The sequence below is a fragment of the Cornus florida genome, unplaced genomic scaffold, assembly GCF_030987335.1.
Source record: "Cornus florida cultivar Cherokee Brave unplaced genomic scaffold, ASM3098733v1 CherokeeBrave_3.0.0_Hap2_Chr08, whole genome shotgun sequence".
Classification (NCBI taxonomy): Eukaryota; Viridiplantae; Streptophyta; class Magnoliopsida; order Cornales; family Cornaceae; genus Cornus; species Cornus florida.
The window spans coordinates 31,739,632-31,864,620 of record NW_026775578.1 but is presented as its reverse complement, the minus strand read 5'-3'; the positions used below and the strand labels follow the sequence as shown (position 1 = coordinate 31,864,620).

General features: G+C 35.4%; 7 protein-coding genes, 1 long non-coding RNA gene and 1 other non-coding gene across 11 annotated transcripts; 4 read left to right on the top strand and 5 right to left on the bottom strand.

Moving 5' to 3' along the window:
* Positions 1-15,057: 15,057 nt before the first annotated feature.
* Positions 15,058-17,832, top strand: LOC132271142 (uncharacterized). Its single transcript, XM_059772428.1, has 5 exons — positions 15,058-15,657; positions 16,300-16,421; positions 16,530-16,570; positions 16,657-16,755; positions 17,616-17,832. Exons 1-5 carry the CDS (start codon positions 15,174-15,176, stop codon positions 17,794-17,796), a joined length of 927 nt encoding a protein of 308 aa, XP_059628411.1. The 5' UTR covers positions 15,058-15,173; the 3' UTR covers positions 17,797-17,832.
* A 3,951-nt stretch (positions 17,833-21,783) lies between these two features.
* TRNAL-UAA (transfer RNA leucine (anticodon UAA)) lies at positions 21,784-21,866 on the top strand. The gene has a single exon. It is a non-coding gene; the product is annotated as a tRNA-Leu (tRNA).
* Positions 21,867-22,561: 695 nt separating this feature from the next.
* LOC132271141 (uncharacterized) lies at positions 22,562-30,185 on the bottom strand. Of its 2 annotated transcripts, none has more exons than XM_059772426.1 (8): positions 29,960-30,185; positions 28,062-28,679; positions 26,864-26,955; positions 25,920-26,019; positions 24,692-24,946; positions 24,236-24,408; positions 23,040-23,322; positions 22,562-22,945 (listed from the first exon to the last, which is right to left on the bottom strand). In XM_059772426.1, exons 1-7 carry the CDS (start codon positions 30,107-30,109, stop codon positions 23,049-23,051), a joined length of 1,662 nt encoding a protein of 553 aa, XP_059628409.1. In that variant the 5' UTR covers positions 30,110-30,185; the 3' UTR covers positions 22,562-22,945; positions 23,040-23,048. The 2 variants fall into 2 exon arrangements, with proteins under 2 accessions (XP_059628409.1, XP_059628410.1); XM_059772427.1 differs by having other exon boundaries at positions 26,864-26,952.
* A 2,108-nt stretch (positions 30,186-32,293) lies between these two features.
* LOC132271139 (GABA transporter 1-like) lies at positions 32,294-35,393 on the top strand. The gene is made up of 7 exons (XM_059772425.1): positions 32,294-32,467; positions 33,233-33,463; positions 33,647-33,744; positions 33,886-34,072; positions 34,161-34,291; positions 34,429-34,662; positions 34,852-35,393. The coding sequence occupies exons 1-7, from the start codon at positions 32,368-32,370 to the stop codon at positions 35,230-35,232; spliced, it is 1,362 nt and encodes a 453-aa protein (XP_059628408.1). The 5' UTR covers positions 32,294-32,367; the 3' UTR covers positions 35,233-35,393.
* A 216-nt stretch (positions 35,394-35,609) lies between these two features.
* Positions 35,610-37,119, bottom strand: LOC132271140 (uncharacterized). Its single transcript, XR_009469656.1, has 3 exons — positions 36,871-37,119; positions 36,144-36,307; positions 35,610-36,059 (listed from the first exon to the last, which is right to left on the bottom strand). It is a non-coding gene; the product is annotated as an uncharacterized LOC132271140 (long non-coding RNA).
* Positions 37,120-37,790: 671 nt separating this feature from the next.
* Positions 37,791-45,904, bottom strand: LOC132269995 (uncharacterized). Its single transcript, XM_059771221.1, has 7 exons — positions 45,347-45,904; positions 41,982-42,036; positions 41,203-41,314; positions 40,433-40,532; positions 38,570-38,637; positions 38,306-38,428; positions 37,791-37,913 (listed from the first exon to the last, which is right to left on the bottom strand). Exons 3-7 carry the CDS (start codon positions 41,203-41,205, stop codon positions 37,791-37,793), a joined length of 417 nt encoding a protein of 138 aa, XP_059627204.1. The 5' UTR covers positions 41,206-41,314; positions 41,982-42,036; positions 45,347-45,904.
* A 14,436-nt stretch (positions 45,905-60,340) lies between these two features.
* LOC132271138 (phosphatidylinositol-3-phosphatase myotubularin-1) lies at positions 60,341-96,865 on the top strand. Its single transcript, XM_059772424.1, has 19 exons — positions 60,341-60,581; positions 60,740-60,808; positions 62,405-62,479; positions 66,623-66,694; positions 72,254-72,323; positions 81,169-81,218; positions 82,733-83,022; positions 83,158-83,231; positions 83,320-83,383; positions 84,146-84,211; positions 84,750-84,849; positions 84,941-85,054; positions 86,858-87,027; positions 88,645-88,729; positions 89,151-89,378; positions 91,735-91,794; positions 91,928-91,992; positions 94,808-95,087; positions 95,856-96,865. Exons 1-19 carry the CDS (start codon positions 60,456-60,458, stop codon positions 96,372-96,374), a joined length of 2,577 nt encoding a protein of 858 aa, XP_059628407.1. The 5' UTR covers positions 60,341-60,455; the 3' UTR covers positions 96,375-96,865.
* Positions 96,866-97,677: 812 nt separating this feature from the next.
* Positions 97,678-106,671, bottom strand: LOC132271137 (uridylate kinase PUMPKIN, chloroplastic-like). Of its 2 annotated transcripts, none has more exons than XM_059772422.1 (7): positions 105,944-106,671; positions 102,922-103,054; positions 102,727-102,780; positions 102,518-102,609; positions 99,274-99,509; positions 98,308-98,478; positions 97,678-98,215 (listed from the first exon to the last, which is right to left on the bottom strand). In XM_059772422.1, exons 1-7 carry the CDS (start codon positions 106,621-106,623, stop codon positions 98,118-98,120), a joined length of 1,464 nt encoding a protein of 487 aa, XP_059628405.1. In that variant the 5' UTR covers positions 106,624-106,671; the 3' UTR covers positions 97,678-98,117. The 2 variants fall into 2 exon arrangements, with proteins under 2 accessions (XP_059628405.1, XP_059628406.1); XM_059772423.1 differs by having other exon boundaries at positions 102,922-103,018.
* Positions 106,672-107,803: 1,132 nt separating this feature from the next.
* On the bottom strand, positions 107,804-113,511 carry LOC132271136 (uncharacterized). Its single transcript, XM_059772421.1, has 2 exons — positions 113,095-113,511; positions 107,804-108,081 (listed from the first exon to the last, which is right to left on the bottom strand). The coding sequence occupies exons 1-2, from the start codon at positions 113,404-113,406 to the stop codon at positions 107,968-107,970; spliced, it is 426 nt and encodes a 141-aa protein (XP_059628404.1). The 5' UTR covers positions 113,407-113,511; the 3' UTR covers positions 107,804-107,967.
* Between the last annotated feature and the right edge of the window lie 11,478 nt (positions 113,512-124,989).

Sequence of the window (124,989 nt, the reverse complement as noted above, 5' to 3'; positions counted from 1 at the left end):
TATTTAATGAATAATGTAATTCTAGGGTTTTTATACTTTTCATGGGTTAGCCGACTTGGTTATTTTATTTTAGTTTTGTTTTCATTCTCTAAGTCTAATTAAAAATTAGGTTATCAGGGTTGCCTATATATATATCGTATTAGGTCTGTCTAGGGTTTAAAACACAAATTATATTCACGAACAGAGAGGGTTGAGAGAAACAAAGAGAGGAAAGGTGGGGTTTGGCTAAGACAAGGGCTGAACCGAGGGGGGGTATTGGAAGCTTGCTTGTGGGTTGAACCAGGAGCAATAAAAGAGTTGAGGACGGTCTTGGATTTGCCGGAATAATTAAGAAGATGACGTTAAGGTTTCAAAACTGAAATCAGAGGTAAGTTATATTTCTTATTCTTTTCCTTTGACCTGTGTTCTATGCATACCTAGGTAGTCTCCAGGAACTAAATAGATATTAAAATTGATTAAGTATGCATGTTAAATCAAATTTTAAACTGTAATATATGTGTTGAATGATTGAAATTAATTTTCTGTATAACTTGTTTCAATTCTGTTTTAAATTTCTTGTAACGATGCGTAATGGGTTTTATAATTTTTTCTGCATGATTTGGAACATAGTTAGACCTTTAGGAACTTAAACTAAGACATTACAGAGGGTTTTTAACATCGTCAGAGACGAAGACGATGACAGGAAGCTGGGACAGAGCCGACTCCCAAGGGAATGGAGCCGGCTCCTTAAGTTTTTTTTGCCACGGCTCTCTAAGAGAGAGAGAGCCGGCCCCATGGATTGAGGGAGCAGGCTCCCTAAGTCACATAGCTGGCTCCCAAGGTAGGGGAGCCGGCTCCCATTGCTTAAGAACTGGCTCTCAACTTTTGAGAGCTTGCTCTCATGCCTAAATGTGTACTGGACGTGGTTTTAAGTACTGTTTTGATATTTTTGGGGTTACTGGACTGTTCTGGATTAATATTAAGGATTCTAAACATTATTTCCAAGTAATGTAAAACCTCATATTGCATAATTTACATCTATATGCTAATGGATTAAACAGTATGAAAGTTTAAATAATTTGGCATGTTATTAACGGATATAAGTGATTTAATTACTTAATTTTATTTTAACAATTTAACGGACTGTAACATGATTTTTAAACCTTGTTTTGGATGCATAATATAGTCATATACTTATCAGACTTTATTTATGTTTATTTTGGATTTTTAATTGATGAACTATTAACTATTCTTTCAATTACATGGAGGTTATTCTGGATTTTAATTGATGAACTATTAAATTTTATTCTGTCAATTGCATGGATATTATTCTGGATTTTAATTGATGAACCATTAAATTTTATTCTGTTAATTACATAGATATTATGGATTATATGCACCGGTATGGGACAGTGGCATGCTAGGGATAGATTAGTTTAAAACGCTAAGTCCTACCTATTCTGGAATAAGGGAATGGATTATAAAATAAAATCTTACTTATATTTAAGTCAGATCAGCTGAACAAGTGGAATGACTAACTGGATTTCTTATGGATGGATATGATATGATTTTAAATATATATTTATGGTATCACGATATGAGCTTGAGTCTCATGATCGATGGTTAGGGAGCGTATTGTAATACCCCTGATTTTAAAAGGATAAGTCTCGGTATTATTTTAGTTATTTTAATTGCATTTTTAACTGTTATTTGATTTCTTGGCTAATTGTTTACTTGTTTAATTGATTTGATTGTTTATGTGTTAATTGAATTATTTGTTTAAATTAAATTGTGTGCTAAAATTATGTGTATTCGATTTCTTTGTTTAAATTAAATTATATGTGACATTCTATATTTGTTTAGGAATTTAATTATTTTATTTTTATTTTTATTTTATTTTATTTTTATATATTTTTATTTTGTTTAAGGAATTGGATATGGATAGTAGTAATGGACCAACCAATTGGATCCCATGGACTACTTGGATAAGGGGTTTAATGGGTACGGATAATTACCCATGGATAGTTGTATATGTATGTACAATATATATATATATATATATATATATATATATATATATATATAATGAAAGTTCTTTAGTAATAATCTGATGTATATTTATATATTATATATAAAAAGGAATATACATAGATTATACATAACATATATTTCAGTTACCTTTTTAATATTTTAATATTTATTATTTTCTTGTTAAGTTAACTTAGATTAGAAAAAGGATTAGGTTATTTTATTTAGCCTATAAATATATAACTATAGGTTAGTAAAAAAGGTTAGAAAATAATCACGTAACATATTTTTCAAAGCGAGAAGGAAGAGAAAAAGGAAGAATGAGGTTAGGGTTTTATCAAATCCCTAAAGGCAAGTTTTAATTCTTCTCTTCTCCTTTGATTCATACCACATGCATGCTAGATTAATTCTAAGTTTTTTTAAATAAATTAATTAAATTTAATTACATGAATTAATTTAGAAATTAAAGTTCATGTGTTTTAATAATGGGTTTGTGATGAATTTTTATATTTTAATAAATTGAATTTTTAATGTGTTAGGTGTTTTAATAATTGTGTTTAATTATTTTTTTAAGCCGAAACTATTTGGTGGCTTGCATATTATTATATATATATTTTTTAAGCATCTTTTACATGATACAGTTTGTGTATATGTATTAAGTTAGATGGTGTGTTTACATTAAACAATTTTTGTGTTAATCTGTCTATATGCTGGAGCACGCCGAACGGGGAACTCTCCAATAATGCATCAGTTTCTGTATATGTAGTAAATTAGATGTTGTGTTACATTAAATAAATTTTTATAATAATCTAACCATTGCTGGAACACGCCGAACGAAGAGGGAAACATTAGCATCAATTTTGTTAAGTTGAAATTTCAATCTCATTATGTATCAATCTCATTAAGTTGAAAAAGTGAAGTAATACAAACTGATGGTATATATCAGTTTGGTTGTTTTTTTAAATTGAAATCTCATTCTTTCCAAAAGGCCTACACGCTACCCGAGGAGGGAAAAAACAAGAAGTACAAACCGATATGCTTATGTGTTGGGAATGAATTAGTGATATAAAAAAATAATAATAATTATCAGAATTATTATTTTTTCTGTTTGTTACTCAATTAAATGCAAGTGATATTTATATGATAAATATCATGTTTACTTGGACTATTTGATAAAAATAATAATAACAATAATAATGCATCTTTATATGGATATGGAAACCTTTATTTGGTTATAATTTAGATTAACACACTATTATGGGATGGGGGCATATTAGGGACGGATTAACTTAAGAGTTAAGTCCTACCTATTTTTAATAAAGGAACGGATTAACCATAGTATTAAGTCCTATTTATTCGTGTCAGGTCAACGGAATAATTGGATGACATATTATTAAAATAATAATTTGATAGTTTACGAATTTTACATATATAATTACACGCTATGATATGAGCTTGAGTTTCAGGATCAGTGGTTAAGGTATGTATATTGCCATAGGGATATGTAACTAGATATAGTGTAATTGTGTACCCTGATAGGTCTAAGTATTCATGCCCATTATATGTGCGTTTTGCATGTTGCCTACTATTCAGGTTGAAACAACTCTATAGTCTAGTGAGGTTCCTTTAGTGTGTATATATTTATATATGGACTATTTAGTTATTGTTGAATTAATTAGGATGTGTACGTGTATTATGTCTCTGTTTGGGATGTAGTAGATTAAAACTTGTTTGTGGGCATGACTCACATTTTTTTTTCAGGTGTTCGTCAGTTCCAGTCTTAGAGATTGTTCGTGCCGAGTAGAGACAGTCCTTCACTCTTCCAACTCTACGTAGGACTCTTCTTCATGTTTTTGTTATTGAATTTATTTCAGTTCAGTTATTTTAGTTATGATATTATTAGGGGTCCACAGTATGGATTTCCGAGTTGTAGTTTAAATAATTACTGGTATAAGAGGATTGGAGAATATTATTATTGGATTTTAATTATTATTTATTTGAGAATTTTTAAATAAGGATTTATTATTTAGTTCCCTTCAGCTTTTATTTATTTCTTTATTATTCTTTTTGTATTTAAATGCTTATTTAAATATTAATTATTTGATAACCCTTATATTATGTGCTCGAACTTAATCACCCGTGACTTTAGAATCGAGGGGTATCACACGTATATGCATTGGGATACATAGCTGGCTATGATGGGAGAGGTATACCCTGTTAGGTCTAGGTACTCATGCCCACTTCAAGTGCATTTTGCATGTTGCCTTCTATTCAGGTTAAGACCCCCTTTTTAGTCCAGTGAGAGTCCCTTAGTGTGGATATATATATGTATGGACTAAATAGATATTGTTGAGTTATTTAGAATGTATCTACTTATCGGGCCTCTGTTTGGATTGTAGTTAAAATATAACTTGTTTGTGGGCCTGACCCACTATTATTTTTCAGGTTTCGGACGGTTCAGTCTTAGAGCTTGTTCGTGCTGAGCAGAGACGGTCACTCATTCTTCCAATGACATAGGATTTATCTTCATGGTTTAGCTTTAGATTTTTCAGTTGTTCGCTTTTTAGTTTGGGATTTTATTAGGGATCCATTAGATGGATTCCCGAGTTATTTAAATATCGGAGGTTTTGGGATTATTGGATTTTAATTATTTAATTTTAACGGTTTTTAATTTAGAATTCTTTTCAGCTTATTTATTATTTATTGGTAAATCTTTTTTGTATTTTGTGTTCATTTACATACTTAATTATTTGGTATCCCTCGGATCTGTGCTCGGACTTGATCACCCATGACTCTAGAATCGAGGGGTATCATAGGTAATATTGACTATCTCTGCATTACATCTATTGTTTCATGCCAGAAGCATATATTAGAAAAACTATTTGATCTCTCTTCTGGGTTGTATTCCACAACTATAAGAGCAATTGAATCACATGTAGTGATGTACCAGGAGTGTTATAAAGCATCAGAAGTGCAAAGCACCAGAAGTGCTATGACCCAAAGATTTTTATACTTTGGCATGATCATCTTTTCCATCCTGGGTCAACAATGATGCGCTGAATCATTGAAAATTCACATGGGCATCCACTAAACAACCAGAAGATTCTTTTGTCAAATGATTATCCATGTACTACCTGCTCACTAAGTAAATTGATTGTCAGACCGTCACCCTCAAAGGTCGTCATTGAATCCCCAATGTTTTTACAAAGAATTCAAGGGGATATATATGCACCAATTCATCCAGCGTATAAACCATTTCGGTATTTTATGGTCTTAATTGATGCATTAACACGGTGGTCACATGTGAGTTTACTTTTTACTCGTAATGTTGCATTTGCTCGACTTTTTGCTCAAATAATTCGTTTACGAGCACAATTCCTGGACTATTCAATCAAGACGATCCTTCTTGATAATGGCGGTGAATTCACGTCTCGGGCATTTGATGACTATTGCATGTCAATTAGTATTGATGTTGAACATCTTGTTCCACATACTCATACTCAAAAGGTTTTTGTAGAATCTTTTATTAAACGTCTTCAGTTAATTGCTAGACCGTTACTTATGAAAATAAAGCTCCATATATCTACATAGGAACATGCTATATTACATGCAATATCCTTATTTCGCATTAAACCAACTGCATACCATAGTTTTTCACTTTTATAACTTGTAGTTGGTCAACAACCAAATATTTCTCACTTACGAGTTTTTGGTTGCGTTTTGCATGTTCTTATTGCACCATCACAACGCACCAAAATGGTTCCTCAACGACGACTTGGGATTTATGTAGGTTTTGATTCTCCATCTATCATTAGATATCTTGAACCTACGACAGGTGATGTCTTTAAGTCACGGTTTGCTAACTGTCATTTTGATGAGACTGTTTTCCTACCATTACGGGAAGAAAAGAAACAACCAACAGAGTGGCATGAGATTAATTGGAATGTCTCGGTTTTATCTCACTTTGATCCTCGAACAAATATTGGTGAACTAGAAGTTCGGAGGATCATTCATTTGTAAGGTATTGCAAATCAATTGCCAGATGCATTCACTAACACAAAGAAAGTGATAAATCTTATATACTGACTGCAAATATTCCAGCCCGAATTGATGTCCCTGAAGGACAACCCATTAATACTACAGCTGATGTATCTAAAACACGCCAGAAGCGTGGTAGGCCTATTGGTGCAAAAGATACTGTTCCCCGAAGAGGAAAGTACACGAGAAATGAAATAAAGAAATTGACATTCCTAAAGAGGCCACACTTACAAAAGGAACAACGAAAATAATTGATTAATCTAAATTTTATAAGCAAGTAGCCCCATAAGAGATACATACCCCGAAAGTGGCGCATACCCCTGAAGTGGCACAAGCCTCTGAAGAGGCACTGGTACCTAAAAATAATGAGATCTCAATAAACTATGGAGAATTGTGGGATATAAATACAGTTATTATTAATGATATATTCTCCTTTACAACTCTCTTGATATTACAGGTGATAATGAGGATCCTGAACCTTAAAATGTCGAAGAGTGTCTACGTAAAAATGATTGGCCAAAATGGAAAGAAGTAATACAGGCAAAGATCAACTCATTAGCAAAACGTGAATTATTTGGACCTGTAATCCAGACACCTGAAGATATCATGCCTATAGGGTACAAATGGGTATTTGTACGGAAATATAATGAGAAAAATGAAATTGTAAGATACAAAGCCCGACTTGTAGCCCAAGGTTTCTCGCAGAGACCTGGTATTGATTATGAGGAGACATACTCTCCTATGATAGATGCAATCACATTTCGCTTCTTGATCAGTTTGACAGCCTCCAAATAACTGAATATTCGTCCGATGGACGTGGTTACAGCTTATTTATATGGATCACTAGATAGTGATATATATATATATATGAAAATCCCTGAAGGATTTAAAATACCTGAAACAAATAGCTTGAAACCACATACCATGTATTCGATTAAGCTACAACGATCCTTATACGGATTGAAGCAATCCGGACGTATGTGGTACAATCGTCTCAGTGAATATTTACTAAAAGAAGAATAGTTGAATAATCCAGTTTGTCCATGCATTTTCATCAATAAATCAATATTTGGATTTGTCATTATAGCTATATATGTTGACAATCTAAATTTTATTCGGCCTCCTGAAAAGCTCACCATGACTGCTGATTATTTAAAGAAAGAATTCGAAATAAAAGATCTTAGTAAAACAAAATTTTGTCTCGGCCTGCAGATCGAGCATTTACCAAGTGGAATTCTTATCCATCAGTTAACATACACTGAAAAAGTTTTGAAGCGTTTTTATATGGATAAAGCTCACCCCTTGAGTTCTCCAATGATTGTCCAATCACTATATTAAGAAATATCATTTTCGTCCTCAAAGAAGAAGGCGAAGAAGTTCTTGGTCCTGAAGTACCATGTCTTAGTGCAATTGGTGCTCTTATGTATCTTGCGAATTGCACCAGACCTGATATAGCATTTGCAGTCAACTTACTAGCACAGTGTAGTTCTGCACCAACTTGGAAACTAGGGCTGCAAATGAACCGAGCTATTCATGAACAGCTCGGGTTTGGCTCGCTAGTAAATGAGCCAAGCCCGAGCCCAATTTTCAGGCTCATGAACAGGGGCTCGGTAAGGCTCGGGCTCGGCTCGCTATATATATATATATATATAATATAATATAATATAATATATAGTAAGTGACACATTAAAAAACATGACTTAGCAAGTTAGCGTAGCTTAAACCCAAAACTTTAACATGAAAGAATAAAACTCCTAACACTCCTACCAGGCTACCACTAATCCACTTTATGTTTTCAAAGTACAACATTAATTAATATATACTAATATACATATACTAAATAGATCATCAAAAACAATTTTAATAGAATCAATAACTATACTACAATTTTTTAAAATCATTATCGGTAGAAATGATAATTATTTTAAATTAATAATTTATATATCAAAAGCTAAACACCACACGAGTAATATCAAATAAAATAATATTAGAGAATCATCATCATGTTGATCTAAAGCTAAACACCACAATTTTGTTTTTATTAAGTATGAATGGAAATCAAAATTGACTCTATGATCTTTAAAGACTCGTCGATTTAAGTATGAATGAAAATCAAAATTGAGCACAACTTAGATAGATATTTTATAATCTTTAAATTCAAATATTTATCTATATTATGTTATAAAATATTCAAATATGAATTAAGTATGAATGGAAATCAGAATTGACTCTATAATCTTCAAAGACTCGTCGATCTAAATATGAATGAAAATCAGAATTGAGCACAACTTAGATAGATATTTTGTAATCTTTAAATTCAAATATTTATCTATATTATGTTATAAAATATTCAAATGTGAATTAAGTATGAATGAAAATCATAATTGACTCTATGATTTTCAAAGACTCGTCGATTTAAGTATGAATGGAAATTAGAATTGAACACAACTTAGATAGATATTTTGTAATCTTTAAATTCAAATATTTATCTATATTATGTTATAAAATATTCAAATGTGAATTAAGTATGAATGGAAATCTGAATTGACTCTATGATATTCAAAAACTCATCGATTTAAGTATGAATGGAAATCGGAATTGAGCACTAACTTAGTCTACCTATTTAATTTTAATTAGCGCCTATATTAATTAACTGAAATAAAATTTTTTAATAATTCAAGTCAATAAAACTAATCCAAAAAGATGAATTCACCATCCAGGAGCATGCTCCTTGGTAAGTTTATAATTATTTTCGATTTTATAATTTATAACCAATATGTGCTAATGATTTACGACATAATACTACATTAAATTGCGGGTTTTTTTTTTTTTTTTTTTTTTTTTTTTTTTTTTTTGTCGGGACAATTCGTTTATTTCAATTATTTTGAGATGATTTTATGAAAACTTCTTTAGGTGAGGATTTTTTCCGTGTTAGATTTAGAGTTAAAATGAAAAAAAAATAAAAAAATAAAATAAAAATAAAAATTCTTATTGTCTTATAATTATAGTAGTACAGTACTAGATATACAAATTGATTTTATTAGATTAAATTACCAACAAAGTTTTATTATTTGACTAAAAAAAAGACAGCGTCGTTTGGATAGTTAAACCTAAACCCTAAGACAATAAATATGGTCCAACTGTCCAAGCGCCTCATTCTTTCTTTCATCCCAGAAGACTGCAAAACCAAAACACCCTAAAATCACTACCATTGAAGGAGCCAAGTCCGTATCTGGATCTAGATCTCTCAAACTTAGACTTCTCATCTTTATAAAATTCAAATTAAACTCAGCCAAGTCCGTATCTATATCCGCCGTCTGCTGTCCAACCTGTCCTCGCCGTCTGCTATCCTCGCCGTCGTCTAGCCTTGCTGTCCTCTCCGTCTGCTGGTATGAAGATTCACTGCTCGTCTCCTTATCTCTTTCCCTTTTTATCTGTCTTCATAACATTGATGTCATGGTCATCATGATGTAAACACTTCATTGTTTGGGAAGATGCAGTTTAGGTAATACTGAAGTATGTGTGTGTAAATCATGGGGCTTAATTGATTTAGTTTTTTATTTTTATTTTTTTTCTCAGTTGTGAGATTTTTGAAAAATAAAAATAAAAAATTTAATTTTGAAATTTGTTTCATTAATGATGTTTAGAAAATTGTGTGAAAAAAATATGATCTTTTGTATTTTTTTCATCGGTTTCTAGAGTTTTTAAATTGGATTATAATCTATTTTTCAGCTCATTTAAGTTATGGAGTGGAAAAATTCATTGCTGTACTTGATTCTGTATCTTGTAAATGTCACTAGGTGTGGTTAAGAAAGGGCTGAAACTATAATCTGATCTTTTGCAATTATTATTATTATTTTTTTGGAATACTAATTAATTTTGAGAATTAATTTTTTTTTTTTTTAAATTTAATGTGCCGAGCCCGAACTTTTAAAATTAAGACGAACCTAGGCACGAGCACAATTTTTTGAGCTCGTCACGAGCCGAGCCCTAACAGGCCCCGTAAACAAACGAGCCGAGCAAACCCAAGCTCGGCTCAGCTCGGTTCATTTGCAGCCCTATCAGAGACATTGGAATCGGGTTAAACACATTTTGCGTTACCTTCATGGAACAACTAATACGGGGTTGTTTTATAAAAGGAAATCAAAGCCCCGGTTGATCGGATATGCAGATGCAGGTTATCCTTCTGACCCACATACAGCCCGATCATAAAATAAGGTACTTGGTTATTTATGGTGATACTGCTATATTATGACGATCTATGAAACAGATCATGATTTTAACTTCCTTAAATCATTTTGAGATACTCGTAATTCATGAAGTAGGTCAAGAGTGTGTTTGGTTTAGATTTGTTATACAACATATTCGGGAATCATGTGGACTCTCCTCAATTAAAAAGAGTCCAACAATATTATATGAAAATAATACAGCATGTATTGCATAGGTAAGGAGAGGTTACATAAAAAGTGATAGAATCAAGCACATTTCATTAAAATTCTTTTCCACACATGAGCTCTAAAAGAGCTGTGATATTGATGTTTAGCAGATACGCTTGAGTGATATTCTAACAGATTTATTCACTAAAGCGCTTGAGTGATATTCTAACAGATTTATTCACTAAAGCGCTTCCAAATACAACATTCAAGAAACTGGTGCATAATATTAGAATGCGTCGACTCAATGATAGTTAATGCTGAATGAGGAAGAGCAATTGAATTGAAAATGAATTGGTATATTGTACTTTTTTTTCTTTGCTATAGTTTTTCCCATTGTGTTTTCCTTACAAGGTTTTAATAAGGTAGTTTTAACTTATGTAATATCATTTTCAGACACACAAGAATATTGTACTTTTTTTTCTTTTGTTAAATTTTTATCCCACTGATTTTTCTTAGTAAGGTTTTAATGAGGCATATTCTTAGTATAATACGATGGATCCCAAGGGAGAGTGGGGCCCATGCATTAAAGATTTGGCACCAATTATATGTGCTAAAGGATGTCAAAAGAAGAAAAATATGAAGATTGTGTATATGGGCGTGGAAAGTAAATAAGAAGTCAGGGAAAAGAATAGTAAAAAGTGGGAAAAATCTGCTTATAAATATGCATGTATTGTGTTGAGTTCAACACATCGAAAAAGAAGAAATCGTATAAAGCTAGTTCCCTGCTTTTTCCTTTTCATTTCGTGTGTTATATGTTTCTTACTCTATATTTATAAAAAACTTTTTCTTTTATTATATATTTTATTTTTTTAGTCAATATTGTCTGTCTAACAGACAAATCAGGTTTGGCCACATAGTGAGACACACAGCTTGAAATGTTTTTTTTTTTTTTGAATGGTCACAGCTTGAAATGTTCACAATCTACAAGATTAAATATTAGGCTGAAACTAATATTCACAAAATTATGGTCAACCTTCGTGAAGTTTCCACCAAAGATACAATCAGGCTTCTATCTGTCAACTGGTTGTTAGTGCTGCAAAGATTGTAATTTCAATGCCGAAAAAACCTTTAACTGGATGAGATTACACATTTACCCTTTGATCATTTTTAATGACCGTAAGAATTATTATTTATTTTATGTCTATTAAAAAAATATTCTAAAACTAACACATGCAGTCAGAATATCAAGATTTGCTAAGATTTGAATTTCAAAATGAAATTCTTAGGGTTCGTAATCAAGTGAAATGGTTTTTGGAAAAAAAAAATTTGAAATTCTAAAATATATAGTGTCCTGAAATCCCATATATAAATTTGTGACTTACACAATTTTTTCTTTTCTTTAATGAAACATGAGATTGCTATTGTAATTATTTGATGGGACAAAAAAGAAATCAAATTTTTTGATGAAAATTTTAAATTAGTTAACTTATAGGTTTGTAATTTACACAATTTTACTTTCTCTTAACGAAAAATAAAATTTTAATTCTGATTATTACGGATAAAATGATAACAAAAATATTTATTTTACAATTAAATTCTAGCTTATTCCAAGTATATAAATGTAATTCCATATCAAATCCAGTCAATTTTATTATTATTGTTTTTTTTATACCCTCGAAAAAGAAGAGAGAGTGTGTGCATGTGTGTTTTTCCAAACAATGTGTCGGTCTCTCCAATCTATTTCGGCATCACCAATCCCCTCCAAAGAATATTCAACAAAGTGGTCCGGAAAAATTCACATGAAAACAACCCAACGAAAGAAATTCAAATGTGTAGCAAATAATTTGGTTAAGCATGATTTTATTTTTTATTTTTTACTTTTTATTTTTTATTTTTTTTTTGAGGTTAAAATTATAAAACTCTCACTACTTTTATTTATTATTATTTTTTTTCCATAAAATCTCAACCTTTTTCAAAGTTCATACACCTTTAAAAATACATTGCCCTAATATTCGTATCTGACCCGTTAACTGATTATGATGACAAATTTAACTTTACTATTTAATATTAAATGAGCAAAAAAAAATATTTAATGTTAAATTAAAAATTATTTTTTAAAATTACAAAAATACCCTTTAATCTTCTTCATCACTCCTTCTCTCTCTCAAATTCTCACCCCTCTCTCTCTCTCCCTCAAACATAATTTTTGTAATTTAAAAAAATAATTTTTAGTTTTAAATTTAACATTAACTATTAAGGTTAAATTTATCATTTCATAGTACGATTAACGAGTCGGATACGAATATTGGGGCAATATGATCACATTTTAAAAGTGTAGAATTTTTTTTTGAAACAAGTTGGGATTTTTTTATCAAAATTTAAAAGTAGTAGTAGTTTTATGATTTTAACCCTTTCTTTTTTAACAAAATTATGAAAAGGTATGAAAGTTACAAATATATATATATATATATATATATATATATATATATATATATAAATTATAATTATTGTTTCCTTAATCACATATGAATAGAGTCTGCCACACAAATTATCTTTCTCTAATCTTAAATTGTCCATATTTTTATTTAGAATGATAATCAATCTAAATAAATAATTTTTATGACATTCTAAAAGACATATGAATCATTACACTATTTTTTTACAAAAAATATGCATAAACATATTTTAGTTTAGAATGGCCCTGAGTTCACACAACTTTCTCACGAAAGTAAAAAAAAAAATTTTAGAAATAAATTATCGAAAATTAAATTTGTAAAAAAAAAAATAATAATAAAAATAAAAAAATAAAAAAAAATAAAACCCCTCAAAAAGCCATGTTGTGACAGGGTAACGTAGACGTGGAAAATTTTAAAAATAGGGGTTTGCTCTGTCACATTTACGAAAGCTGTGGAGGTAATAAAAGACAGAGACACCAAATACCACCAACCCCAAACAAACAAACAAACAAAAATATGCATGGGTGTGGTTGTTTTGAGTTCGCTTTAAAAAAATACAAAGCTTTGTCAACATCGAACACATACGTTACATGTTTGTTTACACGAGTCTACGAAAAGGAAACTAACAAGCTGTAATGGTTAATTTCCACGCTAATAAGCTAACTTTGGACAATTGCGCACCACGTGGTGGGTTATATATACAAATACGTTGATGAATATAATTGCACAAAATACTATTTTATTTCTATTTTGAGTAAAGTATCCTTATCATCATCGTCGTCATCATCAATTTTATGTGATGACCCTGATTCATTTGATATAAAATTCACATATTTAAGTATATATACATACATTTATTTGATGCTTTCTTAATTATACATAAATTTGTACTTGGGTTAAAATTTATAGTAATAGAATATATTAGGGGTATTCTTTCTGAACTTAAATTCTCTAAATTAAATATTCTTTAACACGGAGACAAAAGTTGGTGAAACTTCCTACACTTAGGAACCTTAGATGCTTTTCAGAAAAGGGAATTCTTGCCCGAAACGAACCTCCACGAAGGCAGGCTAACTAAGTGTTTTGAACTTGCATTTCATGAATTGATGAAGAATTATATCTGTATAAGGAAATAAAGTAAAGGGATGAAATAGGGAGAACCCTTAGAGAGGAAGAGAACGTGTGTTAAAGCGCATGAGAAGTGCCATTGAAGAGAAGAGTTGGGGCCGAGGATAAAGATCTGGATAACAAGTCTAACCCTTCAGAGTTGCTTTCGAACCTCTATCCTGTATTGAATTCGATACGCTATTGGTGTTAAATCACGTCATCTAATTTAAAGAAAGTTTGAAAATTGTTCCATTTTGAGATAAGAAAAAATTATTAAAGTTTAAAAAGGGCACCATTTTGAATTAAGAAAAATTCACTATATTCGAACAAACTTTTAATGTTATTATATCTTCCTCATCTTTTTTTAAAAAAATCCCCCCTCTCTCTCCTCTTGCTCATTTCAATGAATATGTAAATGGATATTGACAAAGTTAGGAAAATACAATCAAAAACCCTATATATAGAAAAGATGAGAGAGAACATCTGTCAGATTAAAAGAGAAACAGAGCCCTATATATATTCTAAATATTTAAATTTTCATTTGGAAAAAAAAATAAATAAAAATTTATTATATTAATTGTTGGAACAGTGTTAATCATTAGCTATTCTATATAAGATATATAATTGCTAATTTTCAAATTGGTTTACTTATTTAGTAGGAATAATTCTATTAGGGCCGATACATGTGCTAAAAAAATAAAAAGAAAAAAAAAATACTGGTGTTTTATCTGGCCGAGTAATTCTATTGGGTGATGGTTAAAGAAAGCGGTTTAGAAAATTAGAAAAGCTTAATTTGTAAAATCAATTCGATATTTTGCGGATAGAATTAATTTGGATTAAATTATTTTACAAATTGAATTTGATTTTTATTTTCACCAATTCCAAACCATGAATGAATTAGGTTTAATGCTTAATCACCATAATTACATTTTACCGGAAGAGCACTTTCGTCATTTCCTAATGACTTGGAAAATTCAGACCCACACGATTGAATTGAACAATCTCGACTGAACGTCCTCGTGGGCCCCACACTCTCTCTCCTCTCTCTCTCTAAAAGGCCCCGCCGTCTCCCAAACCTCAGCAAAGTAGTACATTTTCGAGCTGCCAATACTGAGATCTCTGACGATGGGCGTGCGGGTTTAGGTAAGCTTCGCGGGAAGCGCACGTTAGCATCCGATCGTTTCCGGTGATGCTCGGGGTACTGTGCGCACGACCCAAGCCTTGGATCCTCACTTCACTTTCCTTCTTCGCCCACGGCTCGGCGGCTCACCACCGTCTCGTCGGAGGCCCCGTGAGACTAGTCCGCTGCGCCGGCGGAGATCAGCCTCGGCGCCACCACTCTAGCGCCTGCCGGCTCGGCGGCTCTCGCGGCGGAGCGGCCTCCATATGGCACGCGATACTGCCTTCCGCCGGCGGCCGCTGGGGGAATATCCGCCCGGCGTTCCACCAGGGAGAGGGGTCGTGGAACGTCGCGTGGGACGCGAGACCGGCGCGGTGGCTCCACTGGCCCGACTCGGCTTGGCTACTTTTCGGCGTCTGTCCCTGCCTCTCGGCGCCGCTCGACTTGCCCGATGTGAATAATGACTTTGCTTCCAGCGATGTCAAAATCGACGCGTGTGGTACGGCCGTAATAAGCTCCGATGAGAACGATAAGAGCAATTACCGAGTCACAGGTTACTTACACTGACCAATATATATATAAATAGTATGTGTTTTTATGTGTGTGTACAGTATTTAATGTCCTTAATCTGTTCGATGAAATGAAATTGTAACTTTGACTTCAATTATGCTTTGTTTCTGTTATATATGTCTTATATCTATGAGAATTTCATTGTAACCATTTCTCTTTATGTTATAGATTACTGAATTTATCCATGATTGGTTTTGTTTCTTAAATATTGATAAATACTATACATGATGATAATACTATACAATATGTGAACATTTGATACTGAATTTCAATTTTAAATATATATATATATATATATATATTCCAAAATTTTGTGTTAAATTATTGACTATTATATTTTTGTTGATAATGTTTGTTGCACACTCTTTTGAAATTTCTATTTCTTAAAATATTGAATTGAATCTAGCATGTCTGATGTCAAATGCATCATTAAGGGCCAATTAAATTCACTTCAGTCATGCTTGTTGGTGGCATGAAATTGGAGTTGGAATCAGAAAAAAAAAAAAAAAAAAAAAAAATGATTTTTTTTTCCTAGACATTTCCATGCTAGAACATAGCTTCAATAATTTTTTTTGGAAACAATTGTTCAAGTGAAAGTAGAATCTAAAATTGAGAGAAATCACAGGGGTACTAGCAGATGGTCGATGTCTATTTAGGGCGATAGCTCATGTGGCTTGCTTGAGAAATGGAGAAGAAGCACCTGACGAGACTCGTCAAAGAGAACTAGCTGATGAATTAAGAGCTCAAGTAAATATAAATCCTTCTTAGTGCCACAAAATTTGTTTCTCTAGCTTCAGAGTTTTGGTGCAAAACCGGGAAAATTTATTGATTTCTGTCACAATTATGTTTGTGCAGGTTGTGGATGAGCTTTTAAGGAGGCGGGAGGAGACGGAGTGGTGAGCTCTTGGATGGTTGAATTCTAAATGACTTTGTTTTGGTTATTACGGTATGGCCAAATTTAATTTCTTTTCACTGAATTTAGGTTCATCGATGGAGATTTTGATGCTTATGTGAAGAGAATGCAGCAACCTTATGTGTGGGGTGGAGAACCCGAGTTGCTAATGGCTTCTCATGTTCTTAAGTAAGTTCTCCAGACTATTTTAGAAGGATATGAGTATCCCATGCAAACTTATGAAATTAGTATCATATTGTGCGGATTTTGTTTTGCATATCACTATATCAATTCTAATGCAAGTCTATAACTTGTGGTCTTTCATGAAAGTCTATACATAGCCTTACCTGCAAGTTCAGATTTTGTATGTTCGGTTCCTTATTTTTGGGCTTTTACATCCTAGAAATGAATTTTTGATGCCACATTGCCACTCTTGAAGATGCGCACACACGGGAAACTGTCGCGAACATATCACCATCAATGAAAAATCTTGCGATCTATTAGTAGTGGTAGTGGTGATGTTTCAGTGGAGTTCATTCTGTCTTCTATTGATGACCTTAGTCTCTCTCTCATGTTGAACAGTTGAAAGGACATCTAATTTTAATCCTTTCAATGTGCATCACCCGTAGGTACCGGATTCAAAGGATTAGTGCACCCCTCAAGGCAACATAACAACATTCCCTTGGAAACAAAAAAGAAAGAAGAGTCTATTCGATCACCATTATTGAAATAAATCTTGTACTTATCAAAAAAAAAAAAATCTTTGAAAAATATTGCATCTATAGTAATGGTGATGTTTCAGTTTTTTATTGTAGCATCTCTTTTGTTGGTGACCTTCAATTTTCTTTTTCTCTTATGTTCTTTTTAATTCAATTCCAGATTGAATTATCTTTTCAATATACTTATAAAAGAAAAATCCAGGTCTAATTGTTTTCGATATCTAAGAAAGATTTGAGCTTTAAAATTTTAAATAGTGTTTCAGTAATTTTGTTCCATTTTCTCTCTCACTATTTTGTCATTTTTTTTTTTTTGTTCTCTTTCTATCATAGGACACCGATATCTGTCTTTATGGTAGATCGTAGCTCAGGTGGCTTGGTAAATATAGCAAATTACGGTGAAGAGTATCAGAAAGACGAAATAAGTCCGATAAACGTTCTGTTTCACGGGTATGGACACTACGACATATTGGAGTCGATCTCAGACCAGACTTTTCAGAAAGTAGAAGCATAGATTTCAAGCAATATTTTGTTTGTTTTTTTTTTTTTTCCTTTCTTTTTCTTTTTTTTTCTTTAAGTAAATTAGGTAATACTTTGTTTGGTTCATTCTTTTCAAAAGTGGGCTAGGTAAGTTTGTCCACGCCAATAATTCGTTTTTTGGTTTTGTTGTAGACTAATCTTCATGAATATTCATCTCTCTGTACTGTTGAACTTGATGAAGGCACTATGAAGAGTTAAAATTTGTAGGTATTTGCCCTGTTTTGGGAATAAAGAAAGAAAAAAATTTGAGTTACAATGGCATTAATTTACTCTTGAGGGATATATTTTTTAGTGATTTTTTTTATTTATTATTTTATAGCTTTCATTTCCTTTTCGCTTTCTAATATATTTATACTTAAAAAATAAAAACAAAAATAATTAATATTAGGGAGTTAGCTGCCAACATTTGCATTCACTATGCATCCATTCTAAAAGAATTTTGTAGAAGAATGTTTAGTTACATGGACTTGGGGGATTAAACAATCACAAAATGTATCCATCTGTACATCTGATATTTATGAATATGATGGGACTTTTATATGTGAATTTATATATTCAAAGTATACTATTAATGCATATATTATATGTAACATTGATATAAATATTTACAAATGGATTGTCATATACATTTTGGTGGGATTTGTCCAAATCTATGGTTGGATGATATTTTTCATCTCAGATATGTATCTCTTAAAACAAGATAAATTATAAGGCCCTACACTGAGCCTTGTTCCATTTACAGGGACTCTTTATTTTTTTTATTTTTCAAAATTACTCTGCCCTCCTTTAAAAATAAATTTTTTTACACTGACTTTCCTTCTTAACACTTGCTGTTAGTTAGAGATAAAAATCATGATTTTATACAATTAATATTAATAGAATGTCAATATTGTCCTTGTTTTAAAAGATAAAGACCCTTTTCACATACACTATCTCTTCTTTTGTCTATTTCAACCAAAAAAAAAAAAATTAGAATACTGGGTTATATATCATGGTTGTATTTGAAGATTGGGTTTGCTCATTGCGTTCATTCATTACATTTTGGTTCAGTCTTCAGGTATCTGTTGAAAAAAAAGACATTATACTTGGGTACATATTTGTATATATGTACAGTGGTGGTATGGGAAGATTGAATTTGTTAAACACATAATATATAACACAGCAATCATGATTGTTGGAAGAGAAGTGATACGTTTTTCGACTTCAATTGCCCGACTCATTTTACGAATATAACGTGATTGAGAATAAGTCGAAAAGAAAAAAATGTTTACGAGATTTTGTTTTAAGTTTTTAACGTGATCCAATCACGTTATATTCAGAAAATGAGTCAGATAATTGAAGTCGAAAAACTTATTATTTCCCTTGTTGAAAATTGACTGTCTCAGTTTTGGGTTTTTGTAAAAGTAAACAATCCTTATAAAACCCTTTATAAAAGGTGCGTGTTCCAATTATAGAAATCATAAAATCAAATCATATCCAAGAAAGATCTTTGGAACAGCGGGGATGTTGATTTAACAATTTACTGATATTTTTCAAGTAGGAGACAAAGGGACCATATATATGTATAATTTTTTTTTTCATAATTCGAAGGGGACCAAATTGATTCTTATATATATATAATATATGTATATTATACCTAAATTTAACTTTAATATAAGTTTCATTATGTCTCTTTAGAGAGGGAGAGAGTGTGTTTTTGTTTTAATTTTGCTTACATATCCTAATTGATGGTATGTTTGGTGTGTAGGAGTGGAAAGGGCACATTTCAATTATTCTTGTATTTGGTATGCAATTTAAAGTGGAAATGGACATTTCATTAGAATGAAAATCCATTATCAACTAAACCTCGCCATTCAATTCCCAAGTAATTAAAAAAATAATAATAATAAAAAAAATAAATAAATAAAAATAACTTCTCAAAATAACCCTCATATTCCAAGTCCAAATATCACCACTATCATTACCACCAACACCACTACACCCCCCCACCACCACATCTGCATTTCATCACCGCCACCTCCAATGCCTTCCACCACCATCACTACCACCATTGTTGCCGCCTTCAATTACCACACCATCGCTGCCTCCACTACCTTCCACATCCATATTCGCTACCACTATCACGAACTTCCACCGATACAACTGCCTTCCTCCACGACCACCTTCGACCACCACCACCACCACCACCACCACCACCATCATTGCCACCACCACTGTAACCATTACCACCTCCATCGTCACCATCACTGCCTTCCACCACTGTTACCACTGTCACTGCCATAACCACCACTCTCATCGCCTTCCGCCACCATTACACCGCCGCCACCTCCACCTCCACCACCATCACCATCGATTTCCACTACCGCCCTTGCCACCGCCACCGATTTCTACCGCCCCCACTACCACCAACCTTCACCACCGCCACCGCTATCGCCACCACTGTCAGTCCGTCACCACTTTCCACCACCAATACTGTCACTTCCACTGCTTCTACCGCCGCCACTAACTTTCACTATCGCAATCGTCTTCCACCATCACCATTATCCACTACCACTGCCACTGCCGCTACCGCTTTCAACCACCGCCACCCCATCCACTACCACCGCCTCCCACCACCACCGCTGCCTATTAAACTTTTACCACCGCCACCGATACCAATTTTCGCCACCGCTACCGCCTTCCACCATTGCCACGTACTGTTTTCCACCACCACCACCACCACCTACTGTCTTCCACCACTGCCACATTCCACTACCACCACTATCTCCTTCCAGCACTACCACATTACTACTGCCTTCCACCACTGCCCTGCCTTCCAATACTGCCACTTACACCACTTCACTGCGATCCACCTCCACCACCATCTTCACTGCCATCCACCACCGCCGCCATTTCTTATATATATATATATATATATATATATATATATATAAGAATATTATTTTGTTGATATAATTTATTCGTCAATAAGAGGGGTATTTTGGAGAATTTAATTTGAAATTCAATTTATTCTAAATTTTAAATTGGTCCAACCAAATACTAGAATGGTTATTATTATTCCATTCCAACACATTTCATATTTGCAACCAAACAATATAATGAGAATGACCATTCCATTCTATTCCTGCACACGCAGTATAATTGTCTAGCACATCATCAGTAAAAGATAGATGTTGTAATTTCAAATGATTATTTGAGGGTCTTTTGAAAAAATGATTAATTATGTTAGTTCATTTGACGAGTTACTTGGAGGAGAGGTCCGTGTAACAAAGTTTCCTTTTTAGATAACCCGAGAGTAATTTTAAAAACCATATGGGAAGCTCCTGTAGCAAAGTATCCTTCTTAAGGAAAGTCAAACCTCAAGAGGTCTTGATGTCTAGTCCATCCCCTAAAATACTAATAAATTTGTATACTGGATGTGTATCTCCTAAAATACTAACAAATATTAAGCTCAGTAGCTTCTACTACTTTATTTATTTATTTATTTTGGCAAAACCTACTTTGTTCTGTATTTTTCTCTATTCTATTAATTAATAGTTTCTCCAAAAAAATAGAAAAAAAACACCTTAATATTATTAATAATTAGAATAAAACATATATGATTATAATTGTTACTTTTCCCAAGGTGTTTGTTATCGGACTCGCAGCCTGGGCTAGAAGTGTTTTAAAATTTAAATATTTTATATTTTTGGTTAGATGCAATTGAGATACAAGAAGGATATGTTTTGGACACTTCATAGTTTTGTAAATATATTTTTCGAAAACAACTTCTCAATGTAAGACTATTCAATTCTCCACAAATTTGTAATGATATGAATATCGTACATCGAACTAATTGATCCTATTTTTTAAAATTTATTACGTTGTGCTGTCATGTGTGGGTATTTCTTAGTTAGTTGCCATAGAGTTCTAAAGAAGAAAACTCTGACTATAAGGAATAAAGAAAGAATTTAAAACAAAAGCTGGTTTGCCCGAGAGGTTAAGGGGGAAGACTTAAGATCTTCTGCACATAAGTGCGCATGGGTTCGAACCCCATAGCCAGCAATATATTCTTTTTCTTTAAGATTTGATATTTTAGAGCCTCTCTTCTCATTTGATTTTTTTAAAAACTTCTCTCTAGATTTGATACAATTTTCTAATATTTGGAATTGGAGTAATGTTCTGTCCTTTTCTTTTTCCTGGATTTGTAAATCTATGGTATTACTCTGTTTCTCTTCTTCTGAACAATCTTAAAAACTAAATCAAAGTCGATGGTTGAACTCATTAAATCTTAGTATTCAACTTATCCAACAAGAAGTCTCAATTCTTAGCTTGATGATGTAAATTTGTTTTTATTTACCCAAAAAAAATCCTTCACTTATATTGTCTTTGGGAGCATCGAATTGGTACTTTGAAATTAGAGTTGAAAAAAATTCAATTTAATTCTAAACCAAATTTTCTTCAATTCCAAGTCAACGATTTGGTACACCCTATGTAGCATAAACATTATCACAATGCTCTCGCGAGTTTCCAAAGATGAGGCCATTCTAAGAGTGACTTGATAATTATTGAAATTAATTCATCCTGTGCCTGGCAGCGACAAACTATGTCTAAAACTTGGAATTCATGATCATATACATTTAAACTTTGAATTAATTCTCCTTCAATTCCAATTCCAATTCTAATTCTGACTCTAATTCTAAGACACCAATTTGTGAGTGAAAAATCTTGTGAAGTTAATAATTGCAGCACCAAAAGCATTCTGAAAAAAAACCCTTCCAGACCTATTTATTAACGAACCAAACAGATTCCTCACATCCCACAGAGATGAACATTATATCAATATGAGAAGAATGATGGAAAATCAACATAAAGCCAAAGTAGAACAATAATTGGACAGTAAATCAGCCTCTCCATGCCACGATATGCTGTAATTTTCTCGACAAAAAAAGCTCCCCAAAACTAAGAACGAACATGAATTCTCAATTTCAAGCTGTAATGATTGAGAGGTTACTAACTAGTAACTTCCTACGACCCATCTTCAATCCCATGAACTTCAGCTTCTGAGCAATTTCTACCCAGATTTCTTCAGACTAAGATTCACGAGTACAGATGACATTCTAAATATCTCATCAACGGAAAGGCTGTGTAAAGCAAACAGAATGCGAAGTTCCAATCAATTATCTTATTTTTATGATGAAAACAAATTAGTTGGAAACAGAGGTAGCAAATTCATACCTCAATTTTCTAAGCGTCGTTGCATAGATTTCTTAAGGATTCAGGCACAGTCTGCCTACATTGTTCAAGGATCTCAATCAATGGTCTTACTAGCTGTGCCTCTTCTCTTGTTAAAAAGCTATGCAACATGCCATTGACAGAGTAACGGGCCATCCTTGTTAACATCTGGAGGTAACTGTCAATTGAGTGTACAAAATCTGGAATAATTACAACTTCGAATTCTCCCAAGTCGGCAGTACAAATTTGTTCCGCATCGACCACAAGAACTGCAGATCTCTTTTTGCTGCCGAAGCAAAACAAACAAATTTGTTTACTATAAATATTAAATACAAGAACATGAAGAAAGCATAGTTCCATGGAGCAATTAAGACAAGTTTCCTATTTCCAACATAATACTCTCTCTTGTTTTGCGGTCAAAACAGATGAAACTAATTACCAGATTTAAAAAAAAATGGAGTACAACAAGTATAGCATTCCAAATTTTATTCATACATCAACAATGGGTAACAGACCGCACACAATGTTCAGAAAGGACACATTCATGAAATTTAAAATGCTTCATTGTACTTGCGACTATTTTTAAAATAAAATTATGGTTTAAAAAATTAATTCAGAATAAAAAATCTGAGCCATCATCACAACACTGGTTAGGAATCAACTTTCTGGTTATCTTGAAATGACCCTCAATTTTAGTCCATCATCCATGATGATGGCTCCCATATCCTGTAATATCTGCAATAGGTAACACAGTTTTCTCATTGAACTCCTTTGTGAGACAAATTACCAACATGCCAGTGGCCTAGCGGTACCGAGCCTCTACTTCTCAAAGAGAGGTCAGGGGTTCGAGCCTCAGTGGAGGCATGTGTGTGTGAGTACCCAACTAGGAAAAAAAAAGAGAGACAAATTGAAGCCTCTCAATTTTTTGAGTCACCCAAGCATGCATTCAAGAATGCTATTGGATGTGTGAGAACGCTCAAGAGATAGAGGGAGAGAAGGGACAATAATGACTGGATGCTTGTCTAAAGGATCAAAACAACTTCCACTATTGATCTAGGCTGCTAAATAGCAAGAGCAATCCTACAAGATCTATAAGTTTAAAACTTGAATAACATTAAAGACCATCAAAAGCAATCTACTAAATGAAGGATGTATGAACAATTGATAAGAGGTGGATAAGTTAATAGAGTTCATTTTACCTGATCTGCACTTCAGACTTGCTCCAAATTGATTTTGTTGAAACAGAGTAACCCTTCAACTTGATGGCAGCAACTAACTTATGAAAGCTGCTACCTTTTCCAACTACAAACAGCACCTTAGAAAGCTGAGGGCCAAGTTGATTACCACAAGCTTGATCCAAAATTTGTATGCCCTACATAAAACATTAAGGATGAGGGTTTAAGTTATTGTTAGAACAATTGCCAGGCAATCTGTATTGTTCTTCACTTCTAAAGTGAGGTTAAATCCTTAACAAAGCAAGATTGGGAAAATAAAGTTTCTTTGCTAATTCTGCCATAGATGACAAGAAAAACCACCATTATACGTTTTGAGGTAAAAAGTTACTGCATGATAGTTAGAAAAAAACCAATACAAGTCACAAAGTAATTTTTCTTGACATCTCAGGTAGAGGGTTGGTGTTTAAAAGATGTACATACCTTTGATATTTTTTCTTCTTCTGATCCACAGACGTGCACGGACTGGATAATGCAATCACTTTGACTAGTAATAGAATCATTAAGTGATAATCTGCAGATTGATCCCCGCAGAAGGTTTTGCAGTAGCGGAACACATTCATAATTTAAACCATCATTGAAAACCACACACTGGGGGTTTCCAGAGATAGCTTGCCTAATAGATTTAATACTGTCTAAGCAACCACTTTTAGAAAAAGTCCCCAGACCATCGACAACCTGTATAAATGGCAAAAACAATAGACCGGAGAAGATGATAAAGCTCAAATTAGCAAGCCTAGGAAAGATAATGTTACTTCACAGAATAATGATTGATGATAAATACTGCCAACTAAGAAGTTCTGGACTAGCTCATATTCAAAGAACAGTTGCTCAAAAAGGCTGAGACACATATTGCAGTAAGTGTTTGTGGTATTCAGTGAGACTGCAAAGTGAAGCAGAACGTTCAACGCAAACACAGAAAAGAATAGAAGCAAAAAGATTTCAAACAAGATTGGCAAAATTTCTTGCAAAAGCAACTCGACTACAAGTTATCTGCTCTTCTATTAGTGAGTTCACATTCTAGTAATTGACTTTAAACAACACTAAAAAATTAACGGGATTGCTTATATACACTAATACAGGATGGAAATTGAAAAAAAAAAAAATCAGTGGAACTCCAAGAACCATAAAGTAAAAAAGCTTAACAAAAGTCAAAGACCAAATCAAGATAGAAAAAGTTTTAAGTTGAAGTTCAAGAATTAAGGCAAATAACTTAACAGAAGTCAAAAGACCAAATCGTGAGACTAACCATAATCAGCACATGACTTGTGATTTTCGGAAAAACGGTGAGTCATACTCACTGGGGAAAATAAATGCATACTACACAAACCAAGGAGAGAAAAGTCCTTTTACCAACAAGGAGTTAGGTTATTTAGGAACCAAAAATATAAAGAAGAAAATTATAATACAAAAGCAAAATCCTCCATAGAAAATTCATGAATCATAAAAGCAAAAATAAATAAATGATCTTTTAATCCTTTCAAATTCTTCAATTTTATATCTATAAAATAGTCAGAAACAATAATGATAAAAAAAAAGGACAAGTAATTAAACTCCAGTTTTAAAGAGAGAGAGAGAGAGAGAGAAATGTAATTAAAATTTATAAATATAAATCAATTAAAGTATGAGGAGGAGGAGGTTCAAAATTTACCAGTAAAGAAACTCCAGATATGTCAATGGCTTTCAACGAAACAAGCTCCAAAAGTCTCTCAGTAGTTGACACAATGAACTCAGGTTCACAACTCTTTAGACTGTTAGAGATATGCAGTTTCATATAAGAGAAAAGAAAAGGGAGAGAGAAAAAACTTGAGTCCACATTGCCTAACTCAGAAAGTGCATAGCATATACACCATATACAAGCATTGAACATGGAACACTCAAACATGGTGTGTAAGCAGGTAGAAATGTGCCCAACCCGTATAAAACGGCAGCTATAATGCAAACACATGCATGCACGCAAGCAGAAGGCATTCCTTGCAGTTAAGAAACACTATACATTCATTCACAATATTTTCAGGGCAAGATGGATCTCCAGTAGATCAGAATAGGCATCAAGAATAACCCAATTCGTGCATTATATATATTACTACAGACATTTGTGCTAAGATCAATAAATTGGTACTGCAATATGTGCTTTGTTTCAAATCCAAATCAGATAAAATGACTAAGGGAACACGAATCTCAGAGCTTGACTGTGTCAAAAAAAATCAGTGGACTGAAGCATAAAGAATTCCCACTCAGAATGTGACTCTCTTCCAAGTTGAAATTCTCACAAAAGGCTATCAAAATGAAGGCCACCAAGGACATACATTGGTTGCATCAACACAACACACCATCAAATGACAAATTACATAAGCAAGCTTGCTATGTGTAAAGCAAATGCAGCATATTACATTCATATTCAAGCGTGTATACACTATACACAGTGTGCACACAGATGTAAACCATTTTCATAGAGATTAAACTTTGTGTTATTTTGGACAAATTACACGTCTGAAATAAAAATTTTAGCACAGTGCCAATCTATTGCACATGTTAGTATTTTAATTAAAATAAGCCAATAAGAACAGAAAAAATAATTGATGTTATACTTACCCATGAATTTGGTGATCTAAGGAAGCACCAGAATGTAGACTCACTGAATGTATTCCAAGAGACTTCAAAGACTTGCACACCATGCGTACCTGCTAGTTGACAGGTAGTTATCAAGAAACTATATTAGGCCTCAAAGTAAAAAGGCTAGAACTCGTCTTTTTCTTTCGGTTTATCAAAAGATCACTTCAAATTCCAGAAAATATTGTTTGCTATTCCAAGCACATGAAACCATCTAATCAGTTTTATCACCCATAATGAGTTTAATTTTCCTTTTTCAAAATTAATAAATGGGTTAATTGCTTAAAACCCCTTTACTATAAAAATACATTTCATGTTATCACCTATACTAAATTTTAACTGACAATCACCTAGAAATACCAAAAATAAATAAATAAAAATAAAAAATAATTGCAAGAAACCCCCTTTCGTCAAGTTATTGTTAAGAAATAAACTGTCAAAGCATTGGGACTTCTTGAAAATCCCAATTTACCATTTGGATTAATAGCATAAAACCGCTTGGAACTTATACAGTTCTAGGGGTAATGTCATAATTTCTTATAGTTTAGGGGGATTTTTTGCAATTAACCTTAAAGTTAGTAGTTTTCAAGACACATTTAATGGTCGTCTAAAGACAGTTGGGTTTGTTGGCATTATTTTGAAGTTTCCATAGTTCATGGGGGCTAATTTTATTCTAGGGCTAACATACAAATATTTTATAGTTGAAGGGGATTTTGTGCAATTGGCTCTTAATATATGGAAAATGTTTTGAAAGAAGGGAAAAAATGTTTACTTTCCACATCATTTGACATTTTCATGAAACAATAATTAGGATCAAGTGAAATTAGTTTTTTCTATTTTGGGGAGTGGCATTATGCAACATTCTTGCAATTTCCTCCACTATTTGTTCAGCAGTAACTCAAATTCCAGAGGTAGTTTTATCTTCAAATGCTATAGAAACAAGATGATAAAAATTTACTCCCAAGTGAAAGGTATACAGCTTAAAATTAATTGACTGAAGATAACAAAAAAGTATTGCCACTAAATAAGGATTATATGCATAATAAGTAACAACAATATTTACAGAACACACTAGGAGAATTAATGTCAACAAACCTTTTGCCCATTAAGTAAGGATTATATGCATAATAAGTAACAACAATATTTATTGAACATGCTAGGAGAATTAATGTCAACAAACCTTAGTGGCTTTCTCCTGGGATGGCACGAGGAATAAAAGAAAGGGGCTGGTGAATGATTGGCCTTCTTTCTCCTTTCTTACAATTGTATCAGCAGCAGTTGAAGCTATCCAAGAAATTTGTTCTATTGTAGAACAAGCTCCACTTGTCTCTAATATGTCTTTTCCAAATGAATAGTATCTCCAGAATTCAACTCCCCATGTGTCAACAAACAAAGGCTTATCCTCTTCACTACTTAAGGTTCCATCATGCCGCAAAGCATTCTGTATTGAATTCAAGCAGAGAAATAGAAACTTCGAAGGACAACCTGAATTGTCAAAACCCTGAGCTTGTTGAGCATGGTCTGCTTCACTCTTTTGCATCAGCTGAATCTTTGCTTTTGTTGGTTTGACAATGCTTTTCTGACGCACATTATCAACTGTTGTCCGTGATTTTGTCTGCTCACTCCCCAAATTCTTGTCCCTTAACATTTTCTGTTCTTGAGGTTCTATGTTTGCATGATTTCTACCAGGAGCCACTTTCCTTGGTGGAATGTTCTTGGTTTCCTTTTTTCTTGTGTCCAAACTCCCTTGTTTGTCATTGAATGGATTCTCAGGAGTAGGAAGGCTAAAACACATCCCCTGTGAGTCATGACAAATTCACACCCAATTAGTCACATTGGCAATATTTGTGTAGTTCAGAGGGTTGTATGACAAAATGACATCCGAAAAATAATAACTCTATCGTTCTCTACAATAGAACCTATTATCAAACAACAATATTACACAAACCAAAAAAGCAGAGATAACAATAGTTTCTTGACAAAGCATAGGTGACAAGAAACTTTAGTTCCATCCTTGCAAGCTACACTAAATAGGCACTGGTACATGTGTTGGGAATGGGCATGTGCTTAAGCTTTGGATTTGTCAAATCTCAATAGCCATGATATGGAACACGGCTAAGTATTCACATTGTTCAAAATGTTTCTTCTATTTTATAGGAAATAATGACTCATATATAATAACGTTTTTAAAAATGGCACTTCAATAGTTTTGACATATTCATAAGATAGGTTTAAGTAATAATGTAATTATAAGATGGTTTTATGTACAGTTATGTAATAAGATTGAAAAACTGGATATACTTATCAAAAAAAAAAAAGGATTGAAAAACTGGATATACTTGCAAACAGAGCATGTACTTCATTTATTCAGAGGAGTCAATGTAATATTGCATGCAATCTTTCTTAATTTGAATTGATTGATCAATGTCTTAAGCACATACTATGAAAAAGCTCATAGAACATCAGGAAAACTAAAACTTCAAATTAAAACCCAATTACTGGGTTGTTGCAGGTTATGCCACATCAATTCAGAACAACAACAAATTATGAAACTAGAGCAGCTCTTCACTTTCCAAATTGCATCGATATATCATTCAGAATGCAACTGATATTAACCTTAACAACACAAGTCATCAAAACCCACATAATAAACCAAACCCAGATTTTTCTTCCCCAAATTTTCAACTTTTAACAGCTCAAGAAATAAAATTTACAACCAACGAACATGTGCTCCCAAATCAAAAGTCTGGAGAATGTTGCCTACAAAAATTTGTGTTCCTTGATAACAAATCACATACTCCAAAACCCAATTCACTATGACTCCAAAAAAACCCGATAATCAAAACCCAAAATGCCAAATTAACGACTCTTAACAGGTCAAGAAATAAAATTTACAACCAACGAGCATGTGCTCCCAAATCAAAAGTCTAGAGAAGTGTTGCCTACAACAGTTTCTCGACAACAAATCACATACTCCAAAACCCAATTCACTATAACTCCAAAAAAAATAACTAAATAAATAAATAAAAAGCGCCAATAATCAAAACTCAAAATGGTATCGATTTGAGATAGAAATACCTGACAACTGCTGCGTTTACCGGACTTTCGACGCTTTTTGGCGGCGATTATAGAGGCGACACGAGCAGAGACTGTCGAAGTGTCCTTCTGCATCTTCTTTCGATTCGCTTTGTTCTTCTTTTTTCGAATTGCGTCTTCGCCTTTAACCATTTTTGGTGTGGAAAAAAACGGCAGAGAGGTTCAGTTGAAGTGAAAGAGAAGGCGGTTTCTGTAGTTGTGCATTCAAGAAGAAGTGTTTGTGGGTACTGGGTAGGTTAGATATTTGACAGAAAGAGCATGGGTATTTTGGTCATTTCAGTAGAATGTTTTTCAACAGGGAGAACTTGGGCTGGTCTGTTGTGTTGGGCTTTTAGTGGTTTCAGGTGTTTCAAGGTTGGGTCCATTTAAACCTTTATTTGGGCCTGAAATTAAGTGGGCAAGGATACAGATCAGACCAGTAAAAGCCCAAATAGACATTTATGGGCACTTTTGGAACTTCGGTAATTATTTGGTGATGTAATAAATATAGTTGAGATTGCTTTGCTGTTCGAAATTTGTAGGGTAAAAAAAAAAATCACCAAGGCCTGGTTTGTTTGGATGTAAAATATTTTTTTATTTTTTGGCGTTGTCGTAAAATATTTACAATAAAAAAAATATATATTAAGATTTAACAAAAATAACTTACGTATTAGTTTTTGACAAGTTATTTTACTCTCTTACAATGGATCGACTTAAACGTGTCTTTTCGTGTGGTGTAAAGTCTTACCCATTTATTAAACAGGTTACGCGTGTTGTGTCGTGTTACACGTGTAAGTTCGTGTTCGTGTCAAGTGTTTTAGACACGATTAATAATCGTGTCATGTTCATGTCGACCCTAATTATGTTCGTATCATAATCGTGTCGTGTTCGTATCGACCCTAATCGTGTTCGTATTGTAATTGCGATGACACGAACAAGACACGCCAACAACACTGTCTCGATCACCGTGCACACAAGACCTGTAACCTCAGTCACAGCAATTCATTGACTCTTCAAAAGAAAAGATGCCTATATGTCCTTAATCTTGATCTAGATTTTTACCAAATACTAAAATATTTTACTTAAAAAAGAAAAATATTTTCTTAATATTTTACGTCAATCTAAATAAATATTGATTTTACCGTATACTAGATAGGTTATAATTCGGTGCAATAAGACGGACACTTGCTCTTTAATTTAAAAGCTTATTTTTTTTTTATCTAGACAAAAACATCTAACAATTGATTATTATTATTAGTCAAAGTTGATTACTGTAAGCATCTCTAAATATGTGTGCGTGTGTGTGACTTTATGGATGATGATCGATGACTGAAATCTTGTCTTACACTAAGAAAGAGTGAAATCTAAAATACAGCAATGAAAGTCAAACAATGAAGAAAAAAATTAATAAAAAAGAAGAACATCATCATCACGCAAAGTGAGTGTCTGTGAGTCGCTGATCAATAAGACTATTTTTTATATTAAAAAAACCATTATCGGAGAAAGATGCATTACCCAATGAAAATTTCATCAATATTAAAAGGCTTAAAAGGGATAATTTAAAAATAAAATAAATAAAAACTTAGGGTTAGTTGATTTGTTTATCGGATAATTATTTTTAATTTTTTGGTAACTGAAAATTAAAAAGTTATACAAAAACTTGTTTGATTGACATAATTGTTTTATAAAAATTCAATTGTTTTTTTTTTATTTTTTTATTTTTGAATTATTTTTTATATTATTTATACAAAATATAAGTCCTTCATGAAATTTCATTTTATTACATATCATGATTTATCATCGCGTCGCGATATAATGGGTTCAGACGAATATCCATACAAATTGACTGAATTGGCTGACCTGTTTATGAAAATATGTAACGTTTAATTTTTTTAAAAAAAAATTATGAACTGAACAATATATCGTGTACCGATCTAGATATATATATAAATATATGCATAAATTAATATCAGCCAACTTTATAAACATCTAGAATATGAACCCATGATAACAACTCTTTTAACGTATATGATATATTTGTAGTTAAACCAACCACAAGATGTCAAGAACGAAATAAAAATATACTTTGTTTTTTGTCGTGCACGAAGCATTTTTCTAAATAAAAATATCCGTAACACTGTTCTTCAATTAGCATTAAAACAAGTTAATTTATATTTCTTTTAATTTTGCCTATAATATTATTGTGTGTTAACTTCCAAGTCTACAATAAAGTTGAATTTTCATAAAGTTGAGTGACGTCGTCTATGATAAATTTTCACAAGTTAAACAGTGTTCTTTGACTTGACTCTTGAGCCAACATCACTCGATCTCTCGTGTCCATATTATCCTCAAACCCAGGAACATATCTCTTATTGTTCATAAACCACTCTCTCTCTCAGCCACACACACATATGGAGATGGAAACGACTTTTGCTCCCAACTCTGAAAACGGTGCCGTTAGCTCTGCCAAAGAGCTCGACGCCGGAGTTCTGTTCGTTCTTAAATCCCGAGGTCAGATAAATATATAGATTCATGATTCTCTCTTTCTATGTATATATATATCATATACACACACCTACATACATATATATACATGTCCATTACATCAGGAGAAACTTCTCACTTGCAGTTGCAGCTGAAGTGTCATTATATGTATATATAATGTTATATAATGTACACGTATATTGTAATACTCAAAAAAAAAAATTAATTGCGCAGCAGCTTAAGCTGCTTAACCCATTTTTATTTGGGGTAAACTAATCCAAATCTATTAATTCATTTGATGATCATCTCATGAATCACATCAGATGGTTCAATTTCTCTATGACTGGCATTTGTATTATTACTAATCTTTCAAATGACTCACTCCTATAGAACCAAAGCAAAAATAAAATAAAAATATTGAAAAAATTAATCAGTCAACTAATGGATAATTCATCAAAAAGTAAGAGTTTTTTTTTTTTTTTTTTTTTTTCTTTTTCGGGTAAATGAAAAGTACATTAAAGATTAGTGATCAAATCATATCATAGTGAGCTAAAGGAAAAGATTGAAATAATTAAGTATTAACCTAATGTTCTTACACAAATGTGCATATATATGTATTTGTATTTACTGTTTACATTTATTTATACATAGAATGCATACATGTATGTTATATATGTCTAATTATATACTTGTTTGTTGTCTGTGTGACATATATTGCTAGTTAAATTAATTCTCTCTTTCTCCAAAATTGAATTGAATTTAAATGTACTCTGTGACTGGTGAACATGGTAGGAACATGGTTGCACTGTGGGTACCACCTGACGACGGCGATCGTAGGGCCGGCGCTTCTAAGCCTTCCCTTTGTATTGGCGTTGATGGGTTGGGTCGGAGGAGTTGTGTGCCTCACCATGGCAGCTCTGGTCACTTTCTATTCCTACAACCTTCTGTCTATGGTTTTGGAGCACCATGCAAAGCTTGGAAACCGCCAGCTTCGCTTCCGGGACATGGCACATGATATTTTAGGTATGATATATATCATGCTCAAATATATACATCTATATATATACACATATATGTATACATGAATCACAATTCAATATGACTATTCATAAACGATAAATAGTCCGAGATTCGGACACATCCAACTCACATGAATATATAGTCTGATGTTTCAATAACTCGTTACTGGATAATGCAATTTTACAGGACCAGGATGGGGCCGATATTTTGTGGGCCCACTTCAGTTGGGCATATGCTATGGTGCAGTTATTGCCTGTATACTTCTTGGAGGACAGAGCCTCAAGGTCAGTCCACCATTTTAGCCCAATAAACCTTTCAAGAATCAGCTGTTAGAAATGTGTTTAGCTACACACACACACACACACATGCATATATAAATTGTAAATGAATTCCTCTTTTTTTTTTTTCCCTCTTTGTTGTTGCAGTTCATTTACTTGGTCTCTAGCGCAAATGGTACCATGCAGCTTTCCCACTTCGTAATTATATTTGGAGCCCTAATGCTGGTATTAGCACAGATACCATCCTTCCACTCTCTAAGGCACATTAACCTGATCTCCTTAGTTCTCTGTCTTGCTTACTCTGCCTGCACCACAGCCGGTGCCATATATATCGGTACGTAATTAATCAAAACCCTAACGTTTAAGAGCTTCGTCGCTCTTAATCTGTGTTCGGTAATCCGTGTTCAATAATTATCTTGCAGGAAACTCCAATAAGGCTCCTCCAAAGGACTATTCTATCACCGGAGTTGGTATAAATCGTTTATTTGGTGCTTTTAATGCCATTTCAATCATCGCCACCACTTATGGAAATGGAATTGTCCCTGAAATCCAGGTATTTCAGTCACTTCTATGTGCTGCATGAATGTAAATTTTCAACTTCCATTTCTCAGCAGCCAAACAGTTCTTGACATAAATTGAACTGAATATAGAGAACTAACCTGCTGCCTGAAATTCATTCTTATTTTGCAGGCAACCATAGCTCCTCCGGTAACAGGGAAAATGTTTAAAGGACTGTTGGTATGTTATGCTGTTGTAATCTCGACATTTTTCAGCGTAGCCATCTCCGGGTATTGGGCATTTGGCAATGAAGCTCAGGCATCAGTTCTTCAGAACTTTATGGTTGACAGGAACCCACTGGTGCCCAAATGGTTTCTTTTGGTGACCAATATCTTCACTCTTTTGCAAGTAACGGCTATTGTTTTGGTAAGACTTTACTTATTTCTTACCATTAAGTAACAATAATACCTATCAGATAATGAGTCCCAATCAAGTATTTATACTATAAAAACTTGTTAAATGAGTTGGTATCACAGCTCTCCAACTGTTCACTAATCAAACAAACCTACTTACATGGATGCATCTGCTTTTGACTGACTGGATGCATTGTTACAGACATACCTGCAACCTACAAACATAGTTTTTGAGCAAAAGTTTGCAGACCCGAAGATGGATCAATTCTCGATGAGAAATGTCATTCCACGGCTGATTACCAGGTCGCTGTCAGTGATCGTAGCCACAACTATTGCAGCAATGCTGCCTTTTTTTGGAGACATCATGGCGTTGTTTGGGGCATTCGGAATCATTCCTCTGGATTTCGTAGTGCCTATGGTTTTCTACAATGTGACATTCAAGCCCTCCAGAAAGAGCTTGATTTTTTGGGGAAACACGTTGATTGCAGTTGTCTCCACCGTGTTGTCATTAGTTGGCGCAGTGGCATCAGTTCGTCAAATAGTTCTTGATGCAAAGACATACCGGTTGTTTGCTAACATGTAATGATAAAATTGACTTACTAGATCTAAGAAGGCAGTAGATGAAAGTTGACACGATATAGAGAGAAATCAATTGTTCTCAACTTTAAAATGGCACCAACTATGAATCTCTTGAATTGGAATCCATTTTATATCCAACGCTTTTAAGTGTGCAACATTTGAACATTCGTGTAGACTTGCAAACTGCATTGAAACTACTTGAATGTTGTGTTTCCTTTTTCAAGAACTTTCCTAAGCATGTCCTCTGCCCTCGTTTCTCCTATGGTTGCAGGGATTAGACACAGGAAAATGAACAAGTCTTTTGTCCCAAGGCCCTACAAGCTAAAGAATATTACTTGCTCTATGTGCTAGTGTTAGCTCTGAGTACTTCATAGCAAGACTGAATACATATACTAGCACGCGGGAGAAGATTGGATAAGTTGAAATAGGTTTTAATACAATCATTAATCGATTAGAGAAAAGTCTTTCTTGTAAGCCGGTGAGGTTTAAGAATATATGGCCATGAATAACCCGTACTGGAACAACTACCAGGAAGGGTAGTGCAAGGCAAAAAAGACATAATTTTCTTGTGACTAGGCCAGAGATACTAAACAGAAACTTTAAAAAATGTCAAATACCCATCAAATGAGAATAGTTCAACCATATTTAACTGTAAATTGATGACGGTTGTCCAAACCCATGTAATAATCAACCAAAAAGCCAAGTTTGTATCAGTTCTAGCATTACCACAAAAAGTCCATAAATAGATAATCTGGATTAATTAATCTGCCTTCAGCTCCCTTCTCTCACTAGCATCCTGGGAACTCCGATGCAACACTCAAAGTTAAGGACCTACAACATTAGCATTAAAACTTGAAAAAAAATGAAAATGTATACGTCAAACCACACAAACACATGCATTAACAAGTAATATACCTTCATTTGTCATTTGATATTGATGATAGAGAAGATGTAGGTGTATCATTGCTGTCACCATCTGATTCATGGGAAGCAAGTTGATGATAAGCTTGTGTTGCTGCACTCACTAGCTCTAAAGAACGCAGGAGAGGAGCTGTGGGAGCGCAAGCTGCCACCACAACCTGGTAAAAAACCAAAACCCTTATGAATGTAACAATAGATCACACATTGTGAGAAGCAATATTATCAGCAAGTACTGAACAATCTATATGTCAAGTGCAATTAACAGCATATATAGCTGGTTTACTATGGGAGGTTCGAAAAACAAATTCAATAATAACACTGCTAACAACCATCTACTCTAAAAGCTTAAACTGTTAGAGAGGGTGTAACTTAACTACATAAATCCTTCAACACGCCCCCTCATGTGTGGCCTTCTTTTAGTCCAACACTTGTTTCAATTTTCAATTATCAATGTGACGGTGAGATTTGAACACGAGACCTTTTGGGTCTGATACCATGTTAACTAACATCTACTCTAAAAGCTTAAGTTGTTAGAGAGGGTATAACTTAAATATATAAATCCTTCAACAAACACCAAGAGTATCTAGCGACGACCATGAGCGTCCGTCTTGCAAAGGAACAGAAACTTCAAAAGTTCCACGTGCTTCTTATTCTAGACATACTACTCAGGACATTGTGGTTACTAATTCTGTTACAGATAAACAATGAAGCAAGGCCTTACCATAATTGGACACGCTGCTACTAATGAGTCTGATACTCTTCCACCAAAACAACTACCATCTGCACTGCTCATCATTAACAGCACGTTACTTGAATTTACACCATGAGTGCTGATCGGATAGAGGACGCCTCTCAATGACAAAATGGTGCAACGCCCCTTCATAGATAACGAAGAGAGAGTGTTGGTAAAGTTTCAACATATGAGACATGTTGTGTCCACACCTTAATGGTAAAATATCAACATATGCAGAAAGATGTTAAAAGAACCTTGCATTTTTAGATTGAAATTCAATTTCTCGAACAACAATAAATATAAAATAAGGAATAGGTTTGACAATGCATCTTGGTTCCATTGTTAGTTGTTAAGATCCCGAGTTTCTACAACAGTGAACTGTTAAAAAAGTGGGTCAAGTCCTCTGCATATCACTCTTCCTATAATTACTGAAAGTGCTGAAAGTAAGGGCAGTGTTTGAAATTCCTTGCATTCACTATAAAAATTAAGACCCAATATAAGACTAGTCCTGATTATAGAATTCTATAAGAATCAGAATCCATTATCTAGAGATGCTACTTTAGTTATGAAACATCTCTTAAGTTAAATATTTCTAACGCTCACACCACTGGCTGGTTTTAACTCCCCAACAGTACAACCCTATAATGGGTTCATCAACCATTTAAACTGCTCCCCTCAAAAGAAAAAGTCCAGAAATAATTACTCAACAAACAATGCCATTTCAATATAAGAAGTACAGTTCAATTTTCATTAATTTACATGCTAGTGTTTACTATTAATTCAAGATATTGTGTAGGCAACCAACCTTTGTAAATGAAACCAGACTATATAATGGATTTAATTGAAAATCATGCAATGCCAACATGTAGATGGAATGAGACACGCCTTTACCACAGGTCCCATTTTGGTTAATCAAGTATATCTAAACGAACTATATCAGATACCAATAAAAGTAGTTTATTAGGCTGGAGCCTCTTTGATGCATCCCCAATAACCGCAATCGAATGAACAATGGGTTGCATTGTGTAACACTGAAGTCAAGTAACCAATATACGACATGTCAAAATCCATAACTAAATGAATAGACTAAGACTGCCACCAACTATTTGTTCGATTCCACCCAAAGTCAACCCATGTTATCATCAAAGAATCAATGTTGATCATCTGATTGTTGCACTGTGAGTGGATCGAATGCATCAAAATTCCATTCAATTTAATGAACTCAGCCAGACAAACTGCATTTTTACCTCAAATTTTGACCATCTTTTACAAATCATAGGAGTAACTCCTCCATATCTGATAAAGTCAAAATGTGGGTCGCAAAAGGGACTGTGAAAAACAGTTGTCTCTATACAAGCATGCATTTCCATTATGTAGCCGATATAAATGTAAACTAACAAAAACAAAAGGTTTGAGATCTTGCCTCAAATGTTAGACGGCGGTTGAAGACGTGAATACTTGGATGAATAACATACCCAACAGCAGAAAGAATGTAAACAACTTGATTGCGAGTTTGGCAAAATGAAGTTAACCTCAAAATAATATCCTACAAGTAGAAAAAGGTGACCAGGTAACAGAAATTAGCAGATTTTAGCTGATGCTATGGCTTTATTTATCATTAAATAACAATAAAACAGAAAAAATGTAAGAGAGAAAAGTGAGATAGCTTTCTTATACCGTATCTTACCTGTCCTGCATCAATGGGGATTAGGAATGGCGTAAAGTCTTGTATGGTGGCAATCAGAACCGAATTCCCTTCACAAATAAAATTTAAATGAATGCAAAACAGTTAAATATTTGATCTAACTATCTCAAAATTCAAAAATCATCTTTGCCATTGTTTCCGAGAGAGAGAGAGAGAGAGAGAGAGAGAGATGAGAAAAATGGTTTGTTAGGATAAAAGAAAAATCAACTTATAAAAAACCAAAACCTAAGGAAACCATTATCATCAAGTTCCGAACTGCATCAAAGTGCCTCCAACCCATGAGTTGTGTCTATCTCTCCGCCTTCTCTTCTCGACACTGTTTGTGACGACCTATGTGGGAGGGTGTGCATGGGCGGGTGCGATACACTAGCAAACTACCACACTGGACGAGCTACAGGTTCAAAAGTCTCACATCGCCTGGGTGTCGAAGAGTGAAGTGCTATATGTAGGTTCAACGCCCTTCTACGACACAACGCGTTTTAGAACCGTGATGGCCGCGAACCCATCAGAACCCCGGAGTTAAGCGTGTTTAACCTGGAGTAGTACCAGGATGGCACCCCTGGGAAGTCTCTGGTTCGGGGGAGCCAAAAGAGGAAAATATTGTGTCTGGTAGAGTGAGGGCCGTTACAAATGGTATCAGAGCCTCACCCAGCCGAAAGTGTGCCCAACGGGGACGTTGGGCCCCAAAGGGGGGGTGATTGTGACGACCTATGTGGGTAGGTGAGCGTGGGTGGGTGCGATACACTGGCAAACTACCACACTGGGCGAGTTACAGGTTCACAAGTCCCACATCACCTGGGTGTGGAAGAGTGAAGTGCTATTTATTGGTTCAACACCCTTTTATGACACAACGTGTTTTAAAGCAGTAATGGCTGTGAACCAATCAGAACTCCGGAGTTAAGCGTGTTTAACCTGGAGTAGTACCAGGATAGGTGACCCCCTGGGAAGTCTCTGGTCCGGGGGAGCCAAAAGCAGAAAATATTGTATTTGGTGGGGTGAGGGGCGTTACACTGTTGATGCTCAAAGGAGAACTAAACCTAATCTCTCTCGAATGAAAATAAGAAACCAACTAAATACAATCTAATTCGGGTAAGCAGATCTTGACCCAAGTTCAAAAAGTTGAAACTCCAGCTGAATTCTGGTTGCATAGTCTCAAACTCAAGGTCAAGTTGGGTTGGACTTGCACAGAGCATGATTCAGCTCAGATAACTGGGCTAAACTCTAGCCTGATACAAATTGTCTGAATTGCAAACTTAGCAAACCCGATTTGTCAAGGCTAGTCTAAGTTGGAGGTTGAACCTAAAATTCTGGATGAATTCACAAGCATGACAACAATGCAGCTACACTCATGCCAGCAAACATTTACTTTACAAACGCTAATTTGGTCAAATAAAGGGATCAATGAAGAAGAAGCCACAAATTTGCTATGAAAAATCAATTACCATTGCTATATTTTTATAATGCGTACACTGCCTTTAGAGTATTCATAGAATGAGTGACTTATCAGAATAACAGTTTCAACTCCCAAATCCATTGATCAATTAGGCTATGATTAAAGGTATAAATGCCGACATATCTCACATAATTGAAACCCATGCTTGTTTTTCTTACGACTGCCGTAAATGCTCATTGTTGCGATAATGAAATGGAAAAACCTAATGTGTAACACAAACTTCATTTCAACCTCTTACACTAATGCACAATTATTGTCACAAAAATATTTCTATAACGAACAATTATTATTTTTGGATAAGTTCTATCATGAACAATTTTAAGAATCAAGAATACATCGCACATTGTAAAAAGTTTGTGCAAATCACTTTCATCCATAACATTTTTACATACCCACATTTGTGAAAGCTGCTTCACTTGTCAAAACCTCAGAATTGTTGACTGAAGAATCAGAAGATGTGTTGTCCTCCATGTCCATGAAGAGCACTGCTCTCTGTAACACAATGGAATCGTATAATCAACAAGAAACAATAGAAGATAGAGTGTGGACCACATTTATAGAGATTCTGCCAGAGAGAGAAAGCAAATAAGAAACGTAAATTTCAAGTTCATAAGCTGTCCAGTTGGAAAGATTTGTTAGTGTTGTGCTTATCTGTTATTGGGTGACCAAAAATGAGATTTACATCCAACACGTGTTCAAATATATTAATGCACTCTGTAACATGATTTGATTTTTTTTATATCAATTAATACTATATCGGTAGGTTTTGCATTTTTTTTATGTTATTTGTCATGCTGTCTGGCCTATATAAAAAAGGTGGAATAAATAGTTTGGGCATCACTCTATCAAGAACCTTTCCCCTGTAGTGTTAAGATTCATGATAGATACAAGCTGCCATATTTAAAGTTCTGTTCATGCCCTTGTCGAATCTGATTATAGGGCCAAAGAGAAAAATATATATATTTGCAAGAGAAAAAGGTTAAAAAAAAAAAATCAGTTCCTAATTAGTCATTTGAATTTAATTTTATTCAAGAGAACAAGACAAAACCATTACCAAAATTGTTTAAGCCACATTAACTCTAACAACTTCCTGATAAGTAATCCATAATTGTGTTGAAATTGGCAACATAAAAAAAAAAAACAGAAGACAATGGATGGCTACCATATATTTATGAGACAGGTGTCGTTCATCTACTGCTTTGTAATGACGGCAACCGTTTCAACAAGCAAGTAGTCACCAAAAATGGCATTTCATACCACAATCATATCATGCCCTGTACACATCGTTAGAAAGTGGAAGATGAGGATTACTTAAATCCGTGCAGGCCCATTCAATGTGCGAATACAATCAATGAAATAGTTATACTTGCTACAAATGAAGGAATGCATTGATTTTCCAGAAAAAAAAAAAAAAAAAAAAAAAATCTCAATCAAGTAAATTTGCAAGATTTCATAAAATAATTTGATAAAAGTAAAAATTTGAGAATTAGGAAGACTCTTTTCTATAACCACATTTATTTTTTCTAACTTCTCATACCACGCAAGATGAAAATGCCAATGTCACATTAAAAACCAACAATATAAACTTCACAATCAAACAATAAACAAATTAAAATTTTAATTACACATATTTCAAAGGTTTTCAAACAGAAGGCTTCCTTTCCTTTTTGGAAGGAAATAAAAATAAAAGAAGTACCATTGCAGAACGTACACCACATTATTTCATGGACCACAGAGACCCAAAAAGAACTACTAACAAGAACAAATATTTCAAATTGATTCACCTATTCTTTCCCATTAGGTATGCCTAAATGAAACCCAGGCCCCCTTGGTTGTAAGAATAAGTAATTGTCCAATTTCAACATAATTGCAATCATAATATTATATCTCAAGTACCCTATCATAAACTTTTTAGAACCATCTTTATATCATGCTTAGTACCTTGTCCTTGCACAAACAGTTTTGAGCCCAGGAAAAGGAGGGTCGCGTTGAATACCTGGACAGTCAAAGTAAAAACTTTGTCAAAACTAAGTGAACATAAATTCTAAAATACATTTCAAAAAATATATATTTAAAAATATTTTGAAACTCTGTGGGCATAGAAGAATGTTTTTCAAAACTTAGGTGGGTGCAGCTTCCTAAAGTCTTGGAGTGAGAAAACCAACCGTCAAGAAAGCCACCGCATCTGTGTGCCTTTGAACTCCAACAGGTCTGAGACCCTCCCTTTCAAATTTCACAAGGCTCTTACTGCTACTCATAGACCTTCCTACATGTCAAGGCCCCCTTGGCCATGTGAATGCCATACAACCGAGTATTTTAGGGTGTAAACAATCATGTGGCCTAATATACCGAATTTTTTTTCCTCTGACAAACACATTAGAAGCATATTGCCTTCCTAGCATAATGGTAATGGCGTCAAAGAGGAATAATTAGTGTAACCAGTGTTATCAAAGGCCCAAGGCGCACTAAGGCGCTAGAGGTCCTTTGGAGTCTAGGCGCAAGGTGAGGCGTGCGTTGGAGTGTAGCGAGGCGCACAATTGAAAAATTAAATTACTTTTAAAGCATATTTATATTCTATAATAAAGGCACAAATGTTGCCAAAGGCGCACCTGACACACAACAAGTGCAAGTGTAGCGCCTCTATGAGCCTGCAGCCTAGGCGCGCTTTAACAACACAGTTATTTGTTACTGTTCACCAAGAAAATGTAAAGCCCTGTATGGACTTCATAGCTCCTTGTCTCAAAACCACAAGTACAAAATCCCAATCAAGTATTGTGGGGACTTCAATTAGGAAAATGCTTCCTCTCATTAGCATCATGGAAGTACTTTTATTGGTTGTGAAGCACAAATCAAATAATATTTGCTTTCGTAAGATGATTAAAAAATTCCAAATGCTAACCACGCAATACTTTGTATCATGCGCACTTGAACAAAAGTAAAAGAATTAGTGGTAAAGGGCAATGAGACTGTTTCGATGTATATGAGCTATGTTATGATGTATATTCCCAGGTATACATATGGGAGTCAAATCACAAATGTCATAAAACTCAACGTACTAAAAAATTTGGAGCACATCTTTTTACTTGATATCAATAGCTTACAATATACATAGATGGATAGATATATTTCTTGATAACAATTAGACTCCTCAAAATCATCCAATTAAATCATAACAACGTAGAAGATATAGATTAGATAGTCGTCCGGCACTACTGGTTTAGCGTCTTCCATTCCGTACTTAAATTTCATTCATTCTTTTGTTTTGATTAAGTAAAAATTCCATGCACTCACCACTCTGAAGTATAAGAAGTGAAAAGTGGGGTACTATAGATCTCTTTCATACAATGAAATACATTTATAATCATTTGAAATCCAAAAGTTGTCGAAGACGTTAAAAATATAAAACCACAAATGCTCTTCCATATGGAGAGAGAGATTGACATGCAATAGAAAAAGATTGGAGAGAGAGAATTCATATGGGATTAAGGCAAGAATGATGATGATGGAAATGCTCTTCCGAAAGTCTTTGGGGATGGCTATATAATATCCATTACGGTCCACGGATCAAGTGAATAAGAGCAGGGATGGAGGGAGATCATGCCAAGGGGGCATGTGAAACCCCTGGATTTTCTCCCTCCCTTATATTCTATATATGTTTCCTTATAAACTAGGGAAATATATTTTTTATATATATGTTTCCTTATGTTCTATATGTGTTTTTGTGAAAATGTATAAAATGCCCCCCTTTAATTTTCTCACCTCCCTTATATTCTTTATATGTGTGAAAACGTATAAAGTGCCTCCCCTGATTTACAAAATTAGTAATTTACCTCATCCCAAAAATATCAATCTCTCTCTATATATATCCACCTATCTCTCTCTCTCTCTCTATATATATATATATGTATATATATATATACCCCCATAAACACTGATTTATATGCGCGCACATTATTAATCCTTCTTTAATTTTATACAATTTTGTATATTAGTTTCTATTTGTGTAAGTTATGCTAATATGTTTTATTTGATTGTTGATATAAAAACTCCCACAAGTGAATTGTTGAGTATTATTAATGAAGTATAAGCTAAATTGAGAATTATGTTCAACAATTGGCAATCACAAGTTGAAGAGAAAATTGAAATATTATGAATGTATGTGTAAATCTGCTATGTAGTACATATATATATATATATATATATATATATATATATATATATATACAAGTACAGAAATTCTTAAAAACAAAATGTGTCCTAAAAATAATCCTATGTTGGAACTATCTCTAAAAATTAAGAATATGAACCAAAATACTAAAATAAGATAACTACCAAAATTAACTAAATCTAAGTCTAGTTTGATTAGTAACAAAAAAAATTGATTGTCTTCTTCTAACACTGAAAAACAAAAAAAGAATAAATAAATTAAAAAAAAGACCTAAATGATGGAATATGGACTAAAAACCGCACAAAAAAACCTAGTGAGTTTTTGAAAGAAAAAAAAAAATTATAACGTACATTGTGCCCCCTGAGACAATTTTCTGGCTCCATCCCTGAATAAGAGGTCTGTAAATTTGATAATTAAACGCTCAATGATTAGAGTGCTCAATGCTTGAGGATACTCTCTAGAGTCCTGAAAGTTCTGAAACTATAATTTCACGTTTCCATCATTCCTTTAAGTTTGAGCTTGTATGCACGTCCATGAAGAGTTCTTAGGAAAAATTAAGGATGAATAAACAAAATGGCTGACGCTTTGAAGAGTTCATTTACAAGTTACAATATAGGTTTCTCCTTCATGTTAGTCCATTACTTCGTTACTAACATGTTAGATGACAACAGAAAAATAGGAATGAAATGTTGCAATGTAAAGCTTATCAATCCATAGGAATCTGTAATTTAATTTTTATTATTTCAAGGAACTTTGATGGTAGACAAAAATTTATATTTTGCTACATGCATTATACCAATCAGTTGCAAACAATATTTTTTGGGAGTTCATGAAAAAATATAGCATCGCTGAGAACAGAAATGAAATGTTTGCAATATAATAATATTTATACGGTTAAAAATTTTCATAAACAACAATTGAATACAACTATAGAATGCAAAAGAGATGATCCTCCAAAAAATACACTGGCATTAATATTAAACAATAATCGCATACCAAAAACTTCCTAATATTTTTCCCTTTCTTTTTTGTCATGAACTCAAGTTTAGAATTAAATTACAAAAATGACATTGAATGAAGCATAAATATGAATCTAAAAACTTGGTAATACCATAAATTATCCATCAAAGGCACTTACCAGTTATCTCCCTTCTTTTCGCGTCACACCCAAATTCCCCAAATGCATGGTAAAATTACGAGCAGCAAAGGGTGGAGGCTTCAATGTATTACCAATGTCGGCCATTATCATAACCTATACAAACATAAATGTATGCATATATGTGTATATATAAAGAAAGTAATTTATTAACAGTTAAATAGAAACCCTTTATTTGGTTGCTAAGAACTGAGTAAGAAAACGAAAGAAACGTAACTGATTGAACCTTATTGGGCAATGTGCTGTTTGTATCGCCAATGAAAGAAAGAATGAACTCGGAGAAGCCGAATAGTAGTGTCTTTAATTCGTTTGAGCGGTGGATTTGTGTACAAGCTTCAAAATTTAGTAATTTTATTTTCCCACGTGTTCTCAAGAACCAAACAGGGGAAAAGAAAGTTACATTGAAGAAAAAGAGATTTTGAAATGCAATGATTTGATCGTGAACCTTGGCATCGCAATTGTCCAGAGTTTGTCAGTGTGTAATTTCCTTTTACGCTTTTCTGTGTGATTTCCGCCATTGAACTTTCACACACAGATGGTTTAGAGAGAGAGAGAGAGTCAGAAGGTAGTGTGTGACTGTGTGTGTACATGTCATTCATGGAACGCTTTCACCCAGTGAGTACGTGGCCGAATAGAGGGCTTTCCCCTAGGCCCAGATAGCCCGGCCCACTAATATTTAGAAGGTGTTGGTGTTGGTGTTGGTGTTGGGTTGAAAGGTTTAATAGAGTTATTTTAATTTGAAATTTTAATTTTGATTGTGTGCGCCGTGTGGTAATAAAAAATAAATAAATAAAGTATAATTTCATGTTAGATTTTTTTGTCCTGCAAAGCTTTAACCAAAACTCGATTATACTTTCTGAATTGCTATTTATGAAAAGAAAAGTATTAAAAACATTATTTTACAATTTTACATAAAAATTAACTGTAAAGAAGGATACTCTAGAAATTAATTGCACACTAGTGAAGGGTTTCTTTCCAAATAACAAACGAGGAATAATAGTCATTTTTATTTTTATTTCATATGAATGGAATGAGTGACATGAATTCTCATTCAAATCTTTTCTATTGCATTTTATTTTTTCATCTTTAATTTTTTTAATCATTTTTAAATACTTCATTTTATTTTATTTTATTTTATTTTATTTTTTAACGCCCTCATTCTACCTTTGCAAAACGAGAAATGGTATGAAGAAAATTTGTTTTTGTCAGTAACATATTCATGCTTTTGCTAAAATAGTAAATCTATCATTCTTTTTAAGCCTTCAAAAGAAATAAAAGTTTATCCTCTAATCTAAAAATTGTCATGTAAAAGCAACACATTTTATTGTTCATGAATAATTTATCAGTCATTCATTTTATATTTTCACGACACTCAACCACGTCCATGCAAAATTTGCTTTGGTAGAATCACATTAGGTTCAAATATAACAAGACTTTAGACATTAATGGATCTAATTTTAACTCATAGAAACTCTATCCAATTTTGTAAAAAATAAATTAGGTCATTAGTGCATTTTAGATTTGTTTGTCAATTTTAGATTTGTTTGTCATGTTGATGCACAGTTATACCACTCCATCTCTTCATATTTCTGAGATAGGTAAAGAAAAGCAGGTGAGAAATTGGAGAAAATTTAAAAGTGAATAAAGTGACAGTAACAGGAATTGGAGAAATTGGTTATGAGATAGGTTTTAACAAATTTCTTGGTCAATCAACGAAAATTGATAGTGATATCTATACTTATTTCCTTTCACTAAACATATTATCTCATTTTTAGTTTGGTAAAAGATACAAGTCACTATATGAATACCTAAAGTAAAACAAATAGGCCAACCTTTGGCGTACTTCCAACTCTCAAAAAGTGTTTGAAAAGTCCATTTAAAAAATGTTGTACACGGTTACACATATGTAAAAAAAATTCTGGAAAGCCAATGGTGAAGAAGGCCATTTCAAATAAGTAAGAAAATATTGACACATATGTAAAAAAAATTCTGGAAAGCCAATGGTGAAGAAGGCCATTTCAAATAAGTAAGAAAATTTTGCTAAACCTCCTTTTAAGAACCCAATTTTTTTTAAGAATAAATTTGTTTACTAATTTGCCTTGATAATATTGTCCTACATCATTCATTTTACTAATTTGCCTTGATAATATTGTCCTACATCATTTTTTGGTCCTTCGTTTCACCACCGCCACCATGACCTTCCGCCACCGCCACCACCACCATCTCCACCTTCACCGCTGCCTTCCATCACCACCTTGCACTACCACCTTCTACCATTGCCATCGCCACCATCACCCTCCACCACCGCCGCCACCTTCCACCACCACTACTATCGCCACTGTGACCTTCCATCACCACCGCAATTGCTATTGCCATGCACCTTACACCACCATCACTGCCATTGCCACCTTCCGACACCGCCACATCACCCACCATTACAACCGCCGCCACCTTCCACCACCGTCGCCACTGTGACCTTTTATACCACCACCATCACCTTTAATCACTTCCACCGCCGCTGCCGCCACCTGTAATACTCCTAATTTTAAAGGATAGTCTCGGTATTTTTAATTCATTACTTTATTGCATTTTATTTGATTATTTGATTAATTGAATTAATTAAATTATTTGATTATGTATTTAATTGAATTATTTGTTTTTATTATTATATGCTTATGTGGAATTTAAATCCGTGTATGGGTTTTTAGGTATAGTTAGGTGTAGGGTTTTATTTGATTTTAGTTCATCGCATTGTGGGATTTAGCCGACTTATAGTTGATTTAGAATTAGAATTAGGTTTGTATTGAAGCCTATAAATATAACATTATACGCCTGCATGAGGTTACAAACAAACCCTATTCATGAATAGAGAGTTTTGAGGGAAAAACAGAGAGAAATAATTAGGGGTTTTGCCACGAACAAAGACTAAACAAAGGAAGGATAATTAACGCGTGCTCGTGGGTTGAACCAGGAGCAACAGAGGTCGGTGAAAGCAATTAAGGTCGCCGGAGTTACTAGAGAATACGGTTTAAGGTTTCAAAACTGAAACCGAGGGTAAGTTCCTATTCTAACTCCTTCCCTTAAACCTGTGTTCTGTGCATGCCTAGGTAGTCTCCAGGGTTTTAAATTGACGTTAAAACTGATCTTTTAAGCATGTTTGAATTGAATTTAAATGCGTTGAATTAAACTGTTTAATGGTTGATACATGTTCTTGCTTAAATCTTGATTTAGTTGATTTTAAACTGATTTGAATTCATATCAATGATGTATGACACCTGCTTATAATTAATTCTGAGACATAAATTAAACCCTAGGTATTTAAATAAAATAGTACAGAGGGTCTTGCACATCGCCGGAGGCGAGGAAGACGAACAGAAGTGAATTACGGCTCTCAGATGGAGAGAGCCGGCTCTCACAAGTGTGGAACCGGCTCCATAAGGGGTAGAGCCGGCTCCACAAGGGGGAGAACCGGCTCCCCATGGGGGAGAGCCGGCTACCTTGTTTTGAGAGGCGGCTCTTTCTCCAGTTTTGTTGTTTTTCCGTGGTTTGGGATTCTATTTGATCGTCTCGGGTATTTTTAGGTTGTTTAGATTGCAGTATATGGTCTAAATAATTGTTCTGAACATAAAAATACTGTGAAGCATGACTTCAATACTGTGCTAAGGAATGTAACAACATAAAGTTAGATAATAAACTTGCATGTTGAGTGTGAACAGTTAATTTAAATTGTTTACTGGTATTTAGCAATTTTTTTTTCTCTGCATGACTTGATAGTGTTAGTCATGTTTCAGTAGTGTATTAAGCATAGTTGAATATCTAAAAATTATTATGCTTAGATTGGATAAATTGATGTTTTAATCTATTTATACTGCATCAATTATTGGACTATTTGGAGGATTAAATTGCTTAATATTATTTAGCAATTTATACAATTGTGACATGACTTTTAAATCTTGTATTGGATGCATTTTATGGCCATATACATATTAGACTTTGTTTATACTTATTTTGGAGTATGGTTGATGATTAAATTTATCATTTACTGCATCAATCATTTGATTTGTGAATTGTATGCACCGGTATGAGACGGTGGCATACTGGGGACGGATTAGTTCAAAACACTAAGTCCTACCTATATTGAAATAAGTTGGATTAATTATAAAAGTTAAGTCCTACTTATATATATGTATATGCACTGGTATGGAACAGTGGCATATTAAGGATGATTTAGTTCAAAATACTAAGACCTACCTATCATGGGGATGGATTAGTTCAAAACACTAACTCCTACCTATTCTAAAATAAAATGGATTAACTACAAAAGTTAAGTCCTACTTATAAATATGTGTCAGGTCAATAAACCTTTTGAATGACATACCTTGAACAGATTTTTATATATATATCTTTATGGTACCGTGATATGAGCTTGAGTCTCAGGATCATGGTTATGGTACGTATATTGTCTAGGATGGATAACTGGACCTAATGATGTTTCCTGGTAGGTTTAGGTATACATGACCATGTTGCGTGCGATTTGCATGTTACCTTCTACTTAGGCTGAGACAGAACTGTGGGCTAGTGAGCGTCCTATAATGTGTATGTATTCATATATGCACTACTTTAGTTATTATTGAGCTATTTAGGATGTACCTGCGTATCGGGTTTTTGTATGGATTGTAGTAGGATAAAACTTGCATATGGGTCTGACCCACTCTTATTTTTCAGGTGTTCGTCAGTTTCAGGCTTAGAGTTTGATCATGTTGAGCAGATACAGTCACTCATTCCTCCGACTACGTAGGATTACTTTTAATGTTTTTAGTTTTGAATTTTGTTTCCGTATTTTACTTTCCATTGGGATTTTATTAGGGGTCCACTAGATGGATTCCCGAGTTATACGAATATTGAAAAGTTTGGAATTTATTAGTTTTGACTTTTGAGGATTTTAATATTAGAATTCTTTTTAGCTCTATTATTTTATTCTTAATTCTTTTTGTATTCCTGCTTATTTACATATTAATTGTCTTATATCCCTCGGATCTATGCTCGGACTTGATCACCCGTGGCTCTAGAATCGAGGGGTATCACAGTTGGTATCAGAGAACTCTAGGTTCAGTGTCTCTAGGGTATTTCGTATTAAGACTTCCGCGTAACGTATTCTCTTGTTTAGAGCTTAAGTTTAGGATTCGTTGTATTCCTTTACGGTTCGCTTAGAACGTACTGAAGTTAAGTTTATTATGTAATTTCAGAATGTTTTGCACTAGGAAAAGAATGTGGTCCGTGATGAAAGCAAAGAAGGACCCAAGGAAGAAAAAGATTACTCCGACGATTCCTCTGCAAAGGCGGATCAAGAAGACAACATTGGAGACCAAGGAATTGTTTCCAATAGACGTTGTTTCAGAGTATAAGCCAAGGAAGGTTTCTGGTGTGCGAGATTGGCCATTATACTGTGGACCCAACACAACTTCGGTGATGCTTGAAACTGAGCCAAGTGGAGAGAAGGATCCCGAAGAAAATCAGGATAGAGGGGATACCGGAGCATTCAAGATGGAGGGTACCGTAGTTTAAGAATGAATGCTCTTTGAAGAGTAATTTTATTATTAGTAGAAGTGTGGTATTGATTTAATCACATACACTAGTAGCAGTTTTAAAGAATATCTTTATGACTATTCTTATGGAAGTTTATGATTTAAAGAAGTTCTTAATAAAGTGAATTTGTGGTTTTGGTATCTCAATTGTGTTATAGAGAGCATTTTTGTGATATTATCATAAATCGTTTTTTTAAAAACTATTTTGGAATGTGATTGTCGCGATAATAAATGATTATTGATAGGGAAAAATATAAACCTACCCTACCCTCGATAAGATTAATTAGATTTCATTATCAAGAATAATGAAATCAAATCTGACGTGGTTCAACAAGTAAGAATAATCCTACTATAACTGGAGGAGGTCAAAATGATTAAATCATATCCCAACAAATCTGGTAATAAATCTCCTATGATTTCGCACAAGCGGAAGATAAGGTCAACCATCGACATCAGCAGAACGATTTTGATTCCAATCGATAGCCATAAATAGGACATCAAGCCATTAAAGAAGGTACGACGTAAAAAACTATTATTAATCCCTGCCTTCTTTTTAGACCTTCGTGACTAATTTGATGGTCGGAGAGCTCTTAGCAGGCACCACACCGGTGCCGTCAAGGTTCATCGATCTTCTCCTCTCTTCCTTGCAAGAAAACGGTATCGTATCGGACTGCGCGAATTTCAGCCTTAACAATTATCATAGTGGGGTGATTGGTTTTTGGACAGGCAAACAAAATTTTCTTGTAAGTACGTTGTGTTGAGACGGGACGATTACCAACGAGTTTATACAAGAAACTTGTGGGAATTAATTCTGTAAGATGGATTGTAGAGAAGAAAGTTTGACACTTTCCAGGGTAGATGTTATACTTCTAGGCAATGTCCTAAAGCAGGACAGGAACAGAGACATGATGTGCAACAGGGACAAAGGGCACCGGTACCTTTATCCGCTTCACAGGTTCCATGGATTCAGGGACAGACATATCTGGCTTTACCAGCACCGCGACAGCCTCAGGGATAGGCACCGCAGTAGTTACCTTATGGCAAGGTGTATAACCCCATGCCACATGATGTTTAGGCACCTCAGGCTGTTGAGGGTATGTTTCTTATTCATGGTTCAAAGGGTCATGTTTTATTTGATACGGGTGCTACACACTCATTTGTATCTAAAGCTTTTGTTACTTTATCTGGGATGACGACGCGAGTATGCGATAGACCTCAGGGTATTTCTACACTTTTAGGCAATACTGCCATTTTACATGAGAGTGATGGGCCTGTGACACTAGATATTGGTAGACTCAGATTTCTAGCCAATCCTATCGGTCTTGGACATGCACACTTATGATGTGATACTTGGGATGGATTGGTTATCTGACTACCATGCCCAAGTTAATTGTTACGATAGGTCTATTGTTTTTACCATACCTGGTCAGGATTTGTACGTCGTCGCTATGCCACGTTCTAACGGGGTTACTAGCACATACTTGTTCGATATGGAGGATGAAACAGAGGAGGAGATTGCTGTAGCATTGGATAACATACCAATTGTACAGGAATTTCCGGATGTATTTTAGGAGATTCCAGGGTTGCCACCTAGTCGCGAGATAGACTTTGTGATTGACTTAGCTCCAGGCACTACACCTATTGCTAGGGCACCATACATGATGGCACCAGTGGAGATGTCAGAGCTGATGGATCATATTCAGCAATTACTCAGTCAGGGTTTCATTCGTAGGAGTATTTCACAGGATGGCACCAGCAAATCAAATATGGTGGGTAGATACCCACCCACCAAATTAGAGATGGTGATTTAATTACCAGATTTGATAATTAAAATAGAATGTGTCCATTTATTATTGGTTCATATCAGTAGTGACTATGGTGTAAATCCTTACTAGTGAGGACCTAACTGTTGTTCATAATCTTTTGAGAAAAAAATGTAATAGAGTTTTTTTTCTTTTGATAAATAAGCAAATAACTGTAAATGATTACCTATTGTATTAGTATTTAATTCACTTATTTATTTATTTTAAATTACATTATTATTCTTTGAAAACACACACCCTCCACTGTTTTATTAAGAGAAAACAAACACTAGAATAAAAAAAAAAAAAAACTAATGAACTGAAATAATATGTTGTGTTTGGTATGTACTTTTTAAGGATAAGGAAGGAAATGAAATGATTTTGAAGGATATAAGTTAGGTATGATGAGTAGGTTTTGTTATTCTTAATATAAATATTTTATTTGTTGAAGAAAATGAAAGAAAAAGACTACAAATTTAATGAAACTTTCTGTGATACCCCTCAATTCTAGAGCCACGGGGGATCAAGTCCGAGCACAGAACCAAGGAGTACCAAACAATTAAAGTATTTTAAACGAACACAGATTACAAAAATGATTTAAGAAATAAAAGAATAAGCGGAAAGAAACTATAAAAGAAATCCTCAATATAAAAACCTTAAAATATTAATAACTTAAAATCCTACAATCCAAAATCTCCAATCTTTTAACAACTCGGGAATCCATCTCTAGTGGACCCCTAATATAAAAATCCCAAACTGAATCAAAGTAAAACTGAAGATAAAATCCAAGTCCAACATCTGGAAAGAGATCCTACATCGTCGGAAGAATGAGTGACCGTCTCTGCTCCACACGAACAAGCTCAAGCCTGGAACTGACGTACACCTGTAAAATAAGAGTGGGTCAGGCCCACGAACAAGTTCTATCCTACTACAATCCAAGCAGAGAATCGATACGCATGTATATACTAAATAGTTCAACAATAACTAATAATCCGTACATAAATATATCCACACTACTGGACTCTCGCTAGGCTATGAAGGGGGTCTCAACCTGGATAAAAGGCATCACACAATACGCACCTGAGTGGGCATGAGTACCTAAACCTAAACAGGGTATACCTCAACCTTCACAGTCAGCTACACATCCAACTGCATATACGCACCCTAACCGTCGACACTGAGACTCAAGCTCATGACACGGTAACATAAAAATATATCTAAACTCCGTTTCTAACCATCCACAAGAAATCCAGTAAGTTACTCGGCGTATTCAACCGTACCGACTTATATATATAAGGAGGATTGTATTTTATAACCCGTGCCCTTACTCCAAAATAGGTAGGACTTAGCAATTTGAGCTAATCCAAACCTAGTATGACACCGTCCCATACCGGTGCATACAATTTCATCCATCCAACAGTTGATAAGGTATTAACGATTAAATAACAATATCAATAATTCCCTACTAAGCATTTTAGAATACATTATCACATATGCTTAAATAAATCCAGCAGTTAAGGGAGCATTGACAATATAAATATTAATTCCAACCATTCCAGGATAAGCATGAGAACATAATAAATACAATCTTAACATGCTGATATAACCTGTTACATAGAATCCATCTCATAGAAATACATCACAGGAACCAATACTTGACCCCGTGAAGCTATGTTTGTAAATATAAGTTTATTTCTCAGTATTCATAATTAACAGAGCCTAAACAAATACAAGATTACTTAGTTCCTTAACCTGTATAATAAATTTAGGCAATTTATCATACCTTTAATCTCCTGTTCAACAAATTGTTGCATTAGCTTTTACAATTTGACCATCAATTAATCTTTAGCAAACTATAGATTTCTAGCATGTATTTCCATTCCACGAATACATAATTAGCAATGGACAAGCTCTCACAGAAATTTCTATTATGATTAAGCAATATATCCAAAACCAAATAAGTCTGCCAAGCACCTACAATTTTCATACAGTTTCAACAATTAAAACTCGGTGTCTAACTCTATGTTCACTATCCCTTTAGACTTAAATCTTCCTCTGGACAGTCTCTAAACATCCATTACAACATCTATTCTTCTCAGAATAAATTAGAAAATCAACCACAGAAAACTTTCTTTACTGCAAACTGAAAAGAAAAGAAGCAGAACGTGAAAATTGGAAGAGGTAAAGATGGAGCAGACTCAACACCTTTCTAACTTTAATTCCACATCAGACCCCTGTTAAACCATCCATTACTTCCTATTATAAACTTAGAAATTTCCATACCCAAGAACCTGTCTCAATGAAAACCAAAAGAAAAATCAATATAACGTAAAAACTGGGAAAAACCAAAATGGAGCAGGCTCCAAAAACCATGGAGCAGCCTCCATTGGCCTTGGAGCCGGCTCCTAATTCCTTAGAGCTGCCTCCTTTACAAGGAGAGCCGGCTCCCTCAAAGGGAGAGCCGGCTCTCTCCCTCCTCTTCTCTCTGTTCTCGCATTCTAGCATCGTTTACACCTTCGGCACTTCAGTATTTTGGTTTCCAGAACTGGTAACTGAGTACCAGTATACTACCAACCCTACTACAATCCAAGCAGAGACTCGATACGCATGTACATACTAAATAGTTCAACAATAACTAATAATCCGTACATAAATATATCCAAACTACTGGACTCTCGCTAGGCTATGAAGGGGGTCTCAACCTGGATAGAAGGCATCACACAATACGCACCTGAGTGGACATGAGTACCTAAACCTAAACAGGGTATACCTCAACCTTCACAGTCAGCTACACATCCAACTGCATATATGCACTCTAACCGTCGACACTGAGACTCAAGCTCATGACACGGTAACATAAAAATATATCTAAACTCCGTTTCTAACCATCCACAAGAAATCCAGTAAGTCACTCGGCGTATTCAACCGTACCGACTTATACATATAAGGAGGATTGTATTTTATAACCCGTGCCCTTACTCCAAAATAGGTAGGACTTAGCAATTTGAGCTAATCCAAACCTAGTATGACACCGTCCCATACCGGTGCATACAATTTCATCCATCCAACAGTTGATAAGGTATTAACGATTAAATAACAATATCAACAATTCCCTACTAAGCATTTTAGAATACATTATCACATATGCTTAAATAAATCCAGTAGTTGAGGGAGCATTGACAATATAAATATTAATTCCAACCATTCCAGGATAAGCATGATAACATAATAAATACAATCTTAACATGCTGATATAACCTGTTACATAGAATCCATCTCATAGAAACACATCACAGGAACCAATACTTGACCCCGTGAAGCTATGTTTGTAAATATATGTTTATTTCCCAGTATTCATAATTAACAGAGCCTAAACAAATACAAGCTTACTTAATTCCTTAACCTGTATAATAAATTTAGGCAATTTATCATACCTTTAATCTCCTGTTCAACAAATTGTTGCATTAGCTTTTACAATTTGACCATCAATTAATCTTTAGCAAACTATAGATTTCTAGCATGTGTTCCATTCCACGAATACATAATTAGCAATGGACAAGCTCTCACAGAAATTTTTATTATGATTAAGCAATATATCCAAAACCAAATAAGTCTGCCAAGCACTTACAATTTTCATATAGTTTCAACAATTAAAACTCGGTGTCTAACTCTATGTTCACTATCCCTTTAGACTTAAATCTTCCTCTGAACAGTCTCTAAACATCCATTACAACATCTATTCTTCTCAGAAAAAAACCACAGAAAACTTTCCTTACTGCAAACTGAAAAGAAAAGAAGTAAAACGTGAAAACTGGAAGAGGTAAAGATGGAGCAGACTCAACACCTTTCTAACTTTAATTCCACATCAGACCCCTGTTAAACCATCCATCACTTCCTATTATAAACTTAGAAATTTCCATACCCAAGAACCTGTCTCACTGAAAACCAAAAGAAAAATCAATATAACGTAAAAACTGGGAAAAACCAAAATGGAGCAGGCTCCAAAAACCATGGAGCAGCCTCCATTGGCCTTGGAGCCGGCTCCTAATTCCTTGGAGCCGCCTCCTTTACAAGGAGAGCCGGCTCCCTCCAAGGGAGAGCCGGCTCTCTCCCTCTTCTTCTCTCTGTTCTCGCATTCTAGCATCGTTTACACCTTCGGCACTTCAGTATTTTGGTTTCTAGAACTGGTAACTGAGTACCAGTATACTACCAACCCTTGCTTAAGTCCTTAATACAATACTAAGATGGATTTAAACCAAGAACAATGCAAGCAACAAGTTTATACGATATAACAGATATAAACCACATATTGTCACAGTTAAAAGTTGAACCATGAAACAGATAACGTTTTCCTTTTTAAAACATGTAATTTATCCTGGAACTATCGAGTATGCAAAGAACACAAAGCTTAAAGGAGAGAGTAAGGACAAAACTTGCCTTTGAGACCTTTGTTTAAAAATCTCTACGTCTTCTTCTAAGCTTTTCGGCGATTCTTACTGCAAAAGTTCTTCTGTTCCTCCTCTGCCTCCACAGACGTATACTTGGTTTTGTTATTTTTTCTAAAACCCTAACCAAACATCTCACATATATTTATAAGATTTTACTAAACCCTAGCTTAATGCAAGACCTAACTGTAATCCTAACCGGCCCATCCAACTTACTTAGATTCCTACGACGGCTATAACATGACTTTTTTTTTTAAACACAACCCTAATTAAAACAACAATTAAATGAAAATAATTAACACTTAAATTCAAATAATTAACCATTATATTAAATTAGATTAAATCACCTAAATAGTTAAATTAAATCAATTAAAGCATTTAATCCTAATTAAAATAACTAATTTAACCCACTTAAAGGAAAACTACAATTAAATCTATTAAATAACTAAATGCAATTAAATCACAGCAATGAACAATTAAATTAAAATAAGACATACACATAAAACAAAATAAACTCACATTGAAATATAAACAAATTTTCAATTAAAACAAATCAATTCATAGTTAAATAAATAAAAATATAATGTAAACAATAAAATAAATTCCAAACCTTTCCTTTTAAATTAGGGGTATTACACTTTCTGATACCAATTTTGTTTTTATTTTATTAATGATAAAATCAAAATATAACATGAGTATTAGGGCATGTTTTTATTTTCTTTAATCCTTTCTTGGTATTTCAAATAGTGACTTTGCTTTGATGTTTGGTATAATCTTTAAATTTTGTCAAATCACTTATTAAATGTGAAAGGGCGTAGTGATAAATTCATTAAACTAGTTTCATTTTATTTAGGGACACGGATCCTCTCCATAAACCATCTTTCTCCTGCTCTCTCCAGACTAAATCTAACGGTTGATATTAAGACACGTGTTCACTTACCTATATTACACCGTTTTGACACCAAACGGACTAAACAGAGTTTTCAGTTTTGTGCTTCTTTTCTCTCTCCTCCTCTTCCTCTTTCTTTCTCTCTCTACACCCCACCAACGAACTTTCTGTCGTCTTCTCCGCCGTAGGCTGTAACGTCTCCTTCTCCGACTCCGTCTCCCGCGGTGACTGCCCCAACCTCCTTTCTAATTGCTTTGTGATGTTTGATCTGAAGATTTTAAGCCCCCCCGTACCCCCCCCAAAAAAAAAAAAAAAAAATACTCCACCACTGTCCGAAAATTTACACTGAATGGAGGAAATATTGACTTAAGTTTTAAACATAGATAAAATGGGGAAATTAAAAAGAAGAAGAAAAGAATAAGAGGACTTCACTAATTTGAGGATAGAACTCAACAATTTTTTTTTAAAAAAAAAAAAAAAAAGAAAATCAACAAATTGAGTTTTAAGACTATAAAGGCAAGAGTTTCCTATTACTCGTGTTCATCGTGTTCATAAAAGTCTCTGATAACTCTCATTTGATATAAAAATAATCTCCCAAAAAAAAAAAAAAAAAACTAAGAAGAAGAAGAAATTAATATATATTCATATATGAGGCAACATGAACATGAACAGAAGAAAAGGACAAAAGAACACCTAAACTTGCCGTCCTGAAATTGCTATTTTCTCAAATCAAAAGATCACATAACAATGGAGTTGGAAATTGGTATTTTCACGGTTCCTCTCTCCCATAAAATTGATTCCACACAATACTGTGAAATTATGAATGCCATTTTTTCACTGCAAAAAATGGGCTCTCCCCCTAAATATTGGCTATTAACTATATATATCCACGGGAGACGGAGTCGGAGAAGGAGTCACTACCGCCTGCGACGGAGAAGACGACCGGCGTTCGTTGGTGGGGGTGTAGATAGAGAAAGTAAGAGGAGGAGGAGAGAGAAAAGAAGCACAAAACTTCCGTTTGGTGCCAAAACGGTGTAGTATAGGTAAGTGAACACGTGTCTTAATATCAACCGTTAGATTTAGTCTGGAGAAAACAGGAGAGATTCATTAAATTTGTTTCATTTCATTTATTTCTCCAAACGTGATTAAGTGCTACAACCGATATTTTTTTACCTTTTTTTTTTCAATAATTAATCAACCAAACATGATTATCCCCATTTTGATTTTTTTTCTTCTCGAAACTAATATTATTATTTCTTTTCTATTCCCACCTCTTACAGCAAACACATCCTTCCCATAATTTTGGAAAAAAAACACATCCTTACTGTTTACAAGGTAATTGTGCCATTTTCATTTTCAAGTAAAAAGCACTGTGTCCATATTAAATTATTTGATTGATAAAATTTTAAAATAATGGCTTTTTAATGTTAATGTAATGTTTGAGATGAAATTACTGATTATTTTTATTATTTTGTAATAAACATATGACAATGATAATATTTTCCTTAATTTTTTAGCACTCTCTTTCAACCTCTCGTATATTAAAACTTCACGTCCATTTCAGTTTTATAAAATTGTAAAATTTAAATATATAATCCAAATATAATACCATTCTCAAAAATAACAAAATTTAGTGTAATTTCTTACATAAAGTGATATAGCACGTTTGTGATTTTAATTTTATCAATCATCAAATGACACTTCTCGAAAAAGAAAATTTTGACTCCATTATTAGTCGGACCAGATACTTATTTTTAAAACCTGTCTCAACAATGAAAATATATTTTTAAACTCGATTTAACAACCCTACATCAGAGGTGGGTGGATTCGAAACGCTCCGATATACATATTTAAAATTTAAAACAAATTTTTTAATATGGTCAAATATTTAACAATAATGGAGTATAATAAAAAAAATTCAGTTAAAATTTAAATATATCATAAAAATTAAAGAAAAAAGAAATCTAAATTGACATCCCTATGTAGATACCTCGATAGTCCAGTAATTAATACCTTCGATGAATTTTCGAAGTGTCAGACTTCAACCCCTTTATAATTTAACTTTTTACTCTTTTTACTTGTAAATAAAAAATAAAATCTACCATTATTGCTTAAAAATTTGGGACTCTCCACGTGACATGGGTCGCATCTCCGTGGTTGACGTGGCAAGTTCACGCTGTACCGACTACTGACCCAATTCCAAAACCGAAGCCCGGAGTTCCGATGGTTAAAAAACACCTCTCTCTCTCTCTCTCTCTCTCTCTCTTTGAACGTCAGGTGAGAAAATTCCCCCAGTCACATTCGTTATCTCTCTCTACACGACACTTTCTCTCTCCACAACTCTCCCTCTGCACAAGCTCGAGTCGCCGCATGGCCACACCCAGAACGCGCTCGGGACCAGCCACTTCTCTCCGTGACTCGGAATCTCGACTCACTGAGTTGGAGAAGTTGGAGGGCGCGGGAAGTTGGGACGCCCTTGAATGGACCAAGATTGAGGTATTTTATACCATTTAATTCTAGGGCTCGCTATTGAATTCTCGCACACATACAACTATATGCAAATACGTTTATATTATGTGTGTATATATGTATACGTTTTTATACATCCATATTTGAATTTGTAGTTAACTGATTCTATTTTCTGCAATTGGCAGCCTGTTTCGAGGTCTGTTCCGCAAGGGGTATTGGAATTTTTGCTTGAAGCCGAAAAGGTCATAGTAGAGGTTAGTGTATATTAATCTCCTTCAAGAATGCTATTGTTATTCAAATCTTCTTGGACATTGATGACAATTGTGCGCTACATGGATGTAATTATAGGGTTGGTGCAAAAAAATTATTTGTATCTGTATTTCGAAGTCTTTCATTAAGTTTTGAATAGAGCAAGTTGTGAAATTCAAAATAATTGCAGTTATAAGAAAATCATGCTGGAATTATATCGAACCAAATTGTTGAATTACCTGCTGATTTATTACTTATTTTTTTAATTATTCTTGATATATTACATATATCTTGATTTGTATAGGGAATTTCTTGAATTTTGTCAAAATTTCTTAAAAATTAATGAATATTCCCAACATTACGGGTAAATTGGATTTTTTTTCCTGAAAATTATTTCTGTTACTAACAATTGATGAATTCTGAAGTTGTTGTGGCTCAAACTATATGTTGTCTTTGTTTGTCTTAGTCAACTTAACAGAAGATTAAGTGGAATGAAATTTGCATGGTAAAGTGAAGTTAGAATTGTAAGTTTGATGAAACTGAGTGATAACTGAGAAGGCACCTTTTTTTGTTTTTTTTTTTTTTTTCCCTCTCCCTTCCAGAGGGTTAGCATCTTGATGCAAAATGGGATCTAAATGAGGGTTTAGATATTCCTGAAAGGCATATGACAGTTCGGACACATGTTTGTCGATTTAATTAATATAAATGGGAGGGTGTGGCAGAATGTTTACTAATGTTACTGTATTCAGTGTAATTTTTTTTAACATGCTGCTGAACTGGGCTAGATGATTAGGTGGTGTTCAAGAGTAAGGGAATCCCCTTTCCATCTTGTTGCAATTGCCTCAATTATGATGGCGTACAAATTTGACTTGGGAAAGAAATTCTATTGCACTAAAGGACCGGATCATAATTCAGCAAGGAATAAACTATAAATGTAATTGCAATATTCAATCAGAAATCAAATACCCTCATCATAAACCACTGGAAGTTCCTTTCCCGTATAAGGATTCAAGAAACACAAAATGAAGGATCCACACTAAGCTATTGATTACATCTGGAAATAAAGACCACTGGAATGTATTTTGGATTCTTTGGGTCCTTAGATCCAGGTGCCACTTTTGTATAAGGGACGCGTTCCTTTTATTCAATTATTACTTATCAAAAAAAAAGGAAAAAAGAGACCACTGGAATGTAGAAAGGACATGATAATGAAATGGAATTGCTGAAAATCAGGGTTAGGATAATAAAAAAGTAAAGACAAGATGAAGCTGGCTGACTTTACCTTTTCATGTTTTCACAATGGTTGCCTCTTTCCAAGTGTCTGTTTTACCCTCATCAATTATAATATACAGCTAAATTATTTATATAGCATTTATACAGTATTTATCAACCAAAAAATAAAAGGCATTTATACTGTTCTTTTATTCCTTCAATTTTTATTGTCTGGCTATTGGCTATATTAGCAGATTGATGAACTTGTTTAGTTGCTTCCAGGGTTACGGTGTTGTTCTTGTTAATACTGTTCTTTTATTCCTTCAATTTTCATTGTTTGGCTATTGGCTATATTAGCAGACTGATGAACTTGTTGGGTTTGCTTCTAGGGTTGCGGTGTTGTTCTTGTTAATATTGATGAGGCCGGTACTTTGTTTGTCACCAATTTTCGTCTTCTTTTTCTGGTAAGTGATGCATATAACATTTCCCATGTCTTCCGTTCAATTTCTTGACATTTAAGCAATACTAGCATGCATAGAATTCACAAAGCTTCAATGGATGACCCTAACTTTGATTGCATTTTTGCTAGTGCACACCCTACTAAATTCTCTTTAACTGGAACAGTGGAAGCAATGAAAATCCTGCAACTTTATGAACATTTTGTTGAACCAGAAATGAAAGAAGCTTAGGATTGGATTAGAATTCAGATACGTGTAGGAAGCTTAAGTATCCATATTGTACATCTAAAAGGAATTTGGTCGGTTAAATTGCTGATTTTCCATATTTATTTATTTTTCTCTATAATTGATTTATGCCAGCAGTTAAGTGTATTGGCTAGATTTCTTCCAGTAAATGCCAAAATAATATGCCAAGTCTAGCTTTTATAATGTGTTGACTGTGGTTAAGAGGCACTCATGGTTCTGTGTTGAGACTTGCCTCATCTTGCACGGGGTTTCACCACAAGGTGAAGGCTGAGCAAAAAAGTGACACAAGCAGCCTCAGCTCTTTAAGTATAGGTTCAGCAACATTATTCTACACATTGAGTGTTGAGACATTTGGTATGAAATTACTTATCAAAAAAAGGTCATTCAATGCAAAATTACTCAACCAGAATCAGTGTACCACTTGTTAGGAATTAATCCCTTTATATCAGCTTTGATACCACTTGTTAGGAATTAATCCGCCCAAGATTTCACTCTACAAATATAACTATGCAATTGCAACAACAGAAAAATAAGATGGAAATTACACACTAATTTTTATTCAAGGAAAGAGAAGATTACTACTCTTCAACAGATTACTGAGAGGTATTCCACACTCACTCACTAGGAGAAGACACACTTCCTTCAAAAGGAATACGCTCACTCTTGACTCTCAATAACTTCACTATATTTTTCTCTCTTTTTTCCCTATACTTCACTCACCTTATTTTTCACTCCTCTCTTCACATCATACATTGCTTGTCATGCCTATATTTATAGGCAAGTTATAACCGTCTTAGGAATTACTTCTCTTGTACTGTTCTTTATTCATGCACAATGCACTGTCACTCTTCATTAAATGCACACACAATATTTTACTTCTTTCTTTTACACACTGACCACCGCCACACACACAGAGAGATCGCTTGCACATTCATTTCTTCTCTTTGAACAGTTGCCTAGGCCAACTTGCAACACGAGCACGTCATCACCAATACATGCCTTTTTCTCTGCACCATTCACCCACACACATCGGTATGGACCCAAAGAATTTGAGCCACCTCAACAGAATCAGAGGAGAAGCTTTTATGAACGAAATTGGGTAGTGTTGTTCACTTCTTTATGAACTTGGAAAATTGAGATGTAATGTGGAAGAAATATAGCCATGTATATAGGCAGAAATCATCATCAAATGAAATATAACGTAGAATCTGAAACCACTGACTACCCCTAGTACAAATAGAACCGTTTGCATATGAATGCACTTGTTTGAAAGTTGACAGAGAATGAGAGGTGCTACTTCGGATGGGAAAGCTTCTCATTTTGTAACTTTGGTTATGCACAAGGAGATCTAACAGAGCAAGTGCATTACTAATTGTATCACTACATTCTAAATATATTACATGGAACTAGGAAGTTGATGTATATGGTGTCATAAATAAGGAAAAGGATGTAGGCAGTTCTATACAGGCTGAAGCAGAGGGCAGATAATGGATTTTACAACGACCCATGTAATGAAGTCCAATTCTGGGGTAATTTCCAATCAATGTTTTTGTATTGACGATGTTGCACATAACTGGACAGATTATCAAATGGAACAGTAGTATTGTTTTTGGTAATGTAACTCATGGAAGAGTTCCTTAAATGTTGAGGTACAAGGGTTTAGAGAAATGGCCAGATAAAGACTCATCCAAACTCTGGATCCACGAGGATTCAAAGTGTGCACAAGATGGCTGTCATATCATTTAAAGGAAGTTATAGAAATTGAGTGGATAGATGCCTTGAGTATCAACTTAAGTTGGAATTTGGGAATGGGAGCAGTGGTGTTTGAAATTGAGGACACAGAGGCAAAGTAGCACCATCTAAAGTATTAGATTTTGTGGAGGCATAAAACTTTTAGCAACTGCAAGAAGTGTTCTGTTGATCATGAAGTTTATTTCACAAACTCATCACTGTTTTTCATCATTTAACTAGATTGCCTCTGACTCATAACAATATTGTAAAAAGTAAGCTACCTATCATACTTCTTTATAAAAAAACATTGACACTTTCTCCAATAGGATCTTTATTTAACTTAGTACTCACTCTCATAGGAGTACTCACTTATGGCTGATTGTAACCCAAACTTCTTCATTAGTTCTCTAGCGTACTTAGATTGTGAGATAAAAATTCCATCATCTAATTGTTTGATTTGTAATCTTAAGAAGAAGGTTAAGTCACCGACCATGCTCATCTCAAAGTTTTTTATATCATTTTTTATGCAAATTTATGAGCTTTATTGTCGGATGTGGAACCAAAACCATATCATCTACATATATTTTAAAATTTTTTGTGCTAATAAATATATAGTTAAATTTTTTTATTCCAAGCTCCAGGAGTTTGTTTCAAACCGTATGGTGCCTTTTTAAGCCTATACAGTTCATGATCTGCGAAACCTTTAGGTTGTTTTACACAAACCTCTTCGTTTGGTATGTCATTTGAAATGCATTTTTTACATATATTTGCTATAGTTTGAATTTCCATTGACAAGATATGGCTATTAGTATTCTAATTGACTCTAACCATGCAAAAGGTGCAAAGGTTTCATCAAAGTCTATGCCTTTAATTTATGTTTATCCCTGTGAAACTAGTCTAGCTTAATTCCTAGCTATTACACCGTACTCATCCAACTTGCTTTTAAATATCCATTTACTTCCAATAACATTTGTATTTTTAGGTCTAGGAACTAGTGTCCAAGCACTATTCCCAACAAAGTGTTGAAATTCTTCTTGCACTGCATTTATCTAATCACTTTTTGTTAGGGTTTCATCAATATTTTTTTAGGTTAATCCTGTGAAAGATAATACAAATTATTTATTTGACTTTGTAATTGTCTTCTAGTTTTAATTCGAGTATCTAGTTCAACAATTACTTCGTCGGTTCTTGATCAAATAAGGTCTTCTATGGTCAATTTACTTGTGCCCTAGATGTGTGATTGAGGATGCGAATTTCATGCCATGTTTTTTGCAATTCTGTTTCTGCTTTGCCTTCAACAGATGTACTCACACACTTTAAGACACTTTAAGATAAGACACTTTGGCACATTACAACACAAGATTTAAGAAGGAATTTGCCAACACATGACTCATATACCTAACAAAACCAATGCCATAGTTACACGTTGCAGGAATGTTTTTATCTCTTTTTTGTGTGTAAGCCTTTAAAAATGGTTTTGAGTGAAATGTGAATGTATGGGAGGGTGACATAAGGCAATGAATGGGATGATTCCTTGAGGTTTTATGACTTTTTAGCATAATGAACAATTTTTCAGGGCGGATTATTTCAATTGAAACACAGTACCTGTAACAACTCTCTTGTGAATGGACCATACCATATCTATTATTAGAATGTGGCCTGTTTGAATCACTTGTTTAATATGGTGCCCGTGGCGTTTGTTTGCTCAAAATCTAGTGGCCATTTAGTGTTGCTTGTTTCTGGTGATTGTCTGCTGGGCATTTCCAAAATAATACTACTGTAGTGTGGATACTTTTAATAACTTTTTTTTTTATTTTTACTTGAGATGGATAATAGGACATGGGTTCATGAGGTATATTTTGTTAAAAATCATATTGGCAGCTTCATGTACGGTATTGTATCTGATAATTTATGTACTTTCTCGGCAGCCCCTTGTATATATATACACACACACACTTGCATAAATTCATATACGCATGTCTTTGTTTGCATGATTGTGTTGCTTCAGCCTATAATTGTGTTTCTTATGGTAATGTTGGCCTATATGGTTCTGCAAATTCGAATCAATGAAATTTGTTCATTTGTTGATTCAATGATAAATTTATATCTATTATTTGTATACCAATATTTAATCATCAATATTTTCATAATTTTTTTGCTTCCCTTTTCAAGAGTGAGGGATCCAGGAATATCATTGCACTTGGCACCATACCGTTGTCAACAATTGAGAAGTTCAACAAACTTGTAAGTTCTCTTTTATTTTTTATTTTTTGTGTTTCTGATGCAGGATCTGGAACAATATTAAGGGATAAGGGTTATGTAACTTATGTTTATAGGAGGGTTTAGAATGAAATTAAGGTTTATGGGAGTTATTTAGAGGTTTTTCATTGAAGTTTTGGTGCAGATCAGTTGAACTAGTGTCATATTATACTTTTTTTTTATTTATAAGTAAAATGTATTAAAAGGCGTTCAAAAGGGGAATGTGTCCCAAGCTATACAAAAAACTGAAACTATGATCTCAAGGAGCCCAAAAAGTCCACAATATCCTCAATGGAGGAAAAATCTCTCCCCCAACCCCAACAAAAAAGAGTACAAATAATAGAGAATTTCAACACCCCAATGGAGAACTCCTTCCCATCAAAAGATCTTCTATTCCGCTCTTTCCAAATGCTCCACCAAACACAAAAGTGGGTTACACTCCAGAAGACTCTCGCCTGAGCCCCCACCCATTGGCCCCTCCAAATATCCAGCAATTCCCGAGATGTCCGAGGCATAACCCAATGAATACCAAACAAATCAAAAATGAGACTCCAACAGTGATGAGCCACAGGACAATGCAGCAACAGGTGATCCACTGAGTCCCCATTTAACTTACAAAGACAACACCAATTAATAATAATATGTCTTCGCTTCCTCAAGTTATCCAACAATAATTGTTGATGATGTTCGATCTATCTTTTGGGAGGAGCTTCGCCATGTCCAAGGACTATGGTCTTTCCCTTGGTGCCTGGGAGGGGATTTCAATGCTGTTAGATCCCCGTCAGAGAGGTCTACAGGGGGAAGAAGATCTCTGGAAATGGATCAATTTTCTGATTTTATTGATGAGCATCTTCTTGTTGATTTACCAATGGAAGGAGCAGCTTATACCTGGTCCAATGGTAGGGATCCAGTAACTTTATCAAGGCTGGACAAATTTTTAATTTCTGGGGATTGGGAAGAGAAGTTCCCAGATGTTGTTCAAGCGGTGTTAGAAAGGGTCACTTCCCCGTTTAGATTCGAGAATATGTGGTTGCGTGCAGATGATTTCCAAGGAAAAGTAAGTTCTTGGTGGGAAGGAGTCACTTCTTCAAGCTCGCCCAGTTTCACAATTGCAAAGAAGTTAAGGGCTCTCAAATTAGCTCTTAAGCAGTGGAACAAGGATGTCTTCGGGAATTTGGAATGGAGGAAGAATAGAGTATTTGCTGAATTTTCAGAGATTGATCGTCTTGAGGAGGCCGGAAGGGATATGGAATCTCTTCGTTCCAGGAGAGTCTCTTGTCAGGCGGTATTTGCTGAGATTGCTAGTATGGAGGAGATCTCGTGGCGACAAAAATCCCGGGCTCTTTGGTTAAAGGAAGGTGATCGGAACACAAAATTCTTCCATCGGTTAGCTAACGCTCATAGGAGGAGTAATCATATTGGAAGAATTCGGGTGGATGGTGAGGAGTTGTGGAGAGAGGAAGAGGTGCGTAACGGTATTGCTTCCTTTTATTAGAAGCTTTACACAGAGCCTTTAGATTGGAGGCCCAAACTTGATGGTCTCCATTTTGAGGCTATTTCTGAGCTTGATAGAGATAGGATTGAGAATCCTTTCACTGAAGAAGAAGGTCTTAAAGCTCTCTCAAGCTGTAATGGGGACAAAGCTCCGGGACCTGATGGCTTCACTATGCGATTTCTGATGGAAAGTTGGGCGGTTGTAAGAAATGAGGTAATGGGTACTTTTCAGGAGTTTCATTCTTTTGGCGTCTTTGAGAAATCGCTTAATGCTTCTTTCATTGCCCATATTCCAAAAAAGGGAGGTGCTTCAGATATAAAGGATTTTCGTCCTATTAGTTTGGTGGGCTGCATTTACAAACTCATTGCTAAGGTGCTCACTTTAAGGATGAAGGAAGTTATGGATGGAATTATTTCGGATTCCCAGAACGCTTTCGTTGGCGGACGACAAATTCTTGATTCAGTTCTTATTGCTGGTGAATGTGTGGATTCCAGAATGCGGAGTGGTATTCCTGGAGTTCTATGCAAACTTGACATTGAGAAAGCATATGATCATGTGAATTGGAATTTCCTACTCTATTTGTTACAAAGAATGGGGTTTGGAAGTAAATGGAGGAAATGGATTGAGACCTGTCTTTCGTCTGTCAAGTTTTCAGTTCTTGTGAATGGCTCTCCCGTCGGTTTCTTTGGTTGCTTTAGAGGTATAAGACAAGGTGATCCTTTGTCATCTTTCCTTTTTCTTGTTGTTATGGAGGGGTTAAGTAGATTGATGCATAGGGCAGAGGACCTTGGTTTTGTTAAGGGTTTCAGAGTGGGTAGAGATTTAGACCATCAGATGGAGATTTCCCATTTACTTTTTGCGGATGACACCCTGGTTTTCTGTGATGCTGATGTGTCTCAACTTCGACACTTGAGGTGTGTTCTGACTTGTTTTCAGGCAGTTTCCGGGCTAAAGGTCAATGTGACAAAGAGTGTGCTTGTCCCAGTAGGGAATGTTCCTGATATTTCCTCTTTAGCTGCAGTCCTTGAATGCAAAGTGGCTCATTCCCTATTCCTTATTTGAATTTGCCCCTAGGGGTCTCTTCTAGCTTAGTGGGGAGTTGGGATTCTGTGATTGACAGGTACGCGAAGAGATTAGCAGGTTGGAAGAAGCAATACTTGTCAAAAGGGGGTAAAGTTACTCTTATAAAGAGCACCTTGTCGAGCCTTCCCACTTATTTTCTCTCTATGTTCCAAATCCCTTGTTCCATTGCAGACAGGATTGAAAAAATTCAAAGGGATTTCCTTTGGGGTGGTAAGGGCGATGAGTTCAAGTACTACCTTGTCAAATGGGAGGATGTTTGTAAGCCTGTGAAATTGGGTGGACTTGGTATAAGACGTTTAGTTCCTTTCAATCAAGCTCTCTTGGGTAAGTGGTTATGGAGATTTGGGAGGGAAAGACATCGACCATGGCGCAGGCTAGTCTCTTGTCGGTTTGGCGAAGAGGCTGGAGGTTGGTTTACGCGTCCGGTTACCCTAGCGGGAGGAGTAGGGATGTGGAAGGCTATTCGGAAAGGATGGGATGTTTTTTCGGCTCATATCAGATTCAAACTGCATGACGGACGTTGCGTTCGGTTTTGGGAGGATCTCTGGTGTGGGGATCAGTCACTTTCTCGTACTTTTCCAAGATTATATAGTATTGCCGTTAATAAACACGCCTACATAGTCGACTGCTATCGGCTTGATAGCAGCGGGATTATATGGGATGTGCATTTTCGGCGCTCTTTTCAGGATTGGGAGATGGACGAGGTATGTGTTTTTTTGGATCTTCTGTATCGAGAGGAGGGCGTTGGCAGAGGTAATGATGTTTTAAGTTGGGTTCCCTCTTCTCATGGTCGTTTCGAAGTTAGATCTTTGTTCTTATGTTTGTCAAATTTTGTTAATCGAGACTTCCCGTGGAAAACTATTTGGCGGTCTGTGGCTCCAACTAGGGTGACTTTCTTTGTTTGGGCTGCTGTGTGGGGAAAGATTCTGACAATTGATAATTTGAGAAAAAGGGGCAATTGTATAGTTAATCGCTGTTGTCTATGCAAGGATGGCGAGGAGTCCGTTAACCACCTCCTTTTGCATTGCCCTGTGGCGATTGACTGTTGGAATCTTATTGTTGGGTTGTTTGGCATGTGTTGGGTTATGCCACGATCTACTAAGGAATTGATTCATATTTGGAGAGGTTGTCGAGTGAGAAGAGACGTTCGCTAGTTCTGGAGAATTGTACCACATTGCGTATGGTGGTGTATTTGGAAGGAGAGAAACAGCAGAATGTTTGAAGGAAAAGAGTTGCCTACGGAAACGGTCAAACTTTACATTCTTCGTTCTTTCTTCAATTATGTGAAGAGGAGCTTTTGTTGTTCTTCATATGATTTAATTACTTTTCTGGATTCTTTGGGGCCTTAGCTCCGGTTCCACTTTTGTAATTGGGACGCGTTCTCCTTTTGAACGCCTTTTTTAATATTATTTTTACTTATCAAAAAAAAAAAAGTTATCCAAAGTCAAAATCTTGCTCCAAGCTACAGTCTACACGAAAAATGCCACCCTAAGAGGTGCCTTAGACAACCACACCGTCTTCCACGGGAAGGAAGCGCCATGAAAACCAAAAAGGCATACAAAAAAAGACCGGACTTGGAACATCCCCTGAGAAGAGTGCACCCAAAACAGGGAGTCAACACCAGTGCCCTCCGCCTCCTGTTTGTACAAGAGAGCCAACAAGCCAGTGACATCATCCAACTCCCAATCCTGAAAAGATCGCCGGAATCGCACATCCCAAGATAACCTCCTGCTATCAAGGCGATAGCAGTTAGCAACCATAGCATGTTTGTCAATAGCAATCCTGAACAACCTTGGAAACAAAAGAGCCAGAGGCCTATCCGCGCACCAGGGATCCTCCCAAAACCGGACAAATCTTCCATCCCGAACTTTGAATCTAACATGTTTGGAAAACTCGTCCCATCCTTTTCCAATGGCCCTCCACACCCTTACTCCACTAGCAGACCTGACTGGCCTAGCTGACCACCCCCCTCTCTCCTCCCCAAAGCGACAGGAAATAACCCTTCTCCATAATCTATGCCTTTCACTGCCGAATCTCCAAAGCCACTTATCGAGGAGAGCACTGTTAAAGGGGGCCAATCTCCTAATCCCAAGCCCGCCCAACTGAAAAGGCCTGCAAACCTGCTCCCATTTGACAAGATGATACTTAAACTCCTCTCCACGACCCCCCCAAAGGAAGTTTCGTTGTAACATCTCCAGACGGCCAACAACTGAGGCTGGAACCCGAAAGAGCGAAAGAAAATACGTTGGAAGGCTTGACAAGACGCTTTTCACTAACGTAACTTTACCACCCTTGGAGATATATATATATATATATATATATATATATATATAGTGTTTATTGAAAAAAATGATTATAGATGAGAACTGACTAAGAAGAATAAGAATGAAAAGAAGTTAAAGAAGAAGAAGAAGATTCAAAAAATGCAGTTCCACTCAAACAAAGCTCTCAAGCTGCTGTTTCTCAATCTGAAGATACTACTTAATTGAGAAATTGCATCTCTATTTAGACTTTCAAACTGTAAGAAATTTTACTCACCCTTGGATAAAATTAATCTCAGTAGCTCATGATAAAAAAAGAGTAAAAGAAAAAGAAAAGAAAAGAAAAAACTTAAATTAACTAAGTCAAAATCCCTGCTTCACCACATGACACGAATAATAACTTCCTGTGGTAGTGTGAATACCACTTGTTATTGTTTCTTTCATGCTTGGTTGACTTTCTTCATATTTATGCCTGTCATCATGCTTCTAAAGTCAAAGTTGTCAACAGATATATTACATTGATGACTGTCATCACTGTCCATCTACCTCCATTTTGTTCTTTTAACTAGGTTGAGAATTTGTGATTGTTGGTCAATATTAAATTTATTCAGTAGTTTGATTATTCAAACATGCCACACACCTTTTATTACATGTTTCTGAGTATAGAGTGATTAATCTGCATATTTGTTACTTTGTGGGATGTAGGCTGTAAAGCTTCCATCAGCCCCTCGGCAGTCTGACAAGATTCCATCACAACGACTTCTTCAGGTCATTGGTATGTAACTAAATCGATTCATCTGGGTTTTTTTTTTGGTAATTTGGTTTTAATTTTGACTTGTCTAATCGATTGCCAAATGGGATTTCAATAATTTATATTAGGATGTGCTTGGTAGATAGCGAATAAAAGTAGTAAAGGAATTCTATTGAATTTTAACTTTTGGAATATAAACGCCTACTGTTTGGAGGAGGTGCTGGTTATGATGTCAGTGTAGGAGGTGTTAATAGTTGGTGGTGGATGTTTTTGAGAGTGAAGTTGACACAAAGAGGCTAAGAGTTAGTAGTGTTGGTCTTGCTGTTGGGGTTTACCATGGAATTAGTAGTGGTGGTGGTGATGATGGGTGGATTTTGGGGTGGAGGCGATTTGTGTGTTAATGGTGGCTGTTGGTGGAGGTGGAGGTGGTTGTGGCAAACTTGCGATGTCCAATATGTGGCAGTGATAGTTCTGATGCTCAAAGCATTCTCATGCTGGAGGGAACTTGTGATCATAGGTCCATATCCATTCTTTCACAAATGAGTAGGATCCTTCCCTGATTCCGGATTTCGCATAAGGTCTTGTGATCATAGGTCCATATCCATTCTTTCACAAATGAGTAGGATCCTTCCCTGATTCCGGATTTCCCATAAGGTCTATTTGGTCCAAATATGTTGAGCATAAGAGACCTTGAACCCATATGATGAAATGAACTTGGGCTTTGTGTTATGACAAACAGCCACGAACCAAGAAACCATCATGAAACATGACAAAGCAAGCACAACACAAGACGCAAATGGTTCGACACAAGTTGTGCCTACGTCCAAGGGAAAGATTTCAATAAGCAAAATCAAGAGATTGCAAGTTTCAGCCCCCAAACCCTAGCTCTCACTCTCACAGTCTTTATGCAATTTTCAGTGTTCTCTCTAATCCCACTCCAAACCCTAAGCTCAATCATCGGGTTGACAACATGACCCGGAACCAAATTCGGGTCACAATATCACACTTCGGCATTTTTGAATTTTGAGTAGTGGCCTGACTCTTACCCATGAAATTCCAGATTTTGCAGTGTAAGTGGAAGGTTAGAGATGGAAATAGTAGTTGAATTTGGGGCATCATGGGAAACTTGAAGTCTTGAAATATCAACCAGCCTCACAGAAGAGCTATTGAGTGGACTCATGGGTCTACTGCTAGCTGGAATAAAGGCTTCATACGAGTCATCACTGGATTGGTTCTGAAATTGCTATGATAAACAGAGAGTGAGGAGAATGCTTAAAAGAATTTCATCTCCCACTATCAAGATCTCGTGGAGGAACAAAGACATGGAAATGCTTGATTGTGCACATTCCCTGAAAAAGAGACTCGTGCTACTTTTAGCCAGAGGTGGCACAGGAACAATACATCCTTATTTTTTTTTGATAAGTAAGAATTAAATAAAAAGACGTTCAAAAGGGGAACGCTTCCCTTATACAAAAGTGGAACTGGGGTCTAAGGCCCCAAAGAATCCAAAAAAATGATTAAATCATCGGAAGAGGAGCAAGAACTCCTCTTCACATAACTGAAAATAGAGTGAATAATATGAAGTTTCAGCGTCGCCGTGGACGACTCCTTCCCTTCGAACATTTTGTTATTACTCTCCTTCCAAATGCACCACCATACGCAATGTGGAAAAATTCTCCAGTAATCGCGTACACTTCTCACATGACATCCTTTCCAAGCATGAATCAAATCCTTAGGAGAATGTGGCATTACCCAACGCATGCCAAACAAACCAAGTATAAGATTCCAACAGTCGTAAGCCACGGGGCAATGCATGAGGATATGATCAACTGACTCACCATTTTGTTTGCATAGGCAACACCAATTAACAAAATAGTTACCTTTCTTCCTCAAATTGTCAATCGTCAGGATCTTACCCCATAAGAATGCCACCCTAGTTGGAGCCATAGAATGCCAAATGGTCTTCCATGGAAAGTCAAGGCTATCAAAGTTAGATAGACATAGGAACAAAGATCGAACTTCGAAACAACCATGGGAAGAGGGGATCCATGTCAGATAATCACTACCTCTGCCAACTGCCTCCTGCCGATATAACAGATCCAAAAGAACACATACCTTGTCCATCTCCCAATTCTGAAATGAACGCCGAAAGTGCACGTCCTACATAATCCCACTACTATCAAGCCGATAACAGTCAGTTACGTAGGCATGTCTATCAACTGCAATACTATATAATCTGGGAAATGTACGAGATAATGGCTGGTCACCACACCAAAGATCCTCCCAGAAACGAACACATCTGCCATCACGAACTTTGAATCTGATGTGAGAAGAGAAGACATCCCATCATTTTTGAATGGATTTCCACACCCCGACTCCTCCCATAAGAGAAACCGGATGGGTAGACCAACTGCCACTCTCTTCCCCAAACCGACATGAAACTAGCCTTTGCCAAGGGCGATGTCTTTCCCTCCTGAATCTCCACACCATTTACCCAGGAGAGCTTGATTAAAGGGAACTAATCTCCTGATAACAAGACCACCCAACTTCATGGTATGTATGTTAGATTTTGGGAAGACTTATGGTGTGGTGATCAGTTGTTGTCTCTTTCTTTTCCTCGTCTCTTTAGCATTGCCGAGAATAAGCATGCTTGTGTAATTGATTGTTATCATCTTGATAACAGTGGAGTTACGTGGGATGTGCGTTTTAGGTGTTCCTTTCAGGATTGGGAGATAGCTGAAGTTTGCGCCTTTTTGGACCTGTTGTATAGACAGAAAGATGTTGGCAGAGGTTGTGATGATATTTTGTGGACTCCCTCTTTTCATGGTAGATTCGAAGTTCGATTCATGTTCTTGTGTTTGTCAAATTTTATTGGATATGATTTCCCTTGGAAGTGTATTTGGCGCTCTAAAGCTCCTCTTTGAGTTGCCTTCTTTGTTTGGACGGCTACTTGGGGAAAAATTCTAACTTTGGATAATCTGCGTAAGAGAGGTAATACCATTGTTAATTGGTGCTGTCTTTGTAAAAATGATGGTGAGTCCGTGGACCATCTTCTTATGCATTGTCCTGTTGCTTCTGATTGCTGGAATCTCATATTCAGTATTTTTGGCGTTCAGTGGGTAATGCCTAAGCACTCTTTCCAATTAATTAATACTTGGAGAAGATGCCCTGTTTCTGGTCATGCTTGTGATTTTTGGAGGGTCGCCCCACATTGTGTTTGGTGGTGTTTTTGGAGAGAGACAAATAACAGAAACTTTGAAGGGAAGGAATCGTCTTTTGCAAACCTCAAGTCTTTTATCCTATGCTCTCTTTTCTGTTATGTCAGAGGCAGCGCTTGCTCCTCGATCGATGACTTTTTTGTTCTATTGGACTCTGTTGGTCCATAGGTTTGGCTTTTGCTCTTTCGTTTTTGTATATTAAGGACGCGTTCCCCCTTTTGAACGTCTTTCTAATATATTTTACTTATCAAAAAAAAAGACCACCCAACTTCATGGACTTGCAAACTTGCTCCCATCTGACAAGGTGATACTTAAACACTTCGTCCCTTCCACCCCAAAGGAAATCCCTTTGTATTTTTTCAATCCTATCAGCAACAGAACATGGAATTTGGAACATAGATAAAAAAAATATGTGGGAAGGCTCGATAAAGTACTCTTTATAAGAGTAACTTTGCCCCCATTAAACAAATATTGCTTCTTCCATCCTGCCAATCTCTTTATATACCTGTCAATAACAGGGTCCCAACTCCCCACTCCTCTAGAGGAAACTCCTAAAGGCAAACCCAAATAAGGAATGGGAAAAGAACTCACCTTACAACCAAGGACTGCAGCTAAAGAGGAAATATCCTGAACATCCCCTACCGGGACAAGCACGTTCTTAGCCACGTTGACCTTCAGCCCAGAAACCGCCTGAAAATAGGCCAGGATGCACCTCAAATATCTAAGTTGAGACACATCAGCATCACAGAAAACCAGGGTGTCGTTCGCAAAAAGTAAATAAGAGATCTCCACCTGATAGACTAGATCTCTACCCACCCTAAATCCCTTTATAAGACCGAGATCCTCTGACCTTCTCATAAGTCTGCTTAAGCCCTCCATAACAATTAGAAAAAGGAAAGACAACAAAGGATCTCCTTCTCTTAAACCCTAGGTACACCCCAAAAAACCAGCAGGAGACCTGTTCATAAGAATAGAGAACTTGACAGACAAAAGACATACGCTTTTTCAATGTCAAGTTTGCATAAGACTCCGGGAACACCACTTCGCAATCTGGAATCTACACATTCGCCTGCAATAAGAACTGAATCTAGTATTAGCCGTCCTCCGACAAAAGCATTCTGGGAATCTGAGATAATCCCATTCATTACATCCCTTATCCTAAAAGCAAGAACCTTAGCCATGAGCTTGTAAATACAACCCACTAGGCTAATTGGTATAAAATCTTTAATGTCAGAAGTGCCTCCCTTCTTAGGGATAAGGGCAATGAATGAGGCCTTTAGTGACTTCTTAAAGACGCCAGTAGAATGAAACTCCTAAAATGTATCCATCACCTCATTTTTCACTACCGCCCAACTTTCCATCAGAAAGCGCATAGTAAACCCATCAGGCCCTGGAGCTTTGTCCCCATTACAACTTGATAAAGCCTTTAGAATTTCGTCTATCTCAAGCCCATCTCTATCCAACTCAGAAATAGCCTCAAAATGGAGACCATCAAGTTAAGGTCTCCAAGCTAACGACTCGGTATAAAGCTTATGATAAAAAGAAACGATCCCATTACACACCACTTCCTCCTTCCTCAACTCCACACCATCCACCCGAATTCGTCCTATGTGATTACTCCTTCCTCTTCTATCTTAATCACACATGACACAGAAAATCTCCCCATCCACACGTCCATCCTAGACAGCTATCTACAATCCCATATAACTAAAATTCCGCCCAAAGTACTCCCATCCCACAGACCTTCCTCCCCACAAACTCCTAACCACCCCATCAGAAATGGATGCCAACTTGGTTTCTTGCAAACAAACAACCTGGGCTCCCCACTTCCTTAAAGTTACCTTTACCACCCTCCTTTTGTTCGGATCGTTAAGACCACGAACATTCCAAGTAATGATTCGTAGCTTCATTAAGAACCAGATAAGATTATCTCCCCTCCTCCCTTCCTTATACTCCTGCTTCTAGTCCTTCCCCTCTCTTCCCTTCATAATTGACATAAAAGATAAGATTCTTGACTTCCTGTGCCCCTTTCCAGGACGATAAAGGCCTCGTGTTCACAATCTCTTTAGTCACTGCAACCTCTCTTCCTTCCATTATTGCTTGAAGAGTGGATAATGTCTTGGTCGCTGTTACCCTCTGATGAGACACCAAACAGCTCACTAGTAACTCTTGTATTTGCGACTACCCAATCCTTTCCCATATCAGCAGCTGTTCCAGAACAACTAGGTCGCATAACAACCAATGGTTCCTCCACTATCAAGTCTGAATAGTCAGTCTCCAGCCAAGGGACAAGCTCATTTGAGCAAACCTGTTGGATGGAAACCAGGTCATCAGTCACCTCCTCTTCACTATCTCTTCCATTTACAGGCGGCTCAATCATCGTATTCGAATCTGTAGCATAGTCACCCATTCCATTACTCAAGAATCTAACAGACTCATTCTCCTCTACCCCTGCATGTGCTACACACAGGCGGAGCTCTTTGAGCACAGCCACAACCGAATCATTAGACAGCTGAAAATGAAGATCTCTCCCCACACAGACCGTAACCCCCTCAGGCGAGTCCTTAACTGCTCAATCAGCTGGGTCAACATGCCTAGAAATAACAGACCCGTAGGCAGCCTTCCCTTCCGTAATCAAACCATGCTCAACTTCAGGTGCCGAAGGCAAAACTGATAACACACTGCTCTTCTCCGTTGCCGTCTCAACATCACTCTTCAACACCCCACAAGGAGGAGTAGAAGAAGAAAAAGGAGCAGCAAGAGAGCTCCGAGGGTGAAAAGCAGAGGACATTCCCGGGTTGTTAGTAGAAGGAGTGCGAGTCCACTTCTGTTTATCTTTTCTAGACTATCTATTACCATGGCGATGCCTATGGGAGTCCCGAGATGAAAATCTAGAGAGTCTTCCCTTCGGCAATGCAGTGACGGGAAAAGACATTTTTGATATATCAGCGCAACACTAAGTATGACAAAAAATCTTCTCATCTATGCTTACACCAGCCTCGTCTTCGCTGAATTTCATCCATCTCCTCTTCTCCAGCGAAGTCCATGATTTATTTGCAGAAGTGCTGTGAAGAAGATGATGCTGTGGATGTTCAGTATTGCTGGGTTCTGTAAAAATAGATGGGTTGGGCTTGGTGTTTAGAAAAGAAACAGAGATCAGGTTATTGGCCCCCAAGTAACCTTTCTTTTTAAATCTGTAAGCTCTTGTGGCCCATTACTGGACTTATCTAAGAAATCATTGTGGCTGGGCTTGAGCAGAGTCTGTGGGCTGGGCTTGTCATTCAGAAAGGAGATGGATAAGTGGTTGCCGGCCACGTTACAGTCCTCTCAAAATCCTTTGTGGCCTGTGGCCCATGACTTACTAACAGCCCGTTATTCATAGGCTTGGCAAGCCCATAACACAAATCAGGCCCAGACTTGGGCCCATCAGAGACCATTGCTTGAGAGGCGCCTGTGATGCCACGTACCCGTCCACGTGGTTGGTATCCATTAAGGCGATCATAACGAAGATTTAAAGGGTACGACTCGTGGGTCTGCTTTCCCCACTCGCTGCCGGCGTTTTGACAAACACTCGTCTTTGTCCTTGGGGGCCAAGATGGATCTGCAGTTGTCGGCGACGGCCACTATTGTTCGTTTCAACAGACATGAGGTGGGAACCCTCATCGACACCATAATAAGACTTCGGAAGGATATAAGGTGAGATTTCCTCTATCAAGTTGACCTTAAAGGCCACTCGCTGGTCTTCAACGAAGACAAACTCCAGCACCGCCTCTCCGACAGAAACATAGAGAAGAACTCTCTCACCACTCACTAGATCATCCGCCTCCACACCTTTGAATCCACCACATAAATCTCCTATGGCTTCAAACAGCTTGTGGCACCAGAGATGAAGGGGCAAGCCAAACATCATCACCCTTCTTATCCTTTCTCAGTCTTTCATTGCTGAACAACCCACCGCGAAATACCAAATATCGATGGATAAAATAGCGTCTCCCCATCTCTTTCTCTCTATATCCAGAACCCTTCGTGCTTCAACCTCTGATGGTAGCCCGAACAAAAAGAGGCCGTCAGGTAGGGATGAAACCTTTACCCCACACGATACCTTCCAAGCCTTCGTCGCCCATGCCTCAATCCCCTCAATACACCCCACATCTCGATCAAAACAGCCAACCAAACAAGATTTCAGAATAGATTCTTGTTCTATTATGCTTTGGCGATCAACCCTAAAAACCATGTCTTTGCCGATTGTACAGCTTTTGATCTCTCCATGGAGATTGAGGCGTGGTAGAGTCGCCACTTTGAGATACGACTGTAGCATATCACGAATCCCTACCAAAGAACCAGAGATCCGACAACAGAAAAAGAGAAAATCAACAGACGCCAGAGTGAAAGACTCCGGCGTCAGAGAGGGTAGAGAGAATAGAAAGAGAAGTCAGCATAAAGTCACAATACATCCTTATTGATCACCTTTTTATGGAGATGATCAATATTTTGATTTTATAAATGTAACTGTTTGTCTTGAATGGGTTTGTTGGGCCTTCTGTTTTCATGTTTCCTGAGCACCTGAAACATTAAAAAGGAAAAGGATAAGAGTTGCTGTAATTTTCATCTGGTGGGTTGGGTGTTAATAATATTGGTATGGTGGAGGTGGAATTTAAGGTCCAGAGAAAATGATGCTGAAAAAGAAATTGGTTGTGTAGACATAGGTGGTATTAGCACAGTTTTCATGGCTACCGGACGGTGTTGGCAGCAACAATCTTGTGGTGATGGTGGTGGCAGCAACAATCTTGTGGTGATGGTGTTGGCGGCTGTATGGCGGTGAAGGAGAATGCAGTGATGCTGCGGTGGAGGGAGTGGCTATATTGTGGTTTGGTGGAGCCAGTTTGGAGATGAATTTGGTGCTGTTTAGCTAATACTGTATTTATATTCCTTGCTCATACCCAATATAAGGGTTTAGAAGTATTGGTTTCACGGTGGACTCTCAATTCAATATCATCCTTTTTGTTGTTCTGATTCCCATAAACAAATGGAATTTTTTAAACTTCCCACCTTTAATCTAAAACACACTGTACCATTTTATGTTTAAGTTTCTTATGTGAATGTCTTTAACACAAGTTCGCATTATTCATCCTTGTGTTAGGTCACAGGTGTATATATTGATATGTTTTTTAAAATAATCACATGATACCATTTAGCCTCTAGAATATGGTGCAACTGTGTTGGTTATTCTGTAATCTTGTATTGAGAATTTGGGATGTACTTCTGCAGAATCAAATGAAATGTTTTTCCACTCCATACAAGTACAGTTTTCCTCAGATGATTCTCGATTTTATTGAGTTATTTTTTATTTTATATTTTATTTTATCATAACTATGTCAGCAATAAAATTCCATGAAAAATTGATTGTGCCTTTTGTTAAGACTTGAATCCTTGATGCTAAACCTGTCTACGGTGCATGCAATCCTATTTTTTTATCAAAAATAATTACTGAGAATGGCTGTTAGTTTATGTTATTCATTAATTCTTTTACCTAGTTAGTTTGGTGGATCATGTGTACAAGCTTTGGCATATGCTATGTTTTACAATTCAATTAGTTCTTTCTGTTGTTTGCAAGTGAAATTAATGGGCAACTTTTCTATTGTATTTTGCAGGAAAAGATATGAGAATTATTGTCTTTGGTTTTCGCCCTCAAACAAAGCAGGTCAAATGTGATAAATTTATCTACTTCTAATTTTTAATGGAACACATTCCGGTATGGTGTTATATGTTAACTTACATTCTTAACATATATTTTTGATTGGTGAAGTATGAAGCATGCCCAAATTTGGAAAGCTTTGCGCCTAAGTAAAAAGGAAGAAAACAAACTTTTATTAGTTTACAACTATAATTCTGTCCATGCTAACATTCTCCTCCTCCAGAGTCTAAATAATAAGTCCTAAAACTCTCAAGCAGAAACTATCCTTCCTATCTTAGAATTATGTTTAGATGGTGAGACATCACCTCGTGTAGCTTTTCTTGGCACAAATCCAAATATATCTTTTTTACTCATTTTTTCCCCTTCTAACTGGGGATGAGCTTAAGTACATTATTTTTTATCGTCAAGTGTTTTATCACTTTCGTAGTAGGAAAGTGTTTGGTGGTGCTCTGATCCTGATGTTAGATAATAATAAAATATTAAAGCAACTTATCCAAAAGAAAATAAAATATTAGAGGCAAAACTTATAAAAAACAAGTTATAGAACATTGTGGATTCAGGTTTGCCATTACTGGTATACTGGCATATGGTGTCTCTCTAGTAGAGTAAAGGTCAATTCTGGATGTTAAAATACCTATTCTACTTACTAATAACATGCTGGTATATCCTGTACACAACTGCTTGTGACCACAGTCCAATGGCTGCGAGTACATCACTAACGAATTATCTTGTATTAATAATTCATGTGTCATATGTAATATGGTTTTGTTGGTATTCTTTACCTTTGTCATTTGATTCCAAATAATGAGTGTTTTTTCCTTGTCTTTTATTTTTAGTTGCTTGTTTTATTTATTTTGAAGTTTTCCTTTTCATAATTGTGTTATTGTTGAAGATTATGAGAAGTTTGTTGCCTTGATGTTGCCTTTTCTGCTGTCTAAAAGCACCCATGAGTTGGAGATTGTGATTTCAGTGCATGATCTCAGGCCGAATGCTTCATTATGTTGATTTTTAAATTTTTATCTATTTATTTTTATGTGGTTATTTGTGTGTTGTCATGTGATCATATCCCTATTTGATGTCCATTTTTTTTTTGTAGTAAAATTTATATCATCACAACAAAGTATCTTGTATTTAATTGTAAGAAAGATTTTTTTATTTCAATTAGACATCATATTAAATGAAGGTAATCTCACAAAATATGAATTTAGTGTAGTAATTATAAAAATTTCAATTTCTTTCTAATCACTTGCCTTTCTTTCTAATCACTTGCCTTTCTTTCTTGTATTTGTGTCATTTGGTTCAGAAAATCTGATAGTATTAATCACTCTGGTTTTTACCAACTTGATGCATTGCCGACATTATCCTGCTTTTCAACCTCAATGTAAACACATTGCAGTTTTTATTTTACTATCAAATTAATCACAATTAATTTTTGATTGTTGTCCTTCGTAAGTTGAAAACATTGAAGTGTTCATGTTAGAGATTATATAGTATTGACGCAGCTGACTATGAATTTACAGAGGCGTGCTGTATTTGATGCATTAGTGAGGTGGACAAAGCCGGCAAGCCTATGGGATCTCTATGCTTTTACTTCTGGCACTTCCAGATTCAATAACACCAACCCTAAGGTGCGATTACTAGATGAGTACTTCCGGCTTCTTGGGATGGGTTCGCATTATGCTTCAGTTAGTACTATTGAAGACGTCTCATTCACATTGTCTAATGAGTGTTGGAGAATCAGTGCCATAAATTCCAACTATACAATGTGCCCAACTTATCCATTTGCTTTGCTTGTTCCTCAATGTATTAGGTGAGGCATTTGATATCCATTTTTACTTCTTTATTTTTTTTTTAGCTTGCAAATGGTAGTTGAGATTTTACAGGAATATTTACTCATTACACTAGTTCTGTGCTCCTAATTACAATGCTGGGCTGCTGATGTCAGTGATGAAGAAGTGCTTCAGGCTTCCACCTTTCGTGCACGGTGTCGCTTGCCTGTGATTTCATGGTGTCATCCAAGTAGATATTACATCCCATTTTTAATGATCTTTTTAATTTTTTTATCTTGACCTCCATGCTGATGTCTTGTTTCTCTGATGAGTTATAGAAACTGGAGCTGTTCTTGCAAGGTCATCCCAACCATTAGTTGGTCTCATGATGAATATGAGGAGGTAATGTTCTGTATATTAGGTTTAAGCTGCTCTAGGGGTGTAACTAGGGTGAGTTGGGCTGGTTGAGTGGTCAAACCAGGCTCGACCCAACTGAAGGTAAAAACTATAAAACCCTCAACCCTGCCCAGCCCAACCCTACATTCAACCGAAGCTTCCCAACTCTAGCTCAATCCTAGTTTCCAACCCACGTTAAAATTATTGAACTCGGGTTGAGTCTGGGTTAGAAAATTGGGTTGAATTCATTCCATCTCATGTTTTATTTCTCCTCGCATTAAAAATCCAAAAAATTGTAAACAAATTCTCAAGAAATTCAGTTTTCAAGGTATTAATATACAATAATTTAAGAAGTAAAAGACGAGGAAACTGGGAAAAAAAAAAAGTTGATCACAATTATAAGTATATATACTATATTTAAAATAATAAAATATAAAAGTCAGGCTAAAATACAGGTTCGGGTTGGATCCGGATTGCTCACACCTCAACCCGAGCCCCACCCTATTTAAATTTGGGTTGAGATTTTTCAGCCCATGCCCAACCCTAATTGTAGAAATGGTTGCCCAAGCCCGTGAAAATTTTGGGTTGGGCTTGGTGGGTCTGGCTTGGCCCACCCAAGTTGCACCCTAACCTACATGATTGCTCAAACTGTACAGGTTAAATCATGACTATTATGAAATTGTGATTACAAAGGTCTGGAATTAGGTGTAAATTTCCTTTTATGTCTGGATGAGTCGTTTTAATACAATTTTGTACCTTTGCATGTAGCAATGCTGATGAGAAGCTTGTAGCTGCACTTTGCACTCAACTTTTTGATGCAAGGAAGCCGCGAAGGTAAACATGTGTTTTACTTTTTCATGTTATCCTTTTCTTGATTCGTTACATTCATTCATGGTTCCCCTCCGTCCCCTCTCTTTTGTGGTTTATTTGTTATATACAATTTTTATTTTTACTTTGACCTTTTCAGTTCTCAATTTTTATCTAAGTTGGTTATCTCTCCTCTCTAATGATATATATAGACATATATATGTATATATTTTTTCAATTAATCACACTGGGTAATGACCTTTGTTGGTTGCCAATTTTCTGCTTTGAACTTTACCCCTCTCATTGTAAAATAACTTAAACTGATTATGTATTTATTCTCGCCTAATCTAGATAAGTGCAATTTGCAAAAAGATTTTGGTGGTTTTGTTCTCAAGGATTCTTTTCTTATTTTTTATTTATTAAAATAACTATCAACATATTTATAAACCTTACTTGTACGGTTTGATTTCTTTCAGAACTCTGTGTTCTGTGGAATAAAGTGGAGTTCTTTAGAAAATTATTTCTTACGGTACTGTGGGCTTTATAACATGGTTTGTTGTTGTAGGAAGCTATATATTGCTGATGCAAGACCTCGAAAAAATGCTTTAGCAAATGGAGCAATGGGAGGTGGTTCAGAGTCCTCTTCCAATTATTTTCACTCTGAGGTCTGTCTTGGGTTACACTGCCAAAAGAATTGGTATCTCTTAATATGCTAATACCATCTAATCATGTTCCTTCCTTGAAATTTGTTATCAGATAGTTTTCTTTGGGGTAGACAACATACATGCAATGAGAGAGAGTCTTGGTAGGCTTAGAGACTGCTTAGATACTCATGGTGCCACTTCTTCAGATGGAATGTCATCATTCTTGGTATGTTTTGCAATTATCATAAAGTTCTGGAAAGTGTTTTATCAGTAATGAGATACATTCTACATTCAATTAATATTCTTAAGAGGAGAGAGTTTTATTTAAATTTATTGCATGAGGTAGGCTGTATTGTAATTCTACGTGAATTGATATATATATATATATATATATATATATATATATATATATATATATTCCTAAATGTACGTGAATTGATATTTCATTGGTTGTCTTCAGTGTTGTGTATCTTCAGGGTTTGGTTCTTTGCCTCGTTAAGCTTTCTCAGAACAAAAACAAAAAACAAAAAAAATCATACTTGTGAAGAAAGTATGGAAGGGAACTGATTCTATTATTGCTATTTATTGAGAACCAGGGACGCAAGTGATCTTGATAGGTTAACAATAAATGATCATATTTCTCCTGCTAAAACAGCAATGGCTTGTTTTTACTTTTCTTTTTGATAAGTGGATGTGTATTATTTTGAGCTTTTTATCTAATCTTTTTCTTGTTGAATTAACCATCATCATCACCATCATCATCATTCTTGCCTCAATTCCATATGATTGGGGGTAACCACACATGAATACTCTTTTTCCACTCTTTTCTATTACAAGCTATTTCTCCTATTATATTTAACTTTTTTAATTGATTTCTAATATCTTCATCCCATGTTAGTTTTGGTCGGCCTCTTTGTCACCTTTCTATGAAAACTAATCTTCCTTTTCTTAATGGTGCATCTACAAGACTTCATTGTAAATGTCCATACTACCTGAATCTAGTTTCTCTTATCATATCGCTCTAATAGGTGTCACTCTTAATATCTCCCTCATAATTATGTTAGTGATCCTATTGTTTCTAGTCACTCCTACCATCCATCTTAACATTCTCATGTCAGCTATAGTTTTGTTCTTGTTTCTTTTTTAAAGCCTACCACTCTGCTCCGTATAAGATATCTAGCCTAATAAACTGTCTTGCAGAATTTTCCTGTTAACTTATTTGATATTCTTTTATCACATAAAACACTACTAGTTAGTCTCCCTCACATCATCTCTCTTTCTATCCTTTTTCATTATTGCTAATTTTTAAGCCTTTGGACTCTAATGCATTCTCTAGATTTCTAATTTTATTACTGAGTTATCCTTAGAAGTATCCAGTAATACAAAGTCATTTGCAAACATCATGCACTATGGAATGTCTCCTTGTAAGTCTCTTGTTATTTCATCTAAAATTATTGTAATAGATACGTATTTAATTTTGATCGATCGTTAGTGCAATTCTACATGTATAGAAAAATCACTAATCTAGTGATATGTAGAGCGGGTTCTAGTCTCTCTATTCCTGTAAGCATCTTGGATAATCTTTATAAGTCTATAAAAATCATAATCTTTATCTCTCTCGGTACCCTATCATATGCTTTTTATAAGTCTATAAAAATCATTGTAAATCTTTTAGTTTACTCCTATGGTCTTCAACTAATTGCCTAATTAATTAAATGACTTCCATTGTGAATCTTTCTGGCATAAATCAAAATTGGGAATCAAGACTTTGTGGATTATATCCTTGTATTTTTGTTCTATCACTCTTTCCCATAGTTTCATTGTATGGCTCATGGATTTAATTCCTCGATAATTGCTACAATTTTGTCGTTGTTGAATTAATTATCAATTCAAGTTATTTCTCATGTTGATTGAGACTATACTCACAATAGAGATGAACAACACTCTGAAGCTTTCTTTCTTTCAGAACTTTTGCATAATTATCATGGTTGTGTGACTCGTGTCATCATTAATGAGCTTCGTGTTACAGAGACATGGTGGATGGACTTGGGGTGGAGGCAATCTCAGCAGTATGTCTGCTTCAGTGTCAACCCTTGGAGATAGTGGTTGGTTAATACACGTTCAAACTGTCTTGGCTGGTTCTGCTTGGATTGCTGCACGCGTTGCTCTTGAATCAGCATCAGTGCTTGTTCATTGCAGGTCAGCATCTTTTATACTTTTGTCTTGTTAATTATAGTGATAGTCGGATTAAGTTTCTCTTTTGCTGCCTCTATAATAATGGTCAAAGTTATATATACAGGACAATTTCTAAACTAACTAACTTTTCCATTGTTGATTTCTGAATTTAATGTTATGATTGAATGTCATGTTTAAATGTTCGGTCCGTAATTATTTTTTCTTTCTTTTTACTATACATGTTTTTGTTTATTTTGTTAAATTTCAATTTTGAATAATGCGTCAGTTATGCAATGTGCTTATGTTGTACAGAGGTGAATTTCATCTATAGGATTTTTAATTTTTTATCTAAAAGTATGTTTCAGATGGTGAAGGCATGAGTTGAAAGCTGAAACAATTCATCCTCCAATGCTGTGATACCTTAGTTTCAAGTCATTATGTCTCATTTATTTAATAAATATAAATAAAATGTAATGAAAAAGGTTCTTGTTCTGGGTCACTTAAGTGCACAACAGAACTAAGAGTACTAAATCAGCAAAATTCTAAGTTTACTTTGAGCAAGACTCGCACCAAAAATTTTGCATGCCTATGATAATAAATATTGATAGATGTATGGTAATATATATGTGTGTATATATGTATCTCTAGCTTTTTTTATCATTAACATATGTATGCATGCTAATGTAGTTGATCTAATTTGAAAAATTAATTTAACAACCAGGGAGAATGAGGTGTACAAAATGAAGACAAATTGCTAATCTGAGGTGATTGATTCAGCAACAAAAATAATAGTTCATACATTCTTCATTACCAAAATTTCTTGTTTGATTCCCTGACAAATCTATATATCTGTGGTTATATATTTATTATCTATGTAAAATGGACTCTTCAGAAATGCATGAAGGGTATGGGATATATGTCCGACATGTATGGTTGGACATGCACCTAACAAGCATGTCCAATAATTCAAATTGATTATATAATTATACATTAGAACTCTTTTGCTATTTTCCTTTTCTTCAAAATGGGTGAAAATATTATTTCTCCTTAAAATGTAAAAAAATTACGAGCAATTTGAATATTTGCCATGTTCCGATCTCCTTGGGTTGGAGATTTTATAAATCTGATGCTTAGACACATAGTCTCACCCGGCACACATATCCATGTCCATGTAAAGTGGTTTGTTAATTAGTTGGTGTTGCTCTTTTTTATGCAGTTCTATTATATTTCTACTCATTGTTTCTCGTCTGTATTTTATCTGCTGCTTCATTCAGAGGTTTGCAGCAGCTTAGTTCGCATAATATCTTCACTTGGTAAAGAGATTGTACTATCTTCTATCATAATTGTGTCCGCTCATCAGTATGAAGCAGTCTATACTTGTTTTATTTTATTTCATTTCATTTATTTGTTCATTATGGTTATTACCCTTGATATTGTTATTTATGTTGTTGTTATTTTTATTGTTATTCTCCTTGTTGTTTCACCACTACTACCTAAAAACTTCTACTACTAGGCTGAACGCCTACAGCCTTTTAAAATTACTTAGCAATAAAGGTTTCCACTTTGCGGTACGATTATTACTACACTGAATTGCCTATGGCTTTTTCAGTTTACCCAGTGATATGAATTTCTATTGTGCAGTGATGGTTGGGATAGAACTACTCAGTTGGTCTCACTTGCTAGCTTGTTGCTTGATCCATATTACCGGACATTTAAGGGGTTTCAGGTATTAATCAGATATTATTAGATATATATATTTTTAATGCCTGTCTTAAGTTTATTCTTTACCTTTCCTTAAGCTTTAGATAGGAGCATTAAAGAGTGATTTTGTTGGGGCAAGAAGCTCTGGATTATGGTTTAGTGTATTATGGACACTCATATATACTCCAGTTGCTGAGCGCACTCTCATTTCTTTTTCCTTTTCTTTTCTGGCCATTGCAAACTCAAAATTGTGTTCAGGCATGTTTTGTTAGCTGATAACCCACTTTGCAATTCATTTTCATCTGAGGTTGCCATGTTGGGCACTTCATATATCATATCTTGTCAAGGACAGACACCCCAAGTGTTCTTACCTTGTAGGATTTGCATGATTTCACTTAGTTGAATCTGCTCAAGTACTTTATTTATTTTTCCTTCTATAAATACAGGCACTTGTGGAAAAAGATTGGCTTGCATTTGGTCATCCGTTTTCAGATCGCGTGGCAATGCCAACTATATCTGGAAGTGGTAACATGCCTTTTGAATTATCTAGGTCATCTTCCGTTGGGAGTTTCCCACCGTCTCCTCAGCGACAAGCATCGGGATCAAGCTCATCTCAAGCTCCAAATACTTCACATGCTCAAAATTTAAACAACTATTCTCCCATATTTTTACAGGTGCGTCATGCGTGTGTCAGAGTAGTGTGTTGCTACCATCAGTGCAGCTGGATTTCATGTAATACCTGAATTATAGTTTCACATTTCCTTTTCTGGATGTCCCTAATTTGTTGTTCTCTTCAAAAAGACATTTAATAAAATACTTCCGTTAGAACTTAGAAGAGGTAGATCTGTATGCATAGAAGGTAAACGACAAAGAGGATGATCAGAACTCACATGGGATGAAGTAATTTAAAATCATTTAAAAAATAAAATACTTGATGCTTGCTTATCCAAAAAAAAAAAAAAAAAGATTTAAAAAAATTAAATATTAGAAGAAAATTGGTGTAAATAGGAAAGAATAGAAAAAAATAATTCATATGGTTGACCTCATTCGTATGGGACAAGGGCAAGGATGATGATGATGACCCCTTATAGTAACTTTTCACCCTTTAAAGATATTCAGAGCTGGGGTGCATATTGGTTATCTGTACTCAGTAATGTGAATGTGTTGACAGAGATTTCCTAAAAGGTCATTCTTGTTCTAAGTGGACAACTATCTAAGGATGAAGGCAGTGGTAGTTTCAAAACACTGCTTAAACTTACCTTGTGTGTCTGAGCTTGCATGTGTATAACTGTTGATTACACGTCCATCCAGTAGGTCCATCATTGCTGGTTGATATGTCTTATGGTCAAGATATATCCAATAGGTCCATCTGAACTGGTTGATATGTCATTGTAGTCAAGATTTAGATCTTTGCAGATGTTGCTTTAGTTCACATTGGCCTCTTGTTATGAGATACAGCTGTGTAGGACAAGCTGACATCCGTTATTATTCAAATCTAGAATTAACAAATTTTTTCTTCTTTTTTTCTCTTCTTCTCTTCCCTTGCCTTTGTCCCCCTTGGAGGTGGAGGCGAGGCCATCGCTAGTTCTATTCTTCTGTTGACCCTACTGCATTCATCAGTGACACAACGTGAGGAAGGCCTCGAGAGTTGGTGTTGTTGGATTTGTTTAGAATCTAGATTCAATTATTAATGTTGATGCTGATGACCATACAAAATAATGAAAATTCATTAAAATGGATCGATACAATGGAAAATGGAACATAATATGTCATGATTTAGATGAAACTATACGGAGTTGACCACATGGTACAAACCCACAAGTTTGTTATTTGGAACTTTCAAAAATGATATAAAACTTGAGGCTTGGTCAATGATTTTTATAGATAATATACGTGAAACATAAAAAACCTTACAGCTCAAAACTACGGAATCAATGACCAGAACAACTTATAAGAAGAATCAGAAACGTCGAGTGTTAATTTACACTTAATGCATGAAGTTCCTTTTCAGAAAAAACTGGAAAGACAATAGTTGAAAGTGGAGATGCTAATTTTTTTTTTAAAAAAAGGGGAAGGGGAAGGGAAAAGTAGGGGGGGGGGGGGGGGGGGAGAAGAAAAAAGAAAAGAAACAGTACTGATACTGATAATGACTATTTTAGATGCTGAATAGATTCAGGCAATCAATAAGCTATTACTTTGAAGAATAGAGATAATCCAATTTAAAAAGGAGAATTTGTTGCAAAGTTACTTCACATACTGCATTATACATTTTTTTGCCCTTCAGAGGAAAATGAAATATTTTTTTAAAAGAGTGATTGTGAAATCATGCAATACTGAAGTTGAGCGGTTGCTTAGTGCCGGGTTCGTACGGATACCTCTTTCATCTTCCCTATGTTCCTGTCCTTTGGATTCTGTCCCTCATACCAAACTGACCATCACAAAACTTGTAGGGACTAACAACACCCACCCCTCCCCTTCAGGTACCCTTTTTACCTTCCCAAAAATAATACCACATTCTGACAGAATGCCAGAAAACTCTAATATAACTAATATCCCTCCTCTTCCAATTTTATATATTTGAGGGATTATAAAATAAAATAGTTTTGGTTTATAAATAACTTTTTTAGATCTTCTTTTATGCTAGGACTATGTGCTTAGGCTTTTATTGTAAAATAAATAAATAATAACTACACTTTTATTTTCATACCAATATTTCGAATATGGACTCCCCAAGTGAAAATTCCTGGGTCCACTCCTGAGCATAAAGGTTACTACTTGAAATCATAGAGCTCCAGCCAGAAGAATGGTTTACTCATTTTCTGCACAACTTGTGTCTGTGAAACCCCCTTCGCGATTGAAATTCATCATTGGATTTCATCATACTATTTCTCCCATTGGGATCATGCCAAGAATTAATATTAGGTGCAACACCTGATCAAATTTGAAAATGACAATAATTTGAATATTTCATTGTGTTTCACTATGTTTACTGGCAATTTAATTGATGTAGTATTTGAATTCCCTCTGCAGTGGGTTGATTGTGTTTCACAATTGTTGCGGATGTATCCTTTCGCTTTTGAATTCTCCTCGGTATGAATCTTTATTCTGTATGCGAATGTCATATTTTCCTATATGTGAAACTTATTTTTTTTTTGTGAAATAGCTAATTGTTATATATTAGGCTGTTGAGGAGCAGCTTGCTGACTCTCTTATTGTGATGCAGGCTTTCCTCGTAGATTTCTTGGACTCTGTGTTCTCTTGTCGCTTTGGGAACTTCTTGTGCAACAGGTATATGTCTTTTAGAGCCTTTGCTTGAAACACTTGAGTTAACGTCCATCTTCTATTTTGCACTCTATGTTTAAATTGCAACTGGTGCACTCTCATTATAGTTAGCTAATTATCTTAAAGGAGAGACTTTGCTTGACCACTACTTCTGAATTGTATCATTAAAGTTTGATTAAACTACTTGCACATCTCAGGAGTTCAAAAATTTAATTCTGCATCTCCTTTTAACATTAGGTTATAATATTCGATCATTGTATAGACAATCATATTAGTATGCAATGCATTAGATTCTTTTAGTTGGAAAGAGTGCGCGCGCGCACACTCTAATCTGCATTTATATATATTGTTGAAAGTTAATTTTTAGTTGGAATTCAGATAGATATGTGATAAAGAGGTCATTGAACATTGGCAATGCATAGAAACTTATTGTTGCATAGCATGTCTGAGGATTATGGTCCTATGGATGACAAAAGTTTCAATGAGTTACGTATGTGTGAGTGTTTGTGTATAGATGTATATGTATAATCTGAAAAGGAAAGTAAGAAGAAATAAACAAGTTTAAATTTAAGATGTATAAATAATCTGTAAAGGAAACTAAGAACAAATAAAACAAGTTAAATTTAGGAGGTATAGCAGGTGATGCACTATTTGTTAAAGGGGTATAAAATGGTGGGGAGAATGCAAATAGCTTGCCTTGATTGAATTTGCTGGTCTCATTACATTACTCAATCCTCATTGGCTTTGTCTCTTGAACCATTTCTATGACACTTCGGTGTTATCTAATTCTCTAGAACCTAGCAAACTATTCTTGGTGAAGTGCATCTTCTCTCTTGTTACATTTTATAAATTTCCTCATTTTCCTGACTTAAATTGGTCTGGTTTACTTGGTAAATCTAAGGCTGAACTTTATTTATTCATTTTGGTAGATGGTTTGAAGCTTGGCAGAACTTATAAGTCTTAGATTTAAAAGTAGGCTGTTTCGTGAAGGCTTCTTGGAAGCCTATATTGTTACGTCCAATACGTCTGGAATTATTGCTCTATCATGGCGGTGTTACTTAATCGTGTAACAGTACAGGGACCATTACTTGTAATGCACTTTAGAGAAAAATTAAATGGAAAGTGGTTTTCTTAAATAGTGGGTTAATTGTTTGTTCATTGCTTTGTAGAATATAGCTAAGTCTCTTTGGTCCTCTATCCAAGATTCCTAGCCTGACTTATGAAGGGATTGGTAGTTATTTGAAGAGATAAGTGACCTACAATTTTTTTTCTCTTCTTTTATTTAAATTAGGGGGAAGGGAACACAATCATTGCTAAGGCCTTGCGCTTCCGTTTTGTGCTTCTAAATTTGCTTCAAATCCCCCTATATCTGTTGAAGGCAACTCAGTCTGCGTGAAATTTTGGGGCACCTCAAGTTGTTGGAAAAATGCACATAGTAACTATAGTGATCACAGTCATCAATTTATATGTATTTCTTTGAACTCTTGGTCTTATATTACAGATTAAATAATTGTTATGCTGTCTATTTTCTAATCTAGAGGGAAGAGCGAAGATGAGATTATCATGAGAAGTAGTTTAAATGAAGATTTCTTACGGGCTAAGAAGCAAGGATACTTGTATAAAGGTCCATGTCCATGTCCATGTCAGTATGTGTGACACTCACATAGTTGCTTCCTGAAAACCACGTGAATGTGTTAAGAATTTCAAACTAAATTTTATTATTCGATACACTTGGCCCACACATTTTACAGTGTCCCAAAAATGACTTGTATTTTCACCCATCTTCAAAGGAACTATCTCTGACACTATTGGAATGCATCTGGAATTGTCCAACATTTCTTTTATTAAATAAAAATAAATAAATAAAATTTATACTGTATGCATGGTCACCACAAGTCAAGCATTCAATGCACACTTCTTAGTAAAGGACAGTAATGTAACTTTTGACGGAAAAACGCTCGTGCCATGAGAGCGAATGGGTGCTTTTCATGCGAGTTACAGGAACTTCACAGTGGATATATTTAATATAATGGTTTTTGTGATATTTAATGGCATCTTCCACATTATGCAATTCTTGGTATAGAAATTAGTTAGTTAACTAAAGTTCCATAATTTTCTTATATAATGGATATATACAATCGAGAATTTATATTTATGTATTATCATATTTAAGTCGTATCCATGTTGTATACTATCTTTGTCATATCATGTCTGTTCCCGTTTCCATGCTATGCGACTTAACTTACAATGGCTGAAAATAAAGGTTATTTGTCACTCACAAGGAAGAATATTGTAAAGTACTTCGTAATTTAATTTGTAAAGAATACAGAACTCTTAACACCTGACTTTAAGTAGTTTATTTTGCTCTTCATTTGATATTTTCTAAATTTTACCGTAGTTATTAAATTTTGAATCATGTCCGAAGTGTTGCTAAAGTCACTACCCAATTTTGATCCCGCTAATCAACGGTGCTAAGAAGGAAAAACTAGATACTGGCCTAATCTTAGGCATATTAACTGCATGAAATGGATGCTCTCAGGAATCAATCTCGCATTCTTACGCTTGACAGCTGAGCTTTTGCCACTGTACTAAGTGTTAATGACTACCGAGATAAAATTTAAACCATGCCATATATTGGAACTCCAATATTTGATTATTGGACCTATAATAATTCCAATTGCACCAGAATCTTGTTTGGCAGTGAGGGAACATACGTACTGTACAATATGCATGGGCAAAAAAAAAAAAATTTTGAACTTTTAGTATTGATGCTTACTGAATAATGTGAATTAATTTTTTGAACGCTTGTTTTATATTATAGTGAGAAGGAAAGACAGCAATTTGGAGTTTCTGATGTATGTGGATGCTTGTGGGTTTATTTGGCTGATTTGCGAGCTTCAGAAGGAAATTCTCATGTGCACTACAACCTCTTTTATGATCCATCAAAACATGACCGTCCAATATTGCCTCCAGCAGCAGCTTTAGCCCCAACTGTGTGGCCTCAATTCCATCTTCGGTGGGCTTGCCCCTCAGAAGCCCAAACAGGAGAGGTTGAAGCTGAGTGTAGGAATATGGTTAAAAAATTCTCTGAACTGCAGAAGGTAATAGATTTTGCTTGTGTGTTCTTACAGTGGAATTAGCCCTATAAATAAATTGTAAGGGAACTTCTCTAATTATGAATTATTGATATAATCTATCACCTACTTTTTTTTTTTTTTTTTGATATAATCTCAAAACAAGCAATAGTGGCTTTTACCTTACTCCTTGTAGAACTGCTTCATCACCTTCATCATTAGGTATCTAATTGCCATGTCTGCTGACTGGTCCTGATTTTGTGTTTCCGTGCCATGCATATGCTATGCATGTTCATCAATCTTGAGACCTTCTTTCCCACTGGAATATAACCATATTATTACTAATACAACTGTACTATGTTTTTCTCCATAAGTTGTTACAACAATACTACAAGTTTCAATTTAAGGCTCTAAAGGGGCGGAGGGAAGTGAAATTGGCATGCATCTAGTTAAGAGTAGACTATTCAATAATGAAATGACATTCATTAGAATGGTTGAGCGGTTATATAAAATTGATAGGGGTACAGCATGACTTGAGACATGCCATCGATTAATTAGGGTGACTTTTCTCTTTGGTTTTCATAATTCTAAAGTAAATCTCTAGAAAGGCTATTATCCAGTTGGGTCCCTGTTAGTTAAGGGAGGACTAGTCCAGACTTTTAACTTGGACTGTAATTTCCGCGAAGTGATTTATGATTACAATCAGAATCCTCACACTAGGCTAATTTTAGTTTAACTTTATAACAAGGGCTATATCATAAGAGTTCTTTTATTTATGTTTATAAATGTTTACAGGCAAAAGAAGAGGCAGAAAGAAAAGCCAGAGAAATCACAGCTACTGTGGGGTCCTTAACTGCGGAGTTGCAAAATGAGAAACATATCAGCAGCTTGGCCATGGATTTGACCAAGAGAGCAAGCAAGGAAAGTGCAGCCATAAAGCGAGCAATACAATCGCTAGGGTGCAAGGTTCACTTTTCAGGCAGCGGTGATTGTACTGTTGACTTTGAATGCAACCCAACAGAAATTCCACAGAAATTTACGCATCCCCTTCCAAAAGGTGAATCGGATTGTAGTGTGAAGCACGATGAGACAGATCTCTCTGTCTCTATAACGGTTGTGCCAGATGATGTTGTGTCCAACAATCCACTTAATCGGGTTTGTGAAACTCTATGCCCATTGCGAAACCGAGATGGAGGTTGCAAGTGGCCTGATGCCGGTTGTGCTCAATTTGGAAGCCAATTTATCGGATTAAAGGCAAACTACGATGCATTTGATAGGCTTTCTATCTACGACAGTTATTTTCAACCTGAGTAGGAGCTTCAACAACTTCTGGTCATGATATCCAATTGAGGACCTTTCCGAAGGGAAGGAATAAAAGCGAAGTTTTGAGGTGAAGTTTTGTCGGAATAGAGATTCAATAGACGAGTTAGCCCAGTAGAATGTAAAGAGACAAAGAGGCAAAATGAACCAATAATTGAGATGGGTCTTGAGACTCTGTACAGATAGAATATAGAGTTGTTGTGTACAATCACAGGTGTCAGACGTTGCTGAGAAATTAATCAGGAAGGCTGGAAATTACATGTTCAATAATGGATGCTGTTTTGATGCTGTCCAAGATCTTATATAAAATTCTTCAGGTGTTTTAGTGATACAATGGCACATTGCCATACATATCTCTAGCTAGATTAGCTTCTCTTGTGTACAGTTTCTCCGCCTCAATCAATTATTGTTCTATTTTTCAGCTGACATTCATATTCATGTAAACAATAACAGAGGTCTGATAAAATTTTATTTTTATTTGTTTATTTCTTTGATTTTTGATTGTATACTTGCTCTCATTTCTATTATATTTTGATTATTTATGCAATGGATCTTGTTAATGCTAGAAAAGAGAACACTCGGTGGTACACTTCAATTACTAGGGGAGAGTGCTGAAGTTGGGACTCGTTTGGGAGGGCCGTATTTGTTGTTTGGACAATTTTTTTATCTTCTTAGTGGAAATCATATAATGTTTTAACACTTCCTCCCATACATTCTAATACTTGTTCATATTTGATCACGTTTGAGAACAATCACTTAAAACAACTAATGCCAAATCTTTAATTCATTGGAGAAACATCAAATTTCAAGAGACTCACTTCAAAGGGAAATTGAAGCTTAAGCATAGCAGAAAGAGTCACTTAACAGTAGTTAGCACGTGCTATTAACCGTCTTACATGAAAAAAAGTTGCAGAAGCCTAAAGCAAACAAAGGGATGGACTTGGCATTCAATGATGCTCCATTTGCTAGAAAAAATGGTGGATTCTGTAAACGGATGAAAAATGCATTTTGAATCGAATGGGAAAGATGAAAAGTTTTATATCATGATACAATCGTCCATGAAGAATTGGTGTGGACAGCAGTTCTGAATGCAAAAACAGTAAAAACCAAAGACCATAGAGATGCAAAATCTCACAGGACATAGTGAAAGCCGAAAACTTTCAAAAGCACCACCTCTTGTATACCGCATGTTATCTTCAAGCACCAGACAGATTCCTATAAGAACGCATTCTTGCAAGAAGGGTGCATCGTATCATCATATATACATACATGACAGTTCCCTTATTTCCAATAAACATTTTTCGTCAAATGCATTGTGCATCACATTTCTAAAAATTTGTTTTTCCCCCTGCCAATAACATTAAAAAAAAAGGCATCGGCAGAAGAATTTACAGGCTGAGTAAACATTAAATAACAGCATAAGCCACCAAAACTCCCAACAAGAAGCTTCCTTCTTGTTGCTAAGCATTTATTGACTATGTGCTAATAAATTAAGGACTCTGGACAAAAGAAAGTTCTTCTACCACCCTCTCATTTATATTACAGAAGCCTCTCCATGTTATATGCAAAAGCTTGCTAAATATTGTTGGGCTGTGTCTCTTTTTTCTTTACTTTTTCTTTTTCCCCTTTGAAGAAAGATACCTTGCGTTGTCTTGAAGATATATTCTGGAGAATGCACTAATGGCAATTCCACGGACTCCATACCAGGGTTTAAAGTGTTGGTATGTTCTGAACACGTCAACTGATCCTTCCTGCTTGATCAATCAAGGTGCCAACTTGGTCTCCGCATAATGCTCTTGAAATGTTGCCAGGCTCTAGCAGGTTAAAGACTACAACTGCAAAAGAAGAGCGTACACTTTATAAAAGAATGTGGGGTTTTGAAACAAACGATGACTCGGAAAAAAAAAGGAGGGAGAGTATGGCCAACCTGGAATTCCATTCTCTTGACAGTATTGTATTGCCATCATGTCCATAGAGGTAATGCCCCTAGAAACAACCTCCCTGAAAGACATGTGATCTAGCACTGCATTGTTGTCAACAGATTGGCAATCATAGATGCCATTTACATTTGTACCTTTGAGGACAGCATCTGCATTAACTGAAGGTAAAATAAAAAATAAAAATAAAAAACCGTGTCATGATTTGCTATGAAAAAGGGTCCCAGCTTTAGAAAAGAAAGAAAAAACAATAAAGTGAAAAGGCAATGTGCATTTGTTATGGTTAGATATAAAATTTAACGAAATAAAATAAAAAAGAACAGCAGAACAGGAGAAAATCTGAAGATATAAATACAATGATCAGAAACAACCAAACATTTGTGAACACTTGGTTTATTTTCAATCTTTTGGGACAAGTGTCTGTGAATTCTTTCTGCACAGTTCTGGCCATCTGCTCATGTTTAGATTAAACAAGGTATATATCAGTGGCCAGCCATACAGGTCAATATGCACTCAGTGTACAGAAGGAGGTATATATGGTAAGCTGGGGTGGGTAGGGGGTTGAATAAAATATAAGTGAAATTGGGCAATCGATCTAAATTCAGGGATTTGAATTCAAAATTACAAATACATAAAAAGAATTGGAGTTGGATTGGACACATATGGGCTTTATATTTTGTTAGGATCCTTATTCAACTTCAAGTCTTTTGGCATGGATTTGAAACAACATCTATCATCTTGTTCCAAGTCCATCCATATGAGTTCTCAAATTCATCCATGCATCTTGTTGAAATTTAAAGTTCAGGTTTAAAAAAGGTAAATCTATACCATACTCGTTCAATTATAGAAACCAATCAGTCCATTGCAAATACCTCAAATCCACAAGCAACTATAATTTTCGAATAATCTAAACCAGAAATGAAAATCAATAAATCAAGAAAAGGAAAGGGTATTACTCTCAGAAGCTCTCAGAGCTGCTGCTGTGTCAGTGGTAAAGAGTGGATTTCCAACACCAGCACCAATGCCACCGAAGATGACAATTCTTCCTTTCTCAAGATGACGGATAGCACGTAGCCTGTTATATGGTTCAGCAACCTCTGGCATTGGAAATGCACTTTGCACACGCGTCTGAAAACCTAATTTCTCTAAAGCTGATTGAAGTAGTACAGAATTCATAACTGTTGCCATCATACTGACAACAAACCAACAGTGCATGGTCAGAAAAGAAACCAAGTTCAAAATAAGTTAAATATTCCACTCCAAGGGAAACAGGAATCTCACTAACATATACAATCATCTAAGGAGATAGATCTTAACTTCCATGAAATAGTAACAGTAGACACAGAAGGCCTTTTTTTTTCTTTTTTTTTTTCCTTTTCTTGATTGTTTGACTGAGATGGCTTTCATACTTATTTGTCATATTATCAGCATACAAAGAAGTCTTCATCATGGTTCTTACAGAAGCATTTTCTGCATAACGTCAATTTTCTAGACTAGGTGGGAAAAAGCAAAGTGAAGCTCCCCTTTTCTTTTCTGAAGTAGATGCAATGGCAGTTGCCATGGTGGGGTGAGGGGTGGGGGGATCATAAACCACGAGGTGAACTTAGCCCCAGATATGAACTGGGTATTAAGCCTGAGAGAATGGTAGATCACCCAAACCACCTTAAACACGCACCCAACTAAAAAGAAAAAGTTCTAAATCATTCCACTTGGCTTCTGCCATTACTTTTCCTACTCTAATGTGGGCACCTTTCATGGTTTCCAAGCCCTTTACATTGAATTTGGATAAGTGGGAGGGGAAAGTAAAGGGAGGATGAAAAAGAAAGAAAATGATAGTATTAATTTTTTATGTGTTGTATATTTTATGCATTTTCTCCCTCAGTCTTTTTCTAGTTTTTGCCAACCCACTTTGCATACTCATGTTTGCAACCAAGCTATGCAAATAACTGGGTAATGTCAACTGATTCCTAAACCATCAATGCATTGAACATGAACAATGTCACTCATGCATTGGATGTTTCAGTCACTACTTACAACAATGCTGCACAAATCATAACATCACCATAAATAGATGATATCATGTCTTCAAGAGCATAAACCAGGACAACCAAAAACTGATACAATAATAGTAATATCTGTTGCATTTTTCATTCATTGTTACAATTTCAGCATAAATACAAAATCATTTTATACTTTATCATAGTAAATAAGGCAATTTCATTAAACAATATATAATATAATTGCTTCCACAATAACACAGTACCGGTCATTACAAAATTAGACACTGTTAACAACAGCTTTGTTTTCCTAACATTGATCCAAATATAGCATAAAAGTGGTAATTTTTTTATAGAATTAATTGCTCTGATAATGGTTGCCACAATGGATTGCATCAGAACTATGAACTCAAAGCTTATATGAGATAAATTGATACAAAGGAAGCTCATTAACCAATGTTAACGCTACTGCAAAATAAACTCTTGAAATTCACAAGTTCTTGAACTTTTTTCATGTACCTCAAAATGCTACTTGAATCACTGTACTTCACCAGACCAATAAAAAAAAAATCTAAAACCAAAAAGTGAAAAGAAGAACAAACTTGCATTAATGCTACAGGAAAATACTACCTACTGGCACAGAGCCAGCATAGAGCTGGCCCCCTCATTTTATTTTATTTCTTTACTTTTATGTGTATAATTTTGTAAAATTTTCTCTCAAAAAATTCCCCCTTTCCAAAAATCCCTCTAATGATTGAAATTCCTTGTCTAAACCCTTCACTCGCTCCGTCACCCATGCAATGCAACTTTCTAAATATTGTTTTTCCTCCTCCTCCTCCTTTTGTTTTATTTATTTATTTATTTATTTTCCTCATATTAAATTTTCTTCTTCTTTCACTCATTTATGATATACGTCCAGTAACTTTTTTGTTTTCTCTATTCTTATTCTTTTCTCTCTCTCTCTCTCTCTCTCTCTCTCTCTCTCTCTCTTCTTCTTCTTCTTCTTCTTCTTTGAATTTTTTAAAGCAATTCTATAAATTTAATGACCGTATTTTATGTTTTTAATTATTTTCTTTATAGGATTTTTTTTTAGAACAGTGACATACTGTCTGAATCTTGCACATCTATTTTTGGGTTTGCTGTCTTACTAAATTTTTAGTTGGAATTTTTTTACTATATTCAAGGTGCCCCTTAAATAAATTAAAGCAATTCCAATTTTTTTTCTCTCTCTTTGCATACTCTCTCTCTCTTCTTCTTCTTCTTCTTCTTCTTCTTTAAATTTATTAAAGCAATTCTACAAGTTTAATGACCGTATTTTATGTTTTTAAGTTTTTCTTTACTGGAATTTTTTTGAGAACAGTGACATACTGTCTGAATCTTGCACATCTATTTTTGGGTGTGCTGTCTTGCTAAATTTTTAGTTGCCATATTAGTTGGATTTTTTATTTTTATTTTACGATATTCAATGTACCCCTGAAATAAATTCTTGACTCCGTCACTGCCCTAATACATCTCCATTCTATCCTGGACTTATTTAGTTTGCATATATTTTGCAAATACAACATCTCCATGTCTGTTCGACAGAATTTGAATGATACATTTCAATAAATGATTGCAAATGTTGATAAAGTCCCAGAATTTGTCAGTCAAATAATTATGACCACACCGATGGCATAAAGAGATATTTCAAGAAAAGACATGCACACAACCTAGGGCAGCAGTAAGACACAACCTAAGGGTAGCATGATAACCTAATGACGCAGTTGACACTAAACCATGACTGCCCCAACAACCCATATTCTTGATAATCATGTCTGTATGCATGTGACCTTCCCTTCCTTGACAAACGGATGAACAGGTGCGGACCATACACAGTATGCTAAGAATCATCTCTGAGCGAAGTGTTATATTGCTAGGTTTCTGGTCTTACCATCTCATTCTAGTTCTTGCAGAGGATTCAGACATACAGTCAACAAAAGTGGCATAGTTTTTTAATAACATACCCATAATAAAACTGCACTTCATTTTTGGTAACAAAACGGAATTGGCTGCTTTGACAGAATATAATGAGCAAAAATGGAGGTAAAAGGCTAAATTTGGGAAAGGAATAATCAAGGTACGGTAGTATTCAAATGCTAATTTGGATAAAATGCAAGTTAGTTTGTAGAGGAAAACTCAATATGCCAGTCAATAGGAAAATTACCCAATTTGGTATGCTGTAGGTCTATCTAGGCCAGTAGCTGATACCCATGAGTCCCCACAAAAGAAGTTACGACCTCCAACTACAATAGCCACCTACATCTCACAAGCATCTTGCAATCATTAAAAAAAAAAAAAATCAGGAAACTCAATGCTTTGAAAGCTAACGAAGTGGCTAGCAAAGTGAGAAAAACAAGGGAATCTAGGAAATACCTCAACACCAACGCGGCAAGCTGTTGCTATTTCTCTAGCAATCTGCAAAGCCACCTAACAATAGAAAGATTCAGTCAGCACATAGATTACATTACAGGGAGCCAAAAGAGTATGTTAAGTTGATGCAAGCCCTTTATTCTTAATCAAGACAGATCTGAACAGATACTAATTATTACAAACGAGATAAACTTGCACCTTTGGGTCAACACTCTGACTGTTCCTGGACAATGCAACACCACTAATTTTGAACACTACTCGCCGCCATTTTAGCGCTGGCATTGATTTGGATTTACTGTTTGCAAAGGCAGAAACATTGTCAGGTGCATATCTGCCCAGAAATTAAAGGATGACACCAGAAGTTATGATAATAATCATGCAATGTAGTGCTAGTTACAGTTACTCATAAGCAAGTGATCCTATCAACAAGGTCTAACAGCTAAATTTTATGTTTTGTGATGTCCCATTATGATGAGGTCCAACTATAAAGTAAAAGGTGAGGAAAATTCAATAATAGCAGTACTTCCAGCCGAAACAAGTGTTTATACATGGTTTACAGCTCATCAAACACAACATCATATACGAGATGAAATGATTACAAATAAGTATTACTTTTCATTTTATTGAAACATAGACCGAGTCTACTATACTTTTTTTATTTATAAAATTTGATGATTCTATAAAATGAATTAAAAGACAGAGTAACTTTTAATAATGAATTAAAAGGCAGAGTAACTTTTTAATAATCAGACAGATTAGAACTTGAGCGAGTCTGATCTAAGTATCAGTCATGGATAAGGGTAAATCTGTCATTTAATGGAAAGAATCATCTGTCTCTATCTAAGTGCTGCAAGATTATTGGATAACCATTTCGGCGCATCAGGAGGCAGTTATATTAATTTGTAGCAATGCATTACATCAAGAACATCACCATCTGAGATCTTAAAAAAGCAATTAAAGAAAAAGGTCTCTGACTCATAGCATCACACCAGATAATTCCATACTTCATCGGAATCAGACCGTCAGATCTTTGACATGTAGGAGACACATTAGGATTTGTATGTAGGGCAACGTGACTTTTGGCTTCATCATAATCCTCGATTATCAAGGATTTTAAAGATGTTCCTCTTATGATTCAAAAATTAGATTGCGGCCTGAGGCTAAGTCCTTGGGCCTTCAGAAAACATCCTCATATTGAAGTTACCAAGTGTAACTTTCAGTTGCATTCCTAGGAATTTGGGGCAAATAGAGAGGGTGGCATTTTCTAAGATCATGGGTGGAGAATTTTCTTTAAACTATTTGAAGCCAGCTGGTCAAGGAAATGTTGTTAAAGTGGAGACTTAAGCTGAAGGTCTTTAAGAGAAGTCCCTTTGTCAATGAACCATCCCTTGGTGCAGGGAAATTGGTAGGGTAATAAAGAAGATAACTTTGTAGACAGGAAAGAAAAAAAAAAAAAAATCCTTTGATATTGTGATCACTTGATCAAGCTTGTAATGTGTTAGTTGCTATGCATCTTTTTATCTTCTTTGATCTATTTTCTTTCTTTTTTATAAGTTTTCTCTTCTGAGATCTATTGTAAGGCCGATTTCTTGGCGAAGATGGTGCAACCTCACTTGAGGTAGTTTGTTTCCACTTTCACAGTTTTATGTCATGCTCAACTTTATACATTGTCAATTATTTGAATAAAATCTTCTTGTTTCCTATCGCATAAAGAAAATAAATAAATTCAAAACTAAAAGGGAGTTTTTTTATGAATATAGGGCACAATCTATATGGATCTACAGTTACTGGATTTTTCAATCCAGATTTGAAGAGGGCAACTACACAGAAAGTCCTTTTTATTTTGTGGTACAAGAGTTGTCATCTTGGTAACTATCTTTTTCAAAAAAATCAAAATAGAAAAGTAAAAGTAAACATTACAAAGTTATGTATTGCTTATAGTAAGTTCATTTTTGCTTTGTATAAAATGTACACTTTTAAGCTGACAAATATTGCTACTGATATAATGTAGAAATAACCAGCTTCATGAGATCCTCAAATTCTTCTATATCACGAGTTGCTAAAACCACCAACCTAGGGCATTAAAGATTCTTGAAATTTCAAGATTGCAACAATTCTCTTCGATCTGATTAACTGCCATGAATAAAAGAGCTAGGGATACAGGAACGTATTCACATAGTCATGGAAGAACAGGACTATTTCAGACACAAATCTATAAGCACATTTTTTTAAAAGTAAAATTCATTAAAAACAAAAAATGCCTCAAAGGGGAGCGCATATCCTAACCCTGTCCGAAAAATCAACATTATCTTCTTCAGATGTACATATGTGCCCTTTCACCCCAAAAAAAAAAATAAGAAACCAAATATAGAGTGTTTCAATATCCAAATTGGAGCTTCCACACCCTCAAAGGACCTTCAATTTCATAAATAGAGAAGCACATTAACAACAACTTGATGAGGCTACAAGACTAGACAATAGAAGCACCAAGAAGTTAAATCACTATGATGCACAGTCAATTAGAGGAAACCAAGCAATAGAGTACAGGGTTGATAAAATTTCCAGCAGTCTCACATACCCTCCTCTCATTACGTGAAGATGCAATTTTGCATTGATCCTTTTAAGTCAGCTTATGCCTAATGGCCACACAAAATTTCCACCTTCAACTTCCTTACATATTCACCTTAACCCATTAGCAGCTAAGAATTGTCAGTGCATATTACAACAGGAATTCAAAATTTTTTTTTTTTTTTAAATAAAATTTAAATTGAAGCAGACAAAGACGGTGCAACAGATGTATATTGGAGTATAAAAAAGCATAAAAAACCAATTTCCCTAAATAAAAAAAAAAAAAATCAACTCTACTTTTTCGATGAATAATAAAAAACTAAAAAAAAGAGTAATTTTCTTAAGGTCAAGGATGGACATCTCCAAAGCCTAGAAAATCATTCTGCATCTCCAAACAATCTCATTCTTTAAATTTAAAAATATTTATGACGATTTTCATGCCACCATCAATTTCCCTTAAAATGCCAATTAGACAATATATTCAACAAGAGAAACCAACGAATTGAGTTCTTCGATCATAAAAACATTGCAATGAGCGTCATACATTTCAGGTAAATAGCAATCCAAGACTTCAAACATGAAAAATACAACAGAAGAAAACAAGAATAATAACAATTATGCAGTATAAACATGTATTTAAACAGTGATATACCTCTTTGATTGCCTAATCACACTAGCAGAGTTTCCTCCACCAGACTTATCTTCATCAGAAACACTCTTTATTGACACTGAATTGCCCACAATCACCTCCATCTTCTTAAACCAGGGCCAATTACTAGCCATTAAGCCACCGCCATTCATCCTCTGAAACTCAACTTTATACCTCTTCTTCAAATTATCAATCTTGTTCTTACACTGTTCCATACTCTTACAAGACTTTTGCGTATCACACCTCTCATTCACGATCTCGGCCACCACTTCCCAATCTCTCCCCCGTAAATTACTTCGATTCAACTGCAAATACTTCTCTGTGTATGCATCGAGAAGAAACGCAATCGCTGAGTCGCTCCACTCCTCGCGATCCTTCCGGTGATCGACGCGGAACTCGCCGCTGGAATCGGCGGCTGCACCGCCATGTTTGGGCTTCTTGTGGTGGTTGGAATTTCTCTTGCCGTTCCGAGTGGTGGTTTCAGGTCTATTCTGGTCGGAGGATTCGTCGCCTGCGTCGGCGAAGGAGTTGGCGTCGGCATTCTGAGAGTAGAACTCGGCGGAGTTACCGGCGCCGGTGAATTTATCGGCGGTTGCGCAGTGAGAGGCGAAGGTCTGGTGCCGGTGAGAGTTGTCGTCGTCGTCTTCGGTGATGAGAGGGAAGCCTTGGTTGCATGAGGCCATGGGAGTGTAGTGTAGAGAGAGAGAGTTGGGAGGAGAGAGAAGACGGAAAGAAGCATAGACAAAACAAAACTGTGTGTTAAAAGGTTGACGGTGTTGTCTCTGTCGTTACAGTTTCGTAACGCTTCCGTCAGAACTGGCTTTGCCGTTAATTCTCGCAACACGTGTTCTTACGGATCGTGACGCTTCCGTCAAAACTGGCTTTTTTTAGTATTTTAGTTTTGACCACGGAGTCACATGTTTGATTACTGTTTTATTGGTTTTTCATTCATTAGTGGACTTTTAATTCTAGTCATTATTTATTTATTTATTTATTTGGAAAAAGAATTATAGAGTTTAAACATGTGATTTGATTTGCAGGCTCAGAAAAGGAAAGGCCGTTTTATTTGATACTGAAATCAAAATTTTATATTTTGTGTTGCTTGACAATGAAAAAAAAAAATAATTATAATAAAATAAAATATTTTTCAAAACCTCAATTCATCTAATACCTTTACAATTTTGGAGTTAACTCTAATTGAATTTCTTTTTAATACTAACAAATACTATATTAAAATAACAGTTGCTTACTAGATTCTCTCCAAATCATGTCAGTATTTTAGAAGAAATACTAATAGGCCACAAGACATTTGGTGAGGTCCCTTTTAAGTTGACCAGTCCTTATTTCATAAGAGAAATCGCCAATTACAAAAAAATATTAGGATGAGAAATCGCCAATTACAAAAAAATATTAGGATGAGCAGTGATTGTTATCTTTGTCTCCGTCATCTTTGTGAAATTTCTTTTATGTTAATTATTGTGAAAGTTAACTAAGAAATATATATATATTGTTAAAGTTCTTCAATAATGTAACTTGTTATTTAGTAATCATATTATAGGGAAAAAAAGAAAAAAAAAAATCATATTATGATGGTAAAAAATTAACAGCCCAGAAGTCCTCTTATCGTACTGGGATTATATACGTTGAACCATTTGGATCTTAAAAACTAATCAAACTTAATGTACGAAGCAAAAAAACTTACTTCTTCAGCTGGACTCTAGATGACATAAATCTTAAAATTTTATGCCTAGTTTGTATGTACAATTCATCAATGCAAAGCTGGAGATGCAACTGGAAGCATAGGATTGAAAATTTTAAAAGCATGGAATGGAGAATCTGTGAAAATTAAACCACAAAAAGGCATTGGCAAAAGAGAAAGCTGTGCTTGTTGAAACTTACTGTTAATCAAGAAAAAGAAAATATATATGGTCTGTAATCCACCAACTGAAAATTCAAATTTATACATTGCACAACTACCAGAACTCTCTCATATCCAACACAAGAAGGAATCTCCGAGGCAGTGAAAGCTAATTGTCGTCGTCCGGAGATGGTTCTTCATCAGATGACCTCTTGTTTATCCTCCTCTCGTTCCATCTCGCCCATAGCCACTTCAAAATAAAGAACCCTCCAACAGCGTATACCTGAGAATCACCGCAGCCAAATAGATTAAATTAAGTTTTTGTATACACAGCAAAGAAAATAAAAGGAAAATTTAGTGTTTCCAAAAGGGAAAACTTCCCCTTGCTTCCCTTCTTTCTACCTTTCTTCCACTATTTCCTCCTACCACACAGACATAAATTTCATCAAAAATAAATATGATCTCCAACTCTTCGAATGCTATAGATCCATACATAAGTTTATTTATAAAACTGAAGTCTCAAAATCCAGATGGTTAATGTGCTTTATATACTCTATTGCATCTCCACTGACACTTTCTTAAGGTTTCTTGCTTCTTCCAGTCGAACCATAGGCTTTGATTTTAAAAGGGCACAAAAAAATCAAGCACACTTTTCACAGAAAATTCGAACAGAATTTCATAGGAGAAGCACTACAAACAACAAAATTTAAACGGAAAATATATATATATATATCAAAATGATAACAGCATTAACGTAAACAGTAAACACACTTAACAGTGAATTCATGCAGTGCACGGCCACGTGGACTAAGGAGGGTTCCGAGAGAGAGAAGAAGAGAAAAGGGAGGGGGAAGAAATTAATTTCGTGGCTGATTTTTGTTGTATAAAACTATAAAAAAAATCCCAAATCGAAGTCACTACATTTTAAAATTTATATGTGATTTAAATTTAAAAAATAAAACAAAATCATAATGGAAAATAAATTTCCATCCATATAATTGTTTATGATAGGATAAAAACAATTGATCACAAAACAAACATAGAAGGAAAAATCCTATTTGTAAACATCAACCAATTCTTGGCACTTAAAATGACTTGAATTCCACTTGCCAATAAAGTATTTTGACTCTTTTTATCTAAAAGGGGTCAAAAACCACAGTATTCATATTAAAATAAGAAACCAGTTTATCGGATGAGGAAATTGTTGAATCTATTTACCTACACTAATGTGTTTTTATCTGCATAAACGGGTAAGAAATATGAGTTCCCCTACCCCTTCCCTCCCCTTCCCTCTCTTTTCTTCTCTCTCAGAACCCCTCTGTAGTCCATGCACTGCATTAACTTATAGCTAATTTTTGTTGTACAAAACTACAAAATTTTCCCAAATCTTCAATAGAATTGAAGTCACTACATTTTAAAAGTTATATGAGATTTAAATTTAAAAAATAAAACAAAATCATAATGCAAAATAAATTTCCGTCCATATAATTGTTTATGATAGGATAAAAACAATTTGATCACAAAACAAACATAGAAGGAAAAGTCCTATAAACATCAACCAATTCTTGCCACTAAATGACTTGAATTCCACTTGCCAATTAAGTATTTTGTCCGGTCAAGAACTAAAACTCAATCCATATAAAACTGTGTGAACGTTATATGAACCATCCAATCTGTCATAAATCTTTAATTTTAAGAAATTATTATATTAAGAAATTATAGAAACTATTTAAAAAATACTTATGGCATTAACTCGTCAAGTACTTATTACTTTTGTCCTGATATTTCAAAATTGTTTGGATCTCAAGATCGACTCTTTTTATCTAATTCATATTAAAATAAGAAACCAGTTTACCAGATGAGTCAGAAATTGTTGAATCTATTAATATGTGTTTTATTTACTGGGAAAAAAAAATAAATAAATAAAAATAAAAATATTAATTAATGTGTTTTTATCTGCATAAACGGGTAGGAAATATGACCCCCTATTAGTAGTGTATAAATTCATCGATTTGGGAAAGAAAGTGATAAATCAAGAAACTAATAAAATCAATAATAGTACATATATTAACATACCAAAACACCTCCCCAAACATAAATAAAATTTGCAAAATAAGTACCTGTATATTTGTAAAGTTATACAAGTTATTACTACTAATAAGAAGATGAATCTAAGTAATTGCTAGTTCAGTTAACTCGTCTTTCCTCAAAGAATGTCAGTTACAAAAATATAATAGAGCCTATGTAGGTGAGAAGGGATAAGTTGATTTAGGCTAAAAGTGCCACAATGAGGAGGGGAGGCCCTTAGATGTCACGACGATTAAAGACGATTTCTCAAATTTTAAGCTTTTCACAATTTGATATGCCAAGTGACAGGAGGTATTCACCTTGGAAAGTACTCATTCAGCTTTCAAATAATTTATATCCGATCCCTTTTGGAACCATCATCCACATTCAAAAGAGTTTATTGGTCAACTAATATGGTTATATATTATTGAAATCGAGACTTCTAGACCTATAAAATGGATCAAAACCAAATTGAAGCTAGATATGATCATATATCCTAACAAATAAGAGCACAGACAGGAACCAAATTGAATTGAAGGTGCAGAAAATGAGCAAAAAGGAACAGAATGGGAATTGCAAGAATTAGGGGTGCACACGGTTCGGTTCCTTACGGTTCCAGTCGGAACCAGAACCGTTCACAACGGTTCCTTAAAAATGGAACCAGAACCGGAACCGTATAGTATGGAACCGAACCATAGAACCGGTTCGGTTCCATGAGAACCGTTAACTGTTTGGTTTTTTTGTTACAGAAATGTTCCCTGCATACAACACTTAACAGAATACAACACTTTAACACTGAAATGTTCCCTGAATACAACACTTAACACTGAAATGTTGTAACTTGTAACTCAATGGTGTTCCATAACTTCCATTACTTAACACTTAACAGAAATTAAGAATACAATATCAAAAATATAAATATAAATAAATACAGAATACAGAAAATAAAACTGATAATTAAGTCTGATAGTATAAATTATATAATATTACATCCCATCCCATGGTAATAATAAACTGAAATCTGAAATTCTGAATAACCTTTCAAAATAAAAAAACTGATAGTTTGAAATTCTAAATACTAAATTCCTAAAATAAAATACTGAATTACAGAATTAGACTATTAGTGCATTTCCACATAAACTGAAAAAAAGTATTATGCTGCTGGCCTGCTGCTGCATAAATCTGGGATGGGAGTGAGGATGAATGACTGATGAGAAATCTGAGATGGGAGTGATATTAAAAAGGAATAGATAGAAAAAATAGTTTAGAAACCAACATATGTGACAGATCAATCAAGGACTTACCGAGTAATCTGAGATCGGAGACGATTAATGATGAAATCTGAGATGGCGAGGGCGATGAGGACTGAATCGACGAGGAAGCTTGAGATGAGACTTGAGAGGAGGCGAGGGCGATGAGGACTGAGGAGATGAGAGGAGGCGACTCAGGCGAGGGCGATGAGAGGTCAGAGGGGGCAAGGGTTAGCTTAGGGTTCATCTGTTTAGAAGATAGATTGAGAATTTGAGAGGAGGCGAGGACTAAGAGAGTGAGAGATTTAGGGCAAAAAAATTAAAGAAGTATGTTTTATTGTTTTTCACGCTTTTTTTTTTTTTTTTTTTTTTTTTTTTTTTTTTCACGCGTCTAAGTCTCTTTGACTCTTTACAGTTTACTCTTTATTATAAAATTAAATATAATATATATATATATATATATATATATATATATATATATATATATATATACGGTTTCGGTTCTTACCGGTTCCCACGGGCTGGAACCGGAACCGTATGCCCACGGTTCCTAAATTCGGAACCGGAACCGAAGCTTTGGTTCCGACTCGGTTCTCACGGTTCTTTTGTGCACCCCTAGCAAGAATCCTAGGAAGATGGTTTAAAAGATATGGTTTTTTTTTTATTTATAAGTAAGACAATTGTATAGAAGCGCTCAAAAGGGGAGCGAAGGCCAAAAGAACTACACAGGGCCAAAAAGATATCGTTTTTGATAGCTACAACTGGCAGAGCAAAATCCCGTTCCCATCTTGAAATTAGGCACATAAAAAGTTTATGTAGCACTAAAAATCAATCATAGCTACAATTGGCAGAGCAAAATTGTATTCCCATCTTGAAATTAGGCACATGAAAAGTTTATGAAGCACTAAAAATTAATCATGTGTTTCAGGTGGCAAATCCTATGATTAATTTTATCACACCGGAACTACTACTATGGTGCCACTTATCAATATTTGACATCAGTTGCAGATATACAAAGCATCTCAAATTATTGCCCATATATTTACAAATATGGCCTCCCGAGCATCCATGAAACTAAACCCTCTAAATGTACAAGTTAGTTGGCTTAGCCAGCCAAAGGGATGACAACCATTAAAACTTCATACAATTGACTAAAATGAGATCCAAACCCTCGCACAGTCATTAAGAAATAGATGGAAGAGGGACGGAGAAAATAAACACATTTTGAATGTTATGTTTACAGCTGCTTTTTGTAGTTGCACAAGGTACAACGAATAGCAAGACCTAATTGCAAACTTAAAGTAGTATACTATTAATTCAAACTTGTCCATATTTGAGGAACTTAGACAACTTGATTCTTTTCCTTTTTAGTGTTTGTCTGCCAAATTTTTTAAGTTTAACATAATTGTCAAGTTTTTCATCTAATTCAACAAAAAAGATAAAAATTAAAATGGGTCTTAATACAACCATAACTTAGGGCAAACCCAGTGCACGAGGCTCCCGCAATTAAGGGGTATGGGAGGGTCAGACGTATGCAGCATTCTCTTTGCATGAAGAGAAGAGGTTGTCTCCTTTCTTTCGAACCCTGTGACATTCTGGTCACAATGGAGCAACCTCATCGCGCCACGGCTCCCCTACCAAATTTCGCCACAGATTTCTGAAACTCTGGCCAAATTTTGACCTGATTCAATTTGACAAACCAGTCCAGACCCAAACTGTGCCATAAATTAGCAAATACTCTGTGAGTCTTAAATCCAAGAAGCCACATATTTTTTTCTGTTTTAGCCGGCAGAAACTAATTAAAAAGAAGACCAATATTCAAAATCTGATTCCTTAAACCATCGCGTATTTTCTCAAAAACCAAACACATCCAAACAAGAAACCAATAAATACATAACCCTCAACACACATGATGACGATGGCAAATTAAGAGACAATTCCAATAAAATTAACTAGAACTTATGAACAGATCATAGTACCTGCCACAGAACCACGGGGTTGGTGTTCTGTTCACCCTCCTCAGCTTCGAGTTTCAAAGGAGGAATCTCCGGCCGGGTATCGGGAAACTTCACGGCGACCCGCTTACTCTCTTCCGCTTTCTCAACCACAGTTGTCGCTGGTTTCTCCGAAACGGAAGCCTCTGACTTCTTCTCTGTCGCCTCTCGCTTGAATGGAAAGAAGTCCGAGAAGGGAGGTTTCTGGAAGAGAGAGAAAAAAGGGTTGGGTTTCTTGGGTTCTTGGTCTCCGCTCGCCATTGCTGAGGGTTCGCGCTTTGGTTCGATCTCTGCCATGTCTCGGCGTTGTGTTTTGATTTGGGGGCGATGGAGGTTACAGAGAAGACTCTAGTAGGACAAAGAGAGAGAACAAAGGGCTCTAGAGGGCTGCGATAGGAACAATTTTTATTTTTATTTTTTTAGGGTACTATAAAAATATAAAAATTTATTTTATATAATGATGTAATTAACTTTTTATAGTCTTAACAAAGTAATAAATCTCAAACGTGAGATATTTAAAAATTTGAAAGTAATAAGTGTAATTAATTTACCCTTGTTTTTAAAGTGGTCTTATTTTGGCACCAACTCCGGCGGAAAAAAGGGTTGGGTGTCGATCTAAGGGTATTACCATATTATACTAGACAGTTCACGATCTATTTAATAATTGTGTCAAGAACCCTCAAAACTAATTCAACCTATTTATTACTATATAACCCATTTAATAAAATAAATTATTATATTATTTAAATTAATAATAATAATCAATTGAATAATAAATACTAGAAAAATATAAGTTTCAATTCAACCAAATTACTAAATAATCTCTAATTTACAAAAGAATAAATAATAAGATATAAGTTTAAATAGTTATTTTAGAACTTAAATAAAACAAAATTTTATGACACGTATAGTTAAACAGGTATAAATGGGTTTACACAGGTTGAACTCCTTAACCCAAACACGACACGATTAAGTAAACGGGTTAATCGTGTCGACTCGTTTATGACCCGAACCCATTTAAGGTCAACCCAAACCCACTTCCCTCGTGTCGTATTGACGAATTGTGTCAAATTTTGCCACCCCTAATTCTATCCACGACCTCTAAAGTGTGAGATTATTCTTTTAGGTTAAGGTTGGTTAGATTGAAATTATCAGACAAGAAAGAAAAAAGGAAAAAATAAAATTTTGAAAAAAATATTATAATTACCTAATTTTTTCATAAAATTTAATTTTGATTTCTTAATAAAGTTTTATGAACTTATAATAATGTCATTTTTTATAGTAAGTTTTATGTTATTCAAATCATAAAATAGTAATTTCTTATAATTTTCTTGAATACTTTTTTTATAAATATAATAATCAATAGAAAATAGAAAATATATTTTTCTTTCAATCTTTTTGGTTTGATTGATATTTGGGTTATTTTTGTCATGAATATTTTAATACAAATATAATTATATCATAGTAATGATGATTTAATATAAATATTATATTATATTAGTTAAATTATATTTATAGGGATATTATTTCGATAATAATTTTTATTTTTCATAAATTAGAGGTGTGAAAGTTCGAAACCGGAGAGCGGGGTGCAACTAACGCCGGGCCACAAAGGGGTTTGCTATTTTGAATTTCATTATTGTATTTTCCATTGTGTATAAATAAAATTAGATGCATTATCTTAAGTGTTTATAATATTTATGAAATTTCCCAAATGGGCGTTCGGTGTGTAGGTGTGATGACCCTAGATTTTTATAAACCCAATGCATCATGTGATAACTCGAAACGGATCCAAAAATGCAGAAGTAAAATAAAAACAAGTCTTTGGATATGTACGTCATCCCTAAGAAATAAGAACGGCCTACCGAGGAATCCCGTGACTCTGCGGAAACAAGACCGAAGCTAGGGTTTCAAAACTCTTCAAGGAATGGACCGAGGGCAAAATGGTCATTCTAAACTGAAATGGGTGCCACCGTGCACACCATTAGATAGACAACGAAAAATCAACAACTTTAGACTTAAAAATCTCTTGATTCGGAGTCCGGATGACAAAGATATGAAGATAGAACGTAACGACGTCCTCCGATTAAGAAATACTACAACCCTAACTCACTAAAACTGTCATAACTCTTACTACGGTTGGATTTTCTGTGTGTGGTTGGTACCATTGGGAAGCTGACCTCAAGCTCTTGAGGTTAGACTAAAAAATGACCAATTTGGATTAGAAATGAAGAAGTTAGGATCGTTTTAGTGAGATAGGGTTGTAGTATCTCTTAATCGGAGAATGTCGTTTCGTTCTATCTTATATCTTTGCCATCAGGACTCCGAATCAAGAGATTCTTGAGTCTAGAGTTGTTGATTTTTCATTGTCTATCCATGTGCACAGTGGCACCTATTTCAGTTTGGAATGATCATTTTGCCCTTGGTCCATTATTTGAAGGGTTTTGAAACCCTAACTTCGGTCTTGCTTCCGCAGAGTCATGGGACTCCTCGGTAGCCCATTCTTATGTCTTAGGGATGACGTACATCTCCAAAGACTTGTTTTTATTTTGTTTCCGCATTTTTGGATCCATTTCGGGTTATCACAGGATGCACTAGGTTTGTAAAAATTCAGGGCCGTCATAGGTGGTATCACAGCGTCTGAGTTCAAAAACCTTAGGACGATGGATTTTGGGTGCATATCATGCTTGTGTCCATGCTCTATGTATTTATTTGCTTCTTGATTACATGTTTAACGTGCTTATGTGTTTAAGTGCTTAGAAGTTTACTTTAACTGCCTTAGCATATTGTATGTGCTTGTCTGCCTGAGTACATTATATATACCTGTTTGCTTTAGCATGTTGTATGTACTTGTCTGCCTTAGCATATTATATATGTTTGTCGGCTCCGGTACATTGTATATGCTTGTCTGTCTTAATATGTTATTTACACTTGTCGACTTAGCATGTGTTATGCTTGTCTGCTTTAGCATGCTATATGTGTTTGTTCATTTTAACATGATTGTATGTAGCATATTTTCATGCTTTATGTCCTTCTCTGCATACGCTGACATGCCTTGTGTGATTATTTACTACTTGTGTAAGTATGTAGTCCGTTGCTATGTTGTATGGTAACTGTTTATTTTTTTATGTCTTGTTTTGACATTGTATGTAGTTCCAGCTTGGTTGATAGAGATTAATGCCAGGGCATTATCTCTTGGAGTCCGCCGTATCCCTTTGGATACATTCTTGTTTTGCGGAGTTTCTTCCTTGGGTAGGAAAAATTCATTCTGTAAGGACCCCATGTCGGGAACCTTCTTGTCTATTTTGTTGGTTTGAGTGTTTCGAGACCTTATTCTGACGCTTGATATGAGTAAGGCTCATTTGGATACATTCTTATTTTAAAATTTATGTTGTCCATTCCCATTACCTGAATCGATACATCTTAGGTCTTAAACATGCTCTGTACACCATTTAAGAACCCCCATGAAACTCCAAAATTACCCTTTTGCCCCTGAAGTATCGAAAAATTACCAGAAATACCCCCGAAGGGGTTTCTGTTCAAAAGAGCCGGCTCCCCCCCATGGGAGCCGGCTTTTCATCTTCCAGAGCCGGCTCTCCCTCATGGAGAGCCGGCTCTACCTTCTTGGGAGCCGGCTCCCTCACTTAGGGAGCCGATTCTCTTCCCCTGAGAGCCGTCTCTGCTCCATTGCTTCGTCTCTGCTTCGTCCGGTTGCCGTCTGTGCTTCCGGCGAAGTCCAGTGTTCAATCCCAAACCTTGTAGCATTCTTAGAGTTCTATTTATGTTCCTAAATTCCTAGAAACCCTTCATAAACTTTTGTGATTTAATTGACCCAAAACTTACGGCACAACAAAACAGTTTACACAAGAACCACAGTTTCAGTTAACAAAACAAACGAACAATTTAGGGTCAGATAACATGCATCAATATTCCATTTTAAATTTTAATTTACATCCCAAACCATCCCAGAAACTCCTCACATTCCTTTATGAATTAATTTACAAGAGTTTAATACATAACCCAACAGTTTATACAAGGAAAGCAAACTTCAGGTATTTATACGTTAATCAGTTTACAGTCCGGCAAACATGCATCAAACATCAGTTTTAAAAATTGAATTAATTCCTAGAGACTATATAGAATGCACAGAACACAAGTTTATAGGAAATGAATAGACTGAAACTTGCCTTTAGGTTTCGGTTTGAAACCTTTCAACCTCCGTCTGCAAATTCTGGGAAACCCAAGACCTTCCCTTCCTCCTCTGGTCATTGCCTTTTACCTCTGTTATTTCTTGGCTCACCATGAGCAATTCCCTTACTTCATCTCTCAAATCCCCCCATCTATTTATTCTCAAAACAAATTCCAGAACCTCTGTTACTTCTCTCCAGATATAACGTGAATAGGGTTTTCTCAAAACCCTTGCAGACATAAATTGTTCTATATATATAGGATCTATCAAACCCTAATCCTAATTCCACGACTCATTATGTCGGCTACCACTTATATATCTATAAATTAAACTCTAACTTAAATATCACCCAAACCTAGTATTAAACAAGTGCCCAAAACAATCACGTTCATAATAACTATATCTGTATTAAATAACCAACTAATTAATTATACTTAAAACAAATACAGGAAAACAAATAAATAAATATAAAATAAATCACTCAAAACACATACAAAATTTCAAGTCAATAAATAATTAAATGCACAGAAAACAAATAATCAATTAATTAATTAAAATGTACATAAAATCAAATTTAAATTCCCATTTTATCCCTTTTGAAAACTAGGGGTATTACACAGTCCTTGTTTGGTGGAATGAGACGTAGGCCAAGGAGGCACCATTTCATCTCCTTTCTTTCGTGGCTTCACGATATGGTCGGGGAGTGTCTGAGGTGTTGGTATCCTCTCTTGGGGTTTTGTGGTGACTTTGATGTGATGACGTCATTGGGGTTTTGTTTCTAGCGTAATGGGACAATGAGTCAAGATTGACTCGAGTCCTTCCCTGGGGAAATGGGAGGTTTGTTTTCTTAAGCCTCAACGGCGAGGTTCTCGTGTCTCTTCTCCTTAGAGTGTTAGTTAGGGATTTGATAGGTATGTTAACCTAGGATTCTTTTTGTCTTGCCTTGGACAGCTCTTACGAGCTAAGATTGGGGTGTGAGAGGTTCCACATAATTAATTGCATTAGTGCAATTAATTACTCTCCCTCATCATTGGAGACTTGGGATGGTGTGTTAGAGTTTCGATAGGATCCTGTAAAGTTCCCATCGAACTCATCGGTGTCTTAAGAGGTGTTCTCTTGTTGATGTCTTGCAATGTCTAGTGTTGGAACTATTCATTACATTGTTGTTTGTTTTGTGTAGCGTTGGGATTCAACCTTGGGTTTGAGCTAGTATTAGAAAAGACTTGTTGACTCCTTATTTCGAGAATCTTAGTGTTTATTTTGGGAGATGATTCATTTCCTCACGGTAAGAGATTGGACTTATCCGAGTTTTTGGGATTCACTTTCGGTGAGTTTGTCTTTTTGAGAGGCATTTCATCCCTCCTTGCTTTTGTTGTTGTAAGATTGTTATTTGCATAGTCATTCTAACATGTTTATATGTCTTGTTGTTTTGAGCATGCCTTAGAAACATGTTCAGGGGATGTGACTATTTGGTAGTTGTGTGATGATATAGATGATGTGTTTCCATGTACTATATCTGTTTTAGCATACTAGCGTCATAGGTAACGTGTAGCGTGTCTCTGTTGCTTGACCCCTATGTGATAGGTAGTATATTTGATTGCCTTTGTACACTATGTGTTTAGTTGTATGATGCGATATGGTTTCTGTGAATCTGTTCGTAGAATTTCATTTACGTTTAGTATACTTGTACCTAGTATGCTTGCGTGTTGGTTATTTCATTTCGTTTTGGTTTAGTATATTTGAGCCTGTATACTTGTATGCCATGAATATCAATATTGCTTAGTATACTTGTGAATGTATATATATATATATATCTATACGTTTTATGACTAATTGTCTTATTTAGTTCATTTCTTTTATCATTTATGTACTGTACTTGGGGTTGTATGACCTTGGTTATCGGGATTGTGTGTGTGAGCTCTATCCGGTGTTTTGATTCTTAGACGTAGCCTTGTAGTAGGTCAGCTTTAGGACAACGTGGAAGTTCTTGGGTGGATTGTCTTGTTGGGAGTCGTTGTGACTAGGGCGATGGTGATGTTGTTTGATTTTGTAAAGTCCGATCCAATGGCTTGGGAGCGTAGACTCGTCAGGCTTTGGATTCGTGACTGGTGTGGTTGACAACAATGTTTTGAGACTCTTAGGTTGATAGTGTTTTTTAGTATTGAGGATTTAAGGCCTTAAGCATAGCGGTGCCTATGACATTACTGTCAGAGTTTTGGGATTGGCCAGAATGGTCCGGCCGAACATCTTTGGACCATATCTCAACTCTCACAAAATGCCTGGTTTCCGTGGTACTTTTGGTAATGATTATTTTGACATTGATGTCATTTGTATCGATAAGTTTCATGGAAAAGCTTGTTGGGGACAGGTGACGAATTATGGCTTTATACTGTCATGCTACCGTACAAGTTGTGTGTGGTGGGCGAGTGCTAGTTGCCATCGATGCTACCTTGTATTACCTAGCTAGTAATATAAGTGTGGGTGGGCACTTGATACTGTCGATGCTACCACACCTTGAGTACGTTGTGGGCGGGTTCTAGTCATTATTTGTGCTGCCATGTTACTTCTGGTAGTGTTCCTCGTTTCGGCGTGTTGTTACCTTGGTCTCCTTTGGGTGGTTGACATTGGGTTAGTATGTCAATTCGTTTGGAGAGGTATCTCACTGTTCACGGTTACGTGTTTCTTCATGGATCTTGAGGCTTCTGGAGTTGTCCTTTAGTACTTTATGATCTATTCTTTGGTGTGACCTTGTGCACGGTCCTTGTACAGTTCTTCGGGAGATGTTCCTGATTTCGGGGACGAAATCTCTTTAAGGAGGGTAGGTTATAATGACCCGGTCATTTTCCTTTTTCTCCATTTTTACTTATTATTTTTTTTTCATTGAAATTTCCTTTCCCGTAACCTCACTCTTCGTGTTCAGAGTTGATTCTTGACTACACGTGCATTCATCCCAGCTGGTTTCCTTAAAAGGCGTGTGATACCCCTCGGATCCAAGACGCGGGTTGATCAGGTCCGAATCCAAACCCGAGGGATATCAAACAATTAAAGTATTTTAAATCGAACACGGAATACAAAGTGAAATAAGAAATAAAATTAAATAGCTGGAAGAAACTAAATTAATAAACCTTGAAATAAAATTATTCAAATCTGATAATCCAAAACTCCATAAGTTTACAACTCGAGAATCCATCCTGTGGACCCCTTATTAATATTCTCAATTCAAAACTGAAATGACTGAAATAAAGTCTAGAGCTAATATAGAGAAGATTCTTACGTAGTCGGAGGAATGAATATTTGTATCTGCTCTGCACGTCCAAGCTCTAACCCTGGAACTGACGAACACCTGAAAAATAAAGGAGTGGGTCAGGCCCACATGCAAGTCCTGATCTACTACAATCCAAACAGTAATCTGATACGCAGATACATCCTAGGAAGACTCAACAATATCTAGAGTAGTCCATATATGTACATAGTACACACTATAGGATGCTCACTAGTCCAGTAGGTCTGTCTCAGCTTGAATAGAAGGCAACATGCAAATACGCACCCTAAAGTGGGCATGAGTACCTAGACCTACCAGGGAACAACACCTATGTCCAGTTATCCATCTTAGGCGATATACGCACCCTAACCATGGTCCTGAGACTCAAGCTCATACCTTGGCATATAAAATAAATACATAAAGTCCGTACTCCCTATACAAAATATCAGTCATCTATGTAGTGGTCTGATATATGTAAACACTCCATCTTGAAACCGTAGTAAGTCTTTCAATTCACAATTGATATGACACATGTAGGTGATGGACTTAACCTTTATGGTTAATCCATACCTTAATCCAGTTTGGGTAGGACTTAGTATTTTGAACTAATCCATTCCCAATATAAGTAGGTCTTAGTATTTTGAACTAAGCCATCCCTAATATGACACCGTCCCATACCGATTCATATATATATATATATCCATATAAGTAGGACTTAATTTTTTTTATGGTTAATCCAACTCATTCCAAATTAGGTAGGATTAGTGTTTTAACTAATCCATACCTAGTATGTCACCGTCCCATATCGGTACATACAATCCTCCAGTTAACACAGTTGACCATACCATTATTAAATAGTCATCAACCACATTCCACAATATGCACAAGATAAATTTAATGCATAGGCATAAATAATAGGTATTCAGTACGGGCCTAAAATCCAATTCCAATTATGTAAAGTGCTACAATAAATTTAAGCATTCACATTCTCCATCATAGTCCAAAAATTGATACAGTTAATAGAAATTTAAGTATCCACTACACCCAAGGTAAGCATAGGAAAATTCAGTTAATTCCCCATACTTTAAATACTATAGAATTATGATTTATATATATATATTTAAATCATACACAACAACCTGGCCAAGCTCGGGTATATAAACCTAGCAAATCTTCTAATATAGTTCACGTATTAATACCGTTAATAGAAATTTGAGTATCAATTAAACCCAAGGTAAGCATAGGAAATTTTTAGTTAATTCACTATACTTATAATACTATGGAAATATGATATATTTTTATAATTAAATCATATACACAATCCTTGTTAAGTTTTAGTGCCAATAAAACTTGTCCAACCGTGTGCAACCCCTAAGTCTTATTTACTTATATAGTCCATCCTTTAATCCATTTTTGAGTTATTATTTTCCCATGTTATTATAGGTTTATAACAGCCCATACAACACTTAAAATAAGTTAGACGAAGTCCTAATGCACTGTACAGTCCAATTAACGCATAAAAATCATACTGTTTGAGATTTCTGGGCAAGAGCAGGCTCTAGAAAAATTGAGCCTGCTCTTTTATGGATTGAGCTGGCTCTAAGGATCTCAGAGCCTTCTCTAAACAGCCAAGAGCCTGCTCTAAGAATATTAGAGCTGGCTCTTTCCATTTTTGGAGCCTGCTCTTGCTCCCTTGCATGCCGTTGTCTGTTCCGGCTTCATCTTCTTCAACTCCGGTGTTTTCCTACACCCTCTGTGATATTTTTAATCCTTGTTCTAGGTTCAATCTAAATCCTAGATACATCATAAACCTCTAACATCCAACCATAACATGTATTGAACACAATATTTGAAACCAACGACAATAGAAAATCAGTTTGCAATCTACCGCTTTCCTTAGATTTATTTTGCTCCATTCGTATGCTTAATCATGGATTAATGTTTCCCATAATATATTAAGCCTATTATAGTCCCAAGACATCAATTAAACAATTTATACGAAGTGGTAATCGTCTGAACAGTCCATACAGTGCCCAAAGTCCAATTTGTGTGCATTTGGGTGAGAGCAGGCTCCATAAAATTTGAGCCTGCTCTTTTAAATGTTGGAGCCGGCTCCCTAACTTAGGGAGCTTGCTCTTTTCAGCATGGAGCCGGCTCCATGCTCCTTGGAGCGGGCTCTTTGTGTGAGGGAGCTGGCTCTCTCATTTTGAGAGCCTGCTCTCTCTTTTTCCAGCGTGTTCTGCGTTTTTCCACTTCATCTTCCTCGCATCCGGCGATACCCAAGCCTCTGTAAATAATTTAATGCATGTTCTAGGGTTCCATTAAATGTTCTATATTAACCCTAAATCCATGGTATACAACCACGACATGAATTGAACACACCGTTTGAAAACTACGACAACAGAATTTTTAGTTAGAAAATTTAACCAATTTCAAAACAGATTAATTCTGTAAACTCCAACCCTATTTTAATACTGGTTCTAGGATTAAATCTTAGACCCAGACAAAATCCTAAACCATGGTTATACATCCATAACATGGATTTAACAGAATCTTTTAAACATAACGGCAACAGAAATTCGACTAGTAACTTTAAGCAAACTCAAACCCAATTATTACAATAAAATTAAATACTGTATGCTCATGCATAAAAGATGTGTTACAACATCTATTTAATCCATTTTAAACCTTATTAAATCCCTGGAGACTACCTAGGCATGCATAGAACACAAATTACAGAGGAAAGAGAAGAACAGAACTTGCCTGCAGTTTCAGATTTTGAAACTGTAAACCAACGTCTTTGGATTTCCAGTCAACGCCCTAGGCTGCCGTTCACCACCTCCGGTGCTCTTGGTTCAACCCAAAAGCACTCCACTCCTTCCTCCTTGAGCCTCTCTGTATATTAGTCAGACTCACTCTCTGTTTCTTTGTCTCTCACAACTCTTTATTTTACGTGAATAGGGTTAACAAAACCCTTGGCAATCCGTACTTATGTATTTATAGGTTTTAATTGAAACCCTAATTTAAATCCTAAACCAAACCCTAAAGTAAAGCCTAAACCAATTATATGTTGGCTCCAATCCTAGACACGATGTAAAACATGAAACCCTAATTACCAAAACAGTGAATTCACATAAGCACATAATTAATTAAACTTGAGAAATACATTTAAATTAATGAAACAAACCAAAATACAATTTGAGCAATTAATTAAAGAAAACACAATTTAGAACGATTAATGAAAGAAAAACACAATTAATTGAATTAAAAATAAAATAAATCAAATAAGTAAATAATTAATTAATTAATCAAAACAAACAAATAATCAATTAATTTAATAAAAATACAATAAATAATTAAATTAAATTCCAGGACTGTCCTTTTAAAATTAGGGGTATTACAAGGCGTAACTTTATTTTTGGAGAAAAGCTCGCCGGATGTTTCTTTTTTCCATATGGGAGTGGATGAAAAGATTCTTCAGAAACATTTTCGTTTCTTGGGGTGTTTTTCATAAATATCTTTTGAAGATATTTTGATTTGGGGCTTTTTAAGAAAATATTCATTTGAGGTCACTTGCGCAGTTCTTATTTTATGTAGGGGCTTTTGTTTAATTAATGAAAGTTAATTGCAAAGTGTCTCCTTGGGGCCTAGATCCTCGTACGGGATTTTTTTCACATTTCGTTGAGTCGCGTACTTTTAGAATTATCCTGCGGTCGATCTCCCCAGTTTTCAGGTTTTTGACCACGGTTGTCGCCAAACTTGTTCGGGGCATATCTCTTTGCACGGAACTCGATTTTCGACGTCGTTTATTCCGTTGTTCATTTTTTCTCATATCGGTTCGTTTTTGTCCACGGCGTTTTGCCGTTTGAGCGCATCTGCGAAAATTTCACCTGCTGACAAGGTGGAAAATTGAGGCTTGGATATCATTAGAGGTTTTAGCCACATCCTATATGAACAGGGAAGTATGACTAATCAGGAGGTAAATGGTTGGTAGAAAGTACCGACATTGATTGGAATTTTTAATTCCATAAGGAATACGAGTAGTGGATAAGCAAGTTCGATGGTGGATATCACTGTTAGTGGTGTTTGTTTTGGCGGGTTATGTCAGTTCTACATTAAACTGATAACAGAGTTATAGTATGTGGATATCTCTTATAGGAGTTAAACACTGCTATGTCAACGGAGTTTCGAAGGTGTTGGAGCAACAACTATGCTTCGCATCTCTAGACGGGAAATTTAATCACGATAGAATATTTGATGATGGCAAATATGCTTAGGATATATGTCCTAGGTTGGCATGGGTAATTGGAAGCGTTGCTTCGCTTTTCAGTTATTATCTGTGCTATGGTTGGCACAAGGGGGTTAGTGCGACATTGTTTGGAGTTTTGGATAGTATGTTGTACAGATCTCACACTGATGGTCTGGTATG

Coding starts and splice junctions, on each gene's coding strand:
- LOC132271142 (XM_059772428.1), top strand. CDS start 15,174: ATGCTCGGGGTACTGTGCGCACGACCCAAGCCTTGGATCCTCACTTCA. Junction 16,422..16,529: donor CTGATGAATTAAGAGCTCAA/GTAAATATAAAT, acceptor ATGTTTGTGCAG/GTTGTGGATGAGCTTTTAAG. Junction 16,756..17,615: donor ATGGCTTCTCATGTTCTTAA/GTAAGTTCTCCA, acceptor TTTCTATCATAG/GACACCGATATCTGTCTTTA.
- LOC132271141 (XM_059772426.1), bottom strand. CDS start 30,109: ATGGTTAAAGGCGAAGACGCAATTCGAAAAAAGAAGAACAAAGCGAAT. Junction 26,020..26,863: donor TTAGATCACCAAATTCATGG/GTAAGTATAACA, acceptor TATCTCTAACAG/TCTAAAGAGTTGTGAACCTG. Junction 24,947..25,919: donor TATCTGGAGTTTCTTTACTG/GTAAATTTTGAA, acceptor CCATTTATACAG/GTTGTCGATGGTCTGGGGAC.
- LOC132271139 (XM_059772425.1), top strand. CDS start 32,368: ATGGAGATGGAAACGACTTTTGCTCCCAACTCTGAAAACGGTGCCGTT. Junction 33,464..33,646: donor CATGGCACATGATATTTTAG/GTATGATATATA, acceptor GCAATTTTACAG/GACCAGGATGGGGCCGATAT. Junction 34,073..34,160: donor AGCCGGTGCCATATATATCG/GTACGTAATTAA, acceptor ATTATCTTGCAG/GAAACTCCAATAAGGCTCCT.
- LOC132269995 (XM_059771221.1), bottom strand. Junction 38,638..40,432: donor AGCAGCTTTCACAAATGTGG/GTATGTAAAAAT, acceptor TTATTTGTGAAG/GGAATTCGGTTCTGATTGCC. Junction 38,429..38,569: donor TCCCCATTGATGCAGGACAG/GTAAGATACGGT, acceptor TTCTACTTGTAG/GATATTATTTTGAGGTTAAC.
- LOC132271138 (XM_059772424.1), top strand. CDS start 60,456: ATGGCCACACCCAGAACGCGCTCGGGACCAGCCACTTCTCTCCGTGAC. Junction 60,582..60,739: donor TTGAATGGACCAAGATTGAG/GTATTTTATACC, acceptor TGCAATTGGCAG/CCTGTTTCGAGGTCTGTTCC. Junction 88,730..89,150: donor GGACATTTAAGGGGTTTCAG/GTATTAATCAGA, acceptor CTATAAATACAG/GCACTTGTGGAAAAAGATTG.
- LOC132271137 (XM_059772422.1), bottom strand. CDS start 106,623: ATGGCCTCATGCAACCAAGGCTTCCCTCTCATCACCGAAGACGACGAC. Junction 103,055..105,943: donor GTGATTAGGCAATCAAAGAG/GTATATCACTGT, acceptor ATTTCTGGGCAG/ATATGCACCTGACAATGTTT. Junction 99,510..102,517: donor CCTACAGCATACCAAATTGG/GTAATTTTCCTA, acceptor GTTTGTTGTCAG/TATGATGGCAACAGTTATGA.
- LOC132271136 (XM_059772421.1), bottom strand. CDS start 113,406: ATGGCAGAGATCGAACCAAAGCGCGAACCCTCAGCAATGGCGAGCGGA. Junction 108,082..113,094: donor ACCCCGTGGTTCTGTGGCAG/GTACTATGATCT, acceptor GGTGATTCTCAG/GTATACGCTGTTGGAGGGTT.